The 138,281-nt window shown below is 44.6% G+C and overlaps 8 protein-coding genes and 1 non-coding gene across 17 annotated transcripts; 6 read left to right on the top strand and 3 right to left on the bottom strand.

Annotated features, from left to right (window-relative positions):
• The first annotated feature begins 12,472 nt into the window (after positions 1-12,472).
• On the top strand, positions 12,473-20,192 carry NKAP (NFKB activating protein). Its single transcript, XM_030575593.1, has 9 exons — positions 12,473-12,901; positions 14,045-14,125; positions 14,544-14,620; positions 14,850-14,966; positions 16,776-16,824; positions 17,283-17,398; positions 17,569-17,644; positions 18,415-18,564; positions 19,102-20,192. Exons 1-9 carry the CDS (start codon positions 12,513-12,515, stop codon positions 19,274-19,276), a joined length of 1,230 nt encoding a protein of 409 aa, XP_030431453.1. The 5' UTR covers positions 12,473-12,512; the 3' UTR covers positions 19,277-20,192.
• Positions 20,193-20,747: 555 nt separating this feature from the next.
• AKAP14 (A-kinase anchoring protein 14) lies at positions 20,748-25,869 on the bottom strand. Of its 3 annotated transcripts, none has more exons than XR_004002001.1 (6): positions 25,770-25,869; positions 25,092-25,209; positions 24,910-25,001; positions 22,585-22,814; positions 21,767-21,819; positions 20,748-20,917 (listed from the first exon to the last, which is right to left on the bottom strand). XR_004002001.1 is itself a non-coding variant. In XM_030575596.1 (6 exons), exons 2-6 carry the CDS (start codon positions 25,204-25,206, stop codon positions 20,833-20,835), a joined length of 525 nt encoding a protein of 174 aa, XP_030431456.1. In that variant the 5' UTR covers positions 25,207-25,209; positions 25,770-25,869; the 3' UTR covers positions 20,748-20,832. The 3 variants fall into 3 exon arrangements, 2 of the variants coding, with proteins under 2 accessions (XP_030431456.1, XP_030431455.1); XM_030575596.1 differs by having other exon boundaries at positions 22,585-22,764; XM_030575595.1 differs by having other exon boundaries at positions 22,585-22,767.
• Positions 25,870-32,228: 6,359 nt separating this feature from the next.
• On the top strand, positions 32,229-40,240 carry LOC115657311 (putative defense protein 3). Its single transcript, XM_030575003.1, is given in 6 exon segments — positions 32,229-32,489; positions 34,674-34,736; positions 34,739-34,779; positions 35,759-35,874; positions 36,517-36,581; positions 39,169-40,240. Coding segments are annotated over 6 exon segments (573 nt in total). The 5' UTR covers positions 32,229-32,281; the 3' UTR covers positions 39,249-40,240.
• A 99-nt stretch (positions 40,241-40,339) lies between these two features.
• NDUFA1 (NADH:ubiquinone oxidoreductase subunit A1) lies at positions 40,340-42,208 on the bottom strand. The gene is made up of 3 exons (XM_030575004.1): positions 42,037-42,208; positions 41,547-41,636; positions 40,340-40,490 (listed from the first exon to the last, which is right to left on the bottom strand). Exons 1-3 carry the CDS (start codon positions 42,136-42,138, stop codon positions 40,470-40,472), a joined length of 213 nt encoding a protein of 70 aa, XP_030430864.1. The 5' UTR covers positions 42,139-42,208; the 3' UTR covers positions 40,340-40,469.
• Positions 42,209-42,240: 32 nt separating this feature from the next.
• On the top strand, positions 42,241-51,892 carry UPF3B (UPF3B regulator of nonsense mediated mRNA decay). Of its 2 annotated transcripts, XM_030575000.1 has the most exons (10): positions 42,241-42,711; positions 43,554-43,660; positions 43,804-43,910; positions 45,146-45,244; positions 45,876-45,986; positions 46,551-46,594; positions 47,647-47,835; positions 48,362-48,522; positions 49,436-49,748; positions 50,750-51,892. In XM_030575000.1, exons 1-10 carry the CDS (start codon positions 42,583-42,585, stop codon positions 50,891-50,893), a joined length of 1,404 nt encoding a protein of 467 aa, XP_030430860.1. In that variant the 5' UTR covers positions 42,241-42,582; the 3' UTR covers positions 50,894-51,892. The 2 variants fall into 2 exon arrangements, with proteins under 2 accessions (XP_030430860.1, XP_030430861.1); XM_030575001.1 differs by lacking the exon at positions 50,750-51,892 and having other exon boundaries at positions 49,434-49,687.
• Positions 51,893-57,713: 5,821 nt separating this feature from the next.
• RPL39 (ribosomal protein L39) lies at positions 57,714-62,103 on the top strand. Its single transcript, XM_030576077.1, has 3 exons — positions 57,714-57,810; positions 58,682-58,785; positions 61,734-62,103. The coding sequence occupies exons 1-3, from the start codon at positions 57,808-57,810 to the stop codon at positions 61,780-61,782; spliced, it is 156 nt and encodes a 51-aa protein (XP_030431937.1). The 5' UTR covers positions 57,714-57,807; the 3' UTR covers positions 61,783-62,103.
• On the top strand, positions 61,044-61,175 carry LOC115658152. Its single transcript, XR_004002185.1, has one exon. It is a non-coding gene; the product is annotated as a small nucleolar RNA SNORA69 (small nucleolar RNA).
• Positions 62,104-66,786: 4,683 nt separating the features above from the next.
• Positions 66,787-70,273, bottom strand: SOWAHD (sosondowah ankyrin repeat domain family member D). Its single transcript, XM_030575223.1, has 2 exons — positions 69,953-70,273; positions 66,787-69,469 (listed from the first exon to the last, which is right to left on the bottom strand). The coding sequence occupies exons 1-2, from the start codon at positions 70,235-70,237 to the stop codon at positions 68,252-68,254; spliced, it is 1,503 nt and encodes a 500-aa protein (XP_030431083.1). The 5' UTR covers positions 70,238-70,273; the 3' UTR covers positions 66,787-68,251.
• Positions 70,274-93,203: 22,930 nt separating this feature from the next.
• SEPTIN6 (septin 6) lies at positions 93,204-135,653 on the top strand. Of its 6 annotated transcripts, none has more exons than XM_030575101.1 (11): positions 93,206-93,271; positions 102,296-102,410; positions 111,894-112,089; positions 113,473-113,659; positions 113,944-114,105; positions 122,480-122,576; positions 122,928-123,096; positions 124,747-124,879; positions 125,944-126,134; positions 128,920-128,962; positions 134,646-135,653. In XM_030575101.1, the coding sequence occupies exons 1-10, from the start codon at positions 93,242-93,244 to the stop codon at positions 128,921-128,923; spliced, it is 1,284 nt and encodes a 427-aa protein (XP_030430961.1). In that variant the 5' UTR covers positions 93,206-93,241; the 3' UTR covers positions 128,924-128,962; positions 134,646-135,653. The 6 variants fall into 6 exon arrangements, with proteins under 6 accessions (XP_030430957.1, XP_030430961.1, XP_030430960.1 ...); XM_030575100.1 differs by lacking the exon at positions 134,646-135,653 and adding an exon at positions 131,524-134,638; XM_030575097.1 differs by lacking the exons at positions 128,920-128,962; positions 134,646-135,653 and adding an exon at positions 132,796-134,638 and having other exon boundaries at positions 93,204-93,268.
• The last annotated feature ends 2,628 nt before the right edge of the window (positions 135,654-138,281 follow it).

Below are 138,281 nucleotides of genomic sequence, written 5' to 3' on the forward strand. Positions count from 1 at the left end.
CTTGAGGGCAGTAGAAATGTACCTTTGAGAGACAAATACGTGATATTCTAATGGAAATGGTGTTTCCTTAAAATGTCACTTAAAATAAAGCAGTCTCATTTTTTCATGTGGTTTTCCCTTATTTCCAGCCAACAAAGGCACTTGCCCTAATCAAGAATGTCCAGTCTAGTCTTCCCTGGCTCTGCTGAGCCATAAGGGTTCAAAGGGAAATCATTCTAAGTTAGTGTCAGTAGGGCTACAGGAAACTTTTCAACTCAAACTTGTTTTGGAGAAAAATGCAAATTTGGTGACACCCGAACATATAGTGATTTTTTTTTCTGGTTGGAAAAAATCCCAAAAGCTAAATGTTTTGTTTTGACATTTTTAAGTTGAAATGTTTCAATTATTTTTCTTTCAAAATGATTTTTTTGTTTTGAAATTTCCTCTAAATTTTTTTTTTAAAGTTAAGTGCATGGAATCAAAATGAAATGTTTTATTTGACCCACATTTTCTTCAACTTTTACTGAAAAAATTTTAAAAATGGTTTCAGTTTGACCCCAAATGAATTTTTTTTATTTTTCAGAATTGCACATGAACAAAAAAAAAAATCTATTTTCCCAGCTCTAATTGTGAGCACTCATCACTTTATTTGAAGAAGTGTGTAAGGATCTTTAACAAAGGCATTCTCCACTGAAAATGTTAGTCACCTAAATAGGTTTTATCAACAAATGAAGGAGTTTTAAACAGTCAGAGAAAAATCTATTCCCCTCTTAGCTCAACTTTCACTTTGTAATCTCTTATGACATCATCATTACTAACTCCTCAATCATCAGAGTCTTTCGTCTTAAACAGAACCTGCTAAAGTAAAAACAAGCTGATTTTCTTTTTAAATAACTTCAGGTCTTTATACATCATAAAGAAGCAAAAGGGGGAATAGCTTGTGTTTTTCCTTTGCAGGCCATCTTCAAATGGAAAGGCTAGGGCATCTGGAGATGTCTTCTTGTAATGAAGTAACATTTTGACTTGGCTGAACAGAGCGATGGATGGGACCGAGTGATGAGATTCACCATTGCCTTGCACTTTGTGTGGTCACTTACACCAGCCCAAAGTGGGTGTAAAAATTCCACATACAGTGGAGTCGCATCATACACACATTTAACTTACATGAATTCAACTACATGCGTGCAATGAGCGTATGCCCCAGAGTGAGCATGAGATGGGAGACATGAATCTGCTGGTCCCTCAGTCGGTCTCAGTTCCTGCATGCCTCTCATAGTGTGAGCATCTCACCATGCTGAGTGTGATTCTAGTGTTTAAAGATACATATTTGTAAGGTTCTTGGGAGGCTATGGGCCCATCCAGGGTGCTCTGCAAGAACAAGGCCCACACACGCTGTGAGTTATTGCCTTTAATGAAGGTAAAGTGACACACCCGCAATGGGGACTCCTGGCGTTGCTGTCACGGAGGCGGGGAACCCAGCGCACCAAAGCTCGGCCTGGTGTGGAGTTCAAGAGCAGGACCGGGACCATGCAGCTATATATACAGGACACAGAAACAACTCATACATAAGCAAATAGGGACTTTCCACAGGCTGTGTCCGCCCTTGGCCAAAGGCCAGGGACTTTCCACAGGCGGTGTTCGCCCCTTGGCTGAGGGCCATGCAAACTGGTTCTAGCCAGTTAGGAGTGGGTTATAACTGGCGTGCCGTGTCTTACAGTGACCGGCCACCGAGAAAGTGGAAATACCCTAGCTAGGCCGTAACACAGTGTTCTGTGGTTCCCTACAGTATTTTTCATACAACATGGCCCCTAAACACAAGCCAACTACTTTATCTCATGCTCAACCGAAGAAACAGCAATCTGTTCCAATGCTGGAGGAAAAACTGGCTGTGTTGGACTTATTGAGAGACGGTATGTCAGTCTCCAACGTGGCATGTAAATATGGCCACAACGAATCTAGCCTCTGTACCATCAAGATTCGAGAGAGAGAAATTCGTCAAGCCGTGGCATCAAGTGCTACAATAACTGCTAAGGTGACGAGCCAGGTGCGAGATAAGACTTTAGTGAAGACTGAAAAGGCATTAAACTTATGGCTGGAAGACATGAACCATAAATATGTGCCTATCGATGGCAACATGTTGTGAGAAAAGGCTCTTAGCCTCTATGTGCTCTTCAAACCTCCCGCTGAAGAGGGACAGCCTTCTGATGAGAAGCAATTCAAAGCCAGCCAAGGTTGGCTTAACAGTTTTAGGAACTGCTTCAACCTCAAAAACGTGCAGACTACTGGTGAATCTGCATCTGCTGATGAAGAGGCAGCAAAAGCTTACCCCAAACAATTAAAGAAAATCGTAAAAGAAATGGGCTATCTTCTGGAACAAGTTTTTAATGCTGAAGAGACTGGGCTCTTCTGGAAAAAAATGCCCAACTGCACTTACATTTCAAAATCAGAAAGACAAGCCCCTTGCTTCAAAGCAGCTAAAGATCGTGTGACTGTTGTTTTGTGGCAATACGGCTGGGCATGTAATAAAGCCGGACTTGCTCTACAGGGCTGCAAATCCCCGTGCCCTAAAAGGCAAGAACAAAAATCTCCTGCCTGTGTTCTGGCAATCAAAGAAAAAGGCTTGGGTGACAGCACTGTTATTTCTGGATTGGTTCCAAAAGTGTTTCATTCTGGAGGTCAAGCAGTACCTCGAAGAGAAAGGACTTGACTTTAAAGTCTTGCTGATCGCAGACAATTGCTCCTGGCCACCCTGAGGCATTCCGGTTTGCATAACAATGTTGAAGTCGTCTTTCTCCCCCCACAATACCACCTCCATCCTCTCGACCAAGGCGTGATTTCCTGTTTCAAGGCCCCATACACAAGGCTTACGTTCTCACCAATACGTAGCGCTATGTATGCTGATTCCAATCTTAATGTTATGGAGCAGGGATAGGCAACCTATGGCATGGGTGCCGAAGGCAGCACGCAAGCTGATTTTCAGTGGTACTAACACTGCCCAGGTCCTGGCCCCCTGGGTCGGGGGGGGGGAGGGCCTCTGCATTTTAATTTAATTTTAAATGAAGCTTCCTAAACATTTGTAAAACCTTATTTACTTTACATACAACAATAGTTTAGTTATATATTATAGACTTATAGAAAGAGACATTCTAAAAACATTAACATGTATTACTGGCAGGCAAAACCTTAGAGTGAATAAATGAAGACTCGGCACACCACTTCTGAAAGGTTGCCAGCCCGTTATGGAGTATTGGAAGTCCTTCAACATTGCCGATTGCGTCACTTATTAAACAGGCAATGGATGCAATCAAGCCTGAAACAGTCAATGCATGTTGGTAAAACCTATGGAAAGAATGTGTGAATGATTTTAAGGGTCTCCTGACCACTGACAAAGAAGTGAAACGCATTGTTCAGGTGGCCAGGCAAGTGGGTGGTGATGGCTTCATCGACATCCTTGAGGAAGAAACTGAAGAATTAATTGAGAGCCAAAGAGAAACACTGACTAACAAAGAGTTAGAGGAACTGATAAAATCATCTACAGAAGACAAAGATGATGATGACAAACAGGAAGAGCCAGCAAATTGGAATCTTCATAAATTTGCTGAAGTGTTCCAAGCAGCGAAACACTTGAATGATTTAACTCCTGAATACGATCCCTCTATGGAACGAAGCCTCAAAATCACACATAGTATTACGGATGATTTGAGACCGTATCAAGAAATGTTTGAGCATCTCAAGAGACAACAGCAACAGTTGCTGATCACAATGTTTTCAAGAAAAAACAACCAGCAGCAGATGTCACCTGGATTGACATCAAGCCCTGACAACCCCCCAATAGTGTCATTGTTGTCGTAGACTAGCAAGAATATCCAGGATGAATGGTGAGTGGTTAGGTTTACTGTTTTCTTTTTATTCTTTCATCTCTCGTTCTCTCTCATGTAATTAAAAATACAGTACTGTAAAATTATATTTTGCATATGTACTCTATTATATAATGTACATTACTGTATACATTTATACATATTACTGTACAGGGTTGTATACTGTACGCAAAAACATATATATAGTTTATATATACTGTATACTGTTGTAAGGTTCTTGGGAGGCTACAGGCCTGCCCAGGGTGCTCTGCAAGAACGAGGCCCACACACACTGTGAGTTATTGGCTTTAATGAAGGTAAAGTGACACACCCGTAACGGGGACTCCTGGCGTTGCTGTCACAGAGGCAGGGAACCCAGCGCACCAAAGCTCGGCCTGGTACGGAGTCCAAGGGCGGTACCGGGACCATGCAGCTATATATACAGGATAGAAACACAACTCATACATAAGCAAATAGGGGCTTTCCACAGGCTATGTTCACCCCTTGGCCAAAGGCCAGGGGCTTTCCACAGGCGGTGTTTGCCCTTTGGCCGAGGGCCATGCAAACTGGTTCTAACCAGTTAAGAGCAGATTATAACTGGCGTGCCGTGTCCTACAGTGACTGGCCGCCGAGAAAGTGAAACTACCCTAGCTAGGCCGTAACACAGTCTTCCGTGGTTCCCTACAACTGTACTTTATGGGCAATTTAAGGGATTTTCAAGGGTAATTTTGACTATACGCCATTTTCGCCTTACGCGCTGACTTTAGAACCCAACCCGCGCATAAGATGCGACTCCACTGTACCTGCTTCGCAATGTGGGAATGATCACAAGAGATGAAGTGCAATGGTTAATTGGGTGTTCTCAATTTACATTATTTAGGGACCATAACTTATAACATCCTGTGAAGAATCAGTGATTTTGTGGTGAGCTAATCCTGCTAGAGGCTTGAACTAACACTTTAAAACCTCAGATAGTGATAAGCCACAGTGTTAGAACACAGAAGATGCGAGAAGTAATTCTTCCATTCTACTCCACACTGATAAGGCCTCAACTGGAGTATTGTGTGCAGGTCTGGGTGCCATGTTTCAGGAAACATACGGACAAATTGCAGAAAGTCCAGAGGAAAGTAACAAAAATGATTAAAGGTTTACAAAACATGACATATGAGGAAAGACTGAAAAAACTGGGTTTAGTCTGGAGAAGAGAAGACTGAGGGGGATATAACAGTTTTCAAATACATGAAAGATTGTTCTTAGCCTCTGAAGATAGGGAAAGAAGCAATGGGCTTAAATTGCAGCAAGGGAGGTTTAGGTTGGACTTTAGGAAAAACTTCTTAACTGTCAGGGAAGTTAAGCCCTGGAACAAATTGCCGACGGAGGTTGTGGAATCTTTGTCATTGGAGGTTTTTAAGAACAGGTTAGACAAACACATGTCAGGGATGGTCTAGTTGTTACTTAGTCCTGCCTTGAGTGCAGGGGACTGAATCTATTGAGGTCCCTTCCAGTCCTACACTTCTATGCATTCTTCTGCATCCTGGAAACCCCGCTGGAGTTGGCAAGCACACTCCTAACACAAAAACTAGGCAAGGGGAGTTGTTAATACTTTCAGGCAGAAACCAAGCATGGACGATTATAGCCCCAAAGATTTCAGGAAATGCTAAGCATGTTCAAACAGAGTGAAAATGGAAACTATTTGATACTAACCACTTCCCCAACAAATTATTGTCTCTAATCTTCCTGTGTAAGCCTGCTGAGAAATTGCTCATAGGCCAGCTACAGCAGTAGCTTATCTCCCACAGCCTCTCAGTTACTCTCCTGATTGCAGACCAGAGATGTTACTGTTTGCACTGATCTAATGGCTATGGACTCATACCAATAGTGGGTCAAATCTTGTAAGGTCCTGAGTGACAGCAAAATACAAAACTGTATGTAGTACAGACGTGGGTGCGGTAAAAGACCTAACAGCAAGTCTGGTTGTGTCTGATGAGGCCCTTCCTGACGGCTAGACCTATGCTGTAAGTTCTGCAGAGAGCCACCCCAGAGCAAGCTCAGTTGAGTTGTGCCTCTCTCTTTTAGGAACAGCCTGTTTAGTTTCTCTCTGGTTTGGGGTTCTTGTCTGTTATCATTCTGAATACTAAGCAATAAAGTAAAGTGTTACCTTGCAGCAAGAGTATTTTATGTTTGTATCTAATTTCTCTTTGTATGTCATAACCATAGCACTAAGCCCCCTCACGCCCTATGACTATTATTTATTTTTATTATTTGCATTACAGTAGCACCCAGAAGCCAGATGCTGTGTAAACATAGCTACGTTCAGCTCGTCTCAAGATGTGACTAATTGGTAGCTATACTGGTGGCCTTCAGTACCGTTATGAGGTGCCACTGCTGCATCTCTGGCATCTAGCAGGTGTAGAGGGAGTTGTACTAATGTGCCTTTCCATTCAGACCCTCAAGAATTGTGATGGGCAGCTCCTCATCAACCAGAGGGTCCCCACCCATAAAGTCATGCAGAGCTCACTGGTGTCACCTCTTTTGCACAACTTATATGAGACTACTGGGGAAGACTGTAAGCTGCTGTGGGCATCGACATGCTGACAAAACCCTTACTAAACTGTCTCTGCTGTCCTAGTGGCTAAAAGGGATAAAGAGAACTGGATAAATATTAGCTGGCTTGAGCTGAATCCAGGAAAAATGAAGGTGATGAGGGGGATCAGGAGAAGCATTTTTAGGATCCCAGAGGAACTATGATTTTGCCATCGGTACAGGATGCTTGCTCTCCAGTTAAGTGAGGCACAGCCTCAGAGTCCCTCTGGACTCAACATTGTTCAGAGACATCCAGAAAGAAATAGGGGCTAAATATGTTTTATCCATCTTTAGTTGGCCGAGAGGCTGTGCCTTTTCCTCTCAGATGTGAATTCTGCCACAAAGATCCTGTCTTTTATTGTTATTTAAAGACTGAAAAATGCAATATAAAATCAAATGTTGTTCTATGACATTCACAGTGGGCTAGTAAATTGGATCCTGCCCAGCAGGTGAAACTGTCTTGAATACATGTGTTGACAGTCCCTATGTTCGTTTATCTGATGACACAGTGTTCTGTGTGGAGGGAACTCAACTCAGAAATTTGCTTCCTCGGCTTGGTGCAACAGAGCAGTTGTGTTATTTGTTTACTCAGGCTCTTCCTGCAAGTGGGTTGAGTGAGGAGGCTTGATTTGGGGGGGTGGGGAGGAGGGAAGAGTTCTTTTAGGATTATCCTTGATGTGTTGTCAGTTTAGATGTGTTTTTGGTGTTCACATTTTTATTGTCAATGACAGCAATATGGGAACTATATATATCAACAAAAACCTATACTGGAACCAATTGCCCTGTCCTACCTATAACCCTGATGTCTTAACAGAGTAAATGATAAAGTGGGGGGGGGAAGCCTCCTTCTTAGCATCTACCTTAAAATGGTGCTTTTCAATCACTTTTCTCTCTGTGAAAGGATCTTCTGATTTACTTACTATATGACTGGGGATTACTTTAAATATACTCACCATTGCTTTCCTGTCAAAAGAACAACTGATGGTCTAAACCAAATCATTCTCCTGCCTTTCAACTTTCTCCCTTAAGGAGATCATCTCTTTTCTTTCACACCTGTTTTCAGTCATAAGCATTAACAGCCAATGTTTCAAAAATAAAATGGTCATTGATTTGCGGGGCCTGTTTTGGGGAGCCCCACTTGAACTGCCTGGACCAGTTCCTTGGAGATATTAGACACCTAACTCTCATTGAAATCAGTGGGAGTTAGGCACCTAAATACCTTTGAGGAGCTGGCCCCCTTGGGCCTCATTTTCAGAAAGTGCTGCGCATCCACAGCTCCTGAAAATCAGGTTCCAGATGTTTTGTGTTAGGCACCCAAAATCACTGGCCATTCTAAAGGGAAAAATGGGGGTCTAAATCTATTGTCTAGCTCTGAAATGAGTTTCTCTTCCAAACCAGCATCAATTTCTCCTTTTTCAACTTGTGCAGAAGGTTTATTGTGATACCTTCTGATTTCACATAGTAAAGATTGCATCACAGAAGCACTAGCCACCTCTCTGACCCTCTTCATAATTAGGGCCCTACCATATTCATGGTCCATTTTGGTCAATTTCATGGTCACAGGATTTTAAAAATTGTAAATTTCATTATTTCAGCTATTTAAATCTAAAATGTTATGGTGCTGTAACTCTAGGGGTCCTGACCTAAAAAGGAACTGGGGGAGGGCAGGGTCACAAGGTTATTGTAGGGAGGTCACAGTGTTGCCCCCCTTTCTTCTGCACTGCTGGCAGCGGTGCTGCCTTCAGAGCTGGGCAGTCGGAAAATGGTGGCTACTGACTGGGAGCCCAGCTCTGAAAACAGCATCACCGCCAGCAGCAGCACAGAAGTAAGTATGGTATTGCTACCCTTACTTCTGGCCTGCTGCCTTCAGAGCTGGACCCTTGCCCGGCAACTGACACTCTCACCATCCAGCTCAGATGGGCACCTGTGCACAGAACCACTTCTGTGCTTCTGCTGGCAAGGTGCTGCCTTCAGAGCTAGGCACCTGGCCAGCAGCTGCTGTTCTCTGGCCATCCAGTTCTGAAGGCAGTGCAAAATTAAGGGTGGCAATACTACAATAACCTTGTGACTCTCCCTTTTGGGTCAGGACCCCCCGCTTGAGAAATGCTGGTATCCTCTGTGAAATCTGACTAGTACAGGGTACACAAAAGACCAGATTTCACGGTCCGTGATGCATTTTTCACGGCTGTGAATTTTATAATCTTGCCACGGTTGGGACAGAGCCTCTGAAGCTCTTGCCATCTGGAAAAGCTTTAATATATCTATCCACCTCATCCATTCACCATCTGTTTGCAGAAGTTCCAAATTAGAAAGGTCTTTCTCTTTTTTTTCTTGCCTCTTAATCTTGCTTTTCCACCACGATTTTTTATTAAAATCTATAAAGCATTTTGGGGTGTAGTTCGTATACGAAGAACTGCATAAAAGAAAGTAGTACTATAGTGCATTAGATGAACCATAGACATGGATCCTGTGCACAATTTTGTTAGGGTATTTGATGGGGAAGAATAGTCTTGGGTCTAAAGTACGGAACTGAGAGTCAGATCGTATTGTTGGAATTGAAAAGGAAAATGTTAAATACACCGGCAACAGCTAGTTTATGTGTAAATAAACGATCCAACTGAAACTAATTTTTATCTTGGAAAGAGAGGCTGAAAGTGTGACTGTAAAGTACAAATTCAATGAATCAATTTATAAGTTATTGCAAGAAAAAGAAATAGTTACAGTTCAGCAATACATGGGAAGTTTGAAATTAACCATCTTAAGAAGTTTTCTTTTTCAAAAAAACCTGTTCAAGACAGAAATATTTAGAGACAGAGAGCTTTTTTAAAGACTTAATTTTGGGGACAGGAGGAAATAATCTGCAGTCATGATAAAGATTTATACTTTATTTTAAAAGAATAAATAAATTTTGATAAACAGGCACTAAATAACAGAACCAACCTTTCCTGAACATGTCAGGAGCCAGAAATACCTACACTGAATACCTAGATTGAATTTTCAGGAACAATGAAAATATGACCGTCATTTTAGCCTGGACTACCTCTAGGGACAGAAATGATATTCTACACAAAGGGGAATATTTTTATGCTGGAAACACTACTGATGCCAGAAAGACAGTAAAACACTAATTTCCATGTCTAATTTTTGTTTTGTGTTGCAGTATTTTATGTGTTGGTCGGCTTTTGATATTGTTATAAAGCCTGATTCAACTCCCATTAAAGTCTGTGGAAGGCTTTCTGTTAACGTTAGGAGTTGGATCTGGCCCACATGCTGTTTTATAACTGTTAACTAATTAATCCACAGACAACTCTTGAGAGGTAGGTGAGTATTTTAATCACCATTTTGCCAACAGAAAAAATAAAGGAGAGATTCATGGTTTTAGTTTTAGAGGTGAGGGCAACCTCAGCTGCCTTCAGTGCAACTGAAAGCTGAGTAACTGACTTCACTGGGTGCTGGAGGTGCTCAGCTGATTTGAAATTCTGGCCACAAGTTAGTCCAGTTCCACAGATAGATTGTGTCAGAGCTGGGATTAGAACTCAGGCTCACTGACCTGTACTCAATTCACCTCTCTCCCCTCACTCTCAGTATTAGAATGAAAGTTGTTTGCTTCTATACTTGCTGTGCTAACTTGGGCAGTGCTTCCACTATATTATTTCAGGGTCTTCCTTCCACTCTGACTGCCTTCAGCTTCCTGGTACCACTGAGCCTTATCTCATGAAGTCCAGGCTCAGCAGACCACAGTGCAGCTAGGTTAGATTTTCCCTGGACTCATTTAGTGAGCCCTACCACCAATATATGTAACATCCTTTAAAAAAAGTATCCTTAACTAATTTCACTAGAGATTACTCAAAAGCATAAGGCAAGTGATATTCCCTGATGTTTTCACTGTCCTGATCCCCACAGTACTTCTGACAATGGAAAAGATATCCCAACCTAACTGCATAGAGACATAATATAAGAATAGTGCATAGTGCAGCTCGCTAGTAACTCTCTTTGTACTAGCAAGTCTCATGTAAGGCTATATGATTACAAATTTCAATATACAATTTGAACAGATTTCTTGCTGCTTCCAGATGCTGCTCATACCACACATTATAGATCTGGTAACTGGAACGGTTGTCCAACTATAAACAAAATTTAGATATATCCTTCTGTTTGATTTGATTTTGGCCTACACAAGATGTCATAGACATTACAGTATGGGATGAGATGCTGGTTTTGTCTCCTAATGTAGGCACCTGTCCCTTGAGAACTGGATCAAAGCCACTGTAACAACCATCAGATGGAAACAGTTTTTAGTTTTTACCAATTGGGGGTTGACCTGTACGTGAAAGACTCTATACCACTTATAAATGCCCTCAACCAGCCAGCCCCTGAAGTCAAGTTTTCAAAAATTCTATTTGTTATTTAAAGCCACCTACTTTTAATAACCGTTCTATCCACATATTTTAACCACAGTGCATCTTAGTGGTTCCAAGCAAATGAAAGCAGATAGCAAATTGCAAATTCTCTCTCTCCCCTATGTCCGCTTACAGAGAGGCGTTTGTGGCACCAGCTCTTTGGCTGGGGAAGAGGGGTGTTTGGTGGGGGGGGGTTAACTGTTGCGGGAAAACTAAGGAGAAAATGTTGGACCTTGCACTTACACATGAAAGCAGGAAGATTCAGTCATTCTAATTTCTTGGGGAAGGGAGTTCCACAACCATGAGCTGTCCACTGAAAAAGTGCTGTTTCTACTCATTCTAAATATTGTCCTTGTTGTGGACAGCTCCATCATTCCTGAGAAGTGCAACTGGCACAGAAGTCATGGATGTTAATTCAGCCAGATGAGACACATCCTGTTTGAAGAGAAACTTTGGAGATTAGTACTGTGACTCTGAAGTGTCTATCTGGCATTCAAAACTTAGTCTGTGAAGTTGCTGAAGGCACTAGATTGCAGCGAGACACTTCTGCCTGTTGATGTTGGCCAATAATATGGGCTGCTGTATTGTGAGGCTTTTCCAGAACTTGCATATTCATTCCTGTGTAGAGGGCACTGTAATTATGAAAAGCAAGCACAATAGAGCATGGATCAGTGAGGCAAAGTCTTTTTATTACAGTACTTTTATTTCACTCAAACCCATTATTCATCCCTTTGACTGAAGCACTGTGAGCAGCTTGCCCAGTTATCACGGTGCAGCTCAGAGCTTGCACAGGACAGGGTGGCGATGACAATGCTGAAACAGCTGCACAACACAGGTTTTGGCTGCAGTTCCTCCTGTTCTCTTTGGGCACTTCCATCTCCAGCAGATTCCGGCTCCTCCTTATTTAATGGCACCTTTGTGGAGCCACTGATTACATGACCCAGTGGTGCCTCACTACAGCAATGGAAGCGGAGGGAACTAGGGGTTGGGATAGGATACAGAGCCTCTCGCTGCTGCTTGGCTGCCTCAGGCAGTGACTAAAAGCTGTTACCGTCTGATGGCTGGTCTGTGAGCTATGCCAGGGGAGACACTGGCCTCAGGCCGGTTCCCTGGGGGCGAATCAGACCATCCTCACCACAGCGGGCAGGGTCACTGACTCTCCCTTTTCAGCCTTGCTCCTCCAGAGGGGCTGGGGCCCGCCCCGCCCCTGGAACCCGTGGGGGGATCCCCATCTCCTGCAGGGGGCCGGCTAAGCTCCCGTCCCTTCCCCTCGGCACAGGGCGCGCTGTGCCCCCTGCATCCGCGTGGGGGGCCAGGCTGCCCCGCTGTCAGATGGGGTGGGAGGGCGCTGTAGCGGCTGCGCTCCTCCCCTCCTTCCCCGCACCGTGTCCGTCTCCTTACCTGGCACTTCGGCCCCTTCTCGTGCATCCCGCAACGCAACCTGCCGTAGGAACCAAACGACACAGCCTCGTTGCGGTGCGGTGACCTACTGTGCTGCACTCCGAAGTTCCTTTCCTCTCGGCACGAGTACCGGAAGGGCTTGGTGGTAACACTCGGAAGTTGTTTCCCTGGGGGCGTATGTCCATGCGGTACCCGGAAGTACTGTCAGTGACCCGAGGGCGCGTGCAGCGACCGGAAGTGGTGTTGCAGGGGGAGGTTCCGTAGTGCGCCAGCCGGAAGTACCCTGCGGTCGATGCTGGCGGTAGGTGTAGCAACCCGGGAGGCCGTTATGGCCCCGGTGTCCCGCTCTCGAAGCCCCCCAGGCTCCCGGCGGAAGGGCGGCGGCAGCAGCAGCAGCAGCAGCTCCTCGGCGAGCCCCTCCCCCCCGAGGCCCAGCCGCCCCCACCGGCCTGCGTCTCCCGAGAAGCGGGGCAGGAGGTCGCGGTCTCGGGAGCGCAACGGCTTGAAGCACTCGGGCCACCGGCGGAGCCGCAGCTGGTCCCGCTCCCGGGAGCGCACGCCGGGCGGGCCGCGCTCCTCCTCCGCTCACCACGGGCACCATCACCACCACGGCGGCGGCGGCGGCGGGAAGCAGTGGCCGGACTACTACGAGAAGGAGAAGGAGGAGATCCTGCGGCAGAGGCGAGCCCCAAACCCCTGTCGCCCCGGGCTGGCCCCCGACCCGAGCCAGGGAGTTGCGAGGAGAGGCAGAGGCAAGAACCAGCCTCAGACACCTCAAATAGCGCCGTCCCCTCATCCCTGATCACCGGACACCCAGCCCTGGTCCCCACGCCACGAGCCAGACCCCCAACCCTGGCAGCGCACCCTGGGTCGATCCCACCCACCCTCTGGATGTATGGTCCCTACCGCTGCCTCTTTCTGTCCATTGTCCTTGGTCCCACGGACATGAGACCATCCCTTTTTCCCAGTGGAGGAGTGTTCCCTACAGTGCATTTTTAGTGCCTTTTCCAGTCTTGTTTTAAATGACCCATGGCTGCTCACCACTTAGCGACTAGGTTTATTGCTTGTTCCTTAGTTTTGGGGAGACTCTGTCAGTTTTGCCCATTAAAGAAACTATGTGGGGAAGTAATTAGGAGCCCCAAAGGATATGAAATGATGTAGATTTGAGTCATCTGTATTAATGTAGTGATGCAGCCCCACAGATATGATAGGGCCCAGTGCATTAAACTATCTTGGGTAACCTGTAGAGTTGGGAGGCTTGCAAATAGTACAGCCTACAGCAATGAGAAGTGTGAACATGCAAGGGGTTGTTCTGATCAAAACAAAGCATCACATATTGGAATTTGTTGTCTCTGCAGATTGTCTTCTATTTATAGATAAGGGCAGCCAGAGAGATGCCTCATGCAATAATCTGTCACAGATTAGTTACCTTTGCATTTTAGTTTCATTATAACAAATAACGTGTCTAACTGTAATGATGCTATCTGCTTCCTAAAACAATTAATTTGGAACATTACAGATGTGGCCAAAAATCCTGTTTTACGGGGCTACAGAGTCTGAGGGTTAGCTGAAGCTTTCAGAGGTCCACTGTAAAATTTCTTCCTTGGTTAGTGTCCCCCTGGTGATTGAGAAAACTAACACTGAATTAATCTTGGTTTTGGAGGGAATAAACAAGTTTTAAATACTAAGGTGAAGAAAATATCCTTTCACCAAATCTAATTTCAGAGACTAGAAATGCTACTAAAACACAGACTACTCAGGTTTTGAATGTCTGTTTGGTGGGAGTAGCACCATAGGTTTTAATGCAGTTATGTACCTTTACAGGAGATTAAATGAGAGAGAGAGGATTGGTGAACTGGGAGCACCTGAAGTCTGGGGACTGTCACCAAAGTTTCCTGACCCAGAGTAAGTAATTTCTCAGGGGGTATTTCTCCTTCTAGAACTCTGGGCTGGAGTCTTATGCTAAAACAGTATTGATAATAAATGGTACTATTACTTTACAGAAATGTTCTCGTTCTGCTTTCTTTATTCTTTGTAATTCAGGTTACACGTCTCCAAAGTTAAATCACTAAACAGTCAGAACTGGATATGATTTTTCATATAATCCCAACAGATCAATTGCGTGAGGTTTCAGCATGTTGTAGGTCAAATAACATTGTCTTCTGGTTTGGAGAGTGACTCAGATATTAGCTGTGTAATGGTTTCTTTCATTACTAACACAGGCTCTGAATCTGCAAACAATTATACATGTTTGATTTTGGATAAACAATCTGCACTTCAAATCATATTTCAGAATATTTAAGATCTTTTTGTTTCTGTTCAGTTCCGATGAGCATACCCCAGCAGAAGATGAGGAGGCAAAATCTAAGAAGAGTAGCTCTTCGGATTCCAGTTCAGAAGGTATTTCGTTTCGACCATAGAGGTTGTTTGCACACTAATAGAAGATTGAGGGTTAGACTCTGTTCACCTTACTTACAAAGAACTCTAATGACTTCAGTAGGACTCAGTAAAGCCAGCATGATAGAGTTCCAGGAGAGGGGAATGCTAGAAGAATAAGATCCAAAAATATTAATGGAGTGCCAGACTATACTCACCTTGCAGGTAACATCCTCTTTTCAAATCTTTACAGAAGAGAAAAAGAAGAAGAAGAGGAGAAAGGAAAAGAAAAGAAAGAGGTCCAAAAGAAAACATAGAAAGCATTCTGGGGACAGTGACAGCGAGTCTGAGTCTGAGCTAAACACCAGTGGTAAGAAAACTATATGGTCTGAAACCTTCTATTGTATGTGTTCTTTATAATCATGTGGAATATTGCATCTGTTGTGCTGGCATCCTCATGACATTCTGGGATTTTGTACATTAGTTGCTCATTATGGGGAAAAAAAATCTGTGAATCTGTTGACTGCAGAATACATTCTGAAGACAAATTTTTCTCTTTTCCTAATAGCCATATAAATTGTGAAGTTGTTTTTAATTCCACTTGTATCTGTATTCAGCTCTAATTTTTTCTGACTCTGCTCAAGACTAATGTTGAATGGTTTCCCTTTGTGCCCTTTTCCCATTCTGATCTTGGTACCACCTCTTGTATTTAGAATAGCCTCTGTTCTTGTGCACCAAATCACCACTCCCTCCACTCAAATGTCTCCTTAAAACACATCCGCTAGGAAGTCTCTCAGCCCTAATTCACTTTGTGCAGGATGTGAAATCACAACATTCTAGCCCAGAGGCAACATACAGCCTCTGTTGCTGGACTTCAATAGCCATTCCCATAGAAATTAATCCCTAATCCTATATTTCAAATTCTTTCACTGATCTGTGGAGTTTGCAGTGTCTCTTGTTTCTGTACAGTTGGTTTTGCCATCAGGGAATGGTACCCTGAATTTAATCCATCAGGCATTTCAGTTCAGGTGGTGATAGTATATGAGTACATTGAATAATATTGTTTTGACATTGCTTGGATGTTGTAAATGACCTGGAATTGAGACCCTCCTGTCTAATGCATGGTTACTCCAGGGGGAATTCTGCACTCAATATTGTAGAATTCTGCAAAATTCTACCTATTTTATTTGTCAAAATAACACAGTATAATCACGCCAGTTTCAATTATTATGGTAATTTATTTCAAAATACCTGTCAGCAAGTATGTCTGTAACAATACAGACAAAAAAAAATTCAGATAATGTTTTTTTGACAAATAGATTCCTTACTAGGCATATTAATACAGAACTTCAAGTAACTCCCTTAAAATACAATATGGAAATGTATTTCCCACACCCCTCAGAAGCAATACAAAGGCTTGGGGGAGTCACGGGTAACAGAGAAGCTAAGGGAAAGGAAAGGAGCAGGGAGTGGACCTGGAGGGTAGGGTTAGATGGGAAAAGTACGAAACATTGGAGTGGGAGGGATTGTTAGGGTGTTGAGGAGCCTCCCCCATACAGACCCTGGCCAACCCCAAGCCTCTCCCATTCAGTCAGGCACATTTTGCCCCTGTCCCCGTGTGTCCTTGCACGTACCCCCTGTCCCTGGGCGGCCTTCCCAGTTCAGACCCATACTCAGTGCAGTCACCCCACTACCTCCTGAGTCCATGCCCCAGTCATTCCCCCTCCTTCCATCCCCCAGCAGCTTGATATGCCCCACTCTGTCGATCTTAACCTGGCGCCACTGGCAGGGTGCTGTGATGAACGCAGCTGGCTGTTCTGGTGCCACAGTGGCCTGTGGTGGGTGAAAGACATAACTGCAGCATTTCTCAGCAGAATGTATTTTCTGTGAGGGGAAAAATACTGCACCGGACATGAATTCTGCATGTGCACAGTGGTGCAGAATTCCCCCAGTAGTAGTAGCTAATCACTAAGCCATTCTGGTGTAGGGTGAACTGAGGAATTCTGGGGCATTTCTGCTTTTATCCCAGTTGAGTAGCTCAATGTTGCATGGCTTTAGTTCTCTCCACCTTACCTTAGCTGCTGTTGTGGGGGGTGGGTTATATTTCCAGTAAAGTTCAGTACTGTCTTCATTTTATTACTGTGGGGTTTTTGGTGATTGTCTCTTTGGTTTTTTTCAGATGAGGAAGATAAAAAGAAAACCAAGAAGAAGAAAAAGAAACATAGAAAGTAAGAGCAGTCTCTAAAATATTGCATTTAAAACATTGCTGTTTTTAAATCTGTATGTGTCTTCCATGAGGGACAGCACTATTATGGTATTATTCCCTAGCTGATGAGTAAGGAAAAGCCAATGCTTCCGTATCTCCTGTGGTTAAGGGGCCCACAGTATCATGTAACAGCCTCACTTCAGAATCTTCATGACTCTGTCTCAGACTAACTGAATTCTGGCCGATGAAGGACCCAGTCCAAACTTGAAAGAGGAATCTGCCAAAGAATGGTGCATGGAAGACCCATAATGGTACTTGCTGGATCTGTAGAATGAAATTTTTAACAGACAGATACCAACTGAACCCTCCACTGGGAAGCTGCTTGAAAAATGGATCAATTATGCCTGGCCTTTAGCACTATTCCGTTTTCCCCATTAGGCGTATAAACATCTGTCTGTCTCATCTTTAACTTCATAACAGAAAGAAGTCTAAGAAAAAGAAGAGTAAGAGGAGTAGGAAGAAATCCAGTGATTCGAGTAGTGAAGATTCTGATGATGAAGCACTTCAAGGGGACGATCTCTGGATTGAGAGATCAAGTAGGTTCTGTCTATTTAACACTTCTGTTATAACTCCTAGGTATTCTGTTCAGTAATATCAGTTGCTGATATGTTGATGTCCTGTGTAACTGACGTGACTTAGTCAGGTGTGTGACAGATTTGTGCAAAGCAGAAGGTACAACAACAATATCTGATTATTTGTATTGCAGAAAATACAGATGCTGATAATTTAATTGGACCGGAAGCTCCAAAAATGCATGCGTCTCAAGATGATAGGCCTTTGAAGTAAGTAATCATATATGATTTACACGAACAGATCAACTCAAGGAAATTAAACATAATACATGTTTCATGAATGACGGTGAGGTTTTCTCAGACTTTCATTTGTTAGAGGCACTAAATCAGTTTTTTATTCTTAAACTGAAAACCTACTGAAATCAGATAGAACTTTCAGTGTGTGTACCTGGTCAATTTTGTTACAGACAATTTGTTACATAGTTTTCAATAGAGTGGCCATGTTACAGTATTATTTTTTCAAATACTTTCTGCCATGTGGTGACTTTATCCCAGCTTACCATTAAATCAAATTCTCCATTAGCTTAATCAAAATGAATTAATTATAATGACTTACAATCTCTCTCACTGATGGAAACTGCCACAATATAGAGAAGATGGCTATATAGGGTGATGAATAGCGAGAGGTCAAGTGAGTTACTCTTAGTGACCGTTCCGCTCCAGCTGTCCCAGAGCAACAGTCTTGCTTTAGTAATGTGTCAGCCCAGAGGGAGCCAGTCCTGCAGTAAATGGAAGCTTTTGTTACAAACTTCCTTGCTTCAGTTAGTCTGGCAATCCAGCATGGGAGCGAGTATTCCAGTGTGTCATGTCCAAGAGGTTGAACAAACTATTAAATATGCTGCTGCTCTAGTTGCAGGAAATACATATCGCTTAGTTGAGTTCCTAGTGCTGGATTTATCCGGTCTCCTCTGCGTTAGCTCATGATTTAATTACTCTTGTGACCTCTTCAGTTTGAAACTGATTTTTTGTTTTTAATTTAGCTATGGCCATGCTTTGCTGCCTGGTGAAGGTGCAGCTATGGCAGAGTACGTAAAGGCTGGAAAACGCATCCCTCGAAGAGGTGAAATTGGCCTGACCAGTGAAGAGATTGCATCGTTCGAGAGCTCTGGTTATGTAATGAGTGGTAGCAGGTAGGGGGCTTTTTCATGATGTTACTTAGGGTGAGATTTACAACTGCGTGGGAGACCAAGTTGAAAGCACCAACGAAAAGTTGCCAAGTGTGTATATTATGCAACAATCAAAAAGGTTAAACAGCCTATGACTACAGACATATTTATTAATCTCTGCTGATCTGCAAGTTTGTTAATGTATGTTTTCCCCAAGGGCAAAAATGCTCTGCCACTCTCCTATCATCTTCATCTCAGTTCCCCATTGTAAAATGGGGATACTGACTCAGACCTCCTTTGTAAAGTTCTTTAAGGTCTATGGATGGAAAGCACTATATAAGAGCTAGGTTTTATAATTGCACTAGAATGTAAATATCGTTTGAGTTGAGATCACTGGAAGCCTGATGTTCAGATAATAGAGATGGCAGTGTCAGTGAGTTCCAGATAGCATAGTGGATAATAGGAAAGGCAGTGTAGGCTGTACAATGAGGGGTGGGGAAATATTCTCCCAAAGAGGGTAAATGGTTTTTTGCTTCCTGACGAATGCAATGTTTTCCTCAGGCATCGCCGAATGGAAGCTGTGCGTCTCCGTAAAGAGAACCAGATCTACAGTGCAGATGAGAAGAGAGCTCTGGCATCTTTCAACCAGGAGGAGAGACGGAAGCGAGAGAACAAGATCCTGGCTAGCTTCCGGGAGATGGTCTACAGAAAGACTAAGGGCAAAGAAGACAAATAACTCCCTTTTTTTCCCCCCAATTGTACAGCACGGATTGTAGTAAACAGTGGCTAACCTCTTCTTATTGTGACTTGGAAACAGCTGTAAAGTGCTGCAGTGCCTTCCACCCGATGGGACGCATTTCTCAGGAATGGATCGTTTGTATCAAAGAAACAGTTACCCTTAGCAGGCTTTCTTGGACAACTCATTCACCAGCTGTAGGCAACTGCCGTTAGGGGAAGTACAGAATCCTGAATGAGACTGAGGAGCACTCAGGGAGGTTCATGATCATACAAGCACTGTATTAGACCTCGATGTGGATGCAACAGGATACCATCATCAGCTGGGCTGCTGCTGGTGAAATGAAACAACCATCTGCCATTTATTTTGGTTAATCAGCATGGACAAAATCAGACTAGACTTCACCACCATGAACAGGCTACTACTAGTAGCAGAAATTAAGGAACTCTTAAATGTCCGTTTAGATTTGAATATGACTGTTCATTTATGATGTACTTGTGAAAAGTTCTTTACACACTTTACATTTAGGGTTTCCTTTTAGTTGTTTTGATGAAGAACACTCACTTCATGGCCTGTCGGTCAGACACCATTTGTAAATAGGAATATATTTGTAATTTAATAAATGTTGGCTTCAACTATTTTAAAAAAGATCACAAGCAGTGTATATTATAGAAGTAGTAACATTAAGGGTCTGGCCTAGAACCTCCAAAAGCCCAGGACACTGAATGAAAGAACTAAGAGCTTGTTTGCTTCTCTACTTAGCTGTACATAGATCTCTCTCTCAGGTGGGGTGCAGTAGAAACCAGTGTTTGGAAGTCCTGGAAATACATAGGTAATAACTGAGGGTGGATTTTAATTCCAGTTCTGAATTTCTTTGCTCTTGGAAATCTTCTAGATTAAACCCTTATTATTTTAACTCCTTGTATTATAATTTCCTTTTTTTAGTAGTATTAGTCTCTTAAGATTGGAGGTTAGAGGCCTACTCCTGATCAATTCTCATCCAGTATTCCCCCATCGTCATCTGGCTTATTTCCACACTGAGTATCCTGTGTATGCTTTAACTTATTCTTTCTTAAATACTTACAAAAAGTAAAACAGTGTCTGGACGTACTTTTAAAATCCCTGGTTTGTAGTTCTGAGGGATGGAAATACGTACACCCTGTGTAGGTTTCATAAAAACTTTAGAAATCCAGTTATCTACTTCTGTTGGATTTATAAACCTTGTTTTAACGTAACATTAGGCTTAATCTACCTCTCATCAACTTTAAACTATGTATCCTGATCCTGTAACTCTCTTCTGCTAGCCTTACCCATGCGTCTGTGCGGAGCCAGTTGCAAGATCAGGTCCTTAAGCTGTCAATGTTAATATTACCCTAATTAAAAACTTGTGTGCAGAATGTAGTAGGCAGGTACCATTATTGTAGGATCTAATTCAGAAGAGCTAGTAAAAGAAAAGGAAAGACAAAACAAAAAAGCCTATTGCAGTTTATTTCCAGACAACACCAACAGATTGTAGGTGCCCATTTGAATGGATTTAATCTGAAGCAAATGTTTATTTAGAAAGTTACGCTGTCCATGAGAATCCTCTTGTTTTCAATGATGTCTTTGAGCCACTTTTCTCTAAACCGACACTGTCCTGGTCTAGAAAAAGAACAGAACAAACAGTTCAAGAACAAAGATAGCAGTCATCTGGGAATCAGAGTGCAGTCCTTTGAAGTGGGCAAGCCTATCCCCTGGAAGAATGAGGCTTTGTAGGTCTGTGTAAATCCATCACTAATTAGTAGGCAGGAAATAGACACCCATGGAACATGGCCATGCTGGGATAAGGAACTATGCTAGTTCAGTGTGGTTCAAGGGCTTTTTTTTTTTCTTTGCTTGGTAGGATTTTAGTGTGGTTTCCCTGAGTCGCATGGACAGGAGTTTAAGAACTCAGCTGTAGCCAGCTCACTTTCCTGGCTCTGCTGTAGCACTGTCCGAAAACTCGCTTGGGATATAAAAAGATAAATTTACGTAGATCTTGTTCAAATGCTGGTGGAGCTAGGTTGGGCTCCCAGTTTGTATAAGGCTGTGAATTGTTACTTGCATTTCACATACACGTCACGGATTAGACTCTTAGCCCTGCTTCACCCGTATTGTGCCAAAAAGGCCAGAAATAGCCTGGAACTCCCCCTGGGGGTAGCCCCAGCATTTACAGAGCCACCATAGTTGACTTATGTCACAACCACTCAGCCCTGGTGGAGGGTATGGCCAAAGCACAACATCCTCAGCTGGTGTAAGTTAGAGCAGCCACTAGCAGGGCAGGGCCAGACAGCATCAACCTGCTGGAACCGACTCCCTGACAGGCCCCACCCCACCATAGCTGAGTGTATCTGTACCCATTTTGAATACATCTGGACATACCTGAAATTAACCATGTTTTATGCAAAGTTGCTAGGGCCCCTCTAAACTGGTTCGTTGCTTAAAAAAAAAAAAATCCAGAACAAAATATACCTGTGAATGAGCCTATTTGACTCCAAAATGAAGAATACCTCAACCGGCAAGGTCTGCAATAGATGAAAGTGGGGATAGAGATCAGATATTTACTAGAGTACAGGTAAAATAGGCATTTTTACCCATCACAATTCTCTCTTTAAATAGGCTGCATGGCTAGAACAATGTAATCCGTTATCTTATTCTAAGTCAGAGCAGAAGGTACTTGTTTACACACAATTCTAGGTCTCCTTCGAGCCAGGCAGCTCGACTTTACTCAGTCGCACAACAGAGTGGGAGATCTACTGGACAAACCACAAAATTGCAACTGAGTGAATAAGTAAAAAACATCAAAGAAAGTCAGATGGTTCAGTGTAAACGTCATTTATTTTGACATTTAGTTTTGTGATAGTTCTTCATAGTATTACAGCACATTTGCAAACACTAAGATGCATGAAAGACTGCATGCTACTGAGGTCGTAAGGTTACATTTTAGCAGCAAAGGGGAGGGAAGGACAAAGAACTATACATTTTAGTGAGAGTCTTAGGTTGTATTCATATCCCAGGTTCCTTCCTGGAATATTTGTCTCCGCACACTATAGGATGTTTTCTCATTTTTCAGAGACAGATTCAAAACAGAATCTTGACAGGAATCAAGTACTGATCAACACACTTGTGCAGGTATGAACTTGGACAAATTTTGACCCCACATCTTACATACAGTACTATAATAATTTAATCTACCACTTTCTCATTCCACAGAGTAAGCAAAGCGAGACTTTTACTCTCACATTTCAAAGGGGAAAATGAGATGGTTGAATAATATTTTGAATACGTACAGGTGGTTTAATTTTGGAGATCTCGATGATGAAATAAATGCACGCTGTTGCTCGTGGAATGGGCTTCCTACATGTTGGGATGCTCCAGCGAACCCGGTAATGGTACCTCCTGCTGTACTTCAGTTCTTCTTCCTGGAGGTAGTCTGACCAGTGAAGCCAGCTTTCATGAAGCTCCCACGTCTGCTGAACATACACCACACTATAAGACTTCCACTCTCTAGTACAGATGACTTAAGGGAAGTGGGAAAAAAAGAGATTGAGTTGCTCTTGTTTAACTCTGCCACGCCAATCAAGATTATGGGGACATGGTAAAAAGGGAATGCTACTTTTAAACACTGCCTAATCACAATCATCTCAAGGACTTCCTTCTGCAGCATATTACTGGGGCAAATAGTTTTAACAAGATTCCTAGAAGATTCAATGTACACCGAGCAGCGTTTGCAATAACAGAAGGCAAGTTAAAGTTAGCTGTGTTGTCATTCTAATGCTTCTAAGCAAAAGCTTGATTGTAGAGTTCAGAAGGATTTTCTTCATTCAATAATGCATACAGTAGTTGACTAGAGCAACAAGGAGTTCGGTGGCACCTTAAAGACTAACAGATTTATTTAGGCATAAGCCTTTGGTTTTTTACCCAAGAAAGCTTATGCCCAAATAAATCTGTTAGTCTTTAAGGTGCCACCAGATTCCTTGTTTTTATGGATACAGACTAACATAGATACCCCCAGTATAGGGGGAGACAACCTATGGCATGCGTGCCGAAGGTGGCACATGAGCTGATTTTCAGTGGCACTCACACTGCCCAGGTCCTGGCCACCAATCCGGGGGGGGGTCTGCATTTTAATTTAATTTTAAATTAAACTTCTTAAACATTTTAAAAACTTTACATACAACAATAGTTTAGTTATATGTTATAGACTTATAGAAAGAGACCTTCTAAAACATTAAAATATATTACTGGCACGTGAAAACTTACATTAGAGTTAGAAGACTCGGCATAGCACCTCTGAAAGGTTGCCAACCCCTGATCTAGTAGTTGACTAGGTGCATTTCTAATTTGTGCCACTTTTCATATATAAAGCACCTTAAAAACCATAAACATCATGTGATACAAGATAATATTTTCCCCGTTTTGCAGATGGGGACATGAAGAAACCCAACTTTAGGTACAAGTTTTCAAACTGTATGTCTAATTTTGGATGCCTCAGGTTTTGAGGGAGGCAGTGTTAGATACCAAAAGCCTGGTATTTCAGAGTTGCTGAGCTCCCTTGGCTCCAGAGGGATGTAATGAGAACTGCAGGTGCTCAGTGTTTCTGAAAGTCAACCCAAGCGGTCTCAAAATTTGAGTGCCTAAAATTTACAGGTTCTTTCAAATATTGGCGCTAAGTAACTTGTCCCAGGCCACATGAAATCAGCATTAGAGATGGGATTTAAACAGGTCACTGCTGGAGGCAAGCAGTCCACTAGACCAGAGGAAACAGTGCTGTCTTCTGCTTTGGCATTTCCTGTAATCATATGCCCTTAGAGCCTCAGCTGTACTTTAAGCTCTATTTGGGTTTTTGGATTTTTCATGTAATATTTGTGTAAAGCTGTCTAGTGAAGGTAACGGTTAAAAAGAACCTATTAGTCTAAACTGAGGCCTTCAGAAAGGTTTAGGTGCCTAACTCCCATTGATTTCAAATAAATATCTGAGGTGCTGGGCCTAAGTTGCCAAAGACAATCTCACTGCATGGACATATTTCAGTTTCATCCCAAGGCCATTAGGACACTGAGTTTTGCAGATGGGAACAATAAGGAAATGGAGAGCACCCGAGCATGTGAGGAGAGAGGGCCTTCCGACCAATTGGAAAGCCACCCCAGGGTGCTATTGAGTAGTTAAAGAGCCTGCTGAGGAAGCAAATTAGAGGTAGGACATACAAGTGAAGCTTGGAAGACAGTGAGAAGGGTTTCAGAAGCACACAAGGAGTATTTGGAGCTATTAGGGAACAGAACCAAGCTCCAGAAAATGTCCAAGCACCTTTCTGCATGACTCAAGTGACATCTCAGTGGGTGTTCAAAGCTCTCATGGTGTTAGGCTGCCACCATTGAGAGTTAGGTGGAGAAGTTCAACCCCCCACCCCCACCCCCTACACACACACACTTAAGGGGCACTGTAAAGATAGACTGCTCTACAAAGGGTGCTGGGCCTCCCTTTGGAAAGCAGACTGTAAGTACTACCAGCAATAAATAATGGATCATAACTTCGCTCATCAGCGTCAGAGGGAGCAGGCCATATTGCCTCAGTGCATTTACAGCTATACTGAATGAAAGACTGGCTCTGTAACTTACCGACATGTATTCCTCAATTTGCTGCTGTCCTCTCTCCACTGTAAAGTCCTTGCATGAGGTCCATTGAATGTTTTGGATGATGTACTCAGCTTCTGCAAACAGACAATATGCTGCTTAAGCAGCCTGATGGGGCTCTGACACATTAAAGGACTCTGAATGCAGCCAACTCTGTATTTCAATACCTCTCTCTTTTTCTTGCAAATCTCGCAGATACTCTTTTGCATCCCTAATTACATCCTCAATTAAAATGTGTGCTTTTTCCTTGATGGCAGCATCATCTCCCACATCCATTATCATCAGCTTTAGAGAGAGAAATTGACAAGTTCACTAAGAGAAAGTCAATACATGAAATTTGGGTAGGGCTTGGCTTTCTCACCTAATCTACCAACAACAGATCTTCAGCTGATCTAGAAAGAGATAGCAAAACAGCAGCTGCTTTCATTGGTCAATTCCCTTATAGCCCCTAGGGTTAGCAGATGTCCTGATTTTTATAGGGACAGTTCCAATTTTTGGGTCTTTTTCTTATATAGGCTCCTATTACCCCCCACCCCCATCCCGATTTTTCACACTTGCTGTCTGGTCACCCTAATAGCCCCTGACCTTTCATTTCCTGTATATACCCACACCAAAGTCTAGTCATAAAATATCTCCCTGCCAATGTTAGAAAGCAGCCAGGTAGATTTGGTGCATTGGACTAAGTTCTTTACTACAGTAATATGCAAAGGGAAGTTCAGGGATTTAGCTGGCAGGTCCCACAGACAAGAGTGGTGATATTCCTGGGGCATCAGGTCTGAGCCTCAAACGTGGCACTGAATTCTTCAGGTCCAAGGGGGAGACAATGGAACTGCTTTCATGCCTACCTGTCTGAATGCACTTTACAGGTTTTTTTCTTAGTGCTGGGATCTGCTCTATCCCCTGTAGCCTGCAGATTCCCAGGGCTCATTAAGCGGCTGGCTCTCTGGGTTCCTTAAAAGAGTGTTTGCACACAGCCATCACCCAGGCAACACTGGTGCCAGCCAATAGAAAAACAGAGTCTATGTACAGGCATTCCATTGTGTTTTAAAGCAAGAAAAATAATTGCTTAAAGTTTAGCCATTCAGCACCGGCATTATGGCTGTGCAGATATTGACAGTGGCAAGAGAGATCCCCGCTCTGCTCCCACTGAGTGGGATCAGGCCCTTAGACTGGAGGTCCATGGAGCAAATTCTGTCTTACCCCCACTTGGAATCTATGGGAGCTACAGGTTCTCAGCACTCTGAAGATCAGCCTCTTGGTCCCAGATCCTCAAAGGTATTTAGGCATTAAAATCAATAAGATTTGGTGCCCGAATATCTTGGTGGATCTGGCTCTTGGTGTCTAAACAAGTGTTGCCAACGTGCTATTTCCTTGTCGGTGATGCAGTTTCTCTGGGGCTGGAGCCAATGACACGAGAAGCTGCAGTCCTCTCACAAATTTCAGCTCTCCTGCCCCCTCCACCTGGGGAAAACCCTCTTTGATTGGCTGCCTTCTCCACTTGCCCTCCTGGAAGAGGGAGCAGGCAGAACCCAGAAGCATGATGTGGCTCCAATCTCTCCTCTCCTGTGAAAAATGGGTCAGTCTGCTTCCCCCCTTTGTCTCAGAGATACCAGGCCTGGGAAGGGGGTAACAGGAATGAAGAACCCCTGGGGGAACAGCAGTGAGGCTGAGAGTCAGTGTTGACTTGGAGTTGAGGAGGCAGAATTGCTTGCTGGGGAGTGTGGGGCTGGAGAAAGCCAGAGTTCACTCATTAGAATTGTGGGGTTGGGGAGAAGCTGGAAGCTCCGTCAATCAATCAGGCACCAAGCGGAACTCCTGCAGGAGGGTGAGACTCACCTCGCTCACTAGGTGTGGGAGAGTTGGCCATGCTAATTGGTACATGTGTCTGGGAAAGGAAGAGGGTTCAACATCAAAAGAGAAGCTAAAATCCACAATAGATTTGCAAACAGAAATCCTCATGATTCTGGGGGTGGGGGACTGACTCAGATTTCGTAACTCTTGGGGTTGGCGGCAACTCGGTGGGCTCCCAAATTAGAGGCCACTTCTGAAAACGTGGCCCTAACCCCTTTGTGTATCTCGGCCCCAGCTCCTCTGAGGATAACAACAATACCTGTTGCACAGGATGTTGCAGGGTGTATAGACTGATGTTTGTGACACAAGGTGTTATGGAAAGGCTGTTATTATTACAATGAAACATGCCAGAGGCACAGAGAAAGCAGGGTGCCCCTAAAGCAGTGTGGGATTAGGCAGGGATGTGAGAAGACAGGAAGTGTAGCTCAGCAATGGAAGAATGTGGAAACCTAGAGACCATGCCCTGTAGATTGTATAGTCCACGAGCCAGTCCAGCAGGTACACTAGAGGCTGTTCCTTGGAGTTGTGAGTAAGAAGTAAGAGGGACCCACCGGCGCTTAGCTTACTTCTGGGAGACAAGAAAATTAAATGAAAGCTAAATACCAGAGAACAGTCAATGAAACCCTGCTTTGAGCATTAGCACTGCCTGCCTCTGTGTTCTTAAATGGTGTCTTGCCTCCTGCCCCTCATTCAATCACACAGGGCTGTGCCCAATACTTTGCACTAATCATTGTTTCTTTGTGTAGATTGTTCAGGAATGTAACAGCCCCATCTGTGGTCTTTAGTGGGAAATTGGATTTAAGGGTCCCAGCTGAACTGCAGAAATTGATCCATTCCAACAGACTAGTAGTTCGACTAAGGCTGCAAAAATCAGACCTATAATTCCCCCACTAGCAGTAGCAACAGCAGAAGCTGTAGCATAAACAAGGGGCCCACTGAAGTTAAGCAGCTTTACCAGGACATCATCTAACCCTCTATAGAGCTCCTTGTATTAAAAGGCCAGATGGATGACCCTGACTTGATGCTAGGTGGCCTTCTGGAGGAGGCCAGAGACCCTGAACCAAGATTCAGGCCAGACCACAGCCAGTGAAGCTTGAGTGCATAGTGATTTTTTTTGAGTCACCAATGAAGAGAATTCCAGCCCCTTCAAAACACTGGGCAGGGGGACTGCCAGAGCAGGGAGTCCTTCACAGAAAGAGGTGGAGAGATTCTGAAAAGACAAGTGTTGGGACCAAGAAAGAGGGAAGCAGGAACAAATGGAACTAAGTGGAAGGTGCTGTGTTGACACATGCTGCAGAACTGCCCAAGAGCTGCAGGATAGATCACACCAGAACCAAAGAGGGGGGATAGGGCTTGTGACGGACAACTAAGAAAAACTTACTATCTGTCTGGCAAGAGGCAGATCTTGTTCACCAAGACGTATGCTGTAGTATATCCATGGTAATCATCAGAGAGGGAATATCTTCCAGTTCTCCATCAAGTCATGCTCCATAAGGTGAGAAGAGTCCTGTCAGTGGATTTTCATTATAAAGAGCCCCACCAGGCCCAAGTGAGAATATTGTCCATGGATAGCGTTGCCACCTGTCCAGCTATTCCCATGATCATCCTTTTTATTTTATTTTATTTTAAGTTATTTTTTTAGAGGTAGCTGTCTGTCCTGGAAAATCTGTACAAGTGCTCAGTACACCCCACCAGCTCTCAGGTTTATGGGCTCAGAATAATCCCAGAAGTCCCTCCCACCCTCGCTTTTTTTTTTAACTTCAGAGGTGGCAATTTTATCCATGAAATGTGGCTGGGTTCCCCCATGTGAACAGTCACTGTATTGGACCCAGCTTTTGGATCCCACATGCTTCATGGGTCTGGGCAGAGTCTGGGCACTAGTTCCAAATCTGCCCTCTCAGGCATGCTCTGTTGATCTGGGGAAGCTGCCTGTCCAATTTATGAATTATGTGAGATTATGAACTCTCTGTATGTGTCTTTACCAAGCTGCAAACTCCCATTTCAAACATGCAACAGTTGGCCATCTCTGTCTCCCACTTGAACTAGAATTCCAAAGGTGGCTGGCAAAAGAAGGTTGTTAACTTAAGTGCTTGACCATTGAAATGTAATAGCTCTAGACCAAAGACTGGCTCCCAGCTAGGAGACCTAGTTTGTTGGAGAGAAGTTGCCTAACAATGAAATCCTCTGGTAGGACTCTGTGGTCACCTGTTAAGGCTGACCAGGGAGTTACCTCTTAAGGGGCTGGAAGAATATAAAGGGCCAAAGCTGCTGTTTGCACGCAGTCATTCTCTCTCCAGCCATCCTTCACCTGTTTAAGGTAAGGGAAGCTGCTGTAGGTGCGGGGTGAGGTAGAGGGAACCCTGCTGACCTGAACATAGATGGTTCTCCAAGGAGTCCCAAGGGAAGGCTAAACTACAGTGAGGGGAAGAGCATGTAGGTTTTTATTATTTTTGTGTGGCTCTGTATATAGCTCTTGTGATTAAGTCAACAGCAACTGCAGTGTAAAGCCCTGTGCAAAGTGACTGGGTGTGTAACCCAGAGGCCTTGCACCTTCAGTGGGCTTCTGGGAGACGGTGTGTTTAAATTACTGAGGTATCTAGGGGGTCAGCGATGGAGGTGGGGGCATGAGGCAGATGGGCTGAGGGTCTCCATTTCTATGAAGGGGTAACTGTGAGAGTTGGTGCCCAGGAAATGTGCTACAGCCAACTAAGCCGCCCGCCCTCCTCGGGGAAGCTTTCAACAGCAGGGGTTTCAAAAGGCTTGAATTAATCTCTCAGCAATCTCGTGAGTGGCCAAGAGAGGGCGCTGGATCAGGTCTGTGATAGGGAACTAACAGGAACTTTGCAAGCACTCAGGGGCAGACCACTACCTGAGTAAAAGTGTCTCTCTCCAAGTGCAAAGCAGAGCAGTTCCCATGTGCTGGGTGCAAGGGAACCTGGCGATAGGTGTGGTCCAAGCGGACAAATTCACCCTGTTATCTATTTCTTTTCACTTTGTCTCCTAGCATCTAAAGTCCCAGTGCCTGTGGTGGGGGTCGAAGGGAAGTCTATGGGTGCCAAACGCTGGCATGTTGATTTTCTGGAAGACTAAGGGTAATCGGACCCAAAATGGCCCTGTCCGGCCTTTCACCAGCTGCGCAGTTTAGCTGGGATGGCGAGGAGCTCCACATCAGCAGCAGCAGAGGACTTGGCATCCTTTCCTTCTCTCCCTCGTGCTCTCCTACTCAGTTTTCTCTCCCTGATCTTCACACACACAGTCCCTTTTTTCATCATCTGTCCTATCTCCTCCCTTCCCACTCCCCCTCCAGTGTTGTAACTGACCGGCTTGTGACAGGATCTTTGGGTTTTGTGTTTAATTGATTCCCAAGCTGTCTCCATCTTTCAAAAGATAGGCTGAGGCAGAAAGCATGATGAGTTGGTCATGGACTGAAAATGAAGCCATGGGAGCTGAGTTATCCTCCATGTCAGCTAACCTAAAACATCGTGTCCTAGCTACCGCTCAGGGTGTCCTTAGAAAAGTATTGGGGTCTCAGTGCTTAGCAACACAAACAATATTTTAAGACGCAGAAAAGAGATGGGTCCAATCAGAGCCCCTCCAAACGTGGGGAAATACAGATCTAAATGTTGGGTCTAATTTGGGCCAAAGTTCTCTTTAATACTGCAGTGGAGTCAGCGGAGTTCCATTTACTTCAGTACGTATACTTTTATTTCATTTTTGTTAAAAAGCTGCATGAAACCAAATTTTGAAGCAGTTATATTACCAAGCCATCAATTAGATGGAATAGAGTTATTATAATATCAGAGGGCAAGGCAGCTTCCCCAGCATGCATATGTTAACCATAAAGAACCTGATTTTCAGAAGTGCTATGCACCCTTAGCTACCATTGACTTCAGTGGGGTCTTGAAGTGTTAGCATTTCAGAAAATCCAGCCCTTCCCTTCATGAAGAATGTGTCTAGGGAGGGCCTGATTCTCCACTCACACTGGCTCCACCCCCAGGGTGAGCAGAGTAGATTGAATCTTCTGTTATTTAATGGCTTTTGTTCCCTGTTTTGCACTCTTGATGCCCCAAAAAGGGGTCAGGGCTGTTTTTCTCTTTCCTTCCTTGCTTGCCTCTGCCTACAACAAACTCCCTTCCCTTTTTGTGGCTCTTTAATCTTCCTTTAATCGCTCCTCTCTTGCCTTGTGAAGGCTGCTGTAAATTTCTCACCAGCAATGTGAACAAATGTCCATTTGTTCTTGTCAGGGTACAGAGAGCACCTGGCCAGCCTTGGCATTTGCCATACAAGCAGAGGCTTTGAAGGGAAAGTTGATAAGCCCTTTAATCTTTCTTATGATAATGTTCAGGAATTCTGACTCTCACATCTTCAGCAGCTCCCTTGCATTTTTCTAGTACTAACTCCTATTTGGCTGGAAAGCAATTTTGTTTCGGTAAGTGAGTCTAATCAGAGTAATAGCAATTCAGTGGAAAATGTCACTTCTAAAGGTGTAGATTGGGATCAGTGAATTTGCAGGTAATTTCACTGTGATTATGTAAAGAGAAAGTCATGGACCCTTCAGATCTCCAGGCCACAGGTTTGTTCTGGCATCACTTACTCATGAAAGATTAATGCCAAAGAGTGAGCTGTTAGGACATAGAATGCAGGGAATGGATGCTCAGGGGATTGATAATAAGGATATAGAGTCTTTAATCCCTAGAACAGATTTGTTTACAGTCCAGGCTGGTAGTGGCCAAAAATTACTACAATCTGATAGCTGCTCAGTGACCTTTTACAGAAAAATACCAAAGAAGTGGAGGAGTGACATGGGGGTTAGTCGGAGAGCCCAGCAGTCCTGAATGTATGAATGGGGAATGGGTAGGGAGGACAAAGGCAGCAGAGAAGGATGGGTTATGTTTTTAATTTGCTTTCCTATAGAGCACCAGCACTAATAGGGGAACTGTCCTCCTTTCCCAACTAATGCTCAGCATATAGAGAGGGGCCAACTGTGTGAAGCTTGGATTCGGGGGCTCAGATCTAGATGTTTGGTTCAGACCCATCTCCAGCAAAAAGCAGAAAGCTCGCCTTGTTATTTATCCCTACAGCGTCATGAGTCTTGGTCTTTACACAACACTTGAAGGACTAGGCTCCTGCCCTGAGCTGCTTACAGTATAACTCAGACCAATAGAAAACCAGGAACAACCTCAGCACAGGGAGGGTTGGAGACCCCTTGGCAACGCAATTAACATTGGGAAGCAGGAGGAAGAAGTGGGTTGTAAGGAGGGAAATGAAAGCAAAATACCCTTTGTTATTCTGAAAGATCCCTTATGCAGATAGCTAATAGCTAGAAACCACTGAACACAGCCCTCATTCAGAGGCCGTGTGGGCAAAAAGCATTCAAAACCCAAGGCTAGAAAATTAATTGGTTGAGGGTAAGTGACTCAGCAGAGCCCTGCTTTTCTTTCCTCTGCCTCAGTCAGAGAGGATTTAGTGTTGATTCAAAGGAGAGGCAACCTCTTGTCCCCCAGTCATGGCTCACTGGAGTCCTTCACTTCTCCTTGGCTACATCGTCTTTTGGAGCATTGTTTGTCTCTGTGTTGCTTTTCCAACAGGAGCCCCAGCATCAGCCTGTGAGAATATGATGCCTGTGCATACGGGGGTCCAGCCCCAGGCAAGTCCAGCCCCCTATGAGATCCAGGTGGACGCATCTTCCTTCGTGAACAGGCAGCCGATTAATGGTAATTAAGTTCCAACTTCTTAACTGGATGGGTAAGATTCACTTAAAATCCATGATTTCTTCATAGCTGTTTGCATTTGGCATGCTTTCTGTGTAAACGGATCAGTATTATCAGGGAGCCTCTCTTTTTCATCATGTTTTCTCCCTAAATGTGTTTAGTAAACTTCTGTTTAGTGAAATGAATGAAAACAACTGAGAGCAGATCAGCAGGAGAGGATCAGGAGAAACAAACTGAGAGCTACATGGAGATGAGAAGCTGACATTACAAATACTATGCAGGTTATTTTAAAGTCTGCCAGGTCTATATGTCAAGCAAATAATCATGATATGGCTGCATTCTGTTAACTGACACTGATAATCTAGGGATGAATCAGACAAAGGTTTGCCCCTCATAGGATGAATCCAGCATTTGGCAGGATTGGGCCAATGCTAGTAAATCAGTGGATGATTTTAACAAGCACCAGATGCTAAGGGAATTTTTCACTGTTGCAGAGCTATCACCGATAGTTCAGTGATTTGTTTCTGCACCAAGGAAGGCAGGAAGCAGAAATTAACATCTACTAGCTCTTTGGTGACCCATGTGAAGTGAGTTGGTGGTCAGATGCGTAACTGAGGCTAGAGAAGAGATGTGACTTTCCCACATCCCATAGTCAGTGTCAGAGTTGGGAATGGAAGCTGGGAGGCCTGATTCCCTGTTCTGTATACTAGTAACAAGACCATCCTTCCCCCTGCTGACTCATGCCTGGTTACTTGCTTAGCATATGGTGCAGTGTGTTCTTCATTTCCTTTCAGTCTCAAAATGTCTCCGGTGTCTTTCTTCTTCACCTCTCTCTATGGCTACCATCTGACCCTCTCTGCCCTCCTTTTCCAAGGGCTCAGACTCCCTCTCTTCACTTTTCTCCCAGTCCATTCCTCTTCTGGTTCTTTGTAACCCTTGATCCTAGAACATAAGAATGGCCATATTGGGTCAGACCAATGGTCCACCTAAGCCAGTATGTGGCTAGTGCAAGATGTGTCAGAGGACATGAACAGAACAGGGCAATTTTGAATGATCCATCCAGTTTCATTCAGTCCCAGTTTCTAGTAGTCAGAGGTTTAGGGATACCCAGAGCATGCGATAGTGTCCCTGTCCATCTTGGGTAATAGCCATTGATAGACCTATCCTGCAGGAACTTATCTAATTCTTTTCTGAACCCAGTTATACTTTCAGCCTTCACTACATTCCCAGGCAACGAGTGACACAGGTTGATTGTGTGTTGTGTGAGGAAATACTTGTCTTGGTTTGTTTTAAACCTGCTGCTTGTTAATTTCACGGCGTGACCCCTGGATCTTGTGTCATGTGAAGGGGTAAATAACACTTCCCAATTCACTTTCTCCACACCAGTCATGATTTTATAGATCTCTATCGTATACCCCCAGTTCTCCTTAGTCGTCTCTTTTCTAAGCTGAACAATCCCAGTCCTTTAAGTTGCTCCTCATCTGGAAGCTGTTCCATACCTTTAATGATTTTCATTGCCATTCTCTGCACTGTTTCCAATTCTCATGTATCTTTTCTTGAGGAGTGATTATCACTGCCTGGCATATTCAGGTCCTGTCTCCTTGTACACCCTGGCTGCCTCCTGGAGGTGGAATGTGCTGCTGTTCAAGGCCAGGAAAGGAGGAAGAAGCCTTAGGTGCCTACTCAGAAGCCCCAGGAGCAGCATTTAGGAGCTGCAAGGACAAGCTAAAGAGGAAAACTTGCTCCTTGTCCCTAATCCTGTTTATAATCTCAATGGGAGCTGCACCCAGCTACCCGAGGGCAGAATTTTATCTAAAGCCTTTTTCACAGTTGGTCTCTGTGGTACTTATATTGCCCCAGACCCATAGTAAAGGAGCACCTCACCCAACTTGCAGACCCCTTTGAGACAGGGAGCTACTATCATCCTGTTTTGCAGATGGGGAAATCAAGGCACGGATAGACTAAGTGACCAGCCCAGGGTGCCACAAGAAGTCAGTGGCAAAGAAGGAATTGAGCCAGTGTCTCCTAAGTCCCAGACTGGCACACTAATCACTGGGCTATTTTTGCAGACACAGCTGATGTGCAAAGATATCTGGTGTATCTTTGGAGTTATTAATGGTACTGTTTGAGAAGCCAGCCCCAGCTATGGGTGATTAACATGTGCTAGATGCCTATACTATCTTCCAGTTCAGGTTGTAGGGCCGGGATACAGAGGCCTGTTGCTGGAAGCTCGCACCTTTGGCTCCACTGCTGCACTTGGCAGAATCCTGCCAATAACACTAAGTTCCTACAGGTAAGCTGGGAGCTTCTCATTGCTATCCTTATGGGGCATTGTGGCTTAATAAATACTGTGAAATTAAACGTAGCGAGCGAAACAACAGCAAAGGCAGCTGGGAAACAGGAGACACAATGAGCTGTCCTGGGATCTCAGCGGTGGAGCAGCCAAGCTGGATGCCCAGGAAAGCAGCATGCTCTGCCTCCCTCTCCCACATACACACTGTGAGTTGTAGGAGACTACACACAGATGTGATGCAACCTGAGTAACCATTAACTCTCCCAGTGCTCGCTGCAACTGAGTGCAACCATGGACCTTCAGCCAATACAGCCCAGCTGTGCTGCCATGGCTTGGAAGGGCACAGAAGGGGTTCCCTCTATGCAGCGAGGCAGAATCCACAGGTTTGCAGGGCTTGGATTTCCTTCTCCACTGCTCCTTGTTCATATCACAGCTCTCTGGATACCTCAGAATGGGGGATGGAGGAGCCAGTGCTTGAGTCCTGTGACTTCAGTGGAGCTGGAGCTGGAGCAGGGTGGAAGCATTTGGATTGTTCAGGGCATGTTGCATGGGATGTCTATTACCCTGGCTTTTGGTGAGGGAAGGGGAATGTTACCGTTGCTAAGGAAACGGGATTTTGTTTGTTTACAAATTGATTGTACATGCACCTAGTGCAGTGGTCCCCAACCTTTTTCTGTTGTAACCCACCTCATCTGTAATGCAATCTGTCCCATGGGGCTGGAAGCAGGAGCCACAGCCAGGAGTCAAAGCCATGGCCTCAGCATGGGGCAGTGCTGGGACCAGACCTGGGGGCAGAATGGGGCTGAGTGGTGTTCCCTCCTCACCCCCAATGGGGGCTGGTACCAGGGCCCACTGCACCCCCCCCAAAGTTCCTTCTGTATCACCCCAGGAGAGCGCTCTCCACAGTCTGGGGATGTGTGTGACAGGTACACTATTCATTGTAACTAAACAATGCATGGATTGATACTTTTCTTTGCAGTGCTCTGGAAAACCGAAAGGTGCGATTACGCATTCTAACACCGAGTTCAAAACAAGCCTGGCCACTTATACCTGGCTGCCTCCAACCTCTGGTTGCCCTGCCATTATTACATTCATGTAAGCAACTTCATGAGAGTTCCCTTTTCAATGAAATCCCCTCCCCACAATGGACATCTCAAACAAGTTTTCTTCTTTTTTCTCTCCCTATACATTAATACAGTCAGAAAAGGTTCAGTTGTTTAATACAGGGCAGGATTTTCAAAAGCACCTGAGTGATTCCAGAGCATAAGCCCCATTGACTTTCAGGGTCTTGTGCTCCTAAGCCACTTAGGTGCATCTGAAAATTTCACCCATAATACATTAGGGGCTCAATCAGCAGCAGGGTGTCCCCAGACATGTGAAAGCTGCACATAACTAATGAGTGCTGATTCACACTATTAGGATTACAAATGATATAAAGCAGAAGAATGTTGCTATACTGCAGGAATAGTATTTTGATCCTTTCTGGGAGGGGAAGGATCTTCAGTTGAGAAGCCATCTGAAATTGTCAGCCACAGCTCACTTTTCTGTGTGCAAGAAAGGGTGGATTCACTTTTCCATGAGGTTAGGCTTACATTACCATTTGCTAACGAATTTATGAGCAAAGCAGCAATGCCATCACAGAAAGGCTACAATGGGTTACTGGCATATCCTTGTAGGGTGGGAGGGGGAATTCTTCCCATTTTATAACGTTACACTGCTCCTTTTCCTTTTGAACAGGGCAACAGTAGCACAGTCTCATGAAATTTATTGGCTTGGTGTCAAATCCAAAGTGATCTGGAGAGGTGAGTAATTAGTGAATTTATCATTCCAATGGAAGACAGCAGATTGTGTAGCTAACTGCCATTTATGCAAATGGCAGTTAAAGATGCATCAAGAGAAAAGCTACTGCTGTATCAGAAATGCAGAGTGCTAGTCTGCGTGCAGTTTGCTTTGAAATTATTTTTCTTCACCATACAAGTGATCAATTTAGTTCACTAAGCTGGAATTCACGTGTAGCTCTTAGTCTCTCCTCCTAACTCATTCACTCCAGCCCCCCCTAATCTTTGCTGCTCTTCTCTGAGCTCCTTCCAGTCTGAGAATATATTTCTGCTGAGATCTCCTATGAAGCTATGACTCATGTTATGGAGTAAACTGTCAGCCACTGCTACTAAGCTAATGGGAGAAGAAGAAAAATAGACTAGTTATTCGAAGAGCTGACTCTCTCCTCCAGCTGGAACGGGGTAGAAGAGTAACTTGCACCAACAGGAATTTGTGTATGCAAATATCCAAGTCATCAGAAGGGTAGAGAGCTGGTTTTGTTTCTGGTTCTGCTAGGGAATGAGTATCTTCCTCTCAACGTAGCTAATCAGAAAACCTTTAGCTACGTTGAGGGCCAAATGATGCATACCAGTGTAACCCTACTGTAAAGGTTGCCATGCATGCTGTTGCACAGCCTATGAAAGAGATAGTGGCTCTTGTTTTTTTCAGTGTTAACTATATGAAGACTTAATATCTGCAGTTGCTCAAATCTGGGTCTCAGGGTGCACCTGTGGAAGCTCAGGGTTCAGCCACTTGGGCTGAGGCCCTGAACCCTGGCAAGCACCTCCCCTGGGGCTGAGGCCCTGAACCCTGGCAGCTGTGCCTTGGCTCTTGAACGTCTGAAGATTGTTGTATGTGGCTAAGAAGCTCAGTAAATCTGGCCACCCTAGCATATAGCATGCTAGTCTCAAAACCTGTTCAGTAACACAGCCTAGCAGTAGTGATCCAAACTATGCAGGAACAAATGTCTGCTAAAGTTGCTCCAACATTGTTAATTACATGACTACTTATGACACATTTGAGGCACGGAGTGGAAGTCAGGCCTCCTAAATTCTGTTGACTCAGCATATGATCATGGATAATTAATGTAAACTGTACCTGAGTTTCACCAGTAAAATAAGGATTGGCAATGCCCCCCTCCCACAGATACTGGGGTTTAATTCATTAAAGTTTGTAATGTGCTTGGAGTTATTGAGTAAATAATAAAAGGAAGTAAGATACTGTCACCTCCTCCTCAATATAAAAACAAAAGGTCATTGAGCTGCTTGCTCATTAGGAAGAACAATTTAAAGGCCATTATTTTATAGATTGTTACAGCAACTTGCTTAGGGATCATTATTCCAGGGCTTTAGTGTGCAGTTAAGTGTTGTTCTTGTCTTAAGTCATTAGTACTGTTTCGCTTAAGTATCTGCCCCTGCATGCAGATGCTTGGGTGATGGTGGTAGCCTGTAATATACAGGAGGTTAGACTAGATGATCTAATGGTCCCTGCAAGTCTTAAATGCTGATTGTATAGGGAAATTGCATAAGAGTTTGAGGGACAGTATAAGGTTTCATTTTAAATAGAAAAGACAAGTTCTGAAACCACAAATCATACTTAATTCAAATGCCTAGAGTGAAGGGGATTTGGAACTATCCCCCTGAGTTAGCTAAGCATCAAGCCTAGGTAACTCACCAGAAAAGCACTATCTAGTTGAAGTTCTTTGACACAAATTTTATATTAAGTGTGTGTCATCCAGAAATCAGCTATCTTTACTGGTATTCATTTATTCTGTAGCTGCTCGGTTTAACAGCAAGAACACTTTTGAAATGTAGTTAATCTGTTCTAGTCTGACTCATGGAATGACTTCCCTGAGACAGGAGCATTATATTTTTAAAACCAACATAATAAATGATAGGATTGGCTCTATCAGTCAGAAAGATATTCAAAAGCAAGACACAAAATGTCTCTAGTTAGCAGTAAGGACACAAGGCAACTGTACACCCTCTGAAGACCTGCAACTACACAGAACAGACAAGGAGTGAGGAAGGAGAGGGAGCAAGTCATTGTATATGTTTGTCAGATTAATAATCCAGTTATTGATGCTTTAACACATCAAGGTAGCAGTATACAATGGCTAGAGCAGGAAACTAGGCACTTGTCTCACTGTGCTCCATTTTGCAACTGACTTACTGTGGGAGCTGGGGCACATCATACAACCTCGGTGTTGTTTTTTCCATTTAGTCTAGGTACAATGCATACATATCAATCGTTGTATAAAACATGCCATAAAAACAAAGTAGTTCAAAAAGTTTTAGAAGTTAATTAATGCCCTGTTCATCGCTTTCACAATCAACTGTGCTTAGACTTTGTTAATCCATGGATGTTGGTTGTCTGAAAAACGACAGTGATTACTAGGTACTGCTACTGATAGTGAACAAGTGGCAACCACTCACTGCTTAACCCTGTTTTAACTACAGGGAAAAAGGGGGGGGGGGAACCGAGGATCACACTCGTATCAATGTTGCCTCACCTGTGTAATGAAAATTAATTCTAAATTGAAGATAATTAATTTTGTTTTCCAAACTACAGATTCTAAAGTTACATGTGGTGCTGAGAAGTTTACATGGACAGTTGTTATTGTGACAATGATGTCTTTCCACTTAATATAAGTAACCAGGCAAAAGCAGTAAGTGTTGGAGTTTCAGAGGATCTATTTGATGGCTAAGGAACAAATACAGACTCTGTATACAATCACTGCATTTGCTTCTGCCATGAAGTGGATGCTGGACGCCTAAGGCCTTTGTCTACACATGTTATACTGTTTTTAAACTATACCAATATAGTTTAAGTAATACAACCCTCTAGTGCATAGTTATACTGGTACAGCTAACTCCCTACAGGCACGTTATACAAGTATAATAATGTCCTCTCTCTGGGTATTACCCTCTCACCCCAACCAATGCCATTTTAATATTACATGATCTGTATGTACACTAGGACTAAGGTTAAAGTTGAGTAGTACAAAGCCATAGTGAAATCTCAGAGCAGCTAGAACTGATCTGAGAAATAAAATGAACGCCATGACTTCAACTGCATTCTAAATTAGAACCTATATAAGATCAAACACCTTTGATTTATACAAGGAATGGTACATATCAGGATCTCTCTACAATATCTGTTGATCTTTTCGCTATACATCAATAGTACAAAACATCTTTCAGAATTAACAGACAATGGCAGTGTATTCACTAATGGTACATTAATAGTAGTGGTACACTCCAAAAGTAATTTCTTAAAGAAATGACTGGCTTCTTAAGAAATGACTTTATTACTGCTGTTCTTTGCAACCTCTCTTTTCTGAGAAGGGTATCCTACAATTGATGTGACAGCAGAAATTGATGCTTTTAACAGCTTTGTAATGAATAAGAAATTAAGGCTTAGCATTACTCATTGCATGTCAATTTCATGAGGGGGCGCCACAACCTCAATAAATGGTTATTTTTGCTATTTACAGCAGCTTAGTAGTCTATTAGTATATCTGCAGATAGTTATGCAGCTATATAAATAAAATAGATTTAACTCTCCCTCAAATGCCACTAAATTTTGTTGCATGTTTCTTAGCTGGAAGCACATCTATGCCTTTAGGGTAATTACCTACCTCTGTTGTGTATTCCTTTTTCTATGTTTGACTACAGAATGTTTATGGCTGGCTATATTATTTTCAATATACACCTTGTAAAGTTTATACCAATAAAACAAGTGCAGAAACCTACTTTATTTTCCAGGTTTATGTGCAACGTATAACACATTGCATCAAATATACATGCATGTTTACTAGAGCTAAATTGCTTTGTACAAGAACTAGGACTCTTCACTCAACGAGTTGCTTCTTAGTCAATGTTCTCCAGTCCCTGAAAAACAAAAAGTGATACACTCTTTAACTATCCATACAGAATTTACACCAATCTCACCGCCCTGTTTAAGTTAGCATCTTCCAAAAAGCATGCAATTTTTTTAAAAATGGGGGAAAGAATCACTAAAGCACCATTAAGGGTGAGGTGGTAGCACTAGGCAAACTGTAGTGATAGCATTACAGAAGTTACAAAGGGAAGAGGCACAATTCATCAAGGCTGTGCAAATTATACCATCCCTATGTACTATGACTGAAGGTGATCTGAAAAGGTTTTTCACATTAGACATTTAAGTCTTGTCTGCTCAGGAACACTCTATGCTAACTGCAGAATCAGTGAAATTACATCATTTTAGTGTAGAGTGAAAAGTTGGGCAATTCAGAGGGAAAAGAATTTTGTCATTGTTTAAAATTTGTTTTCGTTAACCCTTTTTTCACTTTAATGACTAAATAGGCTTGGGGGAAGGACATAACAAATTAAACATTCCAACCTCTTCTACTAATGTGACAGCTCATAATACATATGCTTAGAAACATCCCAGAGACCCCTAGAAAAAACAGACCAGGCCACTTCTAATAAAATATTAGAGACTTTCCTTGTATTTTATAAAGCAACAAATATGGGCACTTAAAAAAGCCCTTTGCATGTCACTTTTAAGTACTAGCAGTAGCAAGGCTTCACTGAAGCTATCAAGCGAGAATGAAAAGACACTAATGCTAAGAGAGTCACGCTTGGGGTTTGCAAAGAAGATTGCATCCAGATTTGAACCAATCAAAGCAAGCCAGTCGATTGATTAGATGTAAGACAATGCATTAAAAATAAGCACTTCTTGTCTGCACCAGTTAGCAGGCTAAGTTCTACCCTCAGTTAGGGTAACAGAGGGCAGAACCCAGCCAAGGGTCTAACTCAGCTCAAACAATAGCTAGTGCTCAATGCAGAGACCTACAACTGCCCTTTTCAACTCCTGGCTGGTTGACTTTTGAGGCGTTTGGATTTTGCAGAGTTCAGCTGCCTTGTATTATAGCTCTGCTCCGTTCTACGCTGGAAGGAATTTACCTTGGACCGATAATATTCATTAACCCCCGACAGTCGCCTGTCTCTTTCCATCAGGTACCACTGGTAGGGTTGGCGAGCGACTCTCTTTTCCTGCACACACAGAGCAGGGTGTCACCACGCTGGGAGAACGGGGCTTGGACACGGCGCGGAGGGGGGAGCAGGAGTGTGCCGCCGGGGCTCGGACAAGGCCTCAAGTGGTTCCCAGGGTGGGGGAAGGGGAGCGGCGCTCTCTGCTGGACTCCAGCGGCTCACTCAGCACAAGCACCGGGCAAGGGGTCCGTCCCGGTCACCCGCCATATCCCCCTCCCAGTCCCCCTCCCCCGAGTCACCCGCCATATCCCCCCCCGGTCCCCCTCCCCCGAGTCACTCGCCATATCCCCCCCCAGACCTCCCTCCCCCGAGTCACCCGTCACATCTCCGCCCCCTCCGCTTTCCGTCCGTAGCCGGCCCAGCCCCCAGCCCCTCCTGGCCCGGCCCGGCCCGGCCTGACCTTGCCTCCGTTGAGGTATCTGTGGATGTGGATGAGGGACACGCCGGGGATGGTCAGGCACAGGCCCATGAGGGCCGCGCCGGGCAGAATCTCGTACCACATCCCGCCACCACCGACCGCTGCGCTAGTCAGAGCCGTCCCGAGGCCTGCAAACGCGCAGGCGCATTAGCCCCGCCTCAGGACTACGCCCAGGGCACCGCCTACCCATCATGCATCACGACGGGGCGCCGCCGCCATTGTGCCGAGGCAAAGGCCGCTGGAAGTGTCACGAGTGCAACAGCGATAGGGCGGGGCTAGGTCCCCTCACTCGGCGTCGCACGAGGCGTGCCAGGGCTACCGGGAACTTCCCATGGCCCCGAGGACCTGCCTGCTGGGAGCGGCCGCCCCCGTTGGCCCCAGTGCATGCCGGGAGCGCCCACCCCCGTGGTGCTGTATCCCTGAGGGGGCGCCAGGCGGCGGTTCGTGGCCCTTTAAGGCTGTGATCCCGCGAGAGGCGCCGCGGCCAATGGGCGGGAGGGGGCGTGGCTCGGTGGGCCGGAGAACGGGATGAAGGAGGATAAGGAGAACACTAGGCCTAAGGAGAAGCGGGCGCCCGGGGGCCCCCTGGACCCCAGGGGGGGCGGGGAGCCCGAGAGGCTCGAGCGGCCGAAGGACAAGAAGGAGACGCTCAGCAAGGTGAGGCTGGGGGCGGCCTCAGCCCCTCCGCTGGCAGAACGGCCCTGGGTTCCGCTGTGCCTGGGGGCTCCCTAGCTCGGGGCCGGGGCCGGGGCGTGCTGCTGGCGGCGCTTCCCCCTCTCCCGGGCCCCGGCCTGCGCGCCTGCCCGGGGCTCTGGCGAGCTGCTCAGTGGAGCCCCGCAGACCCCAGCGCCGCAACCCCCGGGCGGGGCCCGTGGACGCTGTTCTGGGGATGGGGCCAGGCCCAGGGGTAACAACTCACAAACGCGGCGAGTATGGGGCGGTGTCTCGTTTTTCGGTGCCCAGCCGGAGGTGCCGCGATCTGATGGTTTGCTCGCGGGGTGCTGAGCTCGCGCGGCGTTTCGAGTGTTGTCCGCACTCTGCAGAGCCAAGGCCTGCCTGGCATCCGGACCCCTGGCCACCACTTGGGAAATGTTTGGCCCAAGTCACTTGCTCACCGTAGCACTTAGTGGCAGGCTAGGGAACGGGGCTCAGGAATCTTGCCTTTGAATTCCTTGCTCTAATCACTGAGCCACATTTCCTCACTTAAAGCCTGAGACTGCTCCCCTTGGGAAGTGAGTAGGAGTCTTTTCTTTGACTTAAGTGGGTGCTGGATCAGACCCCCAGTCTCTCTGTGCTTTCTTGAAGAATTGTGATGTTTCTAGGTCAATCAATACATAGGATATAAAAATGGCATTGAAGCGTGCTGGGTGAAATAGATTTCCCCATGAGCCACAGTTGTTGACTTAGCTTTGTTATCCTATGGCATCTTTCAATTAAGAAATCTGAAATAAAGTCAGGGGCAGACAATAATTTTACACTCTTAAAATTCCTGTGTTAAGGTGGTAATTCGACGCTTGCCTCCCAGCTTGACTAAGGAACAACTTGAAGAACATCTTCAGCCTTTGCCCGAACATGACTATTTTGAATTCTTTGCTAATGATTCCAGGTACAACACTTTAGGTTTAAATTTTTTCATGTAACTCTAGTATGTCAATTAATTTACACTTGTCCATCGTGTATATCGTTAAAATCATCAGCAACTAGCCAGCTTCATTTCCTTACACATTGCTATTTTTTGTCCTTTTGCAGTTTGTATCCTCACATGTTTTCCAGAGCATACATCAACTTTAAAAACCAAGAAGATATAGTACTGTTCAGGGATCGCTTTGATGGTTATGTTTTTGTTGATCACAAAGGCAAGTAAACATAAAACTTGGTTGTATACTAAAATGTTTGTATATCAGATATATTTGATGAGATTTAGGAGATTGTCAGGTAGTTTATTCCCAATTTTTTTCTTATTGTACACTTTCTTTTAGTGCCATAATTATACTTGGGCACCATATATTGAGATTAAGTACATGGTGCTTGCATGTAGACTTTTCGACAAACTTCATGACACTTTTTGTAGTAGATTTTAAATACAGCTTAAAATAATAACAATAAAATCCAATTTTTAAAGCAACATTAGTGCTAAATTTTCTAAACAAACTGCCGAAGAGGAATTCTAGCCCATTAGCAATTTACATGTGTATATGGTCTAAGTTTAGTTAGCTGTCATTGCAGTATATTGTTATGTGGTTTGTTGGGAGCATTCAGCGCCTAATACTAAAACTAATTGGTGTTTTGGCTGATATCTTTTAATGCATATATATTCTGGGTGAAATTCTGGCTCCATGGGAGTCTTGCCAGTGTTTCCAGTTGACTTCCGTGTGGCTAGAATTTCACCTGAAACTCTTGTTTTATTTGGATTGTTTGTTTTAGAGATTTTACTTTTTTATTTTTCATCTTCCACCAACCAGTTGCTTTTTGTGAAATAGAGCTATGACAACTGAAGTCTCAGTTATTCAGAAGGCATTGAGTGGCTAGTTTCATGTTCCAAGCATCAATTTAAATTACCTAGATTCTCTGAAACTACTTCTCTGTTCTGCATGGACTTTTTGTCAATCTCACTGGGTTTTGTCAAGAACAGAAATTCCCCCTTTTCTCCATATTTCCAGTTGAACACACAGTGTTCTTCCCCCCCCCAGTGAATGAAGCAGGAATAGGGGCAGGGGGGACGACAGCATGTGGTCATAATGCATAACTATCAGGATGCTGAATTAAGGTTGCCTGAGAAACCTTAGCTCTGGCATTTCCTAACTTAAGTATTACATTTTGCAACTTTAGCCTTCTTTTAATGTAGTTTTGTATGTGTTTTGTGTATAGGCTGGAAAGTGCTTTGAGAACCTCTTGCAATGAAAAGGTTATAAGGAATGTTGTCATGTGGTCAGATATATAAACACAAATTCCATAGCTACTATCTATTTATCTGTCTAGTGTTGTTTCTTATAAACACGCCCTAGTGTCCCTCCCCCAATATAATACACGGTCAGGAATTTAGTGTTTTGTTTTTTTACATTGGTGATTAAACAGTTTTAATATTTAACAGGTCAGGAGTATGCTGCCATTGTAGAATTTGCACCTTTCCAAAAATCTGCAAAAAAGAAGAATAAGAAAAAGGATGCCAAAACTGGGACTATTGATGATGGTATAACTATTGGGGTTGTTTGTCGTATGCATGCGTATGTGGTGCATGGTATCTGATAACAGAAATTTGAATTTATTTTGACTGTGTGGTGTCCTAGTGTAACAATATAATGTTTGATACTAAACATTTAACATGCAACAGTGACACTTCTGTTTTTTCAAAATAACTTGTCTGTTTTACTGTAACAAAAGTACTTAAGGTATTATTGATATTATGATAGTACCTACTGGTCCCCAGCAAGGGATGGGGTTCTGTTGTGCTAGGTAATGCCCACACGTGTAATGAAAAGATGGTCCTTGTCACAGTTAGCTTTTGCAGGCTTGGTACACTGGAAGAAAAACAGACAACTGCAAAACCAATAAAATATCTTAATAAGCACACTATGGAATAAAGTTGTTAATAATGCAAGATTTTACTATTAATTGTGTACTTTACAAAACATAACCAGACATGGTTCCTGCCTCAGAGTTAGATTTAACTTGGCTAAAGACAAATATCAGGCAGCAGCTCATAAGACTATATAACCCATTCTTGTTTGTTCGTAAGTTTGAAAATGCAGAGTGACTATTGAAACTCCCAGAAGAGGGGTCAGTATGTGTATTTTGTAGCACAAACCGATCTTTCTCTCCAGACCCAGAGTATAAGAAGTTTTTGGAAAGTTACAGTGCAGATGATGAAAAGTTAACATCGACTCCTGAAACACTACTAGAGGAAATAGAGGCAAGAAACAAAGAGTTAATAGGTATGAAAACTGATATCTTGTACGTGAACCTCTTCTTACAGTATAGGAAGACATACGAAGTACAGTATTTTGTAGATTTGTGACTTTTGAACTTTTGGGATTCTACATTCCTTTTTAGGTTTATTTAGTATCATAAAGTCCTTAGAGTAATACTACTAATGAAGATCTACTTTATTCATCCCTGGGCCATTCCCTCTTCTTAGTTTAAATTGCATATAGTAATCTTCTCCGCTACCTATACTAAACACCTGTGTTATGTGCTGTTAAATTCCAGTGATGGGTGCATTGGCTCCTTTTAATAGTATTGTGGGATGGGAAGTGATATATCAGTGTCAGTTACAACTCATTTTAGTTTAGCTAAAACATTAAATGAGGAGATGTAGCTATTCATAAGTAAATGAAGGGTATACATTTCAAGAAGAGAGAGAAAAGTTGTGGTACAAGTAAGACTGAAACTGAGCAAAATCTAAGATAGATGGGAAAGACTTATCTCAGTCTAACTTATGAAAACGTATCTTGATATTTGTAAAGGCAAAAATATTTATGTTCTTAATGTTTATTTAGCTAAAAAGACAACTCCCCTTCTGAACTTCTTGAAAAACAAACAGGTATGATTTCTCTGTATAATCTATGTAGAGTTTTTTTGGTTACAGTTTTTGATAACTTGCTCTTAGAACTTGTGTATGTACAGTGATGTCTATATAGTAAGATTTTCTTTTGTAGTAAATGGATCTAAAGACCTTGTTTTAAATAATTCTCCCAGAGCTACAGAATTGTTCAGGTAGGTGGGAGCACTTCCTGCTTCCTTCTCTCCTCAGAAGAAAGTTGTGAGACTTTTTAAAAAAAAAAAGGTGGGGAAGGAAGGTTGGGGGAGGAAAATATTCTACAACTGTTTGTTCTGCGGCAGGATTGCATCCTGTTGCCTAACTGGATTCGTGCTGCTCAGCAGATGGTAAATATAGTGGAGCAGATCTAACAGTGCAGCTGGACTTGCTTGCCGAAGAAAAATGTAATGTGTGCAGGACCTTAGTCTAACGATTATAATCATGTTTAAAATGGGGTGAGGTTTTCTTGTACTCTTTATCCCAAATACTTGGTATAGCCTGGGTTCATGCTTAACAAACTGTGTGTTTAGCAGGGATTGATGGTGGCTTCCAGAGTATTGATATCAAGCTATATTTTGCTTAACATGGTGGTTTAATAACAGTCCTTGTCACGGTGGAACACAGCCATGTGAGCTGTAGCTGTGTGATTGGCAAGCCATCTTCTGTTTAACATATTGTTTGCAGCTACCAGGATTTAAGTTAATGCCCTCTTGGTGATTTCTCTCCTATGAACCTATTTTTCTCCCAGGTGTGTTTAACTTTTTAGGGTGGGTTCTGATGCGTTGGTGTTTTCATTTTAAAATATAGAGTTAATGATTTCTGAAATATACATAATAATGCTGCTCCAGTGAATTTTGATGCTGTCAATAAGTTGCTTAAAAGTAGGATACAAAGGGAGAGACAAATGTTTTGTAAAGCTGTATATTTTAGAGAATTTTGTCATTTCAGGGCATGGTATCTTATAGAACTCTTAAAAGTAACTTTTTCTTTTTCTAATGTGGGAAATGTTTGTGTGTTTTTTGTTTTGGTCCTCGTCTCCCTCCCCATCTTTCCAGAGACTGAGAGAAGAAAAAAGAGAGGAGAGGAGAAGAAGGGAACTGGAAAGAAAAAGACAAAGAGAAGAAGAAAGGAGGAAATGGAAAGAAGAAGAAAGAAGGAAGAGAAAAGAGGCAGAAAAACTGAAGAAATTTGATAAATGCCCAGAGAAAGAAAGGGATAAATCAAAGGACGAACCAAAGATTAAGGTACAGAACATGTCATTGTTATAGGCTGTTTTCATTCCCTGTAAAAGTTGCATACCAAATGTGTTCACTGAATACTTATCCAAGAGTAACTCATGATCTTGAAGGAGTAGACTAGTTATTTCATAATGTTCAAGCTTTTGTTAACATACAGTAAGGATTTGTATGATTGTTAGTTGCTTTAATTTATCTTTAATAATTTTCATTTGAATACTTGTGTATATGCTTTTGTTCCCTAGAACATATGAATTTAATATAATCTGGGTAACTGGATATATTTTATTACCATCTTCAGTATTTGATCTTGTTCTCCTACTGTACAGGGAAATGAATCTTCTGGGATTGGGATCATTATTTTAGTTGTAGACATTACTACCTCTGAGCGCAGGGAGTATGGAAATAACTAGTTACATATATGTATATTTCTCATATTAAGCAGAAGTCACTTCAACCCAGCTAAATTAATTCTACTTTGCAGCACAGTATAGAATGAGCCTTTGATTAAATAGAACTTGTGTCTTCTTCATAGCTACTTAAGAAACCAGAGAAAGATGAAAGAGACTTGGAGAAAAAGGAAAGGTTCAAGAAACTGGAAAAAGAAAATGTGAGGGAAGAAAAGGCGGCTGGCACTCTAAGCAGCGTGTCAGCCAAACGATCCGATGGAGAGACTAAAGAGGAGAAGGCAAAAAAGTTAGTATTCCAGTACTTACTATATATGACTTACTAACAAAACCCAGCCTTCTAGACTAGTAATTTAAAACTTAGGCTGCACTGCCCAGGAACAGCTTTTGAATTCAAATGAAGAAATGTCTCTCATCGGAATTGTCTGGGAGAGTGTACTCATTTTCAGGGAGTAGGGTGGGTCCATCTGGACTTGAACTGTTTCATATCTGTTTGTTTGTTAGACAAATTTTAGTGTTTTATCAATAACGCTTGGGTTTTCAACTGAAGATACTTACAAATGGAGCCAAGCTCAGGAGTTGGAGCCCAATTCAGGAGGCACAGCCCTTGGGCAAAGATGGCTTTAAGCCACCTCTGTGCCCTCCAAATTCTGGGGATGGCTTTGAGCTTGCAGTCTCTAGCTCCATAGACCGCACTTATAGCGGCTTCCAAGAGCACAGGGGCCACTTTAAGTCCATAAAACTCATAATGCATATCCCTTTAGAGGCCTTGGCAGGAAGGATAAGTATGGCCATCCTTATGCCAGAATGACAACCATGTACTGAAATAACTAATTCTCACAACATCCATGTGATGTGTACAGGTGTGGGTTTCCCCCATGTGTCAGAGGAATGAGGCAGAGTTTTAAGTAATTTCCAAGGCCACAGAGGGAGTTAGGAAGTCCCATAGTTCTAGTCACATAGCTGACTATCTGTAGTGTTCTCACTCATTATCAAGGATTACATCCTCACTGCAGTTTATTTCTGTATCTGTAGTAAAATATGACTAGGCTTCTAGGATATTTTAACTCTTGTCTAAAATCTACAAATCCATGTCTAACAATATTGATGCAAATTTGGAGTTGTAGTATTGCTTACTACTAGCTGTGATTTTGATTATCCAGTCTTCTAAGCTTAATTTCTCGCTGTGTTTTTTCATACAGATCTGAAGATGAATATGGAAAAGATTACAGGGACCGGGAGAGAGACTTTGAAAGAGAGAGAGAATATGAGAGACTGCAGCGGGAGAAACAGAGACGCCAGGATGAAGAGCGTCGTAGGCAGAAGGAACGCTTTGAGAAGGAAAAAGTTTTTAGAAAAAGAGAAGAAGAGGTTAAAAAGGAGATGAACTTACTCAGAGAGAAAGGAAGGAAAAATGAGCTTCCAGACTTTACAGGCAACATAGAAAAAGCTGAGAAAATAACCAAAGATGACAAAAAAGAGGATGCAGCTAAGAGAGATCGCATCAGAAATAAGGTGCTGGCTCTCTTTGAATTCACACCCACTCTATATAAGGTCTTGTTTGTGGTTTGATGGTGAATGTTAATTAAGGGGAAGGTCATGCTATTTCTTACCTTCTTGACATTTTTTTTCCTCCTTCATATAATAATTCAGCTGTAAACTTTGCCATCATATATGAGGGAAAAATAGGCAGATCTTGTAAGCTTTGCTGCTGTTAAGATGAACTTAGTCTTTGCAAAGTTCTTGTTGCCTTTGTAGGAATTATGTACAAGTCCAGCTGTTACTGGCAAGTTCTGAACAAAAGTGAATAAATGTCTGTCCTGGTTTTGCCAGTGGATAAACATTGGCTTTTTAACTTTTGTGTCACCAGAGAAGTGATATGGTAGGACCAGATTCTTGCAGATGCTGCATGTGGGTTAATGCCAGTAAGTACGTCTCTATGAGCAAGAGAAAACAATATAGCAGGCAGCCACCCCTATTATACCTTCTCCAAAACACTGCAGAGGCTGCTGCATCAGATATAAGAGAGGCAACACTATGCAGTGTCATAGCATAGACCCATGTTAATTTACATATCGTTCTATATGCAAAATACCCCCCCAAATATGTATTCCTTCCATGGATAGGAATACATCCAGTTTAGATGTGCACTAATTCTGTACTGGCAGCATCTATGGTGTGTGTGTTTCATGGTTTTTAGTTAAACGTTCCTTGGGAGAAGCTTTGAAATTTGCTCATGCGCTTGAAGAGGACAAACTGAATTGTTCCTTAAAATATTATCCTTGTGAATGCTTTAAAATACTTGGGTGCATAATCTAAAGCAGCTTTCTCATCTGTGCTATTTGAGCAGTTACTCTGTGTCGTTGGGTGTCACTGAATAATAGTATTTTGGGAAAGTCTGAAGAAGTCTGTGTGGTGTTCTGTTTGCCTTTTTTAGTATCATCCCTTTAGAAATGATAGGAATTTTGTCTTGTGCAAAAGCATCATATTGTCTGATACCTTCTGATTTATTTCAGGATCGTCCAGCAATGCAGCTATACCAGCCAGGAGTTCGAAGTCGAAGTAGACTGTGTCCTTATGAAGACATTGCTGCAAAGTCTGTGGACCAAGGAGCAGATAAACAGGAAAGTGAGACCAGTAATACAAAAGAGGAGGAGTGATTAGCACGCAGGCCTTATGTGTTCTGATTATTGAAGCAGCCAAAGAGCATGTACTACGCAATCCAGAAGTGCCTTCAAAGAGAAGGAACAAAGGAAGAAAAGGGGACATTGTGCTGTTGGATGTTTCTGGTTAAAGAACCTCAGAATTTTGAAATGTGTTCTCATTGTTACTGGAATTTATGTTCATAGCAGCAGACTACAATGGAGAAGAAAATGTTTGCAGTTTGCAAAGTAGAAAAGCTTTTTGTGGCCTTAAGTACGAGAAATGCGAGTCATGTGGTCAGGAGGATGACACCTGGATCTAAAAGCAGAGCTTTTTTGTAAAGCAGTCCTGAACCAGTGTGTGGTACACTTAGAAAGAGGAGCAAAGTTAAAGCTGCAGTTATGCTCAAAAGCTAACATCCGAGATTGCTGTGCTGCATGGTGTTTGATTCTGAGACTACAATATTTACAAATAAACAGTGTAATCCTAGCACTAAAACAGCGTTCTCAGACTATGGTAGCTGGGCCATCAGTGGTCTGGGGAAGCCTTTCCTGGTTTTATGCAGAACAAACCTTTTCAAGGTAGAAGCAGTAGGAGGTTTGGGAAGTGGGGAGAGGCCTTATAAAGAATCTTCCAGGTAGGAAGTGGGTTACTGAATGAAGTAATTGAACTAAAAGATTCCAGTGTAGGAATAATTACTGGGTATTTCCTTTTTTGATAAATTGTCATGTAATGTCTGTCTACCTACACTGAAACAATTATTTTTTTTTATTTCAGTATAGCTGTGTAGAGTGTCTGATTCTTTTCAAGCATTCCCTCCTTGTTTTCAGTGTCTTAAAAGTAGGAAATTTGTCATTTCAAACTCTGCTTCATCTTTCCTGATGCATTGGAGTGTTATTTCACAGCCCAGAAGAAACTGCACCAATAATGATCCTCTTTAAGCTAGCAAGTTTTAGCCTTAGCTGTTTTGTACTAAAACCAATAAAATCTCAAAATATTAAAGATACTTTAACTTATTTGTCTTCAGTGAGACTTTTTTCTATTTGGAGGCATGACAGAGCTAGCCTTATCTCATGTACTGTATTTATCCTTTATCAAAGCTTTTCATACTAATATTGTCCATTAGTTAACATTGTCAAGTGGCCTCAAACTCAATAACAAAAAAAATCCCTGTACTCTGCTGAGAACAGTGGAGAATATTAAACTAATACATCACTGTAGCTAAATTACAGTGCATAATGTTACAGTAACTCCTCACTTAACATTGTAGTTATGTTCCTGAAAAATGTGACTAAGTGAAACAATGTTAAGCGAATCCAATTTCCCCACAAGAATGAATGTAAATAGGTGGAGTTAAGTTCCAGGGAATTTTTTTTGCCAGACAAAAGGCATTATGTACATTTTAAACAAGCAATTTAATACTATGCTGGGGGGAGTAGTGTGTATGTGCTGTGTGTTTACAAACATACTGTACATACAATACAGTACTATAGTCGGGAGGTGCCCCTGCCTTACCCCCCACAGGCACAGCCCATTGGCACTGGAGATGAGGGAGGCTGGAGGTGCTGTAGGCTAGGAGAAGCATGTGCAGCAGCAGCAGCTTCTCCTATTCTGCAAGCACCAGGGGCAGGGGGACGCTCAATCCTCAGCCTGCCCAGTTCCCCTAAGCCCTCATCCTTGACCTGCCTTTTCTCTCCCCCCCCTCACTTTCTGCCCCTTCCCACTCCAGTCCTCTCCCCTCCCTTCTAAACACCATAAGCCAGCTGATTGCCACGGCAGGGGAGGGAGGGGGAGCCTGCAGGCCGGAGTCACTCCTCCCCCCCCCCCCGGGGCAATCAGCTGGCTTGGGGAGGCAGGGGGGGAGAAGGGGAGCCTGCGTGCTGAGTCCTCACTCCTCCCTCCTGCCCCCAAAATGCCACAAGCCAGCTGACTGCTGCAGGCAGGAGGGTGGGGGGCACTGATCCCTGTTATCTGCCAGCAGGCAGGAGGCGCTATGGGAAGCGGGGGCATAGGAAGGCTGCCAGCTGTGGAGAAAGCAGGCAGCCAAACAACATAAGAGTGGAGCATTGCACACCTTTAAATGAGCGTGTTCTCTAATGGATCAGCAATGAAACAACGTTAACCGGGATGACTTAAATTGAGGAGTTACTGTACTTTTATCAAAAAACAAAACAGTAAAAATATAACTGTTAGTGGAGAGAAACCTCCCAAATCCAGAATGAGTCCTTCCTTTTCTGCTATTAATAACCCCACCTTTGGCCTCTTAGGAGAAAAGTAGAGGAATCTAACATTTTTAAAAAAAAATCTCCACTTCTGTTAACAGCTAGGGAAGATCCATAATCATCTTCTCTGTTTCTTCGCTGGCTGGCTGATCTTAGTCAAAGATGACACAGCAAGAGGACTGGGCCCAATTATATTTTCTTAATCATTGGTACATGGGAATAAGGAGGGTTGAAGAAGTTTGATCTCTACATTCGTGTTGCTGCACCTCCGTAATCATAAATAACTTCATGCTATTCTCTTCAACTGAATATAGGTGCTTTCCTTTCAGACAGCTATCTACAGATCTTTGAATTAAATACTACCCTCGAAAAACCTTTTGAAAAAGCATAGTGCTTTCTATTTCTGAGGTACCATATCATGCAGTCAGTGTTGGAATCTTTCAAGGTAATCCATTTTCATCGCAAATTGTGTTTAAATTATTTTTTAACCATTGAAGATAAAATGTCTGTAACTAAACACTTCTCCTTTCCTTGCTTACATTGCTCTGCTGGATCTCATTTTACCAGAGCCAGCTGTTTTAGCACAATCACTCAACAGGCTATCCTATAATTATTTGTCACATACTTTCTTTCAACTTCCTATCTGGTACAATTACTGGCAGACAGGAACCTGGACTAGCTGGACCCCTTATCTGACCCAGTGTGGTTTCATAGATTCCAAGGCCGAAAGTGACCAGTGTGATCATCTAGTATGACTTCCTGTATAACGGGACATAGAACTTCTAGAAAAACATCCAATCTTGATTTTAAAATTGTGTATGTGATAGAGAATCTATCATGACCCTTGGTCAGCTGTTCTAGTGATTAATTACTGTCAGAAACGTATGCCTTATTTCCAGTCTAGCTTCTGCTTCCGACCATTGGATCCTATTATACCTTTCTCTGCTAAACAGAAGACCCCTGTTAAATATGTTCCCTGTGTAGATCCATAATCAAATCACCCCTTAACGTTCTCTTTTTTAAGCTAAATTAATTGTTGTGATTTTGATACTCTTAACATTGACTTCAGAGTGGCTATATAATTGGTAGAAAATTGGAATGGGCCCTGAATTCTGTGGTTTTGTTTTTTTTTTTGGTAGGGAGGAAATGTTTGCCTTTAAGCTTTTAAATGCTCATCTTGAAACATATCTTCCTTTTGACCCCTCTCATGCTAAGGCTGTGATTAGTGATCTGTTCCCTACAAACGTAGACAGTAACTTGATTACTGCTGTGAAGGGGTTGTACTAACAAATTCACCTTTCCTGAACCACAATTAGGACACTGATATTTCTCAGCAAATTATATATGACACGTTGCAAAGCATAGGTTACCTAAGAGAGCAGCTAAGAATATCTTACATTTCCATAGCTCCTTTGGTCCACCATGATCCTAAAGCACTTTATGTACTCCACAAACAGATCTCCAAATCATTGAATACACAGAGATCACTTCTTGCAAAGCAGCTAGCTCAAGGGTGCAACATCAGCTTATTTCAAAGCACAGAACAACACTGCACAGTAGTTTATATTTGGAAAATAAAGTCCAGGAGTTTAGGAAAGCAGAAAGTTAAGTACTAGAGTTGCAAAAAGTGTGCAAGGCCATTAATCGCATCCTGCTCTGAAAGACGATGACTCTGTGCAATGTGTGACATTGTGGATGGCTTTGTACAAATGGGCTTCCGTAACTGCGGAGGGGCAATAGATGGCACGCATATTCCAAGTCTGGCACCAGACCACCTAGCCACTGAGTACATTAATCACAAGGGGTATTTGTCTATGGTTCTTCAGGCACTTGTGGATCACGGTAGCCATTTCATGGATATTAATGCAGGCTGGTCCGGAAAAGTGCATGACGCACGCATCTTTTGGAACACTGGCCTGTTCAGGAAGCTGCAAGCAGGGACTTTCTTCCCAGACTAGAAGATCACCGAAGGGGAAGTCTAAATGCCCATTGTGATCCTGGGAGACTCTGCCTGGGAAGAGGTGTAGTCCTGGGACAGTTAAAGATTTGTGTATGTCCAGGTATCACATGCAACCTTGTTCTTTGGAGTACAGTGCAGCGGGTAATGTACTTCATCAAGGCTAAACTGCAGAGGGAGTGCTGAGTGCAGAAGGTATTCGGAGTCCGCAGGGGTGGACTGCAACGGGGCAGGAGTGAAATGCAGATGGGTACAGACTGGAGTCAGGAGGTTGATAAGAGTGTGTTAGCAGTGTCTGGAGGCCACATGGGAAAGAGTTTTGTGACAGGAGGGTGGGCACAGAGCTGTTGGGTTTGCAGTGCTAGTAGTGCCTGGAGTGTGTGTGCTTGGTGTTCCATAATGTCTAAGAGCTGTTCCAGGGCTTCATTCTGGCGTGCCCTGTTCTCCTTTTGGTCCCTCTTCTCACTGTCCTGCCACTCCTTCAATTCTTGTCTTTCGGCGGCAGAGTGCATGACATCATGCAGAAAGTCCCCTTTAGTTCTTCATGACCTCTTTCGAATTCAGCGCAATGGAGGCTGGGCTCCCAAAGTCATATCTGTGAAGCCAAAATGCTACATTTTACAGAAGCAGTATTGTTTGCAGTACACAGACCACTGAATCAGTGATTTAAAAATGCAGCTACTCTTCACATACCTGTCACTAACTCGCTGACTCCAGGTAAGCACACATGAGCCACAAGACCCCCAAACTGGTGAGTAACCACAGGGACAGGGGAATTCAGTGTTGCAGGACCATACTATACACTGAGCACCTGGCTTTTGGGAGAGCCAGCAGTGGGGGGGGGGAAGTGTCGGTCTTATAATCATCACTTACTTCCCCAAATTTTCCACAGCCTGTATTCATTATGGAAGATATCTCACTGCTGAGAATGAGCAAGGAATCAAGGGAGAGTCTTCTCCAAGGGCATCCACCCTGGCCCTTATGCGGCTCACCTGTGTGCAGCAATGCCCCCTCCCCCTAGAGTGGCACAGGGAAGTTACCCTTAATGAGGTAAGAAACAAAGCAGCTCTGCCAAAGAACCAGTAGCTCCAGGAGAGTTTTGTGGAGATCTCTGAGGCAGATTTCAGTGAAGTGAGGGAGTCAATCAACACCGTTCCGCTACCCAGACAAGGCATGTGGTAGTACATGCATCATACAGACACAAGCCTACTTTCGGCAACCCTCCTGCCCTCATCCACTCACTTCAGCAATTCCCAAAATCAAAGCCACTTACCCGAGGCCTCCCCTCCTGTTTGCTCTTCGCTAAGCTCCAACAGTTCTGACTGGCTAGCCTCCTCCAGGGTGGAGAAAAGCTCCTGGCTGCATGCATCTCTGACCTCCTAGTCATCCTCTGTCTCTGGGCCCTGCTCCCCCTTCACATCCTTGTCCAAGATTTCCTCCTCTTGGCTCGGTGTAGTCTCAACTGGCATGCAAGCCACAAAGTATCACATCCAGCTCTTTGTAGAACTGGGAGCTCATGGGCGCAGCACTGGAGTGGTGGTTTGCCTCCCATGCCTGGTGGTAGGTGTTCCACAACTCCTTCACTTTAACCCTGCAGTGCACTGTGTCCCAGTCTTGGCCCCTTTCTGTCATGCATTGTGAAATCTGTTTGTAGGTATCATAATTTCTACAGCTGCAGTGCAGCTGGGACTTGACAGCCTCCTTTCCCCAAATGCTGATGAGGTCTAGCAGCTCAGCATTGCGCCATGCGGAGGATCGCTTGGTCACCTGGAAAGATGCACTAAGACCACTGCTCACCAAGCAAACGGAAGGGGACTTTCAAAATTCCCAAGGAATTTAAGGGATGGGGCTCATGGTTGGTCACTTGAGGGCAGGGCAGTAGAGTTCAAACTGATGACCAGAGAGGCGAGGACAGGTATTGTGGGACACCTCCCAGAAGGCAATCACAGCGCTGTAATCGACCACAGTGTCTACACTGTAGCCCCGGCGCAGAAATCTGTATGCCTCTTGTTGGGGTGTTTTTTTACAGCACTGCAACTGCACAGCTTCTGCACACTAAGTGGCTTGGCTGTGTGTACACCTAAGGAGTTACACTGCAGAAAGCTGCTTTACTGCGCAGAAACTTGCTCTGTAGACAAGGCCTAAGTTTGCCCATCCAAATACTGGTGTGACCTTATCTAATTAGAAAGAGCTGATTCCACACAAGTCCTGTGCTAGCAGCAGATGCAGCCCCTGTCCTGAGAAGCTCACAATGGAATGACAACTGTGTAAGGCAAACTTTCTAAAAACTGCTAATGTATCGCTTTTTTTTACTTCCACAAAAAAAGCAGTTTTTGGATGGTGACTTCTGTTGTATTTTAAGAAAACAAAAGACTTACCCAAGAAACAAGAGTGCATTAAGGCCTTGTCCCCTTGATTTTGGTAGGTCCTACCAAAACAACATTGAGAGTAATCAGCTTGGGGGTGGGGGCGGGTTTGAAGAAGACAGATCGGCTCGGTCTTTGGGGCGGCTTACGGCGGCTGCGTCAGCAGCTTTGGCTGCTCAGAGAGCATAGGATCCTGCACCTTAGACGCTGTCTCTTTAACACAGAGCAGACGCGGGGCGCGAGTGAGCGAGACGAGGCTGCAGTAGTCCCGGGGAGGCGCTGGGTGTCGCTGTTCCCGAGGCCACCTCCCATCATCCCTTGCTCCCTAGCCCCGCCCACTCTTTTCCTGCGCCGCCATTGTGGTGACCGGCTCGTCGCTGCGCACCATGGTGAGACAATCCAGCCCCATCCGCTGCTGCGCGGGCTGATCCGCGCTCGGTTCCGGGTCCAGGGCCTGCGGGTCCCCCCCCCCGGCTTTCCCCGCGTGGAATCGGGGGGTGGGACGGGCTTGGAGGGCGGGGGGCGTCTGGGCCAGGGGCCGCCCCCCTCCCGGCTCCTAGCCGGGGCAGCCACCACTCGCCCGAGCGGGTTCCTGGTGGGAGGCTCAGGCCGGCGAGCGCGGCCCCTGCGTGGGGGGGGGGGAAATCTGTCCGCCCGGGCTGGAGTCACCCGCTGCGTCCTAGGGCCTGGTGCTGCCAGCCCATGTCCTGGGCGCTCTCCTGTCCCCTGCTGCTGGTGGGGGGGCCCTAGGCTAATACACGTGGCCTTGATTCCTTGGGGTGAGGGGAAGGTCGAGCGCTCCTTGTCCTGTACATGGCCACCTACCCCTTGGAAATCCGTGGTAGCGTTGGCAGTGGAGCCGGGATTTGTGGTCTTCACTGTTTGTGGTGCCCACTGAGCTCTGGAATGGATTTAGGTTACTGAGTCCCACTTAGCACTATAGGTACTACTGCTCCCTCTGTGGTTGCAGTCAGCTCCGTGTTTGTCAGGCCTGGTTACCTGCATTTAAGTGTGTGACTCAACCTATTTAATGAACCGGGTGCAGCTTTGAATAGGTTGAAACTGATGCAGAGTGTCCGCATGCACAGTTGCACCAGTTGACCTCAATCTGTTTACCCGTGTCCCTTTAGTTGTCACTGATATTTCTGTGTGTAGGCAAGTTCTCACAAGCTCAGGCTGCATCTGTAGGGAGGTGTCTGAATGCAGCTTGTTATAGGGAAGAGTGTCTCCAATGTCTTCCCTTTATCTTTTCATCCTCAGTCGTCCCACAAGACGTTCAAGATCAAGCGATTCCTTGCCAAGAAGCAAAAACAGAACCGGCCCATCCCACAGTGGATTCGCATGAAAACTGGCAATAAGATCAGGTAAAAACGGCTATTGCTTTCTGCGAGTTCACAGCTCGCTGCCATACCTGATCAAAAAAAATATATACACTTCTGCTGGCATAGCTATGTTGGTTGGGATTGTGAAGGTCCATGACTGACACAGCTGTACTGACCACAGCCCCCAGTTATACAAGCTCCATCTACATTATGAATAGTGGCAGGTGGATCAAAGATTCTTGTTCTCATGGATGTGTTGTGAGGAAAAGCCATCTGTGATTACCCTGAGGGCATCCATCCCCTCCCTGTTCTTGAAATACAGTGTCTGGGGAACCTTACTACTAAAGAATTTCCATCATTGAAGGTCTGTGGATGGTAATGGGCTAGTACATAAAGTTTGGATGATTTGTAACCACAAATCATTACCAGAATGCATATGTAGACTGAAATACTGGACTTGCTTTTGTCCAGTGTTGTTCACAGATGTATTGCATGTCAGTATTTGCTTGTGCTACATTATAAATAAGGATACATTTTAGGCATGGAGGTCATGGCAGTCATAGATTCCATGACTTTACCAGATATCTGTGACTTTCTTCAGCTGGAGCCGGGATTGTTCGTCCCTCTCCCATGGCTGCGGGTGAAGCTGGGACTGTGCAAATGTGTGTGCGCCCACCCCGTGGCTTCGACTGAGGTCTTGTGCACTCCTCCACCCCCTGTGCTGGAGCTGGGGCTATGTGCCCCCTGACCCCCACTGGCTGCACCCACTGGAGCCATGTTTGTGCACCCCCTAGCCCTGCGGGGAGCACCCCCCCTCTTATTTTTTTTCAGTAAAGTCGCAGGTCAAGGGCTCTTGTGAATTTTTATTCAAATTCACAGGCCATTTTGGTTAATTTCATCGTCACAGAATTTTAAAAATCATAAATTTCATGATTTCAGCTATTTAATCATGAAATTTCACAGTGTTGTAATTGTAGGGGTCCTGATCCAAAAAGGAGTGGTAGGGGAGGGGGGGTCACAAGGTTATTGTAAAGTGGGGTGGTTGCAGTACTGCTACCCTTCTGCATTATTGCTGGTAGTGGCACTGCCTTCAGATCTGGGCAGCTGGAGGGTGGCGGCTGAAGGCAAAGCAGCAGCAGCGCAGAAGGAAGGAGGGCATGGTATGATATTGCCATCCTTACTTCTGCGCTGCTGCTTGCCGAGCTGGGCCATCAGTCAGCAGCTGCCACTCTCTGGCTTCCCATCTCTGAAGGCAGCAGTACAGAAGGGCAACATGGCATGGTATTGCCACCCTTACTTCTGTGCTGTTGCTGGTAGCGGCACTGCCTTCAGAGCTGGACAGCTGGAGGGCGGTGGCTGAAGGCAAAGCAGCGCCAGCAACAGCACAGAAGAAAGGAGGGCATGGTATAATATTGCCTCCCTTACTTCTGTGCTGCTGCTGGCGGGGTGCTGGCTTCAGGCCTGTGCACCTGGCCACCAGCCGCTGTTCTCTGGTCACCCAGCTCTGAAGGCAGTGCAGAATTAAGGGTGGCCCTCCTAATATAACTTTGCTACCCCCCTGCAACTCCCTTTTGGGTCAGCACCCCTCCTCCCACCCACCCCCAGTTTGAGATACGCCAGTGTCCCCTGTGAAATCTGTGTAGGGTAAAAGACCAGATTTCACAGTCCGTGGCACATTTTTCATGTCAGTGAATTTGGTAGGGCCCTATTCATTACCCATGATCTCTCCGTGACTTTTGCTAAAAATAACCATGACAAAATCTAAACCTTCATTATAAATAAAACTTAAACTACAACAACACTTCAAACAAACAGTCACAGTGTATTTCTCTTTGACCTGGTCTGCACCACTTGATGTTGAACAGCAGAGCAACGGCTGCATTTCTTAAAAGTGCCTTGTTTATTCATATCCTCAGCTGCTGCAAGTAAAATACTGAGCTCTTTGCAGGAAAAACTCCTTCAGTTAAGCTATGTGTATATTTCTATATTTTACTTCTATATTTTCTGCTGCTGGGTCCTCTTTTTCCTCTGAGTGAGTGTAGCTGGTGGTTAAAGCAGGAGGCTGGGAGTCAGGATTGCTAGGTTCTATTGCTGTCACTACAGCTAATTTGCTCTCTGTTCTTAGGAAAGTCACTTTGCTCTGTGCCTCGGTTTACCCATTTGTAAAAGGGGCATAGTACCCATCTAACTGTTCTAGGCATGTTGAGCATTAGGGTTACTAAAATGCATAATTTTAATTATTTTTGTCTTCCAACACTTAATGCACCAAAAGCATCAGTTTTCAGCCCAAAGTATTTGATAAAGCAGGCTGCAATTACAGTGCTTCATTTTGTGGGAGTACTGCCATTTTCCTGCTGAGAGTAACTCTGTTAATATTGCCTTTGATTTCACCTATGCATTGGTGAAACCGCTAATCATTAACATGTACAAGTATGATATTTAGAGCCTTCAGTTATGCAGGTTTGGAATGAATGCTTTAGTGGATTTCCCTGGAAAAGTGCTTTCTCCATGTTGCAATGCACTGCTCTTATGTTCCCGGATTCCTCTTCTGTTTTGTTTTGGTAAAAATGGTACTAGTGGTGATGTTTTAAGAGCTAGCCAGTTCTTTACTGCCAGCATCGAACGCATGAATTCTAGGCTATCTGTGACTGTCTTCTCTTCTAAAAGTGTCACAGTGTATGTCCATGCCCAATGCTGCTATCTCTAGGTAAGTTTGCTTCTGGGAACTTCACCTTTTTTAAAGCTGCTGATATTACACCAATATGGGTTTATATACCTAGTGAAAAAGAAAAGCAAGTATATATGGAAAATAGTTTAAAAAACGAATATGAAGTAATTTGCTATTAACATAATTAATTGACAAATTCCCAACTAAACCTGTACAAGAGATTCCAGCTCCTTACTAGTGGGTTAATTCTGAATGTGATTGTGGTCTGCATTACAGACTTTCAAGTGTGCATTGCTTATTAAGTGTGCTGCTTTTGTTTTAGGTACAACTCCAAAAGGAGGCATTGGAGAAGGACCAAGCTGGGCTTGTAAAGAACGGCTCTGATGGGAACTCTAATGACATGCGTCTCTCCTGCCCCAAGACCTGAAATACGCATTGCTACAAAAACCACCGCTGACCCATTTTGGACTCTTGAACCTTGTTCTCGCCTCTCTCCCCCCGAACCTCCCAAAATCAAACCAAACTGCAGTCTTGAAAGATGACTTCAATAGACTCTTTTTGGAATATTATAACTGAAAAATGAAGACTGTTCATTTAGTGTTCTTTATTTCTGTGCTCAGATATATTGACTTAATTTGTATTGCCAGTTTTCAGGTTTAATAAATATGAGCATTATTGATCCTTTGAATAAATTATTCTGGCTGATTACATGCATTGCTTGAGACGGGTGGGTAATCTGGAGAATAGAGACAGAAATTAATGTGAGCATTTATCAGTGTGTGAGAAAAGATCCTGCCATCCCAGTCTCTTCTCTGTACTGTTTGAAACGAGCAGGCAAAACTAGTATCTCCCTTTTGTACCCTTTTGACATAATTATACATTAACAACCAAACTTGGGATGCAATTTAGAAATATGAACTTGCCCTTATTTAAAAGAAAATCTCAATCTCTGTTGAGAAAGAGAGGTGGCTAGTCAGGGTCACACTCATGTAGAATGTGCAAAGGACTTTACATGAATAAGTAAAATAATCAAACCCTTCTAAAGCAAACGAAAATCCCTAGTTACTAGGAGGTTCCATGCTGCATTGTCTTGGTGCTCATAAATTGCTGTATTCTTATCTATGACATTTTGCTAATATTTAACGGTCTGCCTAGTATTCTGATACAACCCTTTTGTACACCAAGGGCCAGATTTTTCAAAGGTACCAGTCTGCATCTTCAGATTCCTAAGTATCTTTAAAAATCTGGCCCCAAGTCCTTTTGTAGTGACTGACTGGGATGTTGTATATTCTCCAAAATCGCAAGCAGTGTATATTGCCAAAATGAAGCATAGAGCGATCCACATGCATTGGCCACTTCTTCACATTCAGCTGTGGTGCACAAATTGTTTTATGTTGCAGATCCAAAAGTGATGCATTAGGAAAACCTTGCCCAGTCAATTTTTTATTCTCAAATAGCCAGATTGAATTTTGGAAATTTGCATTTGGATAGTCACTTTAAACCACACAAGATTTTGAAGGAGTATAAAAAGTCAACAGATGTTAGGGATGACTGGAGGTGAAAATCTCTCCTCTTCCTACCTCTGATCAGTTTTCAGCACAACTGAATGATTAATGCTTCTAGTTGCAACATAATCAAAAAACTGGTAGTTTAAGAAGGGTGAAGGAGGTTGCTCTGTGGAGGTGGGGAGGAATAGTGGTTGGGAATATAATTGGTTGAGTCATCAGTAATTCCTGCACTCTGCAGTAATGACCTGTAACTAGATGATGTTGCAATTACATGGCACATGACACAGCAAGATGATTTGCTCAAGATCACGCTGAATACCAGTGTCAGTAGGAACAGAGCCTTGTCTTGATCCCCTGCTCTCCACCATGTTGGGTCTGGTATATACATTCTGGTAACCTGGAAATAGCTATGTTTTACTTCTGTGTGCTGATGTGACTGAGACCAAGCTAGCTTGGTGCTGAATGGAGCAGAGGAGTGAGCTGCAATTGCTGTCCCTTCTAGGGGAGTTTAGTTGAAACTCGATTCCCTGGTAGCAGCACACCACAGCACGCCTTTATCACCATGCCCTGTGGGGCCAGCAGAGATGCTGTCAATTTTTAAGACGATAAAAAAGGTGGAGCTGATCTTTTTACTGGCGTTCATAGTAAAGCAGTGAAGGTGCAGCATGTGTCGAGCTAGGTCATGTACTTTGCTTATGGCATCTTGTTGGGCCTTACACACTTACCTTGCTCTCCAAAGGCATTTTGGAAAGCCTAGTTACCAAAGGCAAGTGAGGCTAGTGCAGAATTAATCAGGGAGATGAGTAGCTCAGTAATTGGGGCATTGGCTTGCTCAACCCAGGGTTGTGAGTTCAATCCTTGAGGGGCCCATTTAAGGATCTGGGGCAAAAATCTGTCTGAGGCTTGGTCTTGCCTTGAGTAGCAGGTTGAACTAGATGCCTTCCTGAGGTCCCTTCCAACCCTGATATTCTGTGATCAACTGTGGCAACCACAATTGTATGCAGCCCCCTGGGCAGTGATACCAGGGAGGGGCAAAGCAGGGTTGACACATGTACAAATATCACTTTTCACAGAAACAGATTCACTAGCTAGTAAATCTTTAAAGAAAAAGGCAAAAGAAACAACAAAAAAGACAAGAACATTATTTTATTTCTATTCCGTTTAGGCCTAGTAACAAATAGAGACAAAACTGTACATTATTTTTGAGTGCGACAAAAGCCTACATAAAAAATTAGATTTGGACGTGTCTATGTGTGTATTTATTTGTTTTTCCTAAAGTAAGTTAAGTATTTTAGGAAAAATTGTCTGGGTGGCCACCAGCAAGAGTTGGTGGCTGCACTCTGAGGCCACCAAAAAATGTCTAGTGAGACCCGTTGGGCTAGTGTTCTGTAACAGGCTTAGGACACATAAGTAATATCTGATCTTCCAGCAGTCCTTCCTGGGGATGTGTGATAGTCTAATTTCTGCCTCATCGAGAGGGGAGGATAAGTCAGCAACAGAAGATGAGCACGAAGCATTAAGAAAGATGATTCAAATGCTTCAAATCTAACTGGAGACCGCGTGCTAAAAGTTGTCTCACTCCAATTTTTTTAAAGGAGCTTTCTCATGTTCAGAGATTCTCCAGGAGCCCCATGTCTGAAAGCTTTATCCACGGAATCTCTCATAAGTTTTCCTCATGTTTTGTTTGTTTGTTTTAATCCAAAAGTTTTTGTGAATCTGGAATTTCTTCTCTCTCCATAAGTACAACCACTGAGGAAAAGACCTGCTGTTTGAGGCTGCAGGTGTTTAGAAGATACAGCACTGAGGAAGGCTGAAAACCAATCCTGTTAGATCCATCAATCCCACCCCTCTCCTTGTTTGCTTCCTTTCCTTAACCTGGGCAGGAGTGATCAAAGCCATTATTCCTACCAGGATAGGCTGCTGACAAAGTTTCTCCCCATCATGAGGGTCAGGGCTGGGATGAAACCAGTCACTTTACCATCCTGAGAGTAGAACTAAGCAATCCTTTCAGAAGGTATTTGTGGCAATGCTCGTCCAAACAATAGGTTAAACTGATTCTTTGTTGTACAGCTATTATTAGATAATTGTCTAGATAATACTTAGTCCTGCCCTCCGAGCCGGGGTCTGGACTGACTGGTCCCTTCCAAATCTATGATTCTACTACTGTTATTCTGCTATTTTATTCAGACAGTGGCAACTTCCAGTAGGGAGCTGCCTTTTCCTTGGGAAAATAACTCCTTATAATTTTTAAAACATTTCCCCACTGAATCTTCCTTTTGATTCAAACCTTACCTTAAAGCGACAATGTCCAGACATATTTAGGCCCAAACTGGGGTTTGATGAAAACAAGCTTGTACAGAATCTTGGCCAACAGGGCTATTTCCATAGTTTAAATGATTATTATTTCAGTGGCCGCTTGGTTTTTTCTCTTTTCACGTAGATTGAAAGCTCTTAGGGACAGGGCCTGCCAGTTTATATCAAGCCTAATGCAATGGCGTTCTGGTCCAGGACTGAGGCTCTTCTGCATTATAGCAACATAAACCATAGTTCAGTGAAATAAGTGTTACTCTGCATCCTGGGAACCCGGACTTTGCAAAAATGTGCTAATGCACAAGAACCAGGAAATCAGGGCTGAGGTTTACAAGGATGCTCAAGGAATTTGGATGCCCAAGTCCCACTAACTGTAATGGAAATCAGGTGTCCAAGTCCCCTAGGCAACTTTGGAAATCTTTGCCTAAGTGGAGTAGGAACGGACCAGTCTGTTCTCATTATGTGTGCCGAGTGAAATGCAGAGTAAATTAGACTAGTTGGGTTTAGTAATCAAAGGCGCTGATGATAAAATAAGTCATTATTTCTATTAACTCTGCAGACCCAACACAGCTAGGAGACAGCTGGATTCTATCTCACATCATTGTTTACATAGTCCTGGTCAGTTACATTGGTGCAATCTCACTGAAATCTCTCAAATTACCCAGGTGTCACTGAGGGCCTAATTTGGCCTACAGGATCTTTATTACTGGTGATGATGCACAGCAAGGAAAGAAACTAGCTTAAGTCTCAGAGCCTCTCTTATATTTCTAGGGCTGGCAGTTAGAAGGGAAACATCATTTTCCGTTATAAATGGAGTCTAGAGAAGATGAGCATGGAACTCCAGGAGGCCATTTTACAGCACTTCTCAAAGCAGAACCACACTATAAATAAATGCGACAGTTAAAAAACATCTGACTCTGTGTGAAACCGAGGTTGGGGCAGCTGTTAGTTTTAGGCCATTCTGAGGCAGCCCCAAAACTTAAAACAAGTTGGGCAAAGTTCCATTTTTCTGATGAATAGCATACACTTCAGACAAGTGAGTAGAATAGGATTTACCTTTTTAATACTTACAAATCTGAGCAGTGATACATTAGAAAGAAGGATTAGGAACCACGCCCCTCTTTGTCTCTCTGGAGTGTCACTTCACCACATGCCCTCTATACCTTAGTTTGTTGTTCTTATCTATGTACTCTTTCCATTTCTCAGAACAATGTGTCACCAGCTCCTCCTTCCTGTAGGAATCTGATCTAAGTTCCTTTCTTCTGCGTGCAGGGCCGGTGCAACCGTTTAGGCGATCTAGGCGGTCGCTTAGGGCACTAGGATTTGGGGGGCGCCATTTTCTTCGGCAGAGACCGCGGAGGCCAGATCTTCGGCTGCCCTGGTCGCTGCCGGCAATTAGGCGGAGGGAGCTGGGGCAGGGGAGCGGGGGGAGGGCTGCCTGCAGCAAGTAAGGGGGGAGGGGAGGCACACAGGGGAATTCCCGCAAGAGGGGTGCCTCAGGGCAGAGGGGGGGAGCTGACATGGGGGGAGGGGGTGCCTCAGGGCGGGGGGCACGGGGTGAGAGGGCACAAGGTGGAAGTTTCCCCTAGGGCATGAAACATCCTTGCACCGGCCCTGTCTGCATGGAACCTACCTACAGTAACTTCCGCCTAATCTGGCCCCCTTTCCCTCCCACCCAGGGCTCCCCGTCTATTACTTTAAAATCTTCAAACAGGTGTAGAGAGGATGTCTGAGTGTTTCTAGTTCCCGTCCTTTTCTCCCCGGTCTGTCTGTCCTTTGGGAGTGTCAGAGCTGCTTAACCAAGCTGCGCCTCCTCACTCCACCATCTACTCTGTGCTCCACCACCAGAGTCAAATTGAGGACTTAAGCTTTTATTTGACCCAGCAAATAGCTTATAGGAAAAGAAATGCACATGAGACTTCCTAGGGCATTTTGAAGGCATATGTAGTTTAGTGGCATTACCTGTTTTCTGTATTTTTCCTCTGTGTTCTTCCTTAGCAGAGACATGTCATGAAAAGAGGATTTTTGTTTTTGGAGTTTCAGTGTCTGCTTATTCCCCACCTGAAATCCAAATCCTCTGTGACATCTCAGTGAGTCACCGTGGAATGTGTAATGACACGCTGCTAACTGTCTGTCCAAGGCCCTCTGAGCACCCTGCAGACAACAATCACACTAATCTTACATCCTCATTGTGAAGAAGGGACGGGGCATTATCCTCATTTGGAAAAGAGGAAACTGAGGCACAGAGAGATGAAGTGCCTTGACCAAAGTCATGTGAAAAGCTTTTTGCATAGCCAGAAATAGACTCCAAGTTCTCCATCCAGTCCTGTGCTTTAACCACAAGACTGCACTTCCTCTGCCACTCCATCCTGTGACTTGTGCCTTTGGGCAGAGAGACATCATAAGCAGCAAGAACAGAAGAACTAAAGGTAAACCAGCACCTCTTTCCATCCTGCTGTTCTCAGTGACAGCGCTGGAGCAGGCAGGGAAACAATGTAAAGAAAGCAGAGGAGCCTGCTTATCCCGATGCTCTGCTTATAGAACCATGCCCTGGTCAACTGTGCAAAACCTGAGTAAAGGGGCCTGTGTGGGGCACTTGCGTGAGGGCTGGGATTGGCAGGCTGCACTTCCGGGTCTCCATTCATGCTGGAGAGGTTCGGCAGCTGGAGAAATGTTACGGTAAGAGGCTTCCATTGTACAGGCAGAATAGTTACTGCAGGGCAAATCCTGCCCCCAGCTACGCGTGCACAATTGCTAAACAGTGGATTGCCAGGGGAATGGTGCACAAACTTCTACAGGCAGGATCCAAGCCTGTGCCCGTTTGCAGAAGTCTTAGCCAATGGCTCTTGAGTAATCTCAGTGCACCAGCTGCCATTGGTTAGTCTCGGCTCAGCAAGTCTCCTGTACCAATGCTTTGCCACCCCACTGCAGCCCCCTGCTCTCTTTCCCAGCTCCAGCCAACCTGCTCTTTAAAACTAGTTCACAGGCAACATCAAACTGCTTCTTAGCCACAAAGGACAATTTAAAGGTCTTGGAAGAATGACAGTGCCTGTCTGAACATGCTCCTGAAGGATGGCAGTCTGACGAACACCTGGGTCCTCCATTCAGCACCAGAGCCACCAGCCTTTCTGGATGACATGCAGTTGTTGTTGGTGTTCCACACACCAAGCTGGGCCAGGTCTTCCTCTAAAGCCCCTGACAGCTCCTTCAGCTCCCTGGAGGCATCTGCTCTCAGGTACTGCCAGGCTTTGTGGCCGCTGTGGTCCCGCAGGCTTGTGTTGGCACCGTAGGCTCCCACCAACACCTTGATGACCATCTCGTGTCCCTGCAGGGCAGCCAGATGCAGGGGTGTCAGCCCACCACTGGCCGTGGGAATGTTGACATCTGCATGGTAGCCCTTCTTCTCTGCACAGGAGATCACCTCGATCAGGGCCTCATGGTGGCCATGCTTGGCCAGCCAGTGGAGGGCAGTGAACCCTGTCACAAAATCTCTCCTGTTCAGCAGGCTGGGATCCACATCTAGCAACCTCACGATGCTCTCAGGGTCCCCCTGGGCCACAGTCAGCATCCACTCATGCTCGAGGGGGTCTAAGGCTAAGGACAAGTCCTCAGGGCTCTGTTCCAACCTCTGCTCCAGCTCTTGTTGCATCCCCACAGCAGGGCTGCTGCTGCTGGCTATCTTCTGAGCAGCTGCAAGCCACATAGCGCCCTCGGCTCCACTGCTCTGCAGCAGAACCTCCTTCAGACCTCTCCGCCGTGCGCTGCCCCGGCCTATGGAGAGCCTGGCTGCGTCAGAGCTCGCATCCCAGTTACCTGAACCTCTGCTACCCCTGCCCATGCTCCTGATCAGGTCCCTCTTCTGTGACTGGCGGAGTTTCACGTTCCCCACTGCTGCTGCTGCTGAGGATGATGATAATGCCTGGACTTTGGGGTTGGGCGCCTGGCTGTCAATAAGTGCCTCTGCTTGAGACTGGGAGGCCTCTGGCAACACATGTGGCTCAGTGCCCTTTGATACCTCCAGACTCTCTACCTTCTGCATCCTGGCCATGATGTCTGCTGCAGGCTTCACCATCCCCAAGATCTGCTCCTGTGGCTCTCCCAGAGGCATCCGTCTCCCTTTAAGGCATGGTTGAGGCTCTCTTTGCTGCCGGGGTGTGGAGAAGTGGTTCCCTGTCCCGTTGAGACTCTGCCTCCAGTCTCCCCTCCTGAGCTCTCCGGCTGCAGAGCTTCCTGAGACTGCCTTAGAAATGTTGCAAAGAGGAACCAGCATTTAGTTTCTGTGCTCAGGGGGAAGGCACTTGTTGTGAAATATGTTACAGGCAGCAGCAAATTCTGGGCTGCAGGCAACACACCTTTCAGCTGATCACTGATTTTCAAAGGCTTCACCGTCTGCCATTTATTTACCAAGAGACGCTAGAGCAATTTCCCCTCCACTCCCAGTCCCTCCTCTCGGAACTACTTGCTCCCTGGTTCTTAATATTCAATAACTCCCCAGACGGAGGCTGTGTTTTCTCTCCTCTCCAGATTTTGGCGGCTTGTATGATAACATAACTACATTACAACCCACTGTCCAGCTGGATCTGCAGATCCGGGACCTGTTTGACTTCCTCCTTCCTACATGCAAATCAGTGATAACAGCAGCCAAAAACAAAAAAAAAAGGAGCTCAGTCCATTGAAGCTGAAAGCAAGCAGTGACTTTTTCACTGCAACGGCTGCCACTTACCTTTCCAATTGCTCCTGTGGTGGGTGGGGAAATAGAGCTCCGGGTGGGCAGAATTCCCAACCTGCCTCTTGCTGGACACCTTGAGGGCTGCTGCCAGCAGCAGGGCCGCTCCTCCTCGGCCTGCTGGTTCTCGCCGCCTCTCCAGACACACCAGCCTGCTCCTTGCTGAGTTCCTTTGTGTGAAGGTTGCCACTGGTTAGTTTTACTACATAGTAAAAGCTGTGGCGGGACCTTTGTCCTCCTTTTCGACTGAGACAGATTAAGCTGCTGCATGTGATTTTTCATTTCTGCTGCAGGCCTGGCATTAACCTTGGCCACTGGGGATGTGAAACCGAATGCACCCTCTTCCCAGAGAGCAGAAAAACACGCGCTGGCCACAGCCCTAAAGCTTTCAGCCTGTGAAGGTACAACTGTGGGACCCAAAAGAAGGGTTGCAAGTAAAACCAGTTGGGTCAGGCACTTTAAGGGATTCACCTCGAGCATAAACAGCCAGATGGTGCAATATCTCTGGAGCTAGCAATGCACAGGAATGAAAGTGAGAGAAACCTGTGTTTGCGTGAACTCGAGGTAACTGTAGTCAAAAGGGGCTAGGCTAATCTACAGGTTGAATATTTCTAGGAGGGGCTGAACAGCTTGTAAAAGGAGAGGTCCTCGTATGTCCGTTGAAAGCGACTCTAAAGATCAGTGCGAGGCACCTACTTCCCCTCTTGTGGAAACTCCCTGTGATGAAGTGTGATGTGCTGTGTGTGTGAGAGAGAGACAGAGAAAGATGAACTGACTGCTGTCTGCGGGATGGAATCAGAACTGTTTGACTGTGTGTCACAGGCTCTATACTGCTAGCAGCTAATGGAGATTCTTCTAACTCAAGTCCTAATGATTTGTGATTTTGGGGCAGCAGGACCTGAGTCCTATTCCTTCCATTGCCTTGAAGGTCTGACTGGTCACTCTGTGCAGCAAAGCGACATCCTCAGCTATAAATGCGTACATGCAAAAAGATCACAGGAAACACAGAGGGCTGCAGCTTCCATTTGAAGTCGCCCAGCAATCCAAAAAGTATAATCGCTGAGGGACAGTTAATTTGCCTCCTCATTAAGCAGACCTTGAATGTGGCCAACAGTGTCCCATTGGCAATAACCTCTCATCCTCCCCAAGGGGCTAGAAATCCAGCAGCCATGCAAGCTACAGAGAGCTGTCACTGCCCCTTTTAATTCCAGATTAACATAGAGATGGATCTACACCAGGGGTAGACAACCTATGGCACGCGTGCCGAACGCGGCACCTGAGCTGATTTTCAGTGGCACTCATGCTGCCCAGGTCCTGGCCACCTGTCCGGGGGGCTCTGCATTTTAATTTAATTTTAAATGGAGCTTCTTAAACATTTTAAAAACCTTATTTATTTTACATACAACAATAGTTTAGTTATATATTATAGACTCATAAAAAGAGACCTTCTAAAAATGTTAAAATGTATTACTGGCATGCAAAACCTTAAATTAGAGTGAATAAATGAAGACTCGGCACATTATTTCTGAAAGGTTGCCAGGCCCTGATCCACACCATCAGCAGCGTCAGGCTGATGGCTCTTGACTCAGAGCCTGCCATACACAATGAGACCAGGCTGTGGCACACTCATGCTGCTCTCAGACAGTCCAGGAGTCAGCTGACTTCTGGAGGGTAAAAGCTAACAACAGAATGGGGGAAACTACTCTCCAGAGCCCCGGTTAAATCATGGCCTTTTTGGGTCCTTTCTTCCGTTGGCCTTTACTTCTAGTTCTCAGAAACGTCGCAGCTGTAAAGCAGTTGGTAGGGTGCGCACTTCCCCACACGTTGCCCCAACACTGTGTCTCGACCCTGATAAGGAGGGACAGCCTGGCCGGAGGGACAAGTCCAGCCCTGCACTTCTGCTGAGACTGCAGACGAGGGGGCCCAATAACGGTACTGGAGGTTTTGTGTTAGAGACACACGTTTGCTGGGAAATGAATGAAACTCACTTCCCGGAGGCTGCCAAACAGCCATTGTAGCTGTTGTTATGAGAACTTACTTGTGTTGTGATAGCATGTAGGGCTAGGTGCTGTACAAACACAGGCAAAAGGATGGTGTGTAACAGGCAGTCTGCCCCTTTGAGGGTCAGATGGGGTAGAGAGTGGCCAGCCCTGTTCTGCGGAGGAGCAGTTGCTGGGACTCACCCACCCCAGCTGGACAACTGCAAGTGACTGGGTCTGATGAGTCCCAGCTAGGCAGGGCCGTCCTTAGGCATAGGCAGAATAGGCAGCCGCGTAGGGCCTCACTCTCCCTGGGGGCACCACTCTCCAGGCAGCCCAGACAGTGCAGAAGCAGGGCTGCTGGGTCCTAGAGAGAGCCGAATGCAGCACAGTCGGAGGAATGGGATTGGCTGCTGGGGTCTCTGGGAAGGGGGGGTAGGGGTTGGGGAAGGAGCTCACCTCCCCTCCGACCCACAGAGCACCCCCTCCTTTCTCTCTCCTCCCCAGGAGCACCCCTCTCTCTCTCCTCCCTCCCCTCCGTCAGGTCTGGGTTGAGTGAGGTGCTGGGGGGCACGGGAGACTGGCTGCCTGCCTGCTGAGGAATGAAAGTGAAAGTAACTCACTTCCTGGGCAGCGAGCCAGGATTGGAATGTCACACAGGGCTTGGCTGGGGTTAGCCAGATGTGTGACAAATCAGGATAGGGGATTGGGGTAGGGTGAGCAGATATCCCTATTTTATAGGGACAGTCCCAATTTTGGGGTCTTTTTCTTATATAGGCTCCTTTTACCCCCCCTCCACCCATCCCTGTCCTGATTTTACACACTTTCTGTCTGGTCACTCTAGGTGGGGGTAATTGGTGCCTATATAAGACAAAGCCCCAAATATCAGGACTAACCCTATAAAATCAGGACATCTGGATCTGGCCACCCTAGCTGGGTAGCGTCTCTCCCCCGGGCTGGCAGCTGCCAGCGATCCATCTCATCCGGGGGGAGCTGCACAGGGCAGGACGAGCTGCTGTGGCTCCATGGGTGCCCCGTCCCTGAGATCAGATGCTGTGCTAACTTCACCATGGTCTGTTGAGTTGGCGGCGGTGCCCATTGGCGTGTGATTGGACCTGAGGGTTTGCTGCTGCTGTTGCCACTCCTCTGCACCCCAAGAGGTGGATTTTGGGGTCCTGCAGTTTTCCACCTATCTCCTCCTCTACTGCAGCTGTTTGACCAGCAGGCTGGGCGGTGAGCCAAGCATGAAAGCAGTACTGTGTTGCGATTTAGATTGTCATTTAACAACTTTGTTTACCAAAAATTCTTGCTAACAATCCTGAATCCAATTTCAATATATTTTTTTAAATCAATATCTTAGCCAAAACCAGAAAATTAAGTTGTTAACAATTATTAGTGACAGGTTTGGTTTGAGGCAGGGAGTGGGTCAGTTTTCATCAGAGAAACAAAAAATGTTGACTGACTTTCCTATAGCCTGTTACTCCTGATAAGAGCCCTCCAACAACTGTAATATGATCATCTCCTTACTAGTGTATAAAGCAGAGGTCGGCAACCTACGGCACACGTGTCAAAGGTGGCAGGTGAGCTGATTTTTGATGGTATGCAGCAGCAGGCTGAGCAGCTCAGCCCATCACTGCTCTGGGGTTCCAGCTGCTGCCCTATTGCCAGCTGGGATACCAGCCATCGGCCCCACTCAGCACCTGCTGCTGGCCTGGGGACCCCCAAGGAACCCCAGGCTGGCAGTGGGCTGAGCAGGCCAGCTGAACCACTCAACCTGCTGTCAGCCTGGGGTTCCATTCACTCAGCCGGCAGCGGGCTGAGTGGGCTGGTGGCGGGCTGAGTAGGGCCGATGGGGGGTTGAGTGGCTCAGTCTGCTGCCAGTCTGGGGTGCCAGCAGCACTTAGCCTACTGCTACTCCGGGATTCCAGCTGCCGGCCTCTTGCCAGTCAGGAGCTCAGCTGCCAGCCCCACTCTGCCTCCTGCCAGCCTGGGTGAGCAGAATCCCAGGCTGGTAGCGGGCTGAGAGGGGGGTTGGCGGCCGGGATCCTGGCTGGCAGGAGTTGGTGGTCAGAACCCCAGACCAGCAGCGGGCTGAGCGGGGCCTGGGATCCTTGTCTAGGGTTCCAGCCACCAGCCCACTGCCGGTTTGGGGTTTCATTTACTCAGCTGGCAGTGGCCTGAGCAGGACCAGTGGCCAAGACCTCAGATAATAACAATAGTTTATTTATATAATATAGACATAGAGAGAAACCTTCTACAAACATTAAAACGTATTACTGGCAAGAGAAACCTTAAATTACAGTGAACTTGGCACACCACTTCTGAAAGGTTGCCGACCTCTGGTATAGAGTGACCATATGTTGTACTAAGATTCTCCTGCTTTTTTTTTTCCCTGTGAGTCAGTATAACTTTTGCCAGCCCAGAAGTTGGGCAGCCAATGTTTTACGTTTTCTCCAACTTTTGTAAAGTAAATACATAGTTAATATGAGTTAAAAAGGCCAGGAACACTTCTTTATGAAGAATCTGTACAGCAGATCATGCCCATAGACGATCCAGAAAAGAAATTTGAGGTTGAATTTTTTAATGTTGTGATGGATAAAGCAGTATCTGCTGTTTATGAAAGGTTTAATACCTTGCAAGTACACCATGAACAGTTTGGATTTTTGTATGACATAACTAAATTCAACGAAATAGGAAAACAAGAGCAACTAATAACAAAGTGCAAGAATCTAGAGAGCCTCCTGAAGCACGGTGATACTTTTGATTTAAATGGACTTGAACTGTACGAAGAATTGAGTACACTGTCATCAATGTTGCCACATGCAAAATCGGTGATGGACACTGTACAGTTTATTCATACCCTCAAACTTGTTGACATATATCCTAATGTGTACATTGCCCCTCGTATTCTACTGACAATTCCTGTAACAGTAGCATCAGGAGAACGGAGTTTCTCAAAACTAAAGCTCATTAAAAACTATCTCCGCTCTACAATGAGTCAGGAACGCTTGACTGGTCTTGCTATTCTTGCGATCGAACAAGACACGACTTTGTCTTTGTCATACGATTACATTATTACTGATTTTGCAGCCAAAAAAGCCAGAAAGATTGCTTTTAATTAAAAACTAATCCTTGTTTCAATACCTCTTCGTATAAATTTCCAATAAAATTTTGATAAATTAAAAAAATATATTATTTGCATCATTCTGTCATATCAGAATTTTTTCTATAGTGCTGCTTCTTTAGTGCTAGTCCATCAGCATTACAGTGTGCTTAATTAAGTTAAACTGGTTTTAATAATGTGAATGTGGCAAGTTTTCCAATACTATAAGCTTATGTTTGTGTTGCTAAGAGCAGATCAGGCACAGGGGCACCAGTTTAATAATCTCGCCTAAGGCACCATAAATCCTAAGGCCAGCCCTGCAGCTAGGGAATATAAACGCAGGCCCCAGGTCTGGGCTGGTGCTTGATCCTGGGGGAGGGCTGGGAGTTGTCAGAAGTGAATGAGGAAGACAGCGATGGTGACAACATGAGTACCAGCAGGCCCTCGGCTAAGGAAAATCCTGCCCATGGAGCTGCTGGAGGCCAGAGAGTCTTGGCTGGGAACAGGATTCCTACTTTGTTATTGGTCCATGGTTCCTTTTTGGTACTGGGGAATAAGCAAGGCTCTGAGGTAAGGGTTACACACACTGAACCAGGGCAATAATCAGACCCACTACTCCTACAAAGGGCTTCCAATCAGAGAGGGAAAGGCTCCCTCCTAACCTGGCCTGGGGTTGAACCTCTCAGTCGAGCTTGACTGTCAGAGACTCTGTATTTCTCTTTTGGTGGTGGGGACAGGGCTGCCCGGGGGTGGGGGGGGCAAATGAGGCAATTTGCCCCGGGCCTCACAGGGGCCCCTGTGTGCTGCCCTTGCCCTAGTGCCGGCTCTGCATCTCCCATTGGCTGGGAACCGTGACCAATAGGAATGCAGGGGCAGCACCTGCAGATGCAAGGGCAGCACACGGAGCCTCCCTGGCCACCCATGCACCTAGGGGCCACAGGGACCTAGCAGCCACTTCCTGGGAACTGCAATAAGTGCTGCCAGGACCCTGCCCTCCCCCTCCCAATCCCCTGCCCCAGCCTGGAGTCCCCACCAGCACTCAAACCCTCTCCTGGAGCTTGCTCCCCACAATCCCCTACCCCAGCCCATAGCCTGATCCTACATGCTAAATCCATCATCCCCAGAGCCCACATCCCCAGCTGGAGTCTGCACCCCCTCCTGCACTCCAAGCCCCTCGGTCCCAGTCCAGAGCCCCTTCCTGCAACCCAAACCAAGCTGGAGCCCTTATCCCCCGCACCCCCAACCTCCTGCCCCAGCCTGGAGCCCTCATTTCTGGCCCCACCTGGAGCTCATACTCCCCCTACACACCCCAGCCCAGTGAAAGGAGGTGGGGGAGAGCAAGCGATGGAGGGAGGGGGCATGGAATAAGCAAGAAGCCGGGCCTCAGAGAAGAGGCAGGACTGGGGCTGGGGTGTTCGGTTTTGTGCGATTAGAAAGTTGGCAACCTGAGAAGAGCTGCGAGCCAGGACACCTGCTATTTTATTTGTTTTTCATTTCTACAAAGATGGCGTCTCACCTTTGGTAAGAGATCAGCTGACAAGCGGGAAATGAGCAGAACAGCCCAGAGTGGCCTCCCAAGGGCTGATCCTTCAGTGACTGCTGAAAGCTCCACAACTCACACAGGGGCCTGCACTGCTAAGAGCTCCTCCGGACCAAAGCCTGCTTCCTGCTCGGCGCAGGGTGTTAGGTGAATCCTCCGGCCCCCACACCACAGCATGAGGCAGATACCTCTCTGCTGCTACTTAAGGGTGGGGCAGCTACTGCTGTTGCTGCCTAATTCTCAGTTCTTCTGAGGCTTGTCTATGCTGCTGTAGCAGACCCCTGGGAGAGGTGCTCCACAGACCAGGCAGAATAGGTCTGAGCACTCCGTGCTAGCCCTACTGTCCGCCCTTGACAAGGGGATCATCATGGCAAGGCTGTGGGCAGGAAAGGGGGTATGGCTGGAGTGCACTGAGCTAACAGGGAACCATGGGAAGCTGAGGATAACTTAGTGCAGCCTTGGGGCTGCTCTAACATACACCATGGGCCCCTAGCAGCACCACAATACAGAAAGCATAAAGGCAGCTTAAAGCCACTGTCCCAAGGACAAGAACAGAGGTACCTAGATTGGGATCTGAAACATGCCCTGGCTTCTGCTGTCACTTCTTTTAGATCCAGTTAGTAGTTCCCCAAAAGCCAGGCTATTTGAATTAGTTATTTGACACAGAGCCAAGCTGCACACCCCAGAACACACACAGCCCTGCCATTGAAGACACTGATAGGTACGTGCTCATAAACCATGGCAGAAATTGGCACAGAAGGAGCGACAGATAATGAGCCCTTCTTTGCCTTCTCTTTTCCTCTGACTCTTACTGGGCAGAGAGCACTGTGCTAACTGAAAGTTTGTGCTGTCATCTGGCTGATGACTTTGGCCTGTGGATTTTAATCTCTGTCCTCTGGAGCATCATGACGTAAATGACAACATGTGCTCTAGACAGAAGAGGTAAAAAATATCAGGGCCTTATGAGCAGATGAGTATCTTTCCTGTGCCATTAGGAAAACATCTCTCATAAGAGGTAAGGGAACTGCAGGCAGCTGATCGCATGCTGCACATGCAGGGGATGCCAGACAGCTAGCAGCAGAGGGAAATACAAGTCATCTTGTATTAGACACTGAGATCAGCATAGCTGGAGGGAACTCCCTGCTCCGCTGGGAAGCATTTGTGTTTTCAAAATGAATCCCCTGATGAGCTTGCTGGGTCCCACAGGCTTTTCCAGGGACTCTCAAATGATGTCACTGCAGCAGCTCTGTCCTGCTGTACCGCCCGATCATTCTGTTGTGGCCAGAAGCATAACAGCCATTCGAGATCTCTCCTGTGCGTCAGCAACTCCATGTATGTATGTCTGTTTGTCCCTTATGGGACACGTGCTGCTCTGCTTTGCCATGTGGTGTGGAGCAAAAAGAGGTGGGAAAGCTCCAAAGGGAGGGAACTGCACCATCTGTGACCCTGGTCCCTGGAGAAGCCTCTCCATGTGACCCCCATGCAGTAGGATTTGCATTGCTGTTCACTCACCTCCATAAAATCCACCCACCTGCCCACACACACCTGCCAAGGTCATAATATTTGAAAAATCAGAAGAGGAAATAATTACTCTGGGGCTGCTAACATTAAACATTGATGTTTCTAGGAAAGGATAGGAGTATTTCCATCCATCCACACAGAAATAGTGTACGGCACTACGGCCACGTTGGAATGCCAAGTGGATGTGACATGCACACGCAGGGAATGTGTGCTGGCTTTTATTCCCTGGGGCTTTGCTGTAGCCACGGTGAGATCAGCAGAGTAGACATGAGAGGTCGCTCTTGCTGCTCTGTGTTGCTTGAAGTAAATATGGTTAATAGTAGTGGGACCAGTGGCTGATTCAGTCAGTGCAGTAGAGAGGCTTCCTTTGTATGCAAATTTGCTATGCTGTAAGGGCCCAATCCTGTGAGGTGCTAGCTGTATTGAGAGCTCAGGATTTGGCCCACACTGACTCCCCCAGTTTGAACTGTCCTGTCAGCCTCTCCTGGTTGCAAACTCCTTAGGGCAGACACAAAGCTTTCCTCTGTATTTTGTACAGGGCTGGGCATGCTCTGGGTGCTTGACAAATAACAAGGATCACCACACTAACTGCACTGGCATGTTAAAGGGCTCGTTCTTGCTCCCACTGAAATCAATGAAAGTTTTGCCTTTTACTTCCATGGGAGCAGCGACCAGCCAAAACTCCCTCGTCTCTGAAATGTCACCGCTCCTGTTTTTTTCCCCATAGGTCTCTGTTGTTAATTACGTATTAAGTGCTCCTCATCTCAGGATGGCTTTGATTTGCCCTGCTTTCCAGCAACCTTCCTTCACCCCTCCCCATCTCCTCATCTTCCCTGCTCCTGAATCATCTAATTTCTCCTCCTCTTTCTTTTTCTGTGCTACAAAAAGGGCATTGTAGGATGAGTGTACTTTATATTAGAGCTAATTCAGCCAGTTACCCTTTTTACTTAGGCTACATCTCTAATACAATCTCACTGGTTAACATGCCTTAAAATCCTAAATTTAAAAAATAGAAGACTGTTTGACTTGCCTTTTCAGGTGGCTGCCCAGCCCCAGAGCAAGGACATCTATGTGACCTGTCACTTGTGCCAACGGGATCAGATCTGGGGAAGGAATCTGCTGCATACAGAAAACACACTAACCTCTATACAGCACATACTGCACAGACAGGCAGGTAAATGTGATTGTGGGAGAATGCAGGAGGCAAGCAAGTGTAATGCAACTCAAAGAATCACAACCAATTCTGATCAGAATGTTGGGTCTAAACTTTTGGTGAACTTTGGAGCCAAAAAACACCCAGACTGGCCGTCTCTGCATAATCCTTTCTGAACCTTTTTTGAACAAAGCACTGACCTGCAAACTACTCATGACACCCCCTTCCTCAAGTAGCCATTAGCCTTTATCTCTATGCATTTACTTGTTAAACTTGCTCTTCCTGTAAAATCTTGATTGATTATGCATGACCATTATCTTTTGTTAATCACTTTGTTTACTTCTGTGTATAAATATTGATGCCCACCCCTAATAAAGGGGCCACACTTATTCTAAAGCTTTTGGGGTAGTGTGTGCCCGTTGATCAACGCATTTGTGTCTGGTCTCTGACAGAATTGTGGGCCCATATTCCAACTCCGCACAACCTCGGGTGTTGGAGAGGTGAGTGAGGACTTGCTTTATTACCTAACAATTTGGGGGCTCGTCCGGGATTCCTTCTGGTGCGGTACCTCTGTCCAGTGGTCAGACCACTCATATATGAATTGGCAAGGCGCCACAGGAGATTTCTCCTAGCCAATTCAATATTGAGGGGTCGTGTATTGGACAGCAGGGTAAACGCCAGTTGGAGGGCTCCTGTCAGACACCATGGGTCAAGGGACTAGCGTGCCTCTTGAGAGTCCGTTGGGGATTGTAAATAAGTTATGGAATGAAGGGAAACTCCCAGTACAGACAGGAATGTCTAGGAAGAAGTTGTACACACTATGTGTAAGGAATTGGACTGGGTATACCGCGGTATTGGCCGACTCGGAGATGAGGTGGCCTTCGTATGGCTCTTTCGAGCAGGCTGCCTTAAGAGGAGTAAAGAGCCAGATCGAAAAAGACCATCCGGGACAGTTATGTTACTGGTTTTGTTGGGACACAGCAGCAGAGCTGTGGAAATCTTTAAAAATTATGGCAGTCAGGTACTCTCCCGAGAGTGAACCCCCTCCAGGTTATTTCGATGAAGGGTGTAGACCACGGCGTGTTTTGACTCGTCAGCTGGTCCCCTCTGCACCTGCCCCTATTCCTCCGCAGGGGAACTCTCTCCTTGTAGCAGAGGGGAATCTGCAGGATCCCAGATTGGAATTTGTGCAGAAGGATGAGGAGGAATTGGAGGGGCCAACCTCGGGAGGAGTAGTTACTAGGCTTAGGTCCAAGCAGGTACAGCAGGGTGCATGCCCCCCCCCTGAGGATAGCCTAGAGGATGTCTCTGTCAAATCTCTTGCGAACAATAAAAGTATGGTTATAGAGATGCCTTTACAGGTGCACGATCAACCTTATATGAGCAATGATGGACGATTGCAACATGCTAGTATTGTGGAATATAAAGGATGGCTAGAATGGGATTTGAAAGAGTGGGGACAGTTGTCAGGGTCTTTTGGGGAAAATCCCCGAAAGATCATAGAACTTCTAGAAAGATTGTTTTTAAGTTATAATCCTACTTATACGGATGTGGATCAGTTGTTAAGTAGAGTTTTGACTGGAGAAGAACGTAGTAGATTGTGGATGGCAGAAAGGACATGGGGAGATAGCAATGCAGCTAATGTTACTTGGATGGATAGGCGGGATCTGGCCGCTGGCTGGAATCCCCTAGACTGGACTCAGCTAAGGCTGACTCAGCTGCGAACAGATAGAGAGCGATTGTTAGAGAGACTCAAGGAAATGGCTCGCCGCTCGCCTAATCAGGCTAAGTTCATGCAGATTCGGCAGGAATCTGATGAGCCGCCCAGAAAGTTCTGGTCGAGGCTATTGGAGGGGGCCCGAATGTTCACTCAGATGGATCCTGAGAGAGAAGCAGACCACCCTACTCTTATTTCATTTTTTGTGAATCAGTCGGTGCCCCTTGTAAGGGATTACTTCTTAAAGTTTCGCCCTGATTGGGGAGGTGAGTCAGTCACTTCAGTGTTGGAAGTAGCTGATTTTGCCTGGGAGAAAGAAAGGGAAAGTAGTAAAAAGAAAGAGAAAAAGGAAGAATATAAGCTGATGGCTTTAGCTTTTCACGGTGGTGTTCGAGGCAAAGGCCGTGGCCGTGGCAGGGGATTCCAGGGTGCCCGGGGAAGAGGGTCCTGGCGACCCCAGCCATCAGGAAATTGTTTTCAGTGCGGACAGCCTGGTCACTTTAAACGTGAATGCCCCTGGGGACGCCCAGAAGGTCTGGCTGCATCCGCAGATGCTTACACAAGTGAGGAATACACCCCTGCACCACCAGCTCAGCCCATCCCCCAGGCCTGGATCAACTATGGAAAACAGCAGCAGCCGCAGCAAACTCAGCCTCCTCAATGACGGTACCCCGGGGGCGAAGGCAAACAATGTGATGGTCTTATTTCCTTAATGTCTTTAGCCGGCTCCTTTCTCACTTTCTCTCCTCCCAGCGAAGAGCCTCGTTTAACCCTTTCAGTCCAGGGACTGCCTGTCTCTTTCCTCATTGATACTGGGGCTACTTTCTCTCTTTTAAATCATGCCCCCTCTCCCTGGCTATCCTCTGAGGTTAAAACTGCGACTGGGGTGGAGGGCAACCCACAGTCTCTGGGACTCACTTTGCCTTTGAATGTTATTTATGCTGATAAATGTTTTTCTCACCGTTTTCTTTTTTCCCCAGCTTGTCCGATCCCTTTGATGGGCCGGGATTTACTCTGTAAGCTTGAGGCTACTTTAACCTGCACTCCTGAAGGGGTAGGATTATTGATGACAGTGTTAGGAGATTCGGCCCCTACTCAGGGTAATTGGGAAACACCCCCCTCTCTCTCCCCTGACCTCACTGACTTGCCTTCAACCCTCTGGGGAATTTCTGACACTGATGTTGGCCTGCTCCTTTCGGCAGAGCCCGTAAGGATTCAGGTAAAGCCTTCCTTAACCCCCCCGTCAGTCCCTCAATACCCCCTGTCGCTGGAAGCCCGGGAGGGCATCCGCCCCATTATTGAGGGATTCATTGCACAAAAGCTAGTCCGCCCTCAGCGCACTCCCTGTAACACCCCTATACTGCCTGTCAAAAAGCCTCCTAAAAAGGACGGAGACCCTGTTCGTTGGCGCTTTGTACAGGATCTACGAGTTGTTAATCAGTATGTGGTCCCTCTTCATGCAGTAGTTCCTGACCCAGCTACTATCATCAGCCAAATCCCCTGGGATGCTGAGTGGTTCACTGTTATTGACTTAAAATCAGCTTTTTTCAGCATTCCTGTGCACCCAGACTCTCAGTATCTCTTTGGTTTCACCTGGGAGGGACAAAGTTATGTCTGGCAACGACTTCCTCAAGGCTACAGAGACAGCCCCACAATTTTCAGCCAGTGCCTCCGCCACGACTTGGAAGGTTTCACCAGTCCGCAGGGATCCACATTGGTCCTATACGTAGATGACATCCTATTAGGTAATCGCGAAAAAGCTGCCCTCCGCATCGATGGTAAGGCACTTTTATTATACCTACACACCAGAGGCCACAAGGTAGACCCTAAAAAGATTCAGTGGGTCTCACAGAAGGTCCGATATCTGGGCTTCCTGTTAACCCCAGAAGGAAGACAGATGGACCCAGCCCGCATAAAGACTATTCAAAACTGCCCTCTACCGAACACCAAGAAACAACTTCGAGGTTTCTTAGGATTAATTGGCTTCTGTCGCCCCTGGTTGCCGTCCTGCGGGGAGTTAAGCAAACCGCTCCACCGACTCACTGCTAACCTTGCTCCTGACCCTTTGCAGTGGACCCCGGACACTATTCAAGCCTTTCAGTTACTCAAGGACAGTGTGGCCTCCTCCATGTCTCTCCGCCCCCCCAATTACAGCAAACCCTTTCACCTTTTTGTCCACGAGAGGGGCGGAATTGCTAGTGGTGTCCTTACCCAGCTGAGCGGGCCCCACCATTTCCCGCTTGCTTTTTACTCTCAGCAAATCGACCCTGTCGCTCAGGGAACCCCATCCTGCACCCGGACTCTGGCAGCAGCTGCCCTGCTGATCACAAAGGCAAAGAGCCTAACCCTGGGTCATTTTACCACGGTTTGGACCTCTCATGCCTTGTCAGCCCTTCTGCGTAGGGGCACAACCCAAGTCTTTTCGGCCCATCGTCAGCAACAGCTAGAGGCCGAACTCTTAGAAGACACTAACCTAATTTTTGAAAGGTGTGGACCCCTTAATCCAGCTACCTTGCTTCCTGACCTGCCAGTCCCCCAGGACCAGCACGACTGTGTGGAAGTAGTTTCCAGCATCTTACAGATAAGAGACAACCTGTTTGACGTGCCACTGGACAACCCCGATTGCATCCTCTTCTCGGACGGAAGCTCCTTCTATGTTGATGGCAAGCGTTTCACTGGTTATGCTGTCACCTCTGAATGGGACATTCAAGAGGCCGCCTCACTGCCAGGCAACTGGGGAGCCCAAGCCGCTGAACTCTATGCCCTGGCCCGAGCTTGCCAGTTGGCCGCTGGTAAGACCGTTACCATTTTTACTGATAGCAAATATGCTTTTGGAGTTGTGCATTGTCATATCCACCTCTGGAAGTTTCGAGGTTTCCAGACAGCTGCCGGTAAACCCATTCAGCACCTCCCCCTCATCCACAAGCTTTTGGACGCCCTCCAAAAACCCTCCGTCCTGGCTGTAGTTCACTGCCGGGCCCATACTAAAGATAGCAGCCCCGTTACCCGTGGGAATGCCCTGGCTGACGCCTCCGCCAAGAAGGCTGCCACCTTACCTTTAGCCATGCCCACATTGGCTATTGCAACCTCCTCCTTTACTCCACCGCACCCCGTACCAGTACCCGCTGCTGAACTAAAATCATGGGAAAGCCTCGGGGCCACTCTGGTCAAAGGGACCTGGCTTATGCCAGATGGCCGAGCCTGCCTCCCTCGCTCCACATACCCTGTGGCAGTTCGCTGGCACCATGATAAAGGGGGTCACTACGGCACGCACGCCCTCGTGGACACTATCGCTCGCTTTTGGTATGCTCCAGGCATTCAACCCTATTGCCTATCAATAGTGAAAGCATGCAGCACATGTCAGCGTAATGAACCTGCTCCACCTCTTAACAAAATTAAGGGTGGAAGACCTCCGCCTGCTGCTCCATTTCAACATCTTCAAATTGATTTTGCAGATATGCCAAAGGCTTTTGGAAAAAAGCACCTCCTTGTTTTGGTTTGCCCTCTGACTTCCTGGGTCGAAGCTTTTCCTACTGCTAATTGTACTGCTGCCACAGTGGCGAAGATTCTCCTTAGAGATATTGTACCCCGTTTTGGCATCCCTCTTGTGCTCGACTCAGATCGCGGACCTCACTTTACTGGTCATGTCCTTGGCCATTTAGAACAAGGACTGGGCATTTCACACTCCTTTCATACACCCTACCACCCCCTGTCTAGCGGGAAAGTTGAGCGTATGAATAGGGAACTTAAGTTTACATTGGCTAAATACTGTCAGGAAACAGGATTAAAGTGGCCTCAGGTACTTCCCTTGGTCCTGTTTCACCTTCGTACTCGCCCAACCCGCGCATTGGGATTATCCCCCTTTGAACTGCTCTATGGACACCCCCCTTTCAAAGGCGGGGCGCTACCACGTGCTGATGTTTCACTATTGGGAGGGGATCATATGACTGCGTGTCAGTTTCTCTCCCTACAGGCTCGCCTCCGTACCCTTTGAAAAGCCTCGCAGTTTTCCCAGACCGTGCCGCTGGAGGAACAAATCCACCCGTTCCAACCAGGGGACTTCGTCTGGGCCAAAAAGTTCGTTCGTGACGACACCCTCCAGCCAAGGTTTACTGGACCCCACCAGGTTCTTTTGACAACCCAGACTGCAGTGTTCCTGGAAGGACGCAAATCTTGGATCCACCACTCCCACGTCAAGCCAGCCGTAGTGGACCACAGTGACGGACCAGCAGCTCTTGTCACCACTGAGGACACTGCCTTCGACCAGTGGACCAGCTTACCTCTCTCAGACATTAGACTTAAATTAACTCAAAAAAAATGAGAGGACCCTTTATTCTGACAACTGTATGTTTTTTATGCTTTTTCAGTTTATTTTCTGCTTATGAAGATAATGCTTTTATTAGATATTCCCATGAGGTTAAAACTCGCATTTTAGGAAATAGAAGTGATTGCTGGGTATGTACTCAATTTCCAGTAAATGCAGCACAGGGACTCCCCTTCACACCCATTCCCCTAACCACTGCTAATATGACTTGGATGCCACCGACTAGAATAAAAGATCCAGTCCAACCCAATCTTACATGGGACAAAACAGAAGTGCCAATTAACAAATATCTCAGGGTAACCAATCAAACAGGATCACTGTGTTTTGTTAAAGAAAAAGGGTCAACTTTTGTGGGAACAAGTAAATGCAACATATATTTTAATGGCACCGCCTTTAGTAAAAATCTTGGCTTCAAGCCTTGCGCATCCCACTTATCCCATATGTGGATCCCTCACCCCGATCCAACCTTTTCAACTTTTTCATGGAGGGGCAGGTTTTCAGAGTCAGTTTTTAAAAAGCCCTGCTCAGAGCTCGAGGGTGTCCAACTAATTGTTAAAGGATACACAATTGCCTTCTACAACTGCTCAAGCAGTACTACACTGCCCTTTGAGGACAACACTACCAAATTGTGCCTCTGCAGTTCACACAACGACCCCTCTGCGTTACCAGGGGAACAGTGGTACAACGGGCGGTGGGTTACCTCCTACTTTGAGAAATGGAATACCCAAAACGCATTATATGGAACATACTGGGTGTGCGGGCCCAAGGCTTATTATTTCCTCTCCCCTGATTGGGCAGGGTCATGTTATTTGGCATGGCTAGCACCGCCTTCTCGGATCTCCCTCACCCCCCCTCATTTTCCCCACGTTCGTAACATCCGTGAAACTGACAGAGATATTAATCTCCGTGATGGTTTGTCCTGGCAGCGGTGGGCTGGTCACACTAGCTTGAAGGGTGCTATCATCCGTCTACAGGGACTATTAGAATCTTTGACCAATGAAACTGCAACCCTATTTGAGAACCAGGCCGGGGAAATGTCCCAGCTGCGCCAGTTGGCTTTGCAAAACAGAATGGCTTTAGATATGATGTTAGCAGCCCAGGGAGGAACTTGCGCCCTCATAAATGAAGAATGCTGTGTTTTTGTAAATGACACCTACTCTGACACTTTTCAACGTACCAAACACCTAAGGGAAATGGCTAAAAACTACTCCTCTGGCCAGCCACCTTATGATTGGTGGGAAGCCTTATGGAATTGGCTGCCCGGATTTGGGTGGGTTAAAAACCTCTTGGTGGGTGTTGTTGGGGCCATGGTAGTCCTTATAATACTGTGTTGCTGTATTCAGTGTGTCCCCTCCCTCATAAACTCATGTAAGTCAGTTTATTCTTTTCCCACTTCAGCTAAAAGCCTTACTCTCTTCGAATTGGCCCAGGCTGAAATTGCCAAGCGGCCCTTGAGATCTTGAAATAGGGTGTAGCTTTTTGATTAATAGTTATCTCAAAGCTACAAATGGAGGAATGTTGGGTCTAAACTTTTGGTGAACTTTGGAGCCAAAAAACACCCAGACTGGCCGTCTCTGCATAATCCTTTCTGAACCTTTTTTGAACAAAGCACTGACCTGCAAACTACTCATGACACCCCCTTCCTCAAGTAGCCATTAGCCTTTATCTCTATGCATTTACTTGTTAAACTTGCTCTTCCTGTAAAATCTTGATTGATTATGCATGACCATTATCTTTTGTTAATCACTTTGTTTACTTCTGTGTATAAATATTGATGCCCACCCCTAATAAAGGGGCCACACTTATTCTAAAGCTTTTGGGGTAGTGTGTGCCCGTTGATCAACGCATTTGTGTCTGGTCTCTGACAGAATTGTGGGCCCATATTCCAACTCCGCACAACCTCGGGTGTTGGAGAGGTGAGTGAGGACTTGCTTTATTACCTAACAAGAACACACTTGGCTCCTCAAGGGTTTGTCCTGGGGAGAATTGCCTCTTAGCTGCTGTTTGACTCACAGGCTGCTGAACTGAATTAACAACATGAGCAATTTTCTTTGGCAGCTGGGCACACGCTAAAGAAATTGGTAAAAAAGGAGAGTTTCTATCTGGAATACTGAACCTGGAACCCTACAGAGATTGGACAGCTGAGAAAGCTGTTTTGCAGAAACCACAGCAGCTCCAAAGACAATTAAACAAGGAACCAGACTTTCTGCAAACTGAAGCAAAATGGTCCCCATCCTGGGAATGCTGAAGCACAATGAACAATGTATGGTGGGGCTGTAAAGTACTTCAGAAAGGTGGTACTCTACCACCAATCTGATTCAACTGAGGGAAGCCGTCCTTCTTTTAGACAACCTCAACTACGCATTATGGTTGGGCAATACTGTGCACCCATTTTAGAGGCTATATGGGGAAGCCTGGATCATGTGAGGAAGCCAAAGCTAGTGAAGATTAAAACATAAATGTCCGTTGGTTTCCTCTTAGGGAGCTGTGAGGTTTAGTCAGTGGGCTCTGGTGGTTAGAGAGGACACAGGGAATAAAGAAAATGGCAGCTGCTGGTGACTCTGAGTTGTGGGAACTTGGCCAAGTTGCTTAACTTCTCCATACTGCTGTTTTCCCCTACTGTAAAATGGGGCTTGGTAATATTCTGCTGGAAGGGGCAGAATGTTATTAATTATGGTTATCGTTCTATAATGGACAAACACAGGTTTCTAGCTGCGGTGTATCTCATCATGCTAGGAAAATCCAGTACCTGGTTTCAAACCTTTCTAAGGTGGCTTACCTCAGACAATGGTCCAGGCAGGGCTGGCGCAACCCATTAGGCAATCTAGGCGGACTCCTAGGGTGCTAACATTTGGGGGGTGGTGACCGCAGCAGCCAGATGTTCAGCCACTGCAGTCATCGGCGGTATTTCGGGGGCGGGACCTTCCGCTGCCTCCGTCGGGGGCGGCATTTTGCTGGAGGGACCTTCCGCCAGCTAGGGTGCCAAAAAGGCTGCCGGCGCTCCTGGGCCCAGGTATTCTATGCCTGTTGAGATCCACTGCTACAGTGGGCCCAGTCTCTAGTTGTTTACTCAAACATTGGCTTCAAAGGGAGTTTAGCCTTCAGTGAGGATGGGAGTTCACCTCCCTCTGGTGTTATCAGAGAAAGCCCTTTCCAATACGAAGTCTAAATAGTTCTATTTCCTTAAAGCAGCAAATTTGTATGACTGGGATCTCATAGATAATGATTAGATATGACATCAACACAAGGGACAGAGGGACCCAAAGAGGAAGAGAAATGAGTGATACACAGAACTTCACTTCCCAGCAGCTCATTCTTGTTTCTGGTCGTCTCATTACTATCTGCAAACTATTACCCCAGAACGATGAATGGTTTGATTCCATGCTATGCCGACAACTTCCCAGCAGAATGTGAGCTGGGAAAGCTGAATGAGTAGAGAAAGATGGTACAAGGTCAATGTGATCTCTGCAAGATCATCAAACTAACAAGCTTCCTCTGGGGCCACATGAATATTAAATCATATTTGCACATGGTTAATTGTCTCTGTATACTTTAAATCCCAGGAAGCTGTTTACTCTGCATGTGAGTTCTGGACCTCCTCTCACACCAGCATAATTCCAGTGACTTCCACTGAATTACTCCTGATTTATACTGGTGTCTGCAAGGAGATAAGACTGGGACACAATCCTGTGAGGTGCTGAATGCCTCCTGGTTTATTCCGCTTTATTCAGAGATTATAAAACCAGAAGGGGCCATTGTGATAATCTGATCTCCTGCCTAACACAGTCCACAGCATTTCCCTGAATTAATTCCTGTTTGAACTACAACATATCTCCTAGGAAAACATCCAGTCTTGATGTCAAAGTTTCAGTGATGGAGACTGTCACAGTCCTGTGTAAGACACAGAATGAAACGTGGGATGAAATCTTGGCTCCAGTGAAGTCACTGGAAGTTTTGCCATTGACTTCCATCCCACAAAGCTTAGATTATTAGACCTCCTGCAGTTCTGGTAGATCACTTGCAGATTTGCATGGGCTCGATGTTACCGCTCATTACTTGTGTGAGTTGCCCTTCTGCATTCATATCTCCTAAGAATTAAGTCCACTTTTAATAGATCAGCCACAAAGTTTTGAAAAAGGAGTTGAAAAATGAGTATCTCCTGATACAGGCAACCTAGACAACATCTTTTGCAATGGAACTAATCGCATTATAAGCACATCAGCAGGAGGGAAGGGTGTGTGGTCCCAAAAAAATATTGTCAGCACCTGATTGCATTCACTTAAAGGACTCCATGGTGCTATGAGTTAGTGATTCCCACAAAGAGATGAATATTTTCATTTTGCATCACACTCAATGGGAGTTAAAGCTATTCAAAACATTACAGAATTGGGTCTGATCCTGTACTATTGAGGTCGATGGATACCTAGCTCGTCTCACAGGCTCAATCCTGCACTGGTCTCTATTAAAGTGGGCTCTCGTGCCCATGTGGAGTCCCACTGAAGCCATTAGGACTCTACACAGGCACAGGCTGAGATAGAGAATCCCGGTGCAGGACTGGAGCCACATTTAGGTGCCTACGTAGGGATGTTGGTGCCTAAAGTTAGCCACTTAAATTTGAAAATGTTGGTGCTGGTTCCCAGACTGAGCAGAGGGATGGCTCCTACTGGCTCCTTTGATGGTCATGAAAATACTGTTTCATGGAAAGCTTCAACCGCTTTGCACAGAGATCTGAATTTTGCAGGCTGGCAGCTAGTAAGAGTGGCTGATAATTGACTTGTCAAATTGCAGGACTCTGACAAAAGTAAGGGACTAAATCTGCATCCTAGTGAAGTCATTGGGGTTTTGCTGTGGAGTTCAGTTGAATCAGGAATTTGCACCCAATCTTTGTTTTTGGGCTGCTCTGTAGGGAAACTGGACTTCATAACTGGTGTAACGTGTTAAGACACAAAGCTGATGATGGGAACATGTCAACATGGTTAACTTCCATATCTTTGGCAGGATTAGCCAGACCCTTCCTTTCTGTTGGGGCCGGGCTGTGCAGAGAAGGTTCCTTCAAAACATTCCCTGCTTATTCTGTGATGGAGCCCAAGTAAAAGGAGGGCATATGCTTGCACTGTGAGTGAGTGACTCCACTTGTTCTCCCATGTAGACAAGAATGTCAGATCTGAACTAGAAACAAGGCCAGAGTTGCCCGTCTTACACTGACCTGCATGGTACTAGCCTTTTTCATATTTTGTCCCTGAAATGTGCTGAGCACATGGATAATATTTCCCCCCTTTAGAATACTTGTCAGGTGTTTATTTGTGCTCTCTGGCACAAATTTATTTGTGCTCTCTGGCAGGCAGGGGGCTGTGAGTGAGGGGACTGCTCATTCACAGACAGGGAAATCACTCCAACTCTCCCTTCAGAGAGGTGGCAACATTTTAACAAGGGGGCTGTTCATGGTCCCCACGTGCCCCCTCTTATCACATCAGTACTGTGGAGACTCGTTCTCACCATAGGGAATTCTTCTTACCCAGAGCTGCAAACTGCTTCTTGTTATGTGTTTACAGAATATCTGTGTTTGGCTCAAGAATGCAAGTTGTGATTTTGTTTGATATGTAACTATTTGTTCCCATCTCTCACACGAGTTTTGATTTGAATTGCTGATCTTTCTTTAAAACATTTCCTTTTGTTTTGTAACGGAACTCCAGTGCTGTGCATAATACAGGAGTGGAGGTCTGACAAAACTGGTGAACTAGGGCACATGGTTCCTTTGGGAGCAGAAGGTCTCTGGTTTCTGGGGGTGTCCAGTGATCATGAGGTTACATTGAAGGGACTCAGGGATTGGGGTGCATCCATTATCAACCTGCAAGGCAAAGACAGGGCTGGTGTAGCTCAAAGGAGAGTGCTTGAGTGGCTGACAAGCTGGTTGTGCTAGGGCAGGGGTAGGCAACCTATGGCACGGGTGCCGAAGGCGGCACATGAGCTGACTTTCAGTGGCACTCACGCTGACCAGGTCCTGGCCAATGGGCTGGGGGGCTCTGCATTTTAATTTAATTTTAAATTAAGCTTCTTAAACTTTTTAAAAGCCTTTTTTACTTTACATACAACAATAGTTTAGTTATATATTATAGACTTATAGAAAGAGACCTTCTAAAACTGTTAAAATTGTGTTACCCGTACGCAAAACCTTAAATTAGAGTGAATAAATGAAGACTCGGGACACCACTTCTGAAAGGTTGCCGATCCTTGTACTAGGGTATTAGGACAGGCAAGACTCTCGCCTGCTGGAGGCACGTGGTAACAAGGTGACTCAATCCTGGTGCCCTGAGAACCATCCTAGCCACCACTGTCAATCCACGCTTTCACCTCCCAGGTGTGCTGCAAGAACTGGTGTGCTCTGAATGACAGAAGGAGGATCTGCTCTTGTCATGGACCCCTGCTCATGTGTGGGGCCCCCTGACTGCAATGCAGCTTTGCACAGGCCCTGGGATCTGCTGGCGGGCATTTTATCACAGGATGGTGGCCTTTAGTAGATGAAAGGAATATAGTTGATATAATATATTAGAATACAGCATTTATACCATCTTTCATGGACTCTGAATTGAAAATAATTAATGTTGGCTTGGGTAAGAACACTAGCACATGGACTGAAAAGTGGCCAAAAGGTGTTAAACCAAAGGTAATAATAAACAGAAATGTATCCTAGTGGCAGAGATGTGTAATGGAGTGTCATTGAGACTGATGTCAGCACCAGTCATCAGGCTGGGTCCTGGGCGCAGCTCCATGTTGGTGCATTCGGTGCTTACTTTGTAACAAAAGAGGTGCTGGGGCTCAAGAACATGTCTTAATTTCATAACTGATGAGGGTCTATGAACTGCCACACCCAGAGGTGCTGGAGCTAGGAATTGTCAAGCCGGGAGGAGTGGGGCCTCAGCCCTGACACAAAATAAACACTGGGTGCATCCCTCTGCATGGGCAGAGCACCACTGAGGGCTCCACTGACATGAAACTCATTGTAAACTGGTGGCCTTATTTAACATCTTAATTAATAACCTGGAAGAGGAGTGAATTGTCTGTCAGTGAATTCATCACCGATGATGCTAAATTGGGACTGAAGCAAGTTCAGAGAAGAGCAACACACATAAGGGGGGGTGGTGGAGAGACTGAATATTGAGGAAAGGTTAAAGGAGCTGACCACCAGCTAATGCAGCACATGCCAGCAGCCAGCAGTTTTTAAAGGGAGTAAACACCGAGCTGGGGCAGGAGCTATTTAGGGATAGACCCAGAAGTAACTGAGATGAAGTTTAGGCAGGGAACAAGGCTTGAAATGTAGTAGGATTGAGGAGGGAATCGGGGCAGTGCTGCAGGATGTATCTGCTCCCAGCAGCAGGGCAGGGCTGAGATGGAGGCTGCACGGCCCAGAGGTGCAGGCAGCAGAGTGCAGTCCCTGCGGGCAGGTGGAGGCGGAATGCACCCCCCCCGGGGGGCGGGCGATGCTGCAGCTGGGGGTGCCTGGCCTGGTGCATCTCCCCCGGGCGCGGCAGTGCTGCAGAGCGGGAGCTGCCTGTGCGTATGCGGGGGCGGAGGGGGGAGCAGTGGGGCGCATCTCCCTCCCCCGGCTCGCGCAGGGCTCGCACCCTCCCCGCCACCCAGACACCGTGCAGCGGAGAACTCGCACAGGGCTCGGGCTGGACCATTCCGAGCCGGGGGGGAGGTTCGGCAGCTGCCCTTTGCGGGGCGCGCAGCGGGGAGGGAGCCGGCTCGGGTCCGGCCCGTGGCCGCGCGGAGTGCGGTGGGTGCGCAGGGGCGCGGTGCCGGGGGCGAGCTGCGGGGCGCGGCGGGCGGAGCTGCGGCGCCGCGGCTCCCTCCCCCCCCCGCGCAGTGGGCGGGTCCCGGGGTAGCTCGGGCTCCCGGCCGCGCGAGGGGGCGTTTCCTGTTCGGCTCCTGGCAGCGGCGGCGGGGCCATGGCGGCGGCCGAGATCGCGCGGCAGGTGGTGAGCGCGGGGCCGGGCTGGCCGGGCGGGGGGCCCCAGTGGCGCGGGGCCGGGCTGGCCGGGCCGCGGGGAGGCGGGGGGCGATGCGGGCGGCGCTGCCCGGCCGGGGGGCGATGCTGGGGCGTTGCCGATGCCGAATGAATGGCTGCCCCGAGCGGCTCCGTCCATCCCTGGAGCCCGAGCTGCGAGCGGGAGTCGTGCCGCTCCCGTGCGCTGGGGCTGGGGGGCCGAGCTGTCCCCATTGCTCCAGAGGCAAAGTTTGGAAGCGAGCTCTGCCATCGGGTAGTTCTATAGTTCTCCCCCTTCCCCCCCCCCCGGGGATCCCGGCTTTTCACCCTCCTCTTTTCCCCCCCCCCGGGGGATCCCGGCTTTCACCCCCTTCTCTTCCCCCCCCCCCCGGGGGATCCCGGCTTTCACCCCCCTTTCTTCCCCCCCCGGGGGATCCCGGCTTTCACCCTCCTCTCTTCCCCCCCCCCGGGGGATCCCGGCTTTCACCCTCCTCTCTTCCCCCCCCCGGGGGATCCCGGCTTTCACCCCCGCTCCCTACTTCGCGATCCCAGCTCTCCGTCGCGGAGAGGGGGCAAATGTGGCCCGTGTTTAAAGGGGAGAGTTTCTGTGGCTTCAGGGCTCTGCTATTTTTGCAGCATGTCACATGTAGCTTTCTATGCCGCTGTGAAAGCCCAAGTGATTAATGAACCATCCGTGGTTAGGATGCTACCCTGGTACTTGGGAGGCTGAGTTCAATTCCAGGCATGGCCACCGGCTTCCCAGTCACTGTGCTTCACTTCCCCCTCGGCAGAAATGATAAGAGCACATCCCTGCTTTACAAGGGTGCTGTGGTGTTGCATACTGTGCTGGGGTGCTCTAAGTGCATGCTGTAGCTAGGTGTGAGTGGGGAAAGGTTCCTAGTTAATCCACCCTCTGCCGAGCATGAGAGGGAGTTGTATGCATGGTTCTAGTGGTGGTGCAACTAGTACATCCTGTCACTTCAGGGTGTGACTACACAGCGTTTTGGAGCCCACAGGAACAAGCCCCGCAGCTCGGGTGGACCAACTTAGGGTAACAGGTCTCATGCTAATGCTCTAGAAATAGCTGTGATGTTGTGGCTTGGTCTCTGGAGTCTAGGGAGGGAGATGGCTGTTAAGAGCCAAAGCTGTATCTTTAAAATGCTATCTATATCGCTGGTTTTAGAGGTCTAGCACAAGCCCCACTAGCCCAAGTCTGCCAACCCAGGTGGGGAGGCTTATTCCCACAGGCTCCAAAACACTGTGTAGATAACTCTTAGAGGTTAGACATGAAGGGCCTATGAGGTCATCTTGCCATAGCTGAGCATTGGAATAGAAGGCTAGTGTAGTATTACTAAGAAGGAATATCCTTGGTTGATCCTGTAGTTATTTGAAAAATAATGCGGCTTTGTGACTAAAACTTGGGAGTTCATATAGTCGCACTGTCCCTAACTCATACTGTTATGATGAAATGTTGCATTTATCTAATCTTGGATCAAAAGGCTTCACAGGAAAGTGACTGGTGCCAAATCCATCATAAATGCAGTAAGAATTAACTTTTATATTTGGAGGATTAGGGATGTTAGCAAATTTTCTTTCTGATTTCTAATATTAATGGAAAAGTCTTGTGCAGCTTCCATTGCTGTGAATCCTTGCTTACTTGGCATTGTCTCCCATCCATGAAGAGCCATACTTGACCATTTTTGTTTTTTGCTTATTAACAGCTCACTTTGCTAATAGACTTCTGAATATTTCCTGCATTGCAGACATCACTTAGGATGCAAACAAGACTCTTCCACACCCGACTATCTTGGGCTGCTTGTTGCATGTCCCTGTGCTATTAAGCTCCATATGTTTTCTCTTTCTGAGTAGTATTCGATTTAGCTCCTTTTGCATTTTCCTCCAGCTGCTCATGGCACACCTGCTCTGGCTTCATTCTTCTCACATGTCCCAAATATTTCCATCTCTGTTTCTGGATAAATCTAGCTATGGAACACGGATAAATCTCTGCATTTGTTATAAATTGATTTCATTTAATACCTAGTATTTTTCTATGGCATTTACTTTTGAAGGCATTCAGACATTTGTACTTTTGGCGGATTTCCAGCTTTCATATCCATATGTTAAGACGGAAATAACATTTGAGTTGAATATTCAATTTGGTTTCTAAGCTGTAAATTTTCGATGACCACATCTTGGGTAAACTGATGATGGCAGCCTTTGCCTTGCCAGTTAGTGACATTATTTCCTTCTGGACATCCCCCTTGGCATATTGTCATGGTATGAAAATTGGCACACTTCTTGTATTTCTTTGCCTTCTAAAATAAAACAAAGCATTGCATTCTCATAAAGGGATGCTGCATAGGACTGTTAAACACTCTTGTGATATGTCTACTGTTGCAAGGCAACGTAGACAGCTAGCTATTCACAGTGTGTGATTTTAAAACACTTTTTTTAGACAGATAAAAAATGAATATGTCACAAACTGAAAATGTCTTTGTCCTGATAGATGACTCGTGCTGTCATAGACCCAGACTTGAGGCAGTGGTTTGTTGTGCAGTCAGTCATAGCATGGTGGAGAAGAACACCACTGTTATCTTTTGAGAGCAGTTTACATTGTATAAGAAGGGTGGAGGTTGGATGGCACCAGGGATTTGTTGTAGGGATATATAACCTTTCATCCCTATGTTCTCTCTCTGATACCAGCCCAGGACAGTAGTAATGGAAAATTATTACCATTTAATGGCTGTTGAGTGGTCTCTATGAAATAAGTGTGGTATCGATCCAGTTTCCAGGGAACATGTATCCACAGCACAGAAATGATTGCTGTTATTGTCAGCCTCTGTGGCGATGCAGAGAATGAACTCCCCCTTTACCTCTAGGAGGCAGTTCTTTTTGCTCATGGTTGCGGCACTTTAGCAGGGCAGTGCAGATGAGCTTCGGCTACCTTCTCTGTAGATGAATAGGTGCAAGTCTCCGTTGTTGTGAATCTGACACCTTTCATGAGCAACAAAATCCTGATCCTGCAAGCTGATCAAATAGGCCCCACGTAGGCATTAGGCCTTTGCCCATGATGAAATCAGTGGGTCTCTGCTTGGATGAAGGGGTTCATGATGGGGAGAGGAGGTCAGCTTGCAGGATCAGGGTCTAGATTTGCATAGGAAGCTGTCATATGTCATTTATATAGTATAAGATTGAAAGTAATGGGAGGAGGGCTGCTGACGGTTTTTCTTGTTTTTCTGGGTGAGGGAATTTTTCCTGGGAAAATATCCAAATAGTCTGACATCTCTGCAACCTTTGGCACGGGCATCAAGAAGTGTTAGCAATGGAGCTGTCAGAGTCAGAAATTGCAGAAGCACTTGACTGTTCTTGGATGTTGAATGGATGATCAGTGCAGTCAAGTTAAAGAGGAGACTGCCATCGTTTCTTCTTGGTGAATTCAAAACCAATTTTTTTTTTAAATTCGCCTACTGATTTATTCAGTAATAACTGGGAAAGAAAAAGAAACATGAAACCTCTTCCTTCACAAATGTAATGCAGGCATCTAAGTATAGCTATTTACACTGCCCATCAGGGATTTCAGTCATTGCATAAAAGAACCACATTCTTGTACAAGTCAGAAGTAGTCAGTGAAAGTGCTATTTTAGGCTGTCTTCTGATCAGAGCCAACCGGAGTCTAAATTAAGTGGGTATCATAATACAGAGTCTTGCTCCCAGAAAGTGAAGTTGCTCCAAAATTCTTCTTGCTTAAAGATGAAGTGAAAATCTTTTTATCTGTTAAACAGTTAGATACTACCTAGACAACGTGATCAAGGACAAACTTCTTAGAAGAAACAGTCAGATAGTGGCCTGACCCAAATAAGCTCTTTTTTGTACAAGTTTCTGGACAACTTCTTTGTTAAGAAACATTAGAAAATGCGTGACCCAGGTTTTACGTCCTGGACTCTACCTTAAAATTCTTATTAAGGGCAGTCCATGGCAGAAGCTCTTGAGCGCATCCAAGCAAATGCAGTACAAAATACTGCACCTACTGAAATATTTTCATTCAGGTTTGAGCAAAATTAATTCAGATCTGCATTGAAGTACTCAGTATGATTTGTCACCCTCACTCATACTTTGTTTATGACCTAGACATTACATGTCGCAATATCCTGAGTACTGAGCCTTCATTTTGTACATTGAGGCTCTGGTCCTGAAAACATGTATTTGCATAAATAGGCTGCGAGCAGGCAGAACATTTTTTGTCCATGAGTCTCCTCTCCCCACAGATTTTCTCATTTCTGATGATTTTCTGGTATGCCCCAAGCAGTCTGAGTCTAAGCCATTACTTTCCAATACGTTTCACTGCTTCTTATCTCTCAACTTCTGGACTAAAGTGCCAAGGAAAATTAGTGGAGCTTTCTTAGGTGAGCTCCACTATATTTCATAGTGATGGGTTTTATTCTATGACTGTTCTAATTTCCATATTTCAGGGCTGTTTATGTTCCAACTCTCCTTCCTTAACAGTGCATAGCAGCTTGATATGCCAAGTTATTTTTACATAGTCTTTGTGTTTTAATGGGGAGGTTAATGTACTATGATTAAAAAATCAGTTATTTACACAGTCTTTGCTGCTTTGTCTGTAACGGATGTGCAGTGTGGTTTAACAGCATTTTAAAACCACAGGTGACTAGAGAAGAGTGAACAGGAAGTGCATTGTAGATAGAGTTCTACTTGGTGAAATGTGCCTTGCCTCTTGTTCCATCTGTATCACATTCATATTTAGGGATGAAGAGAGAAAATATGTTCTGAATGAGAGCCTATCCTTCTATCCACATTCCCGGTAGCAAATTGGGTTGGATTCTTAGAGTTTCAGTGTTTTAGGTAGTATTCCAGCACTGCAGATTTAAGATTTGGTATTGAAAATGCACTTGACATTTCTTCCTGTCTCCAGTTAGAATCCTGTTTGTGATTCCTTCTTTGTTGCTTTTGTTAGTGCTCATCAGTGGAGTGTTTCCACTAGGTTACTGAGGTAGCGACTCACACTTAGTGGAGACAAAACCGTGCCTGAGATTATTCTGTTGGTTTTTATTTTAGTGTGCATATGTTAACTTATGCTTGCAAAGGCTGTGTATTACAACCTGATTCACCACTTCTTCCTCCTGTGTACAATATTCTCTAATTGCTACTCCTTTTTGAATTGCTAGAATGCAGAGCTGCACACTCAGAAGGCCTTTGGGATAAAATGAAATAAAATCCCTTGGGTGACTAGAATGGATTCCTCTTATAAACATGTGATTTGGAGGCAAGGTGCTTTGGAATTCATCAGGCGCCATATTTGGTGAACATGTTGGCAGGAGGAAGCAGACTCACACACAAAATATGGCTGGGGGAACATATTTACACATAACAAGGCTGTAAATATGGCTAATGGCTTGAATGTATTGTGGAGCCTCAGATTAAAAAAAAAAAAGCATTTCTTGATAGCATTTTCCCTGTTCTAAAATATAGGTTAGTTCAATGAAAGGAAAAACACATTTTATGGCCTTTTTAAAAAGGATTTTAGATATGTAAAGATATAAATCTGAGGCTTAAAAAAAGTGACATTGAGTGGCATTCTTTCATGCTGGTTTTGGCCTCCTGATTATTGTAATAATTCTGACAAACTAATGATGCGTTTGCAAAGCCGAATGTGAATTTTCTGCACTGGAGAGTGAAATGCCTTATTTAGGAAGATGCCTAAATGTCATTGTGGGGGGGGGGAAACTGTTCTTGCTATCACATTTGCATGCAAATAAATGGAATTAACATTGAAATACAATTTTGGATGACTCAGACTTGGAATATGAACCTTTGCAAATAGTTGAGGTATTTGTATGCAGATTTCTAGCTTGTGTCCAGAATAGCTTATCGTAAGTTGACCTTCGTGCAATAGCCAGGTGAACATTTCTAAAAGGCTGGCAGTGAGAAGTGAGCCACCTGTTAGCTGCCCTGTGTATCTGGGATGAGGGGGTGAATAATCCTTTTGTTTCCAGGCCCATCTTTCTCTTTCAGGGGCAAGTGTAAGAGTCGGAATAAGGACCTGCATCCTTTCACTCCTACCCCCTCTGCTGAAGCTCCTGAGGTGGTGCCTGTATAGCTGTTAGTTTGTTTTGCGGTTGTGCTGTTTGTGGCCCAGGAATGGATGGAGCCTGGGGGCAGCCACTCTCCCTGCATTGTTTCCAGCTGGGAGTTGCTGCCGTTTGAAAGTCTCTTCTGGATTTGACCCAGTGCAGGCCTGTGGGGATTTAGCTACTGGAAACTAGGCTTCCAGATGTTGGGGGTGGCAGTGTGTTGCTGAGAAGCCATTGTTGATGCAAGGCTCTGTGCGACTCTAGGGGTTGGGATTTTCCTTCTCTACAGAGCCCCATGATTGAGATGCAGCACTCATGAACGCCTCCAAATCTCTTCCATTTGGGAAGACTAACATTTAGAAATGTGTTCAACTCAGAGTTTTTCTGGACAGTCTGTTGCCTCTTGTGGATAAATATGCTGGAAGGTACATGGTCTGCCTACAAACACTAATTATGTATAGTATTTTCTGTAGCTTGGACACCAGCAATCCCAGAAGTATAATATGTAGACATGGAAAAGACCTCTGAGGCCATCTAGTCCATCTATCTGCATTATGGGGTTTTTCCCTGTTGGTCCCTTCAATGATGGCAGTTGTGTCTATTGCTAATTGTAATTATTAGGATTTTACTGAACTCTAATTGGTTAACTAAGATGTTTGCATTTGCAACAATACAGAAAATGTTGCCATATTCAACACTCTCCATTTAGGTTGTGTTGGTAGCAGCTGTTGTTACAATAACAAGTCACGGGAACCAGATGGTTCTGAAAGAACTCAAATGTGAAAATGTGGAACTATTAACTATGGTTTGTAACCTGTCCTTTAAATCAGCTTCTCTACCCAATGACTGGAAGATAGCTAATGTAATGCCAATATTTAAAAAGGGCTCTAGAGTTGATCTCGGCAATTACAGACCAGTAAGTCTAACATCAGTACCAGACAAATTAGTTGGAACAATCGTAAAGAATAAAATTGTCAGATACATAGAAGAACATAAATTGTTGGGCAAAAGTTAACATCATTTCTGTAAAGGGAAGTCATGTCTTACTAATCTATTGGAGTTCTTTTAAGAGGTCAACAAACATGGACAAAAAGGATCCACTGGACATAGTGTACTTAGATTTCCAGAAAGCCTTTGACATGGTCCCTCACCAAAGGCTCTTACATAAATTAAGTAGTCATGGAATAAGAGGGAAGGTCCTTTCATAGATTGAGAACTGGTTAAAAGACAGGGAACAAAAGGTAGGAATAAATGGTAAATTTTCGGAATGGAGAGGGGTAACTAGTGGTGTTCCCCAAGGGTCAGTCCTAGGACCAGTCCTATTCAACTTATTCATAAATGATCTGGAGAAAGGGGTAAACAATGAGGTGGCAAAGTTTGCAGACGATACTAAACTGCTCAAGATAGTTAAGACCAAACAGACTGTGAAGAACTTCAAAAAGATCTCCCAAAACTAAGTGATTGGGCAACAAAATGGCAAATGAAATTTAATGTGGATAAATGTAAAGTAATGCACATGGGGGAAAAAATAACCCCAACTACACATACAATATGATGGGAGCTAATTTAGCTACAACTAATGAGGAAAGAGATCTTGGAGTCATTGTAGATAGTTCTCTGAAGATGTCCATGCTGTGTGCAGCGGCAGTCAAAAAACCAAATAGGATGTTAGGAATCATTAAAGAAGGGATGGAGAATAAGGCGGAGAATATCTTATTGCCTTTATATAAATCCATGGTACACCCGCATCTTGAATACTGCGTACAGATGTGATCTCCTCATCTCAAAAAAAGATATACTGGCATTAGAAAAGGTTCAGAGAAGGCAACTAAAATGATTAGGGATTTGGAATGGGTCCCAGATGAGGAGAGATTAAAGAGGCTAGGACTTTTCATCTGGGAAAAGAGAAGACTAAGGAGGGGGAGGGATATGATAGAGGTATATAAAATCTTGAGTGGTGTGGAGAAAGTGAATAAGGAAAAGTTATTTACTTGTTCCCATAATATAAGAACTGGTGCCCCCAAATGAAATTAATGGGCAGCAGGTTTAAAACAAATAAAAGGAAGTTGTTCTTCACACAACGCACAGTCAGCCTGTGGAACTCCTTGCCTGAGGAGGTTGTGAATGCTAGGACTATAACAGGATTTAAACGAGAACTAGATAAATTTATGGAGGTTATGTCCATTAATGACTATTAGCCAGGATGCGTAAGAAATGGTGTCCCTAGCCTCTGTTTGTCAGAGGATGGAGATGGATGATAGGAGAGAGATCACTTAATCGTTGCCTGTTACGTTCACTCCCTCTAGGGCACCTGGCATTGGCTACTGTCGGCAGACAGGATACTGGGCTGGATGGACCTTTAGTCTGACCCAGTGTGGCCATCTTGTGTCCTTAATACTTACACTTTACAGCTATGTTGTGTTTCTATTGTCTGATTACTGAGTAGGCTTATAACTTTGTTACTAATTCTTTCTAGCCCTCAAGTTATGTTGACATTTTATTACAAAATAGCTATAATTACTGACGATTAACTTCTGTTTTCCAGTGGAGGGTCATTTGTGTTGCTTCCATTATAGGGAAAGTTTTGAGGGTCCCATGCATCAAAACTTTAATAACTATAAGTAAACTGTATACACACATAATTGCAGCTGTTTAAACATAGTTCTCTAATATATTTCTGTGGCAAAGCAAGTTTGCAACACAAGCAGAATCAGGTATTTTGTTGCATTATCTGGAGCCGTTTATTAAGCCGTGAGGGAAGTATGCTGACAAAAAGCAAAGATTTACAGTATGTACAGATCTGTTTTTGAACCATTCTGCAGAAGGAAGAAGTGAAACGTTCCTCTTGGGAGGTCTTAAAAAGTGTATATCAATTAAAGTGTAGTTCTTAGAAGTAACTTCTAAAAATGTGTTTTCAATCATTCCAGGGTGAAGGTTGCCGAACTGTCCCTCTTTCTGGACATGTGGGATTTGACAGTTTGCCTGACCAGCTGGTAAATAAGTCAGTTAACCATGGCTTCTGTTTCAACATCCTGTGTGTGGGTGAGTATTTCCATTCTGGGAGATTGTATTGATGAACAAGGCTGCTCTGCAGCCAGAAGTCACGTGTAGGTAATTGGGTTAACAGCGTAGCTTTGATTTATTCAGAATGCAATTTTTTTTGTCATCTGTTCCATTTTCAGTAACTAAATGAGATTTACTGACTCTGAGAAATCTGCTGCTGAAGTTATGGGGAAATGTAATGTGCAATTCTATTGAGCAAAAGAACTGTAGAAATAATGTCTACGATTCCGGGCTTTTATTTATTTATTTATTTGGGGATGGAGGATGATTTTCCCCCCCATATTTTAATGCAATGCTTTTAGTAGAAAATAAGCTGTTCAAGTCAAATAATTTGATACGAGGCCTTCTTTGGATTGTCAGTTATTGAAACAATAATTGTATTGGTCTGAAAAAGCGAACTTTATTTTTTCTTTTTCCCTATCCACTTTTCTTCTGTACATGTGTGTGTGTGTGTGTTTGCACTGGAGTTAAGTTAGTGTTTGGACCAGGCTTTGTGTGTCTCAGCATTGTCTAAGCTGCCCTCACACAGATCTGTCAGGGCACCTCAGTCATGGTGTGCAGTCACTGTATGATTTTATATCTTATCACCATAGTATCTGATGAAGTTCATATAGTCTTTCATGGGATTACAGCACCAGATGGCCCTTTCTTAGCACAGGTTGAAAACTGGTGTTACAGTGTGGATAAACATTCCTTAATAACTAATGGAACAAGACTACCATACTTCTGCTGACTGACCCAAGCCCAGACTCCAGTGGTGAAATAAGTGTGTTTGCTGCTTTACTGCTGCTGTTCCAGGTAGACTGCACATGCAAATCTCTGGTTTCAAGGTACAGTTGATAGACAAGGGCAGGGGCTAAGGAAGAGAGATTCTAGTACTTAATAAGAGCAAAATTTCCCCCTCAAATCCAAATGACATGTCTTGACAGTTGGCGCTCACTCTGTGTGAAGTTCTCTCCAGGTATGTCTACACTGCAATAGAACACTTGCGGGCCTGTATCAGCTGATTCGGGCTCACCAGGCTATAAAATTGCAGTATAGATGCTCAGGCAGCTTTAACCTAAGCCTGAATGTCTACATTGCAGTTTTATAGCCCTGCAGCCCAAGCTCTGTGAGCCCATGTCAGCTGACACTGGCCAGCTGCACGTGTCTTATTGCTGTGTAGACAGACGATCCTCCTTGCCTGTGAAAGATCCATGCATGCAATGCAGTGTGTGGCACTTATCCGCTGTGGAGTTCATGAGAAAAATTCAGACAGGAAGAGCAGAATGGTGAGAGTTGAGCTCTGCCAAATGGAGCTGAGAGGAAAACTTTCTCTTACAATGGAATTCCTCTGAGAAGATAAACTTCCTTAACAAATGGAGGTCTTTGTCTGGCTCAGTTGTTAGGTGATTCCAATGCATGTGTTTGATATACCCAGTTTACATCTTAGATAAAGCACTATTCCCAAAGGTGGAACTCTAACAGTATTTTCTTTGCTGTTGTGTTGTTTTGCTCTTCTTTCTTTTGTAGTTAAGGTGCAGTGTTTCCTCTAAGATATAGGTGTGACTGGAGGTTTCTCTTTAGATTATGTATTCTCCTTGATATGTGGAGAGCAGTTGAATACTACTGCTTGTTTCTTTCCTGTATGCAGGACAAAACTGTAACATACCAATCAAACGTTAATCAATATGAACAACAAGGGTTCATCAAGATTAATATCATCACAGTAAATGTTACAGGTATTAATAACACTGCTCATATAAATAATCATTACAGAATAGACACTTCTACTATCTTAGCTTCATTTTCTGTAATTAAATTTTTTTTATGAACTTTACTAGGAAAAAATTATATAGATGACTTGGCAAAGGGCAGAATATAAATTTTCTTCAGCCTTATGTGAATGGTTCATGTTGTTAAGTGTTTGTTTTTCTTATAAGTGTTTGGGTTAAATTCATATTAATAAAATCAAACTCTGAAACATTCTGAAAAAATAACTTTCACCTCTCCATTTGTCAGGTTTAATTAACATAATGGAATAATCAGTTTTTCTCATCCAAAAAGTCTTCCAGGAAAGTAGTAAAGACATGACATTTTAATGCAAAAACACAAGAAGGGAAAGAATAGGCTTAGTTTTGTGCTATTTTGATACATCTTAAAACATTTTTAAAAAAAGGCACAAACTAATTCCCACCCCCCTTCTTTTGCTAACCTCTTTAAGACACAGTATTTGGAGAGGGATAATTCTTTTAACAGGAAACAGTTACTCAACTAGTTTATAACAAATTGCATAGTTAGACAGTTAAATATGAAAGAGCAACATTTAAACACTTCTGTCACAAGTAACCTTTGTTTGAAAAAGGAGACTATGTAGATATTTTTAATAGATACCACATGGGTCGTAAGCCTGTTATTCTGCTCTCACTGAATCCCATAATGTCATTACATTTAATTAAGGAACGATTTGGAAGTGACTTTTAACGATGAATTCAGATTAAGGGCAATTTTCAGCTGTCTTCTGCTGAAATCGATCTTTGATTTGAGACGAAAAATAACTGAGCAGCCTACTAGAAGCCAAGAGGTTCATGAACAGAATCCCTGATAATTACCCCTCTGTGTAACTGTTTCCCTTCCATAGCTGTAGTGATAAATGCTGTTTGCCTTCCACTTCAGGGCATTACTTGGGTAAATACTTTGGTGCCTCAGACTGTTTCCTTTGTGCTGTCTACATTATTTAGTGACATGCAGAGAGATAGTAGAATTGGGTGGCTGCTGAGCTTCAGTGAGCTTTCTCACTGTGCAGATTATGGTCATGTTAGACTGGTATTCCACTGTACACAAGTGGTTCCTCCCCCTCAGGGAATCTTTAAAATTAAAATATCTGCTCCTCTTGCATTTGGAGCCATGAGAAACTGACAAAGCCCCATGCCGGTGCTGGTACTTGATCTCATCATCTGTGACAGCCACTCTTGAGAAAAGAGACCCTGCTCCAACAGATAAGAATCATCTCTAATTTCTTCACAAACTGTGTTTCCTAGTTTCACAAGCTTATGCTTCTTCTTATTTGCATGCAGGGTAGTTGTAGTCTCATTATTTGACAGCTCTATGCTAAGAAGTGAAACTGTGTTCATGTTTGTAGCCTAAATTGAGCCCTGGTGTTAGAGGTTCTAGTCTAGCTACCATTAACAGTTGTGCTGTTGGATGCCGGGGCTGAAGTTGATTCATGCTCTGTCTAGTGCTTTTGGGATGATGTGATCATTACAGTTCTCAATTGCACTTTTCCCAAAGAGAACACTTTACTTGTCGGAAGCAGATTTGATGACAAAACTGGGTAGATTCAAAGGCTGACTTGTCGATCTATGGTGCCAAGAGACTGGAATCACCCTAGATGCCTGCAGTGCTTGATAACAGACTAGTAATGTTTCTGAGCTGTGACTTTGAAGGGGCCATTGTAAAACTGTAATACCTTTAGATCTGTGGTCTTGATCAGAATGGGTTCCACATAAGGAAGTTGCTTACAATACAAGAGTGCTCCTGAGAAGAGGAGAGGGAAGTATATTGTGTGGAGTTTTCTGGATTTGGGGTGAAATTCTGCCTTCACATGCACGTATGCATCTCCTTTTGATTTCAGTGGAGTTGTGTGCTCATAACTCACAGGAGAATTTGTGTCTTTGAATATCAAATTAGCTTTCGAGCCAATAGGAGTACAGTCTTTGTCTCATTGCCTGAAAACCTACTGATAGTTGGTTTTTTGTTTTGTTTACTTCATCATTGTTTCACCTGCCTAGAAATGGCCGCTGCCTGTCGCTTGATGGCTTCAAAGTATCTCCTTTGAAATGATACTCTCTTGAACTGATTCCTCTTTTGTCCTCAGGCTCCTTAATGAAGCAGAACCAAAACCACACACAAATTACAAGGGATCTCCCTACAATAGGCTGGTATAGAGATTGTGTGTGTGCTGGGAAATCTTCCCACACAGACATTATTTTGTTACAATGGAACTTCGGAAGTGGAGTAAATATTCTAGAATAAAATCACTTTTTTATTCTGGAATAGTGGCCATCTAGGAGCTTTATACTAGCAGCTGTAGCAAAATAATTGTACCAAGTTAGCTAGGCTGGGAAACTTCCCCATGCAGACAAGCCCTAAGGGAACTATTGTTCCCCTCTCCACAGGGAATGGTTTTATCATGCGGAATTGCCTCGGTGAACCCTAATGTAGCCTAATCTCTTTAACAGGTAATGCGTTGTTTAGAGATTGTAGTCTACTTTCCTAGCATACCAGAGTGTGTGTGGAGGGGAAGGGGGTAGAGGAAGCAAAGAAGTGCCTGCTTTTGCTTTAAAAGACTTTTTTTTATGGGAGGGGAAATGCTCACCCCCAGTGACTAGGCTTTTTTTTTCTTTCTGATCACTTGCTGCAGATCAGCACTTGGAAAAGTGGTGTCCTGGCTCTGAAAACCTTTGTTCTGGTGGGACCAGGGAGTGCCACCCTTTGCAGGCTTTGAGTTATCAGATCTAAAAACTCACTAGCCTCTTGGTCTGACAGTGCTTTGGTACTGGTGTGGGATTGAATCTAGCAGCCCCCAGGTCTTGAACTGGTTTATTTTTCAGTCCTTGAAAACACTTTGATTTAAAAGCTAAAATTCATTCACCTTTCATGTGTTTCTCGTGCCTCTTTGTGCCAGGCTTGCCAATTATCGGGGGTATCTGTGCTCCTACTGGGCCTTCTGCTGAAGCTGAATTTGTGAAACAGTGTTTTTTCACTGAAACTACGAGGATGTCGCAGGCCCAGGGCTGTGTGTTGCAGGATCAAGGAGAAGATGGTTTGTTAGGGGAAACTGCTTAAGAAAGCAGAAATATCTGAAATAATTTGCAAAGCAAAATATTGACCGTGACATGGACTAATGACTAATGCTTGAGACTAGGGATTGGTTCTGTGCCTAGTGCTGCCACTCGCTCATTGTGTAATCTTGAGCAAATCAATTCCCCTCCCTGTGCCTCAGTTTACCAATCTGTAAAAAGGGAGAATACACTTGTAAAGCTCTTTGGAAGCCTTTTGTGAAGGTTGCTATGGAAGTGGAAAATATTGTTTTATTGCAATGCAACTGGTCAGTTCAACTGCTTTCCCCTTCTCCCACAAAAAAATAAAAATTCAGCCATGATCGCTGCAGCTGCTAAGTGATGCATGCAGTATATTCAAAGTCATGTTGCTTTTGCTTTTCAGTAGGTGTGCAGGCTGTCAGAGCTTCCTGATACAGCAAATTATAACAATGGCAGGTCACCACTACCTCCCTTTCCTTTCCCTAAACTAATTCCCAGACACGCATTCGGGGTGGGGATGGAGGGACAAAGACTGCTGTAGTATTGCATGATCCTTAGATTTGTCTTCTAGTACTGAACTCTGGGTGTTTGTAATCTTGGCATCAGGCAGCAGCTTCTCCAGTAAGGATCCTCTTAGTATTTTCACACTATAACACTCACAGTAATAAACATCCCTTCATCCTCATCCATCATTTCTGTTTTCTGGAGAAGATTCTAATGCCGTCAGCTGGAATGAGCCCATACTACTTTGTCTCTTGTCCTTTTTACCATACCATCTGTTCCATCTGGACTTCTCTCTCCGTGTAAGAAGCAATTGGCACCATTCACGTCGTCTTGCCAGCTGAAATTTCCCTCCATGCTGGGCAGGAACTCCTGAGAGATCCAGTAATAATCCTTCACTTTATCCCTTGTTCATTTTAAAATAGCTTTGTTCCCTACTTTGTCAGACGTCTTTTAAAAATAGCAAAGTTCCTTAAAAACTGAAAATGATTTGAAAATCTCATGTAATTTTTTACATTAATGCTGACCCCTCGGCTCGTCCTTTGTATTTCTCCCATCTTACACCAAGAAATTCATTTCTCTCTTGTTTATAGTCAGTTGTGCTTTCAGATTCTTAGTGCTGCAGTGTTTGAGTTTTTAAACATGGCAGGGAAGTACTTATTATTTTAAAAACTTAAATCTTCATTTTATTTACACACACACTCACACATACTCAGTCACTCGTGTTTTTGGTTGCAGCATTTCCATTGGTGTTAGTTTTATCTTAAATTTGGGTGAAGTTTTATTTGGTGGGTGTCCATTTTCAATCAAAATACAAAAAATTGTCTTAATTGGGATTTGAAAAGAAAATCTATGGAAACCGATTTAGTCACTTTCACATTTATAAGATTTTGCTTTTACAAAACCTAAATTTGTGTGGATCTAAATTTACTTACATTGTCCCTGCTTAAAGCAATCGATATATGATTTTATGCTGCACCATTAAAGTCAGTGGGAGCTTTCCCATTGACTTTGATGGGTTCAGGATTAGGCGCTGTATTTTTCTTTTGGTTTTTATTACTGAAGACACTGGCTTGGAAACGTGCTTTTTTAAGGGGTCACCTGCTTTTTCTCCCACAGGAAGTCACACTGGCACTGCAGTCCTCTATCTGCTGTGTTGCAACCAGATTATATTGATTTTAGCTGAGTGGTAATTAGCGGGTATGGGCTGTATAGAAGCAAAGTTCTTGTTTTTGTCCAAAAGCTTTTACTGCTAAAGAGTGAGGGAAGGGAGACAGCAAAAAGAGATGATTTAATATCAGAATTATTTCTAAATGGCTTTCCAGGGGCATGGTCAGCTATTTAAGGTTTACCGAATTTTAGACATGACCACTGCTGGTACATGAATGGGGAAATGCATAGTAGGGAAGTGTGAACTAATGGGAACAATGAATGTGTTTCCTTATTTTTAATACGTGTTCACCGGACTCAAGTTCTGTCTAGTTTCTCTACTCTCCTGATACTGAATCGCCTGGTTGAGCATGTTCCCATTGAAGTCAGTGGCAAAATTCCCTTTCATTTCAATGAGAGCAGGATTCAACCCTTGTTTGTTGTACCATGCATGCTTTCTGACTCCGAGATTTCTCAGGGAGGCTGGCATCCATCTGAACGTGCATGCTGCTACTTCACCATTCTTATCCCACCAGTAAACGCAGTACAGCTTGGCAGGAATTGCTGGAAATACCACAGCCTTCGCAAAATCTGTTTAGATTTTCTTTTTTTAAACTACCATCTTCCTGGAATCCTTGAGAAAGTCCTCGTGGGGTCATAACAGGCATCTATTTGTGCTTTCTGCTGTCTTTGCTCTCAGCGGATGTCTTAAAATCCTGATCTGAATTCTGGAAATAGTTGCTGCGCTCAGCCATGCTTCACATATTTGCTCTCTCTTTGGCCCCTTCACTGGGGCTGGGCAAGCAGGTGCCCACAGAGAAAACATTCTACTGCAGCCCGAGTGAAAATCTCCTGCTATGTTTTCACCCCATGTGATCTGGCCTTTTCTTTTGGGTATCCTATTCTGCCCTCAGGCTGATGTGATTGTCAACCAGGCAACTCAGGGAGCAGCCGCACGCTCAGCTGTAGTGCTTTGGTTGCCCGATGCCCTCTTCCTTTAGGGCAAATGGTCTTTGATTTGCGGTACCACAAACTGTGTCAGTGCGTTAATGTAGCATAAAAGATAGTACTAAGAAAAATATGGATGGCTACAACTGGGATGTTGTGTTTTAGCCCATTTTCCTTTTGATTTTTGCACTAATTCTTGTTTAAGGTTAGAGTGTGACCAGCAATCAAATTCATGAGCAATCCTGATACTTATCTTTGCATGTATTGGTAGGGAGGTATGTGAGGGAAGCTGTTGTTACCTCTTTCTCTCTCTCCAGTAATATTTAGACACCCTTTCAATTTTAAAGTTGTAGTGAATTTGGGTGTTAGAACTATAACCCTGGAGATCAAAGGCCACTCTGTCCTCAGAACAGGTAGAGTGTGGTCACAGCAGTGAAGGATTTTCCTGTGCTGCCTTGCTAATATACTAATATATACGAATATATATACTAATATACAGTACTTCAACTGTGTTCTGGAGGAGTCGCCTTCAGAGCTGCAGGCCGTTAGGGGATGGCATACAGAGGTTCTTTAAGGAGGAAAAAACAGATAAGTAACATTAAAGCAAGTCTGGTAACAGGGCTGCAGCACACTTACTTCCAAAAATGTCATGGCTTTTTAAAAGTGAACATGCAGAAATTAGGAAGCATCTCTTTCTCCTGGAGTTAGTTTGGTTTTTGGTTGTGGGGCATGTGTGCGCGTGCCTGCCTCCCTCTCTCATCGGAAATGCCCCAGCAGCAGAACCTCAGCCTGTCAGGCTGAGCAGTGAGTCTTTGCCATGGTGCCACAAAGTGGGCAGGGTCCGTTAAGCTGCTGAAATGTCAGCAGGTGCCAGTTGGCAGGCACAACTTTTCAGCTTTCTTGCCCTAAAATTTAGCCAAGTCACCGGTCCTCAGGAAGAAATAGGCACAGGTTTTAGCATCAACTCTGTCATTTTGCTAACTTTGAAAGCTAACTGCATTGCAAAAATGTAGTCAGAGTTGGAAGTAATGCATATTTTTTTCTCTTTCCTCTAATTTTGGAACACCTGAATTTAGCTTCCAATCTACTGTTGAATAGATGCGAACTATAAGGAATTTGGGAAGATGGAGCAGGGAGGGAAACCAGAAAGCTGTATGCATCTAAAAACCAGTGGGAGTGGGGTGGTAATGGAAGCAGTTTTACCATCAGAAGAGGCTATAGTAGAAGTGTAGGCTACGCTTGGAATTGAATGCATAGATCTTTTGCTAGAATGTGTGGTAGATAAGTTTGGGTTAAACTCTGCAATATAGCCAACCTATGTACTGGGAGTTGTCTGTGCTCTCCAGGTAAGGTAGTGTGCTCAGGTACTGGTAGACTGGATCCAAGTTGCTGTTCAGTATTGTTCCAAGGAGTGTGGAAGCAGGTTTCAAAGTATTATTTTTGTAACTTGTACTGCCACCAGTGTGTTAGGACCCAGGTTCAGCAGGCAAGGTCCCTGGCCAGGCAAGCACCCTGATCCTGCCACTGAATCTGGGTAAATGCATGAGTCTAGGTATGTAGATCATATGTACACTTTAATTCTACAAGGGGTGGGTTTCCATACTTCAATTGTAGATTCTGCAGAGACCTCTACAGGGAAGTGACTAGAGAAGCTGCATGCTGGAGAGGATGCTGCTGTCTGGAGAATATTCTTCCTCTGTTTTGGAAATGAAGTTTCTAATGAGCTCTGTGTTTGACAGTTACAATCTCCTCTATGCTACAGAAGACTTCAGTTCAAGGCACAGTGCCGGGACTTGTGCAGGGTCTGAATGCTGCTTCCCCTGCTTTTTCACCTCCTTCATGTCCAGGTTTTAATGATCTAAATAACACTGTGCAGTCCAGTGGCCAGCGAAAACAGGCCTCACATTGTACCTGACTTTCTGCTCACTGGACAGTTCACTTGGAGCTTGGGTTCTGCTTCCATCTGTTGAAATTTCACCCCGCTAACTTTTCTGACACTGATGGTCTGAACTATCAACTCTGGTAAAATGTTTTACCACTTGTTCTCTCTTTTTTTTTAAAGGGGAAACTGGCCTTGGTAAGTCCACGCTGATGGACACCCTTTTCAATACTAAATTTGAAGGTGAGCCAGCATCTCACTCACAGCCTGGAGTTCAGCTGAAATCCAGTACCTATGACCTTCAGGAGAGCAACGTTGGTCTGAAACTGACCGTTGTGGGCACCGTAGGCTTTGGGGACCAGATCAACAAAGAAGACAGGTAAAGAAAAGGGGACGAGATTTGTTTGTAAGTGGGTGTTTTATTCTCTGACTTAACCAGACAGAGGTTCCCCATCTGCTTCCTAGCCTGGCTCCACCCAGGCTGGTCCAGATGGCTTTGAAATGGAGGTGCTTTCTCACATCTTAGGAATCACATTTTAAAACCCATCTCTGCCCTGCTGCTTGTGGCTGTTCAGAATGGAATGGTGGAGGGTGGGCAGTTGGCCTTCTCAGAAGCCTACAGAATGTCCATGCTGCACGGAGCATTGGCCAAGAAACAGTGCTCATTTACTGCAAGCTGTGTCTACCCGACTCAGTACCCCCCGCTGCATCCCGTCCATTGGATTCCTGAGCTCCACCTGTCTAAAGAGCAGAGAGAGCTGAAGCGTTTCCTCACATGCTGTCTTGTGCTCCAGTGGTGCAAACCACAACTACAGTCCAGTGGCTGCTTGTCTTCGCTGGTTGCTGGCAGTGGTTTTTCAAACAAGGTTATGTGATGTGCCCCTAATTATATGCTCTGTGAGAACTGGTCTGGTCTGTGGCAGCTAGCTTCCCAATGCCCGTAAACAGAGTGGTACAAGTGTACATCCATTCTTAGGATTTAAGAGCACTAGAGCAGTGTGCTGATCATAGAAATAACCTCCTCCTAAATTGTAGCTTTGTACAGAGGCTCTATGGATGGTTTTACTTGGACAGTTTTGTTTTTTTTTAAATAAGCACACCCTTTTCCCCATCTTGACCAGTAAGTGATACTCTCTTTATGTAGTGTGTCCGGCACTCAGTATTCCAAATCGCTTTACAGGGAAACTAAAGGAGAGCATGTTGCGGGAAATGGACTTCTTGCTGTAGGAGGACTGAATGAGTGGTGGTGTTGAAAGCCATCCCAAGAGAGTAGAAGTGCAGTTAAATCCATGGAACTCAAGGCCACATGACAGTAAGGAGACCAAGACCTTAGTGGGATTCCAATAAGGATTAGACATTTATATGAATAAGAATAATATCCATAGTTATGTGAGATAAGGATATAAACCCTCATGCTTCAAGGCATAAGTCGACAGACCACCAAGTGCCATGGATGAGAAAGGAGCTTTCCTGTAGGCAGGTTATTCCATAACCATCCTTTCATGAAGTTTCTTGCACCTTCCTCTGAAACATCTGGTACTGATCTCTGTCAGACAGGGTACTGGACTAAGAGGACCATTTGGTATGGGAGTTCCAGTGTCCTAGCACAATGCAAACTGCTTACAAACGAGCAAGTTTCACAGGAGATTAGGTGCTGCACTGTGGGTTAGTAGCCAGTGGATGACTTTTCTAATAATGGAGCATAATAAATGGACAGTGCTCTGTATTGCAAGGTGTACAGTTCTTTCCCCCCCCCATACAGCTATAAGCCCATCGTTGAGTTCATTGATGCCCAGTTTGAAGCCTACTTGCAAGAGGAACTGAAGATAAAGAGAGTCTTGCACAACTTCCATGACTCCCGTATCCATGCCTGCTTGTACTTCATTGCACCCACAGGCCATTCCCTGAAATCCCTGGACTTGGTAACGATGAAGAAGCTCGACAGTAAGGTAGGGGGCAGATCACCACAATCATCTATTCCTTTTCATCTGGTTTCTCTTCTAAACTATGTGAAACCTCACTAATCTGTCACGGGGCTCCTTGCCACCTCTCCATCCTTCATGCTAGTGCAGATTAGCGGGGTCCCATGTAATATCCTGCAGCATTACTGAGAAGGCTGCATAGTGTACACCTGAATTCTTCATGTGTGCCTAAGATTTGTTGCCAGATGTGGAAATTGCTCCTTTCGTGATTGTGACTGACCAATCCCCTTTTATCCCTGCATTCCTTTCAGGTCAATATCATCCCGATCATTGCCAAATCTGATGCCATCTCCAAGAGTGAGTTGACAAAATTCAAAATTAAAATCACAAGTGAGCTGGTCAGTAATGGGGTGCAGATCTACCAGTTCCCTACAGACGATGAATCGGTGGCTGAGATCAATGGGACGATGAATGTAAGTAACAAAGCTGCTGTGATTCATTCAACACAGGGCTGATTTTGATCTCCACTGTGTTTTATTCCACTCTAAAGAGCAATAAGAAGATATTGCTGCAATTTTATATTTATAGTTCAGTTCAATCCAAAGTGTGTTGAACAGCCAAGTCTGCAGCCAGTCTCTGTGCTGTTCTAATCCACTCGTTCTCACAGTTGTCCCTGGAGTTGCAAGGTAGATACAGCTTGAATTATGAATATTAAAAAAACAAGCAGAATCGTCTCTTCCCTCAAAACATCCTTTAAGGCCAATTTCATACTTCCCTTTAATGTCTTATGTTAGTTTAAAATGTGCTGATACTGCATGTTGTTTTAAGAGATGCACTGTTTTGAAGGTGGGGAAAGGGGTTGGTTTTGTTCTTAAAGTGACAGTTTGGGCCAAATTCATTTGTGGGGGGCGGAATTCCACTGTATCTGTGTAATTTCATCAGGGATCAATTTAGTGTTCGTGTGTTGCCTCCTCTTCCCCCTCCCCTCCTGCCCAGACTCAATAGTCTGGTTGCTCCAGATTCAGAGTGTGATGGACTGAAAGGCTCTCCTATCAATTCTGGCATGGGGGATGTTAAAATCTACCCCTTCGCCCTGCCCCTCTGACTCTAGTCTGCTGTCCCTGCACGCTGCTAACATGGCTGGATTGGTAGATGCTCTCCATAGATGTGGGATCAGGGGCTTTGTTAGCTTCGGGCAGTTGGTTCCCTGAGGGCGGGCGCCTCTGCAGGAATGGAGCGAGGCCTGTGAAGTGTGTCACTGGATGTTAGGGGAAGACCAGAGGGGTCCATCCTCTGTCTTTTCAAAACAGCTCCTCTCTCGAGTTACATAAACTCATCTCAGGCCAGCAGAATCCCATGCTTTATTTACCACCTCTCTGACTGGCCAGTCACAGTTGGAAATAATGTATCCTTTTAGCCTCTTTGCGGCTGTCTTGATGTGTTTATGCTACAGCTGCTGACAAACAAATGGAAGGTCAGGGCAGATGGGTAAGTCTGGCCCTACTACATGAGTGGAGTTCTGGGATACGCTTTATTGAGATCAGTGTTGTCTGTGTTAGACACATTGATGCATTCATACCGCTCTGCTGTTCTCCGCCCTCACCCCATCTCCTGGGTCGTTTGCCCAAGTGGTTGGTACTTTTGTATTCTTGTTTCTTGCAGAGTCATACATTTTTCTGTGTCTTCCTTTTCATGTTGCCACGTCTTTGCACAGCAATAACTCCCCTTGCTGGCTCTGATCGCTCTGTGCTGTGCCTTGATGCTTTCACAACCAGAAGCTCATCTGGCTGGGTGGTTTAACTGCCCTGCAGTGGAAGCGCTTTGATGAAGGTGGATGTTTTTGGCCATAACAAGAAGGCAGAGGGACTGTTGCTGGAACTAACAGTCACAACGGTTCCCCTCCCCAAAAGGGCATATGGCACATTAGCTTTGTCCAAGTAACAGCTCTTTCTCTATGGCTCAGAGATTCTCCTGTGCAGCTCTGGATTTCCAGTGTAAAACAGCATAATGCAGAGAGGGGCCAAACTTTCAAAAATGCAGCCTTACACTGCCTCTCATGGGCACCTCTTGCACCCACAAAACTTGTGTTGGCAGTTTTTGTGCTGGTGGTTGAATTGTGGCTCAGACACGAGAATCCGTGCCACTCTGTCTGAACAGAGGGCAAACTGTCCCTGTAAATACCTTGGCCCTCTTGAAAACTGGCACCCTCATGTTCTCGTCTCCTCACATCTGTCATTTTCTGAAGACTTTTGATGGAAAAGGCATTTTCTCTCCAACGGTATTTGGACAATATCTGGCTTTATATAAGGAGAGCGAGTGAAAAGGAGCCAGCATTGCAAAGGGTTGGAACACAGGACAGGACGTTGGAGAACCCTGGATTGTGGCCCAGGTTCTGACACTGTCTGCTTCATGATGTTGGGTGTGTCACTTAACCTCTGCCTCACTTTCCCATCTGGATAATGTCTATCTGGAAAAATGTGATGGGAAGTGCTAAGAATGCTTTATTAGATAGGTATGCTACCTACTGTGGCTGCTTTCTGTATTTTCTGTTGTGGTTTAATCTTGCCATTTGAATGGTTTTGCTGTTGGATCTCACTCTGTGCATGGATCCTCTTGCTATATTAGATTTGAAATAATGTTGAGAAAAGGTAGACTCTGAGAATCTGCTGATTGACAGAGGAATAACCACCACTTTCTTAGTAATGCTAAGATCCATGGTAAATATCCATCCATCTGTTCCTTGGTCCTTTCCACTTCTCTTGAATGGGAGTTGCCATCACCGATTTTAAATGCACTGTAAATTGCCAGCAGCTGAATGGAGAGAGAGAATATCCTATTTAAATCCTCACATTAAACTGATAGAAATCATAATTTCCAGGTGTATGAGGACTAATGATTGTACAGCAAAGAATCTAAATTTGATTCAGGTCTTTTATCAAACCTGGGGAAGATGCATTCTAATAATCTATTTTATTAATTGCATATAACGAATCTGCTTAGACTTCAGGTGCTGGAGATAACCTGGCAGAGAGATTGAAACCCATAATAATAGTGCATAAGGCAAAAGCAGAGAGATTCTTTACTCTTAGAGCAGAAGAAGATGAGCCCATTTGAAAGACTTTCCTAAAAGAAGGGGTGGCTTCCCATTCCTTTTCTTATTTCTTCTCAGATCTATATACCAAGGGCAGAATTAAGTTTCTCTTAACTATCAGATCATTCATATTTGTGCAAATCAAAACCCTCCTGAACTGGAAGAATCAATTAATTCTTATATTGATGCTGTTGCTGGGATACTTGATTTGATCTGGAGGAATTGACAGAGCTGTTTGCTTGTTTAGTGTATTTTTAAAATGTTTTGTAAAGAGTGCCAGGAGCATGGCATGGACCACTCTGTTATGATAGTTTGTAAAAATCCAAATAAACTAAAATTAGAATAGCGAAGGAAGCTACTTTGCTCTTGAGATTAAAATAACAGATAGCTGATAAAATTGTTCAAACAGATGGTGTTCTGTCTTGTGCGTAGAGCACAGGATTTTGAGCCAGAAGTCTTGGGTTGTATTCCTCCTTCCATTGCACACTTGTTTGGGGACTTTAGAAAAGCTACTTTAGTTTATTCATGTGTAGAATGAGGATAACACTTGTGTACTTCCTAGGGATGTTCTGAGGTTTGATTGTTTGTAAAGTGCTTTGTGTTGCTTCGATGAGAGAGAAGTTCAAAGGATTTTAGTAAGGGTATTTGCATCCAGATGTGGTAGTAGGCAAACTTATAAAGCCTCCGGGTTTGTTATCAGAAGGCAAAGAGCCAAGAAGTTAAATGTAAAGCACTACTCTGATGAGAGAACATTAGATCTGAAAGATCCAGGATATCATAAGAATGTCCTTGTAAAACACATGTGAAGGCTCATTGGATGAATATTACAATCTTTCTGAACTGATTCTTTCCAAGAAGCTTGGTGAAAAGCTGGGAGCCAGCTCTGAGACTTCCCAGGCTCGTAAACTGCTAGCACTGTGCAGTAATTGCAGTTTATAAACCGGGCATTGTGAAACAACAACTGACTGGTGGCTCGAGAGTCTGTGTGTTTCCAGCATAATTGCACAAACTGGCACCCGAAAAGACTTCCTCAAGGCAGTAATATACCTTGAGCATTTGCAGCTTGAGATAACCACACTTCTCACTTGGTCCTTAGCCTGGTGCTACACAGCATGCCGTGGAACTCATAAGAACTATGTGCCAGTGCTGACGTGAATGGCAAGTTTTAAACAGGACTTGGGGAATTAATAGAGGTCAGAGTCATGTCAGAGCAAAAATAATCACCGTAGCCTGCGCTACACCTGTGAAGAACATTTAATTGGCAGACATGTATAGAACTATTGTATTAGCCAAACTGGTCTCCTTCAGTTATCCAAGTCTCTCTAAACTGGATGACTCAGTACTTGAGTTTTCGATCAACTATTGAATTGGAAGCCATGGGTCTAATGCAGCTTCACGCATCCTGTGCCACAGAAGAACAGGAATTCAGACAGAAACTCGGTATGCTGGCGCTCCCAAGCAAGGTTCTCAAAACATCAGCAGACGATTCTAAAAACAGCCAACCCAATTGGTCATCGGAAAATTGAACCTACTTCAGAAAGGGTGACCAACATCCAGCAATGCAATGCCTGGACTGTAAACATGTCCTGTGTGGTGCCCAGCCAGACCTTCCTGATATCTGAATGTCAAGCAAATCAATGGCAAAAACAAAGGGCTGAAAATAGGCCAAGTGAGTGGTGGTTATGAAGATCCTAAAAAGCCAAAAGCACAGGTCCAGGAATTCTTGTGTAGCATCCACCAGGCTGGGAACAACAGAAATGCAAGAAAAAACTCAAGATGAGAGCCAGTAGACAGTCATAATCTAAAATAACTCATGGGTTATTGAAGGAAAAGGGTCAGCAGCAGGAAGCACGTGAACTGTAATTTGTATTATATACACATCCACACTCTCTCTCTCTCTCTCTCATATGCTGAGAAATACAGTAACCAAAAGAATGACACCAAGATGAGAATCCACCTTGTCTTCATGACTAAATTCAGGCCAGCTGTCCAATGGAAGGCTGTCAACTGCTTAGGAGATGATGTCACAGTCTCTGGAAGGAGTATTTTCTAGTCCTGGAAAGACACCTGTAGTCTCTGCACTTTAAGTACAGAATTTTCTTTGACAATTTCTAACAGTTGTACTTCAATGTGGACTGACGATGACCCGTACCACGTCGACGAACACAGCGTAAATGCCTACATAGGCTAAATGTCACATTCTGTTCTTAGTTATGCCACTTACATACCTGCAGCAATATTGTCAAAGTTATTCTTGATTTATGCCAGTGTAACAGAGGGCAGAGTTTGGCTCTTGATCTACCTTGTTAGTCTCTTCTAGTCCAGTTACAATTTTATCTTTTCTTTCAAATTTTTTTTTTTTTTTTTTTTGGAAGCTGTGTTTGGCTCTTCCTACACAGTGCTGTGGGAAACAATTTTCCCATTCATAACCTTGTAGGTGGTAATATCCTGTTTTTCTGGGCAGTTGCTAATATGAATTCATTCCACTTCCATGTGTAGATGTTTCCCTTTTAGGTCTCTGGACTGTGTGTGCAGGGCGGTGTTTGTAATTTTTCTGTCCGAAAAGCCAAATACATTTTAAATGAGGACACAAATGAGTAACTATTTGTTTTCTTTAAATGTACAGCACTGTATTTCCAGCCCTTTATAGTTAGCTGATCTCCAGCAGATGTCTTGATTTCCAGCCGAGAGGCTGGATCCTTCCCTTTGGCCACTTTACTTCCTAAAGCTCTCTGTACCCTCATGCAGAGGGAGTTAAATCTCAACATGATGGGCCCAAGTCTGTGCTAACTTATCCCCAGCCTGTTGGTTTCGGTGGGAGTGCAGAGGTGGCTGTCTGCCCAGAATATCCTCAGGATATTGAATGATTGCATGGTCCATCTCAGCACTCAGCCTTTGTTTTATACAGCACACCTCCACCCCGATATAACACGAATTCTGATATAATGCGGTAAAGCAGCACTCCCGGGGGGCGGGAGGGGCAGTTCACGCTCTGGTGGATCAAAGCAAGTTCAGTGTAACGTGGTTTCACCTATAATGCGGCAAGATTTTTGGCTCCCGAGGACAGTGTTATATCAGGGTAGAGGTGTATATTCATGTCTTCACTATTCTGACTTTCAGGATGAGATCAGTATGGCCCAGGAGAAGGCTGCGAGGCTCATCTTAGTCTATTGTGGATGCTCACAGGCAGTTTCATAGTGTTTGTGTGTTTGTTAGTTTAGTTAGCCTGGTTTAAACCTGAGGGTTGTAGTTCCTATGTCGCTGACACGCGCTGGTGGAAAATAGCTTCTAATCCTTTGTTTGAAGCTCACAGCATTAAAATGACTAGGAACTCAATCCTGCTCCACTCAAGTCAACAGGCAAACTCCCATGGCAGGATCAGTCGCTAACCTGCTAGCTGTTCTTCGTGCACCACTGTGCCTACCCCACCTTTCCTGGGGATCCTCGAGGTGCAGAGATTCCCTCCCTCCCCCTTCTTACCTGCTCACTTTCAAAACCCTGCGTCACGTCTGACCATCCATCAGGTTGACTGGGGCTGACGCTGGCTCTGGTGCTCCCTCCCCTGCTCCCCCACGATGCTCGTCTGCTCGAGGACTGAGGGGCAGATCTCTGGTCTCAGGCTCTGTGTGTCAGTGAGTGGGACAGCCAGCCCTGTCAACTTAAAACTAAATCTCTCCACATTCCCCTGTCTTGACTCTTGTCACTAATCCAACAAATTTTCAACCTACTTGTGAGCTTAAATCCTTATTCTTTATTCCTGTGAGCAAAGCCAAGGTCATTGATCTTACTGGTGTAATTGGTATCCCAAGGCTACATTAATTACTCAGAATTCAGTGCAGCTTAGTGGCACTTACTAGCAAATGTCACTGCATGCTATCCAGCATGTGAGGCTGGGGAGGGGGCAGAGGAGCTGGCTGCTTATTTTAAACGATGAAATCCAGAGTGTGATTTGTTCTCTGCTGTGCAGAATGCGCTATAATCCTCTATCCACCCCCCTGTCCATCCACCCTTCAGATCTAGTTTGTCACACAGCAGACAGAATGATGTATTAAGAGAGCAGCATTTTTAGTTCGGCTGCAGAAATTTTTCTGGATGGTTTTAGAGAGAGGGCTGGAGTGTACCAACAAGCCGCTGACTCTTAATGTTTATAGAGCTCTTTACGTTTTTCAACCTTTCATCCGCACGGTGACCCTTTGAGGTTGCGAAGTTTGGTCCCTATTTTACAATGGGAAGCTGAGACTGAGAGGCTATGTGGCTTGTGCAGGGTCACCGAAGGAATTGGTAGCAGAGCTGGGGATAGACCCTGGAAGTGCCTGGCTTTGAACCCTACGCTCAGTCTACTAGGCCATGCTGTGTTCTATTACTTGGGGGATTCCAGTATCCCAGAATGAAAAGATGGGTGAAATACTCAGATCTCTCAGGCTTAGGGTGGAAAACAGCCTCCATTAACCTTTTTGGACACCTGCGCAGTGAGGGAAAAATCATGCTCCAAAGCCTGAAAACCGGGACAGCAAAGACAAATGGCCATGTGGGGAGGATCGCTCTGAAGTTTGCAAGATGTGCAAATGCAGGGGAAAATGTGCATTCTTTGAAGGATTAGCAGGCAAGCTGGATGCCATTTAGGATTGCTTTAGCTGGATTAATCCCTGTCTTTTTCCAAGCCAAGTCCCAGAGTCCATGTGCTTATAGGAGAATTGAGTTAATACATTCCAGCTAATCAGAGCGCACTTGGATTCTCCCACCTTTGTGCTATTCCAAAATGTGTCTCCTTGGTTGTCCCCCTAACTTGACCTGGGAATCTCTCCTTCCCTCTAGTGTGGAATGAGTCAGTTGCTGCCATTGAGTTCATGAGGTGTGTTTATGAAGCAGCCGGTGGCTGAGTGAACAGATCAAAAGCTGTTAGAGAATCTAGTTTGATCAAAAAGCTCTCGTGCGAGACTGGGGCGCTCTGAGGATTGGTGATGGGCAGAGCCTTTTATTTCTAGGTTGCAGGTTCAAATGCCATGCAGGCCACGATAACTGCAGGTAGTTGCCATCTTGCTGGTTTTATGTCAGCTCCCAATAGCTATTTGCTGACATCGAGACAAACCACCACAACTGGCATCTTGGCTGGCAGGCTTGGTGCAGAGGCCGAGGTACGAATGGGAATGGAGACTAACATACCCCCATAGACATGAGAGTCCCTTCTTGTCAGGACTGAGACGTGTCAGCAGGGAAGGCTGCTTCTGTTCTATGACTAATGGGTGCCACAGAACAGCCTCCAGGACTTTTAAGATGGTCACATTCATGAGTACTGAGTTGGCTCTCTCATGTCACGCGAGTGTCTTAAAGAGGGGAAACGTATGAGAGCTGAAAAAAGCAAAGGAGGCTCCGAGAGGTCTCTTGCTGCTTCCACACCCCCGCAGCAATAACGCCTCAGGCAGAGCAAGCCTGTTAGGACAAAAGCAGAGTTGGTCACAATGCAGCTAGTTTAGCTCGCGTGAGACTTGGGGAGTGTATGTCTGGCAGGAGGAGCCAAGTAGTGAGTAAAGAGCCGTAACATTAGCAACAGAGGTCCCAAAAGCCCTTCTTTGTCTTGGCCTGGGGCCACTGCCCCACCCCACTTTAGTGACGGGGCTTATGGGGTGGAAGGGAGACTGAAATGGTGTCTTGGGGCCTGTGTTCAACAACGTCTCACTTGGTAGCTGTGGGTAATTCCGACTGTTTAAGTAGCCATAGTACAAGGTGACTAATACAGACCTGTTGAAATGTTTCAGGCCCACCTGCCGTTCGCAGTGATTGGCAGCACAGAGGAGCTGAAAATAGGAAACAAAATGATGAAAGCCCGTCAGTATCCATGGGGCACGGTGCAGGGTGAGTGCTGCTCGCTGGTGTTTCCTGCGTGTGCTGGGACCATTCTCCCCAGAGTCAGTGTGATCTCGTAGGTGGAAGCACGACTGAGTCCCTGTCAGTCCCCTGATATAGCTCTGCTGCTGACTTTGGGCATCTCTGTGCCTTAGTTTCCTGTTAGGCATTCCAGTCCATATCTTTCATTGTTATAGCTGTGTGGGGCTCCTCTTAAGAGAAGGTACTTTCAGTGCCAGAAAGGGTTATTGAAGTCCCTTCATGGGGTTGTGTAAGGCTGAGGGGTATATGGAGAAGACCTGTGTGTGTGTGTCTCTCTCTCTCTCTCTCTGTGTAACTCCTTCTCACAACTTTGTGCAGTTGAGAATGAAGCTCACTGTGACTTTGTGAAGCTGAGAGAGATGCTGATCCGCGTGAACATGGAGGATCTTCGTGAGCAGACCCACACACGCCACTACGAGCTGTACCGGCGATGCAAACTGGAGGAAATGGGGTTTAAAGACACTGACCCAGACAGCAAACCATTCAGGTACAATCCCTGGAGCACTGGTTGTAGGAGAGAAAGGAGCTGGAGAGAGAGACGGTGGGCCCTGGCAGGAGGCTGGCTACTGTATAACACCGTGTTAGTGCTCTGTGACCTGGTTCTGCAGAAAACTGCAACCTCCTGAAGTGTTTGATCTTTGGAATCTTCACTGGGCTCTGTGGAGCCCGGCTGATTTCCCCTCCCTCCTGGTCTGTAATGAGTGGGAGAGCAACCACCACAGCTAGTTAACCCCTCAGTATGGGCCCAGATGAGAGAAAAGTGGGGGAAGTAAACAAATGAAGGGAGGATGCAGATGGGGTGTGAGTGACATGAGGGGAGGGGGTTGGGGAGGAGAATGCTAGACATTAGAGAGCACTAAGGGAAATAATCTATTTATGAAACTGAGGAGTCTTTTGCCCCATGGGAGCCCCTGCTCGGCATGATGTGGTGGTTTCCCTTTGAACAAATGTCCATCTGGAAACCCTTTGGTTGATTGATTTGCCAGTTTGCTCGAACCAGTGTCCAGAGATGGTCTCTGCTGTTCTTTCCACCCAGTCATGGCTAAGCTAGACCTCTCCTGCAGGAACAGCAAAGACCTGGGGAGAGGCTAGAACAGAGGTTGGCAACCTTTCAGCAGTGATATGCCGAGTCTTCATGTATTCACTCTAATTTAAGGTTTTGCGTGCCAGTCATACATTTTAATGTTTTTAGAAGGTCTCTTTCTATAAGTCTATAATATATAACTAAACTATTGTTGTATGTAAAGTGTGAGTGCCACTGAAAATCAGTTTGCATGCTGCCTTCGGCACACGTGCCACAGGTTGCCTATCCCTGGACTAGAACAATAAGGTGGTGGTCCATGGAGGTAGAGGGCTAGCCAACTGCTGCATCAGAGAGGATCACTGTGGCTTGTTAATTAAACCATGAGGCTGGAAAGTCCATCCATTCAAGCCCTTTTAATATATGGCAGTAGTATGATAATGCACAGAGCTAATGATGACATGGAAGGAAAGGCTCTTGGAGACATATGGATTAGCAAGCAGCGTATGAAGTATTTGATGGTGAAGATCTGAGCCAAACCCAATTGAAAGTTTTCCATTGACCTCCAAGGGCTATGGAGGTGGACCTGAAATGGAGAAGTGGGAGAAGGAAAATAGGACTGGGTGAGGAGGAAGGTGGGGCAGGGATAGGGGGAAAAGCAGCACAAGAAAAAAGTGCTTGATTTATAATGGGGATGTAAGAATCTCATAGAATTGGAATGTTTGAAGCACTCTATCTTCTCTGAAGCAAAGTCAGTGCTCCTGCTCCCAGCAGGAGGCCTGAGGAGCATGTGGTACTGGGGCATTCATTGGGAGATGACTGGCTGTTCTTTAACAGTCACTCAAATTGCAAAATGAGGCAGACCTAATCCGCCGAATGTGGATCTGGAGTCAAACTTCCCCAGAGTCCTGCAAGTATTGGGATGTGGGTTTTGAGTTGGCCCCTTCTCTTTGAGATGATTGATGACATTAGAGCAGCATGGTCAAATTCTACACTGTCATATGCATTCAGCACAACCATCACCCTCATGGATTTTAATGGAGATGCACAAAATGAGAGCAGAATTTAGACGACTGATTATTACTGGGGCTTTTTTTGTTTTTTTTTCCTCCTTAGCTTACAAGAGACTTATGAGGCCAAGAGGAATGAGTTTCTGGGGGAACTGCAGAAAAAGGAAGAGGAGATGAGGCAAATGTTTGTCCAGAGAGTCAAGGAGAAAGAAGCTGAACTTAAAGAGGCCGAAAAAGAGGTAAAGGGAGCTCTGTCTGACTCCAATCTCATCCACTGTTGGGAGCATTAAATTTACCTCAACAAAATTGGTGCTGAAATTGCCATTATGTGAAGAGAACATGACCTCACTTCATGGTGACTCTCAGTAAAGAGAGAAGGGTCCAGATTTGGCTCAGGAATGGAATGTGTTATGTCTGTTTTATGGGGGAAGAAATCAGGTTGTTATATTTGCATGCCATAGGAAAAATGCAACATTCTTCCATTGTGATGGCTACCAGACAATATCACAGCACCATAAATAAGTGCACCACTTTCACTGTGCTGTGTCTGTCCTAGGGAGAACTTGGACCCTTGAGTTCAGTTGTGATCACTGGTCCGTTCTCCCATTTGCTTTACTGAACTGCCCTCCACACTGCGTGAGTGTGTGCCAAGATGCAAAGAGTGAAACTGAAGCCGTGAAAGAAGCTGAATCCTCAGTCTGTTTTCTCCATGTGCAGGGAATTTAAATACACAATTCCCTGAGCATCATAAGGGGACTGAATGCTGTAGTGTGGTGGCTTGTGAGAATATAGTTTATGGCATGAATTAGCTGTAATCCATTTCTAGCTGTTAAAGCCTCTAATTAGTGAATTAGGTACTTAAGACGAATTTAAGAAATAACTAAGAGATCCCATTAGAAAGTAAAATAAATGGATTAAAATAAATTAAAAAACAAAAGGTGACAGCTACTTTTTGTAACTAAACAGTGCCTACCGCTTATCCCATCCCATCCATACCTTTCTCAGTGACATATTAATAAAATATTGTCTAGACTGTAAACATTTTGGGATAAGGACTGTTTACCACTCTGTTTGTGTAGCAGAATGGGAGCCGTAGGCATTACTGTAATAAGCATGTGATTTCCATGGGCTGTATAACATGTTGTTGTGAACCTGTGATGACAGTCTCATAGGATCCTAATCAGTTCCCGCAGGAAGAGTCAGATGAAGGAAGAATCAATACAGTACTTCCGTGTTCTCTGGAATAGAATGGTTGCTAATGCCTTGTTCTCCTTTGATGATCTTCCCCTTTTCCTCACTCTAGCTGCATGAAAAGTTTGATCGTCTCAAGAAGCTGCATCAGGATGAAAAAAAGAAGCTGGAGGACAAGAAGAAATCTCTGGACGATGAAGTCAACGCGTTTAAACAGAGGAAGACGGCAGCTGAATTGCTCCAGTCTCAGGCCCAGCAGGCTGGAGGATCACAGACTCTTAAAAGGGAAAAGGAGAGAAAAAAGTAAGTGGCTAACCTGGTGTTTGCTTCTTGGTAATGATTTTCCTTTATTAGTTTCTAGAGGTGAACTGGGTTCTCTTCATTTAAACCTCTCTCAGTACCATTTCTCACTCAGTAGAACCCGGTATCCCTAAGGGCCGACTTTTCAGTGAGACAAACCTTCAGCCCCTCGTATGGCTGAATAATAGCTTGAAGCTGTTCATCACATTTCATCTTGAAGAGCAAAGAACACAGTGCTAACTAGGCGAGGTGATGATGTGATTGCCAGTAGCCAATGGGTGCCTTAAACCAGGCCTAGTCGGGTCTTTCTTTTTTGGGGGTAGGATTCAGCTCTCTTTCCCTCTGTCCATGCCACGTCATTCAAAAATCCAACCTGATGTGATGCTTGTTCAGGGACCTCCCATGTTGGCCTGTGGACAACATGTGAGCACCATGACGGGAATGATCTCATGTGGTCTAGAGAGGTGCAAGCTGATGGGTCTCATACAGAGCTCAATTTGCCGTAGTTAGGTATAAAAGCAAGGAGAGCCCTGTAGATAGGTACTTGGAGGTACTGTGCACCTAGAGCAGGGCTTGAGCGGTGGCTGTATCGAAAGATGAACTGAGGAGCTTCTCTTCTCTCATTAGCCTGTTTATTTAACTCAGTGATACTCGGACTGAGGCTGGGGAGCCGCAAATGGCTCTTCAATGTCGCCTGCAGCTCTTTGCAGCAGATGATAGTAAAACACCGTGTCATGTAATTATTAAGCACCCGAAGTTACTATGTTGTTGACCAATTGGGGGAGGGATAGCTCAGTGGTTTGAGCATTGGCCTGCTAAGCCCAGGGTTGTGAGTTCAGTCCTTGAGGGGGGCCAGTTAGGGATTTGGGGATTGGTCCTGCTTTGAGCAGGGGGTTGGACTAGATGATCTCCTGAGGTCCCTTCCAACCCTGATATTCTGTGAATCGTAGAACACCTGATCAGTCATCTTACTGGTAGAATAATAGAGAGTAAATGAAAGAATGAATTCATGCTGCTGTGGCTCAGTTGGGTAACGTTGATCACTAATTTAGCTCCTGAACCGCTGAGGTCTGAGTATCACTGATTTAAGTGAAGGGAGAGCTGAGTTTTCTCTTCTCTGGAGCTTTTCCTATAGCTCCTGGTTACACTGTGGACATTTTTCCATTGAAGCTAATCACTTTCAATACATACATGCAGATCCTAGAACTTGTGTTACTTAATAAATTCTAGCTGCTTCAGAACAACACAAGCCAGGTAATATTTTCTCATGGAAAAATGTAGGAACCTGGTGTCTGACTCAGACTAGGTGAAGAGATTAAGATTGAAAGGAAGATTGCAGTGGTATTACTTTGGTGGGAAAACTAGTGTAACAGAGTGGAGAACTGGGTCCATAACATTTAGTCTGCAACCACTAGAGAGCGGCATAGTCATGCATACTTAAACAGCCTGTCATTCCACCCAGAAGTGGGTAGTTATCATTTCTCTGTGATGGTACATTACCTGAAACAGAGTTCCCCTGCCATCTTGTGTGTGTACTAGTAGCATTGTGCATATAACTAATGTGATATATTTTTATAGTTTCCATGATTGACACCTGTCTAGACCGTCTATGCAAATGCAGAGTAAACCTTGGATGCAGTCAGCAGTCCTAAATAAACCAATTAGTCCTGTTAATATGAAGAATACGGGAGATGCCTGAGGAGCTGGCTGAGAATGCTTGTCACAACAGGATGGCCCCTCTTTGTTTCAGATTTTATTTTTGTAGCTGTTTCATCACTAGTTCAGCAGTTAAGAACAAGGCCCAGCATTTAAGATACCATTTTAGGTTTCAGCTTAGTTCTTCTCATCTGCTACAATCTGAGTATTTCTCTAGGCTGAACAACTCTCGTAAAGCTGTGGCTGCTGACTAATTAGCTTTTCTGTCCTTTCTCCCATGTTGGTTCCTTCAGCCTCCTAGTCATTTTTACTTCTGTTTTGAGTTCCCTTCAGTTCCTCAACAACTTTGTTACTGAGGTGACCAGGATAAATTCAGTGATCTAGAGGGCAAAAGTCCGTCCTCCACCCTGAATCTCTTGCCTTGCTACGTGTTCCACATTTAGAACTCGCTGACATCCATAGAAATGTTACTTGGAGAACAGGAACAGTGATCTGCACTATGGCTTGAAGACCTTTTGCCCTAAGATTGATCTTGCCACAGCTGTATAGAAGGAAAGATTATCTTATTCCATGACATGATGTGTGTCTACAGTATAAACAGCTCCAGAAGCACTGAAGTGTGCTCTGTGTATCTGAGTTCAGACACCCCCCGCCCCCCCAAATGTATCATTCATAGAATTCAGCTTGGTCAGGCCAGAAAGGGTTAGTACTCTCCTCACTGAAAAGCTTAGGGGCCCAGAAAAACACCATCAAGAGTTGATATTGAGCTCTGAAGCCAACATTGGGGTCAGAGTGATTGAGTAAGAGGGTTCTCGGCTCTCAAATACAATAGCTGTCTTTAAAATGTGATATTGTACTTTGCTGTCTACCTAGATCCTACAGTTGATATTGTCCTGTATGTTCAGTTACAGTATTTAGATCGTAAATCTCTCTAACAAGCCATGGATTATATACACAGTACTTTAACTCTTTCATTTCATAGTGGCTGAACATAAACTAGCCCTTCTCTTTCCCAACACTTCTCACTTCTTTGTTTAGTTCAAACTTCATTAATTGCGCTAATTCATGACGTGATTTCTTTTTTTATTGTCATTCCATCATCAATAGTTCTTACTTGTGTGCTGTTTTACAGTTAACTGCCGTTTGCTGCATGGTGCATGAGGTACATTGTCCTGGTAAGCTTTATTAACTAAAACAGACCTTGCAGTGGGGTCAATTACAGTTCTTAAAAACAAACCTAAAGCCAGTACATTTTCTCACCCTCTCTGGGCACTGTGGATGTATTACCAGTCTTGTTGTGCATACACTGTTACAAAATTACAATGCATAGGTGAAGTGTGTATGTTCTTTGAAGATGCTTTAAAGTAATGTGCGTGATTATTCCTGTAGAACTGTTTTGATTTGTAATATTAAAAGTCAGGACATTTCCTTTTGAGCTTCACAGCCATTTAGCTTGTGTCGCTAATTTAAAAGTTGTGTTCTTTTCTTTTAGCCCTATAGAGAGAAATTATATTCTTTAAGCTTGTAGGCCTCCCAGATACTATGGTAACAGTTGCTATAGAAATGCATATGGTGATAATAGACTCAAGCTAGCTGGTGAGAATTGGCTTTGTTTTAATCTAGGATGTAGTAGATTATTGCTAATTGAAAACTTCTCTGCTCCCTGGAGCTAAGATCAAAGCGTAGTGTCTGTTCTTATCAGTTTTATCTCGTGGTTAGAGTGCAGGACTTGGTTTCAAAACTGAGTTTTATTCTTGATTCTGCCACTGGTTTACCTGGGGCAAGTTACTGAACTTCTCTGAGCCTCCATTCACCTCTAGGCACCATAATAATCACAAAGCATTAATTATTTGTTAAATCAGCTATTGCCAATTAAGTGAAAATCCAGTTCAGGTTGATTATCTAAAGTGATCCAGAATCACAGGTTGCAGGCTTCCATAAGTCAGATTAAGAGGTCAGAAAGCTTATTTATGCTTTGTATATTGAGCAGGGGGTTCTTAGTAGTCTTTAATATTAAACATGGGATTTTTGGCAAAAAAGATTAGCACCCCAGATACAGTCAATCTTCTAAAACCCTCCCCTGTAAATATGCACTGACGCATGCCTCTCTGGGCCATGCCGTGAACACTGCAGGAGCATCCAACTGCCTTAAACCTAAGAGAGGATACAAAAGTGCTTCTTCCTTAAATGGGTCAGTATGTTAGTCCTCAAGGAATTTTAACCAGCCTTGCAAAACTATTCACCCTGCATAAGTAGGTTTGTCTTGACTGCAGTCTCATTGGTCATTGGATCATTGGTCTCTTCCATCTCTAATGACTATTCTTGCCACATGCGTAGCATGGAAATGTTGTGGGCTGCATAGCGTTAGGGAGGCTTCATTGTCTGCATGAGGATGTATGTCCTCCAATGCCGAACAGGGTTAATGCAGCTTACAGTCAGCAAGTGCTTTCAGCATTCAGGGTCTGTGTCGTAAAGAGGAGGATAATTTATATAATGACAGCTTTTGAGAAATGCACTTGTCTGGCTGAAGGAGACAAGGAAAGCCACCCAGATCTCTCTGGGATGGATGAAGAATAAATTGATGTTTACAGCTGTCTACTTACTTTTCTTAGAGCTGGAATGAATAAGCATACATGTAAGTTTTTCAGTTTCCTACCAGATAAATAGATGGTGGAGCATCAGCCCTGTCAACATGAATAGAGGCTGCATGCACTGCTGTAAGAACATGCCCTTAAAATCATAATATTTACCCACTTTTTATAAAGAGAATCAGGATCATATCCATATGGACCAGTACACACACACATACTAAAACCTATTTAAAATAAGTTCTCTCTTTAGGATCTAGCTATTAACAAACCCACAGTCTGTTCTTAAACAGAGAAATAAAAGCCAGTTCTAGTTTTATTCAGAGAGGGAGGAAACAATCCTAATTAGAATAGAAAGTAAATGTTTGACTTTAAGTGAAGCATTTGAATTGAAGATAACATATTTACCAAGTTCCACTTAATGGTAAGATATCCAGAAGTGTCCTATCCTGATTGAAATACACCAAAGAAATCTCTCCAGCTGTCTGATCAGATGAGTGTTCTGGCTGCCGATGGGAACACTGTAAAACAAAGAAAAGAACAATTCTTTGCTTTTCAGGATCTGAACATGAAAAATAAGCTCAAAGAACAGCTATGTTCATTCTAGTGAGAGTACAAAGCCCCGCAGTGCTAAAATGCAGTTGGAGTGAACATTACTGCTTCTTGTTGGTTTTGGATTGCTTTTAGCAGTCCTTGTAACTGGTCGCTGTTGTGTGCTGGGCTCTGAATCCAATAAAGTTCTTTTGTTCAAAATACACCATTGCAATACAGTGCCTTTTGAGTGGATATTTGTCCGTGCTGAGCTTAGTATGTATATCTGGTACTTTTTCAGCAATTCAAAAAATACTCACAATACTTACTGATTCCTAGAGTACTACAGAGTGTCACCGTTTTGCAAGGGTATAAATGATCCACTGATGATGGATCCTGCAATCTGCAGAGATCCAAAAGGATTGTTTTAAAAAGAAGCCTGGTTTATCCCACTGCTTTGTGTGCTTGTGTGAAAAGCATGTCTTGTAATCAGTCAAATTAAATTTTATTAACACATAGTAACATTTTCATTTATTTTGTATCTTAGGAACCATATTATTTTTTATTTTTAAATTAATCCATAAAAACATTAATCTGCCTTTTTCTTTCATTTTCAGTTCGGGTTTCCTGTAGAACCTTTCCCTTCGCACCAGAACCGAATGCTCCCACATTCAGTTAACATGCAGTTACGCCACTGTGCCTATTTGCCCATCTTTACCCTCCCACTCCCTTCCTCTTCTCATCACTCTTAAAAAAGCAAAAGAGTCTGCATCCTTGGCTGTCTTTTGGTGAAGAACCCAGCAATAACCTGTGTGGAACTGACAAGAGATGCTAAACGCTGCTATCTGTTCCCTGGATCAGTAGCACGTTTGCCAAGCGCTTTCAGAACTAGTGTTGTCTGTCCTAAATTGTTACGATTATTTCTCTCTCATGTTTGTTTCACGGCTGCATGGTAAGAGAGCACGGCTACTTGTTGGTTGCATTTAGTGCCATGACTCCTGAGCCCTATGACAGATTGCCTGTGAATACTGTAGTCATGCATCTTGGTGAAATGTGGCTGCCTATAGATAGAGGCTTTTTTCTTTTTGTTTTCATTTCATATATAAACATCTAATCCATCATTATTTAGATGTGCTTTGGTTAATTTGAGTAATTTAAGTGACTGTTACAAAACTTGCCATGTTTGCAGGGATGGGCCTGAGCCAAAACCCAGAGGATGGAACAACCCTCTGCCCCAAACTTTGGGAAAACGCAAATCAGGATTCAGTCTTTGCAACAAAATCCCTGTGTTTTATTCCTTTTTCCAAAGGTGGACTGAACCAAAATGCCAGATCCAATTATCTCCCCTGCCCCCCTTTCTGGGCGATTCAGATCTGATTCAGTCTAGGCTGTCCTCCTAACGTTATTGCCCTATGACTACAGTGGATTGAAACAAATTCTGGATCCGAACTCAGGGAACGTGGATGGCTAGGGCCCATATTTACTTGCTAGAACAAACTGGTGTTTATGAAGAAAGATATGTTGCAAAGTTTCCATGTGATTTGTTCTTCGGGACCTGTCCATTTTTTTACTTTTAATACACAAAGTATTGCCTGGAAAAGATCATCATGTGTGTTCCTAAGCAGATGCTGCCAAGTTGCTTAAGTTTTCTGTTCAGCACAATATTTTTAATGCGCGATTTGCACAGAAAGGGTGGGACTCTTGCCACTGACTTCAGTGGAGCCAGTATTTTACCCCGGGGCCAGGTACACTTTGACCACTAAATATACATTTGACCACAGTCTGCATGTAAGTGTCTTGTATATTTCTTGATGGGGAAATGTTTAAAATAGTCTTCCTCAGACAGTGAATTCTGGTTAACGTTACATTTTTTTGCCCTTCTTTTACAGTAATCCATGGCTCTGTACTGAATAGTAATCCCTGAATACAATGGGCTGGAATGGACCTTCATTTACTTGTTAAATTGGAGGGTCTAATATAAACTGACAGCTTCTCATAATATTTCAGTCCTGGTCTTCCTATGCAGAACTGCTCTCTTAGATAGCTTCCTCATGAGTCTGCCTTTCCTGTGTACTGATGGTTATTGCTTTTTTAAATCATGTAACATAAGTCAGTAATGAGGTTTTTGGACATTGTAACTTTATATCTCTATTTTTTCCCCTACATTTAATGGACACCCCTCCCCCCCTTATTAAGGGATGTGGAAATGAGTTCTGTGCTGCTGTTTTGTGCTGTCCAAATAATAGTACAGATTAAAATATATTTATTGGTAAGTTTAAGAAGACAACAGCACCTAGGTTTGATTATGGCATGACTGAGAGGTTAAGAACTTCCCTTGTATCTTGGATGTTTTGTATAATAGCTGTAAAATATTAATTGTCTTTCTCATTTGATTGATTTTCCAAGTCAAATGGCCTAAAAATGGACATTTTAATACTCATTTGAAATTCCTACTGGCCCTGATCCTGCAGTCGGATCTGTGTGTGCTGGGCTCTGCCTGGTTGCAGAGCTCAGCTGGCACAGATCCCATTGCAGGGTCAGGATCCATGTTGGCAAATATCACCTTTTATAACACATTTAAACTTTTAAAAACTCTGTGTAAGATAAGCACACTTACATTGTCATTCTGGGTGAAAAATGATCTTTCTGCGCAGAGTTATATGCTGAGAGAGAATTGTACCTAGAAAGACCTGAAGTATGCACATCTTACAAAGTTTGAAACAAACATCCTCTTCTCTCCTACCCCTCTCCCTTTCGCACCCAAATACCCTTCTGGTTAAATGGGAGCTGGTTACTTCAATGCGTGTGTGAGACAGTTTTGCTGTAATCAGTTGTCTGCACATGCTCATTTTAAAACTAATTACTGATCGACATTGATAGATACCACTCAGGTAAACTTTTCATTGTTTCTACTGAATACCATGATTTTTGTATTCAGGTACAAGCTTTTGGGACACATACTGCCCCAAATCTTCTGGCAAACTCCTGGCTTTAGGGCTGTACATAGTCCTACATTCTAAAGTAGTTAAGCATACACTGATACAAGGCATTTCAAATAGTATCGTTCTAAGGCTGGCATATAATCTGTTCTCTATGATGTGCATTGATGTTAATGGGGAGTTGAGTTTAAAGCAGTAGAGTGATGTGTGTATTTAGTCCCCTTTCCATCCATATAGTCACTCAAGTGGTCAGTTAACCTCGTGCAGTAATTCATAATTGAAACTAAGGCGTGGCCTCGTTTTATTAGGACTATTAAAACTCTTGATTGCAATTTATTTATATTCGTCTCAGGTATCCTGTTTCACTGTAAAGACAATTTTTTCCCAAAAAAAAGCATTGGTTTCTTTTTTAGAAGTTGAAATATTTTAAGCTTTTGCTGCTTTCAGCTCTGTGGAATGTAAGCATGTTTTCTGAAATCGGTCAGTTTCACTTTGTCATGGTTTCCAGGGATTAGCTGAAAGGGCTTTTCGTCTTGCTTTTACTTGCTGCATTATGGGTTGTTTTAGATCATTTTGATTTTTTTTTTATAATGCTATTAAAAGTATTTTTTAAACAAATTTTAACTTGTCTGGTTTTCTTCAAGCACTTTGAGCAGCTCCCTGCGAGATCCGTAATTGCCTAGAAATGATGCATGTGCCCATCTCTCTTCTATTGTTTTCATGTTGAGTCTCTATTTCTTGCTTTTTTGAATGTCCTTCTCCTTTTTGATAATCTCTCCTGTTTTTCTCTCTTTCTGTAGCTTTTTTTAAATCTGTCCTCGCCAGCTGCACTATGTCTGAGGGAGAAGACAGCCACTTGTAGAAGAGTTTAGGGATCCTATAATGTCGGGGGCGGGGGCGAAATCTTCAGTGTTAGTGTCTTCGAAAGAAGCTCTTTTCTTACTTGCATGGTATTTAAAATTGAAGTGTCTTGTATTTTGTGTGACAAGACCACACAATATTGGGGAAAGTTGATCATGTACAAAAAACTTGGAGGAGCAACAAAAATGTAGTGATTAGATTAACCAGTAGCCAAATTTTAAAATGTTGGGTTACAACCATGTTTTTCCTCTAATTTGGCCTAATAGAAGGGTCGTGGGCTCCCCTAAGGATCTTTGGAAGCCTGATGGGGTGTTTTCAGTATGTGAATTTGTTGGTTTGTTCTGAAAACTGTTACATTCAATGTCAAAGGAGATATAAACAAGGAGTGATTTGCCACAAAATACTTTTTAATTTTAACAAAGAAATAAAGCAAAAACGGAAATGTTTTCATTAGTGTTGTTTGTGCCTCCACCACCTTATTAAACGCATCACCTGATTGACCACAGGTTGAGTGAGATTTTTTAACGTGAAATCATGTATTGCGTAAAATGCTCCAAATAGTCTAACCTCTCCCTGTGCTCTTTAGTTAGAGAATGATCTTACACTTAGAGTTATTGAAATGGGAGGGGTGGAGCTGTCAGTGGCTGGTAATACTCCATCCAAATACCGTGTGAGTAGAGTGCAGTGTCCTTAAAATGCATTTGACGCCTGTTCTGGAACTTTTTGCTTGTCTCGTTCTCCCTTGGAACATTCACTGCATGTTTTTCCAAACTGCATTCTACTGTCTCTCTCCTTTATTTTTTTTTGTTTCCGTTTTACAAATGAAAATGTGACTGCACTGCACTGCATATATATTTACATGACAAACATTAAAGAACCAGCACTGTTAAGCGTGATACCTTTCTAACTTTAATGTAAATTTTCAATAAAAAAAAAATGCAAAAACCCAGCTGTGTCCTGCTGCTGTTTATGCTGAGGGTTTCCCGTAAGTCAGTCAATCTGCCAGTCGTGTTCTCTTCAAAGGAAATGTATGCAACACACTGAGAAGATAGGGAGGGGTAATGGTGATGCGGGGGAGGTTGTGTGGTTTTTACATCTCATCCCAAATACTTCATCTCTGGCACAGCACCCTTAACTCTGTGCTGAAGCTTTGGAGCAATCCTGACTTGATGGAAAGTGCCTCCTGCTAAATTGCCAGCACCACTTCCTGCAGCACACTCTGGGTTGTCCTTGGAGATCTTGCATACGATTCTTTCCCAGGTCTCTGTCTGCTTAATTTAGAGCCTGAGATATAATAACTGCAGGTGAAAATACTGAACTACCTTAGATGCCAAAATGTATTGTGGATGAAAGCTTTCTAAATTCAACATGGATTTTCTCTTAGCCAGTTGCATTTTAATATAAAGAATTGTTTCGCTGCCTTTTTTCAGAAGGCAGTATCAGGCTAGTAGTTACATCTCCTTGTGTGTTACTGACACTGCAGATTATTAAAACTGAAAATGTAAATATTGAATTTGCTCCTTGCCTTCTATGGGATGTTTGCTTTTTGCACTTTGAGGTTGGCTGATTAAACTAGACTGGGCTGAACCTTAAAAATGTTTTTGTTTCGGTTGGTATGAAACCTCAAATGGATAGAATCATTGCCCAAAATGAGCAATGAAATACTATATTTAAAGTATCCAGAACAACCTGTCATGTACTTACTATGTGTTTCATCTTTATAACAGTTTTATATTTGTCTGCTTTTATATACAGCTAACTACAGCAGTACTCTCAAATGGGGAAAAAAACACAACAGCTTAAACTAGGAGATGCTCAGTTGGTTGAGGGAAGACTGTTTCTGTCAAAGTTATGAAACTGTAGATGAGCTCTCTAAACTGGAGAGTAAAAGTGCAGTGAAATCTCTAAGTGACTTCTCCAGGGGCTAACAAACTGGTTGCTTAAGAGGTGGCTTTAGATACGGTTGGAGCAGAATTGTACTCAGTGCTCTACAATTTGTCGGGGGCCCAGGGCCCAGGCTGCGCCCCCAGACCAGATATCAGCACTGCAGTTTTATAGCCCTACACTCTGAGCAGGACCGGCTCCAGGGTTTTTGCTGCCCCAAGCGGAGGGGGGGGGGGAGCCGCAATTGGCAGCAGCTCCACCGTGCTGCTTTATTCTTCGGCAGCAAGTCCTTCCCTGAGCCGAACGTGCCGTCCCAGGCACCTGCTTGTTGCGCTGGTGCCTGGAGCTGATCCTGACTCCAGGCCCTGCAACCCTGAGTCAGCTGACATGGGCCAGTCAGGGGTGTTTTATTGCAGGATAGACATTCTGAATGGGCCTACCATTGCAACTAGCAGCTCATTTTCAAACCTGCATCATGTAGCAGGGCAGTTCTGTTTCCAATCAGCCTAAAATGTCCATTTCCCTTGATTGTTGCTCCCTGATTGATTTCCCCTGCCTTGCTGCAGAGCAATTCCCAGGAGGGCCTCAGGGATTGTATAGCTTTATTGCAAAGGACTTGATACTGCTTTATTGAACTATATTCAGGTCTCCTGTCTTGAGGAGCTGGACTTGGGGTCACAGATGAAAGGGACCACGGATGCCTCATCATTCTTTAATTGCTCTGTATAGTCTACAATAACTTGAGTATCACACACAGGGGCCTGATCCAGGGCTGATGCAAGGATATTATGCGCCCTAGGTGAAACTTCCACCTTGCACCCCCCCCTTTGCACATCAGTTCATTGAAGGGCAAATCCCAACGAGCCTTTATAGCTCTAACTGCAACTGTTACCCCTTGATTATTAAAAAGATATTTCTTAATGATCAGTAATGAATGCAATCATACAATACAAGGGCAGAAGGGATATTTTATTATTGGGTTGTAAATCATTTTTCTTATAATATAAATCATACATGCTGCTAAGAAGGAAGATCTTGTGTGTGAGTCACATGCATGGGAGTGAGCAGATCCATGTTCTATTCCTTGCTTTTCCTCAGAATTCCTGCAACACACACACACTTCTCCCTTGCAAGGCAACTCAGAGGAACATCTAGAAGAGCTAGCTCTTACACAGACATATCCTTGTGCCAACATGACACCCATATGCCTCATTTTCAATTGAATAGGCACATTGCCTCCCAAGAACTCCAGAGAGCAGGGACAGGGAGTGTGCATGATACACCACCCATAGAGGACATGCTACCATATTTGCAACCAATGTGGAGAAAGGTGTAAGGAGAACATGACCAAGTCTACAGCCCAGCATCTTTTGAGGGAATTTGCACTAAGGGTACCCAGCGTGAGTCCCTTAAGCAGTACTATTTGCAACTATGTACTATATGTCCTAAGGTGCAAGACAACACTAATCTGCCAGTTTATGGCTAAAGAGCACTTCAAATGCCATTGCATCTACTAACTGATGATTAGACAATACAGCACTGAAGCACTTGTATAACTTCAACTATGTGAGTAGTTGTCCTATGCTTAAAGTTACTCACATGCTTCAGTGCATGTAGCATGGGGGTTGGAGAAATGCTGCTGCTCTGGATGGAGTTATGTATTACAATTCCTAAGGCACTGATTTAAAAAT

The sequence above is a fragment of the Gopherus evgoodei genome, chromosome 9 (genome assembly GCF_007399415.2).
Source record: "Gopherus evgoodei ecotype Sinaloan lineage chromosome 9, rGopEvg1_v1.p, whole genome shotgun sequence".
Classification (NCBI taxonomy): Eukaryota; Metazoa; Chordata; order Testudines; family Testudinidae; genus Gopherus; species Gopherus evgoodei.

Bases quoted from the DNA above. Each gene is read 5' to 3' on its own strand.
- NKAP (XM_030575593.1), top strand. From the start codon at position 12,513: ATGCTGGCGGTAGGTGTAGCAACCCGGGAGGCCGTTATGGCCCCGGTG. The intron at 17,399-17,568 runs GTAGGTTCTGTC...TTTGTATTGCAG, and splicing joins TCTCTGGATTGAGAGATCAA to AAAATACAGATGCTGATAAT. The intron at 17,645-18,414 runs GTAAGTAATCAT...TTTTTAATTTAG, and splicing joins CAAGATGATAGGCCTTTGAA to CTATGGCCATGCTTTGCTGC.
- SEPTIN6 (XM_030575096.1), top strand. From the start codon at position 93,242: ATGGCGGCGGCCGAGATCGCGCGGCAGGTG. The intron at 102,411-111,893 runs GTGAGTATTTCC...TTTTTTTTAAAG, and splicing joins TTTCAACATCCTGTGTGTGG to GGGAAACTGGCCTTGGTAAG. The intron at 124,880-125,943 runs GTAAAGGGAGCT...TCCTCACTCTAG, and splicing joins TTAAAGAGGCCGAAAAAGAG to CTGCATGAAAAGTTTGATCG.
- RPL39 (XM_030576077.1), top strand. The intron at 58,786-61,733 runs GTAAAAACGGCT...CTTTTGTTTTAG, and splicing joins AAAACTGGCAATAAGATCAG to GTACAACTCCAAAAGGAGGC.
- AKAP14 (XM_030575595.1), bottom strand. From the start codon at position 25,206: ATGATAATGGATGTGGGAGATGATGCTGCCATCAAGGAAAAAGCACAC. The intron at 22,768-24,909 runs GTAAGTTACAGA...GTGTATGTTCAG, and splicing joins AAATTGAGGAATACATGTCG to CAGACGTGGGAGCTTCATGA. The intron at 21,820-22,584 runs GTACGTATTCAA...CATCTATTGCAG, and splicing joins TCTCCAAAATTAAACCACCT to ACCTTGCCGGTTGAGGTATT.
- UPF3B (XM_030575000.1), top strand. From the start codon at position 42,583: ATGAAGGAGGATAAGGAGAACACTAGGCCTAAGGAGAAGCGGGCGCCC. The intron at 42,712-43,553 runs GTGAGGCTGGGG...TCCTGTGTTAAG, and splicing joins AGAAGGAGACGCTCAGCAAG to GTGGTAATTCGACGCTTGCC. The intron at 45,245-45,875 runs GTATAACTATTG...CTTTCTCTCCAG, and splicing joins AACTGGGACTATTGATGATG to ACCCAGAGTATAAGAAGTTT.
- NDUFA1 (XM_030575004.1), bottom strand. From the start codon at position 42,138: ATGTGGTACGAGATTCTGCCCGGCGCGGCCCTCATGGGCCTGTGCCTG. The intron at 41,637-42,036 runs GTCAGGCCGGGC...CTGTGTGTGCAG, and splicing joins GATACCTCAACGGAGGCAAG to GAAAAGAGAGTCGCTCGCCA. The intron at 40,491-41,546 runs GTAAATTCCTTC...TTTGTTTTTCAG, and splicing joins ATGAATATTATCGGTCCAAG to GGACTGGAGAACATTGACTA.
- SOWAHD (XM_030575223.1), bottom strand. From the start codon at position 70,237: ATGAAAAATCACATGCAGCAGCTTAATCTGTCTCAGTCGAAAAGGAGG. The intron at 69,470-69,952 runs GTAAGTGGCAGC...AACATTTCTAAG, and splicing joins CCACAGGAGCAATTGGAAAG to GCAGTCTCAGGAAGCTCTGC.